The sequence below is a fragment of the Equus caballus genome, chromosome 9 (genome assembly GCF_041296265.1).
Source record: "Equus caballus isolate H_3958 breed thoroughbred chromosome 9, TB-T2T, whole genome shotgun sequence".
Lineage (NCBI taxonomy): Eukaryota > Metazoa > Chordata > Mammalia > Perissodactyla > Equidae > Equus > Equus caballus.
In genome coordinates this window covers 6,085,456-6,214,970 of record NC_091692.1, presented here as the reverse complement: position 1 = coordinate 6,214,970, position 129,515 = coordinate 6,085,456, and the positions used below count along the sequence as shown (strand labels likewise).

The following is a 129,515-nucleotide window of genomic DNA, read 5'->3' as shown; positions in this document are numbered from 1 at the left end:
TTTTTTTTCCTGCTTTTTCTCCCCAAAGCCCCCCAGTACATAGCTGTATATTTTTAGTGGTGGGTCCTTCTAGTTGTGGCATGTGGGACGCCGCCTGAGCCTGGTCTCATGAGTGGTGCCATGTCCGCGCCCAGGATCCGAACTGGCCAAACCCTGGGGGCAACGCAAACAACTGGGCGGGTCCTGTATTGTTTTTTCTTAAATGGCAGTAGAAAAAAAGTCTCCACCTCTTGAAACTGGGTCCCGGGTGTATTTTTCTCTTAGGTGACAGACCTGAGGAAAGCGTGTAGGGTCCCCGGGAGGTGGGGGGCCACGTGCTGGGGGCGGGAGGAAGCCTGCGGGGGTCCCGGGGCGGTGGGGGGTCCGTGTGCGGCGGCGGGTGAGAGGGGGAAAAAGCCTGAGGGGTCCCCGGGCAGTCGGGGGGGGGTGGGGTCGGAGCCTGCTGGGTGCCTGGGCTGTGGCGGGGGTCCGCGTGCGGGGGGCGTCCCCCGGGTGCTGAGCACCGAGGGCCTTCCGGGTGGGGACTGATGGAGGCCACGCCGTTGACGCGACACACACGACTCGGTGGGTGGACGACAAATCTGTCCTGGTGACGGGCGGGAAAGCAACGCCTCGTGTCCAACTCTGGGTGCCCGAGTCAGTCTTCATGGCGCAGGGGGGGAGGGTGTCATTCACGCAGGATTGCTCTCCCCCCCACCCCACCAGCGCTCCCTCCGAGACCCCCTGGGGTCCCTGGAGAAACCAGACTTCAGAGCTGGGAGCAACCTGAGACGCCATCCAGCGACCCCAGCTCCTTAGCTTTTTTTTGTTTAAGATGAGGAAATAGGTTCCCAGAAGTTTAATGATTTGCCCAAATAAGTGGAAGAACCAAGACTAAAATCCACGTGTGGACTCCTTCTAGTGTTCTTGAATCTAAGAATCAGTGGCTTGCTGATTGTGTATGTTTATTTTAGCCGATTGGGTCAGGCAAGAGCACGTATTCTAGAATTTTACTCGGTGTTTGTTTTAGGTAGATGGCGGATATATGTTTCATCAGTCCAATCATGGAAATAGTTTCATTTTTTTCAGTTCACTTAGCCTGGGGGTATAGGTCTTAGACATCACAGTTGTCAAAATTGTAGTCACCAGCTCCTCTGTCTCTGTTTAGTCTCCTTTGCTGATTTCTCCTCTAGGTGCCACTTAATTATGCCTGTTTCCCCATAATTTTGTCCTTGGTCCTGACATCCTCGTACAAGTGAAATTCCCATGTTTCCACTGACTCCCGTATTCATCTCAGCCCTGAGAACTATTTCCATCTGTCTTTAGACACATTCACGTGGTGTCATGTGTAAAACTTGAATCCAACATGAAAGGGTTTCTCACCACATCCTCCCTCCCTGGGAAAGGCAGTCGACCGCGTTGGGAACCTCGCATTCCTTCTCCACCTCTCCTTTCCTACGTCTGTCCTGGAAGAAGCTGTCAAATGCTAGCTACTCTGCCTCACAGATGTCTCTCAAACCTGTACTCTTCAGTTTCCCTGATTTGTTCTTCCCAAAAAGCTCACTTCCTTGCCTGTGATCTTGCATTGGTTCTCCATTGTTCACAAGCGTCTTGAGCGTTGTCAGGAAAAGCCTTATGGGTAAAGCTTTCACCATCCCCAGCCTGGACCATAACCACTCCCCCTAGGCCCCTTGCTTTCCAGCCATTTCCTGAATAGGCCTTCTGGCTCTTTCATATGTTCAGAATTTGGCACATGGCTTTCCTTTTCCGTTGAATGGTCTCTGTCCCAGGGTTGCCCAGACTTTCTTGGGAATAAGAATCAGGTGGAGGGCTTGTTAATAGATAGGGCTGCCACTACCCCTCTTTGGGTCTGATTTAGAGGGTCTGGGGTGGGTCCTGGGAAGCGCTATTTTTAACAAGTGCCCTCACATCCATTCCTAGGGTCAGATCAGTTGAGGAAACACGTTTCTCTTACTCCAGCTTCAGAATGCCATTCTGTTACTCTTTCATCTGGGAAGGGCTTCTGAACGCACAGACAAAATTCAGTCCTACGGGACATCAGGTGTCTGCTCTAGTAGCACTTGCCGCATGCTTTTCTTACTAGCACTAACCAGGCAGCATTCTAATCTACCTGACTAAAAAGTCTGCGGTGGCTTCTGTTAGCTACAAGATAAAGTCTGCACTCAAGTCAATTCAACAAGTGTTTTGAGCATCTATTACATGTCAGATACTATTCTAGGTTTAATACAGAATTGAATGAGACGTGGTCCCAGATCTCAAGGAGCTCACATAGTCTGTGGAGGATTGTCTCTGCTTCGCATTTAAAGTCTTTCAAATCTTGGCCCAACTTAGGTTTTTCTCACTCATTATCTCTCAAAGGCCTCTTCGAGCTCACCATAGCCTTAGGCCCTTTCCAGGTGCTGTTCCTTCTACCTAGAATGCTCTTCCCTCACCCATTTGATCTAGTTCGTTTCTGCTTTTCCTTTAGCTGTCACCTCAAGTGTCTCTTCCTTAGGAAACTTTTTTTTGTTCTCACTTACTCGCACGTTCATCATTACATTCACTTTGTATCTCCTTCAAAGCATTTGTCTCAGACTCAGTTTTGTATTTGTATGATTATTTGATTAATGTTTGTCTCCCCCTCTAAGCTGTAAGCTCCATGAGGACAGGGGTGTGGGTTGTGGTTATCTAGATGTTCACTGTAGAACTCTTTGTTAATCTGTCTTTATTCATTTATGCACTTTTCTGTAAATTTGTTATATCTATCTCTGACCATCAGTTTATCTTGCATACCATGTTCTAAGTCAAATCCTGAACATTGTAACAAACTTTAACAATAATATCAGCTAACATTCTTTGATTATTATGTACCAGGCACTTACATGGATCATTTCATTTAAACTTCACAAAATACTTTAAGATAGAGACTTACCTCCATTTCAAAAAATGGCTTACAAAAATGACTCAACTTCTGCTTCCCTGTCCACAGCATCTAAAACCACTCTCCCCTTTCATCACCCCACTGAGCTCTGAATTGACTGTACTTACCAGCTATCCTCCTGCCCAACCTCATTGACTAGTCCCTTAGTCTGGAATACTATCTCCTTTCGCCAGACTCATCTTTCATCTCTCAGAAGAGCCTTCTAGGACCTGCCTCAGATTGGATCAGGTCCTTTGTTATATGTACTGGTTTCCCATTGCTGTAACAGATTACCACAAATTTAGTGGCTTAAAACAACACAAATTTAGTATCTTACAGTACTGGAGGTCAGAAGTCCCAAAACCAATGTGTTTGCATGGCTGTACTGCTTCTGAAGGCTCTATGGGAGAATACAGTTCTTGTCTTTTCCAGCTTCTAAAGGCTGCCTGCATTCCGTGGTTCATGACCTCTTCCTCCATCTTGAAGGCCAGCAAAGCGACATCCTCTAATATCTGTTTTTTCTTGTCCTTCACCTTTCCACCAATCTCCTTCTCTAGCTCTGACCCTTCTGCCTTCCTCTTTTAAGGACCCTTGTGATTACATTGAGCCCACCTGGATATTTCAGGATACTCTCCCCATCTCAAGATCCTTAACTTAATCATACCGGCGAAGTCCCTTTTGCCACGTAAGGTTGCAGAGTCCTACGCTTTGGGGATTAGGATATGGACAATTTGGGGGGGCATTATTTTACCTACCCCGATATACATTCTCATGTTTCCCAGAACTGTTCTTTGTAACATTTATAAAATTTCTAAGTTTATATTTGCATATATTAATTAGTATATGTTTCTTCTTTATCACTCAAGGAAAAAGACTGTATCTTATTCGTTACATCATCAGCTCACTGTTCAGTGCTTGGCACATGGTAAAGCCTCAAAAAATATCTGTCCACTGAATAAATGAACTACTCAACACTGGCATACAGCTGCCCCTACAGCTTTATAATCTTAATCAGCATTAATAAAAATGGAATCTTCAGAGCAAGGAACATGACCATGGTAGCTTCTTTCACCCTGCTTGACTGGTCAAAAACACCTGGAATTATGTGCGTAGTTCCAAGAACTACACTTCAACATGAAGGAGGTAAATTGGGACATATTTAAAGGAATGCAACAGGATGGAGAAGAACAAAAAACAATATTATGAAAACCCAGAGCATTTATAATGTTTAGGGCTTAAATGAGTAGAGTTGAGAAAGGGTGTGAAGCAAAGAAAAACCCATCATCAAGACTACCATCACCACTGTCCTAGCAGCCAGTGTGTGTGTGCACATGCAGGCGCTGCATGTGTGTGTTTTGGGAAGCAGCATCTTTGTTAGCAACCGTTTGCCCCAGAAGGAAAGTTTGTAACATTTTCACAGGTAATTATTCTTTAGAGGTAATGTTTGCTGTCCTGATAAGCATCCACAAAATTATTTTGAAATGATGGCTTAAATTGTTTTGGCACAAATTGGATATTCACATATAATGAACGATAGGGTTTTTTGTGATGGTGCAGTAACAGCTATTAACTTTACTCCTTCAAATTCCCACCAATGAAAAAGAATCAAATATTTAAAAATATGAATTAGTTTCTAGAGAGTATGTTTTTAATTTGAGAAAGTGATTGCCTCCTTCTCAAGTGCTGGGTGCAACATTTGTCCAGAGTTTTTTCCTTTGCCCAAATTAAGATGGCCAGAAATTTTGCGAGAAGCTTTGCATACTGATCTCAGGAATTTACTAGGAAATGTGTTTCCCAGTATTTTCATATTTTATACCATCATTTGAATATTTTATCACTTATGTGTATTTCTTCATTCATTCGTTTATTCAACAAATATCGATAGAGTGCCTATGATGTACCAGGGTCTGTTCTAGGACTTGGGAGTACACTGGTGAACAAAAAATTAAAAATCCCTGCTCTCATGGGGAGCATTCTAGTGGGGAGGGGCATGGAAAATCAACAGTAACAAATCCCAAACAGCATAAGCCAGATGGTGGTAAGTGCTATCCTTTTCCCTCTGGGAAAGGGAACAGGAGTTCTGTTGGGGTGAGGGGATGAGGAGAGAGGGCTGTAATTTTAAATAGGGTGAGAAGGTGATACTTAATAAAGACCTAAGAAGGTGGCGTGAACAAAATGGATGTCTGGGGACAGGTTTATAGACAGAAGAGCAGCCAGGGCAAATGCTGTGCAGCGAGAGTGCCTGGGGCATCCTAGCCAGAGTGGGAAGGCCAGCATAGCAGAGCACACTGGACCAGGGTGGAAGGGGAGGCTATGTGGACAGGGAGGTACTGGTGAAGGGAGGGTCTGGGTCAGTAGCAATTCATGTAGGGCTTGAAGACATTTGTGAAGACCTTGGCTTCTTACTGGAGTGAGGTGGGGAGTCACTGGGGGGGTTAGGGCCCATGAGAGATGAGAGGGCCTTGGAAGAGGGTATTAGCAGTGTTGGTGGTGGTGAGTGTTCAGGTTTTTGTAGTAGTTAGAGCACATGGGGCTTGCTGATGGGTTGGGTGTGGGGTGAGAATGAGAGGTGTTGAGGATGACTCCAACGTTTTCAGCCTGGGCAAAAGGAAGTTTATAATTATCATTAACTGAGAGGGAAGGCGCTGGGTTGGAGACTATAGTGTGTTCCTCCATTAGGTACAACATGTCATGTGATTGTACTCAGCTATAACAAAATTTTGGAGGTAAAGGAAGGTGTAAGAATCAACTCTGGGTAGGTCATGCAGTAAGGGCGATATTGAGGCAGAGGGCTACCTCTCACTCTATATCCAGTAAGTGGCTGGTGTAGAAAACTTTTTACAGCCAAATCTTATAACCCTTAGATTCTTTAACTTCTTTCTGATTAGGAAGGGACAGAGATTTGAGAAAACATGGATAAAGAGCTATGCAGGCCAAACTCTGTCACAGGCACTGTATATCTTCATTATGAATTAGGGCAATAAAACTTTTATTTTTGCAAAATTATTATTTTTCATAATGGCTACTTTCGTGCTCCTTATTGTGATCGAGTGTTATATACAATGAATATTTGGTTCTATGAAAAAAAAAGAACTGCTGATGAAAAGAATGTGTACATGCTTGTTGAGCTGCTTAATAAATAACTATTTGATGATGATTCTGCAGTATGTTTAAAGGGTAATTCTTCTATTGCTTTAGAGAATTCATTTGACATTCTAAAAATGGATGTAACTTCAAGGGGTGGCCAAAATGTATCAATTAGGTTGACGTCTGGGTCTTTTTAACAGATCTATAAATTTCCAATTTCCTTTGCCATCTTAACCATGGTAAATCATCCTGAACAAGATCATTCTTTTGAACAACAGCCTCCTTATTAGCTGAGATCAATTGAGATTAGAAAATGAAAAATACACTAGATGCTGAGAACGCTTTATGAAACCACATTTGTAGGATGAGTATTGAATGAAGATTAATGTGTTATTTTCAGCTTCTACATCATTGATTTAAAAACTTCTTCTGTATATCCCATTGCTGGATGAAATACGAATTTACATTTGGATGGTTTGCTTGCTTGCAAGTGTTATCTTTTCCCTGTTGAAGTTATGAATTAATGGAAGAGAATGACTTTTAATTCAAATGTATCTTATTTTGCATACCACATGTTTCTAAAAGTGCTACACATTAAATTCGGTAAAATTGATTTTTTTCCATTGAATTATAAATTAATGACTAAATCTTTTGTTTTACATTCTGATTGATTTTCCTTTGTTGTTCGGATAAATACAAGATCCGTAGCACGTTGTGTGGACCATGTGTGATCCGGATTCTGCTTGCCTTTAAAGGTAATCTCTCAGCATTCTCCTCTTCTGTCTCCAACCCCAGCCACCCTTGTTTTCTTTCAAACTCTAATACTTCAGACTCAAGAGTTTTGCACACATTGTCTAAAATTTTAACTCTCTAACACTATCTGCTTTATTTTCTCCACATAACACATATAGTACCTTATTTTCTTAATTAATTAATTCTGTCTTCCCCTAACTAGAAAGTAGACTCCAAAAATGCATGGGTTTTAGTCTTCTTTCTTCACTGCTGAATCTCCAGCATCTAGAACCACGTTGGGTATGTAGTTTGTACTCAGAAAACATGATGGATGAATGAATGAATACCAGTTATCTTGGAATACCAATTTCCCTTCTCTAAACCTCGCTAACATCTATTCATCATTCAAATTCCAGCTTACATGTCATTTTCTCAGGTCACCTTTTTTTTTTTTTTTTTTAAAGATTTTATTTTTTCCTTTTTCTCCCCAAAGCCCCCCGGTACATAGTTGTATATTCTTCGTTGTAGGTCCTTCTAGTTGTGGCATGTGGGACGCTGCCTCAGCGTGGTTTGATGAGCAGTGCCATGTCCGCACCCAGGATTCGAACCAAAACACTGGCCCGCCTGCAGCGGAGCGCGCGAACTTAACCACTCAGGCACGGGGCCAGCCCCTCAGGTCACCTTTTTTTGACTCCTAAAATCAGCTTTCTCTATTATTTGTTGTTATCGTTCTCTGTACTTCCAATTTCTCCATAGAACTTATTAGAACTTTAACTTATAAAGTCCATTATTTGTGAGATCATTTACTTAACTCTTCTTCTCTAAACTGTAAAATGTCTCTATCTTGTTCTTAATCATCTCCTCAACATTTCGCATAATGCCTGAAACACAGAGATGATCAAAAATTATCTATTGAATAAAAACATGCATGGCTGAATGGTTAAGTAACTCCTCATTATAACTTTCAGTGCATCTGTTTCACTTGTTCAACGTTCTCCAAACAAAAAATAGTGGTTAGTGAACCACAAATGAATATTTTCCCATATGAAGAAGTTCTTACTTAAATGTACCCCTCCATGAATTCAACAATGCTCGTAGGATCCCTTAAAGTTAATGCCTCATACCAGCCTCTTCATCCCTATGTTATTTAATTAAATACATACTTAATGGATTTTTCCTTTGGACCAAGCCACACAGAGGGAAAGAAGGTCATGTAAATAGTGAAAAGACCATAAGCTTTAAAACAGAAAGAAAGTTTTTAGGGGCTGGCCGGTGACGCAGCGGTTAAGTGCGCACGCCCTACTTTGGCAGCCTGGGTTCACCGGTTCGGATCCCCGGTGCGGACATGGCACTGCTTGGCAAGCCATGCTGTGGTAGGCGTCCCACATATAAAGTAGAGGAAGATGGGCACGGATGTTAGCTCAGGGCCAGTCCGCCTCAGCAAAAAGAAGAGGGTTAACAGCAGATGTTAGCTCAGTGCTAATCTTCCTTAAAAAAAAAAAAAAAGAAACAAAGTTTTTGGAACAAAGCTCTTCCATTTTGCCTGTGTGAGCTTAGCCAAATTACTGGTTGAGCCTTGGGATCTTCATCTGTCGACTAGAAATAGCAATACCTATTTTGCACAGTTTATGTAGGGATTATTAATAATGCATGTAGTGTGCCTGCCATATAGAAGGTGCTCAAAAGATGACAGGTCTTGCTACTACCAGTAGCAGATAAGTTCCTGGAGGGCAGACTATACTTGCATTCCCAATACCTTATGTATACAGTATTCTTAATAAAGGTTGGTTAAACTGAGCAGCAATAGGAACCGTGCAGAATGTGTGCCACTTCTCAACTCTCAAGGGGCTTAAAACCTAAGGTAGAAAATAAGTTCCGAAACAGATGCATGAAATACCTAAACAATAATCAACTACAATCCTTACTATAGTTTATAATATATGCAAGATTAGAGTAAAATATGTGCTACAGACCATTAAGTGCATTGGATAGCCAGGCAGGAAATGATAAGAGGCGGCTGGCAGTAATTATTGGGAAATGATAGATAAGTCCACATGTTTGTGTGTGTAAGATATATACCAGTAAGTCTCCTATGAAAATGTTCAATTTCTTTGTCAAAATTTGATGCCGACTATACCAATGTTGGATAAAATGGATCAAGCTGCTGCTTCTGTGTTGGTACAACAGCAGACAAATTTGGGTTATTGATCTTGGGTATCAAGGTTTATTTGTCATAGTAATGGTGTTTTTTTCCCCTTTAACAATCAGTGGTTAGCTAATGATCACAAATAGGTTCTGATGATGTTGGGTAATGTTGCTCAAATAGGGCTGTACTACGTGGGGTACATACTGGCCCTTGAAAACTGGAACATAAACTCAGTTCCACATTCTACTTCTTTGTAGTGTGCTCAGCACAGGTTTTCAGTTGTATTGTGTCATCCGTAATCATTATGTATTGCTGTCCTTTCACCTTACCAAACTTTTTGCTTGGGGCTTTAAAAGATGGGGCTGAGATAGGTAACATGAACAAAAGAATGTTTCTTTTCTCTAGGACATTCTCTTCTTTCCGTTACCTGGATGTCTTTGTAAAGGCATTAGACATAGATCTAAACACAACGGCACCCCATAAAAAGTTTTTGCTACACTAGCAATGACACTGACTGCTTCAGATTCCTACTTAGAGAATTGAATGCAACAACCAAACACACTCAGAAATCCTGGCATTAGGAAAAGGGATGACCACCATCTTTTACCCACTTAAAGCCGTGTAAGGAGGATCTAGAATCGACCCATGCCAGCTGGCAGCCAGGCACTCATCAGCCTGCCCAGACTCTACCTCTGCAGAGACAAGCCGGGTCAGACCAGCTGCTCCTAGAGTAAGCCACTTGCCCACGTACCTGCATCGTATGGAGACAAACGTCCTGGAAGCCGGCGCCTCCACACGCTCATACCCACACGACCTACACCTAGACGAGCGCATCTGAATATGCTTATTCACCCGGACACAGGAACACTGTGCTCACTCGCTCTCACAAACAAAAGCACACGTGGAATAAGGCATTTTGTTTGAAAGCGCACTTGTTATCCACACGCTTCCAGGCCCCGCAGAGCCCCCTGGAACCCTGGTTTCCCTTCCTCCGAGCCACTCACAGGCCAGTCCCTCATCGCTGGTGCGGCCCCAGCGCGGGCAGAGCAGCCACTTTGCAGCTGTCTTGCCGGTCCTGTCAACTCTGTCCCCTGCGCATCAACTCCCGGAGGCCGGGTGGCGCCGGGCGGCCGACTCCAGGGTCCTCCCCGCCCAGGCCGCGCCGAGGGGCGGGGCCGCCGCCAGGAAATGCCCAGGAGTGTGTGTCACCTGCCCCGACGACGCGCTGCCTCCCAGGAGCGCCGCCTTAGGGGGACCCCCGAGAGCCGCGGCCGCTGCCGGGACCCCGCTCCGCAGCCATGAGCAAGCTGGGCAAGTTCTTCAAGGGGGCGGGCTCGTCCAAGAGCCGGGCGGCTCCCAGCCCCCAGGAGGCCCTGGCCCGCCTGCGGGAGACCGAGGAGATGCTGGGCAAGAAGCAAGAGTACCTGGAAAGCCGAATCCAGAGGGAGCTCAGCCTGGCCAGGAAGCATGGCACGCAGAACAAGCGAGGTAGGCTGGGGCTGCGCCGGGCGCCAGCCCTCCGCTCCGACCTCCAGCCCTTTGCTGGGCAGCCGGCCAGTGCGGCCAGCACCTGTCCCCCGGCCCCCAGGGGTGTTCCCATACCTTTCTGGGAACTGGCACTGACCCCCAGGGCCGGGCCTGCAGCGAGCTGAGCAAAGCGTGCTCCTGGGTGGCAGAGAGTCGGGGGGCGCCCAGAATCTCGGTAATCAAGATGAGCAGTATTTCATGCACTGTTTAAAAAACTCAAAGTTAATGCAAAAAACCCATGACGAACGAAAGATCACAATTTTAAATAAAGACAGGATCGGTGTTATTCTTTTTTCTTTTGCCTCTGGCTCTTGTGTGTTCTGCATGGCATTTCTTTATCTAAAATTCTTTTTTTAAATGTAATGTTTTGTTCATCATGGATTTTTCTTACATTAAGTTTGAGTCTTTAAAATATTAATTAAAATATTATTTAGCTCGATTACTGAGTTTTTTGGCTCCCCCTTAAATGTCACTCCTGGCAGGCCTCACCCCAGTCCAGCATGCTGACCCAACGCTAAATACCAAGTTTTCTGCTGTGTGTTTGTGAATTGAATCACACATCTGAACTCGCACGCAGATCTCCAGTAAAGTATATTCTAGTATGTTCTGGTTTACCTCGTGCCTCAGCTTTTGAAGATTTTTATTGGCTGTTGTACAGTTGAGGTATTATATCAAAAAAAAGTCAGCAAATTAAATATTAAATTTCCTATCACTGGCTTTTGCCGCACACAAGGGACTTTGAGTCAGTAATGATTCTTGGTGCTCCTGTCGCACTTTGAACCCTGTATTATTCTTAGCCCGAGTTAATTGCTTTCTTCGGTGTACGCCTCTCCCTATCAAGTAGATCCACGCAGCACCGTGGCACATAGAAAACCCAGCGAGGAGTCGCAATGATTTGCTCTTGTAACATGAGGTCTGTGGCAGAGCGAGCCGTAGAAGTACGGGACTCTGCTCACCACCAAACCCTGAACTTGCCTCCCTAAGTCCCACTTCTTTGGTCCTAAGAAGCCTGGGGGACTCAGCTGGCCCTAAATGATGCTGCCATGTTTACCGCAGCAAAGGGATAATGTCTCCCGAAGGTCAAGTTTCATTTTTCTCTGCTACTGCATATAACTTCTGTCCACATGATAGCCTGTTTTAGAGTTAAGTGCTGCTTTCTATTTTTACTTTATGTCTGAAATTGTTTTGGGAAGTTATTAAAAGGCAATTTCTAAAGAGAGACTGTGTCATTATGGCTTGCTAAAAAGCCCCTAGTCCTTCGGCTCCTCGGCCCTTCTTCTCCAGCCTCACATGGACTCTGATCTTCCCTTAGTGTCTGTCAAGGGCTTTTTTTTCTTTTTTGTTTTGTCATCCACTTGAATCTGTGTATGGCTTTATCTACAGTGTTTCATCAGTAAATGTTAGTTTAAAAAATCTGAAAAATTGAACATCTGCTTCTTAGAAGTGGTAAAAATATAGATTTTCTATCAGAAGGCAAAAATGTAAAATAATATAGAAATGTTCTCCAACTGGCAATGCACTAAAGTGTATACAAGCAGACTTTACAGAAACACCAAAAATAATGAAAGACAACACTAATTAAGAACATCAATCTAACTTGCTTAAATCAGAGAAGTTACAGATGCAAGTATCGAGTGCAAATAATAAATTGGTGTCAAAAAAGCCATGTATTCTTTGTCATTTGTCCTTGGGAACTTCATTGGTTCTCCAGAGGCCCTGGGAGTAGGAAGAGGCTGCTTGGTATGAGGTCATCTGTAATCTAAACTATGGAAAGAATCCAATCACTGACTGTGTTTTGGAAACGCTGTCAATATCAGCATCTTCCAAATAAGCCAGGTAACTTCATATACAGGGAGCTACTGTTTTCCATGAGCCACCCAGAAATATTTTCACACATATAAGGCCCAATATTCTTAGTACTAAATGGCCTTGTGCTCCGCGATGTCTGTGCTAGAATGGCTGTAATTTACATGATAATCAAAGTGACGTAATATACGTGCAGTTCAAATTTCACTCCTAGGAGTGGGTGGTCAGCTCATATACTGTCAAGAATACTAGTTGAGTGGCCAGCTAGTATTATATCAGAAAGGGCCGTTCTCCTGGCCAGTACATATTCTTCAGATATATTTCTCTACAAGAGAAGTTTTGACAGCATTCTGAATGTCAAAAATGGGTTTTATTGGTAAAATGGGTAACTCTAAATTAGCATAATATGTGTTAGAAATGGAATGTCAGTGAAAGTGTGGGTATTCTAAACATATCGATTGGCTAAAACTGTTTAGAGACACTTTCTGGCTCCCCATGTAAGAACAGGTGATGCGAGCGTACTAGGTGTATGAGTAACTTAACATTCGGGTGGCACCTGAGGCTGGACATCAGGTCAGAGCAGTGTCCGGTCCTCGGTTCAGGTGGATTCCTGGCTGCGGCCCCTCCTTCACGGCCTGGCATCCTGCCAGGGAATGTCGCTGTCTGCCCCCAGTGAGCCTTTCATACAAGGTGTAGGGGACCTAAAAGGACACAGAGTTGGGACTTCACTGAGCTCTTGGAACAGGTTGACAAACTGTTTTTTGCCTGCTTGACTAATGTATGTTTATTTGATAAGTGTAGATGCAGAACTTAGTCTGAAACTTGCTTTCTTTGTAACTCATAGCAAGGTTGTGCAGTGGGAGCTGGTTCTTCTCACTTCAAACTTCTTTGGCAGTTACCGTAACCTACCAAAAAGAACCTGAGCGTGCACCACCAAACTGGTTTTTCAACAGCTGTGACATTCAAAGCCCTGTTGATCTGAAAAAGTAACAGTTGGAACAAGATTTATAATTTGCTTAAAGTCTTGGGGAGGTCAGTTTATTCAGATTACTGTGATAGAACTCTGCTTTATAGCCAGTAATCTGCTTTGCAGAAAAGCAAACTTTTTATACGTCACTTAATTTTTTTCTGCTTCTGGTGAACACTGCCATCTAGAGCAGTTTTCAATCCTGGGTGTCTATTAAAGTCACCTCGACTTTAACATGGGATGGGGGTCCCATCCCCCCGCCCCCATAGAGTCTGATATAATGGGCTGGGGTGGGGCTTGGGCATCAGTATTTTTCAAAAGCGCCCCCAGGTGATTCTGCCCTGTGGCCAGCGTTAAGGATTAGGAGCCTAAATCCATAGTGACGTTAATGAGTAGAAGTACAAGTCCTCTTGGCCTTGCAGGCTTCCTAACCTTTTTCGTATGCGGCCCCCATGGGCACTGATAATATTTGTGTGCTTCAGTGGGATAACCAGAGACCAGCAGCCTGGGAACTCTTGATGCCCGAGGCTGGTGGCCTCAGGAGTGAAGATAGCGGTATCTTAGCACGCTGCAAACCCCTCCTGCCACACTGGTTTAGGGGAGCTGTTCTAACCTCCCTTATGAGGTCTTTTTTTCCTCATAATATCGCTAAGAGTTGCTCAGAGACATTTTGCTTAAATATATCTCGATCCAATTTTTACACGTTTGATAGAAAGTGACTTAGTGTTGTAGTGAAGAGCCTGGGCTTGGAAGCGGACAGCCCCGGTGTGACCCCCAGCCCTGCCCTGCCGTTTAGAAACTGACTTTAGACCGTTTCCTGGCCTCTCTAGTTCTCACTTTCCTCCTCTGCATGATGTGATGATAAGGTTGATTCTGAGCTGGGAGGATTGTTGACATTGTTGTGTGAAGGCCTGACTGCAGTGCTCAGGAAATACCAGCCAACGTTAGAGCAGTAGCATGTTGTTTTAAAGCTAAAATTGGCTTCATGGTAAGTTCCACTTACTGGCCCAAATTTTGTCTTCTGGAATAACATGGAACAAATCTACTCCATCTGTCGCATGAAGACTTTTCACCTATTTGGGGACACAGTCAATTCTCTGGGTCTCCGGTTCCGAAAGCCCACCTTTGTCATTTCCTCAGCCCCCCTTTCCTGTGCTGAAGTTTGGGGTGAGGCGAGTGAGACGCCCACGTCACTCGTGGGACCCTGAGAGTGAGTGCCCCCTTAAATTCGCACCCAGGTGCCGCTGTCTCCCCTCTCCCTAGTCCTGGACCTGTTGCTTACCTCGTCCCAGGCTGAGCAGGAACTCCAAATGTGTAATTATGTGAAAAGGGGTGGATCCAGTTGGGTTATCTGTAGGCCTCAGGCTGTTGGGTGATAGAGATGAATGGTTGAGACAGAGAGCACTCCAATTTGGCCCCAAACCCCTACTCAGGATCACCACACAGGATTCCAGTGAAAACCTGTGCTGAGGCCGTTCTACCTCTTCGTCGGTGTCTGTCTGGTGAGTGAGACCCCAAGACGTACAGACTTCCATTTGAATAAGCCGCTCACTTTGGAGCCTGGGCTGCTTTCGGCCAGGGTGAGTTTGCTTCAGAGTGGCCATGCAGACTCCGTCTTCCTAGGAGTCGGGCTGTGTGCACAGTCCCACTGGGTTAGCTCCGTGTTGGAACCTCCCAGGGCTCTTGAGTTTGTTTTTTATTCTAGTCGACTTAGAGCTGAATTCTGCAATCCCAGACAGTGAGGACCAGGATTTCTGTGTAAAGAGAACCCTGTCCGTGTCAGCTAGTTGAGTGCCGAAGTAGTGAGGGCAGAACAGGGTCAGGTAATCCGAGACAGCAGGACCCCGAGGGATGGAGGTTCCCCTGGGAGCTATCACATACCTGATGACCTCCTTTCTTGAGAGAGTTTCTCAGAACGTGGTCCTCAGATCGCCTGCATTAGAATTCCTTGAGGATGTTTGTGAAAATGTACACTCGGGAGTACTCTCCAAAAAATTCTAATTTAGAAGGTTGAGTGTAGGGTCCAGAAATCTGAACCTTGAACAAAGAACTCAGTGGTTCTGATGCCCACTGCAGTGTGAGACCCTATGATGCATTATTCAGTGAGCTGTTAAACTGGGCGCCACTACTCATACTGTTTTCTTCCCGCACCCGTTCCTATTGTTCCCCCCCTCCCCCAGCATCACTCAGATCCCTGGATGAGAAACATCCACCCACCTTCCTCTCTGTTTACTGAGGAAGAAGCTTCCCGGGCTTCCGACAGGTCCTCGTTGGCCACCTGAGTTCATTTTCTTTAGGGAAATTCATATGGTCCTGCGACTCCACAGTCCCCAGGAAGGGTCTCAGAGGTCTCTCGTGTTCACATTACAACCAAGCATTGTAATAAAGTGTTTGCTTGCCTCTGATTATCTGATTATTTTCTACCACACTCTGTGTATTCTGGGGCCAGAGAAAAGAAAGTTCTACTTCTGGGGCATTAACAACCGATATCTGGGCCAGGTCTTATTCTCTAGTCGACCGCCCCTCTCTCTCCTGGAAAAGAGAGATCAGTGGAAATGGGAGCCTCTCTCAATTTCCACCCCAATTTTTACTCCCTGACCTCAGGAGCTTCCCCTGGGCTTTCACCCCCTCGTGGGAGAACCCAAAACATCTGAACCAGCCCTGGCAGTCCTGTTCACTTAAGCTGCCGTTTTAAAGCTTCTTGCTTCCCCACCACCTTGCTCTCCCCTCTGAGCCCTGGCAAGGATCCTGCCGAGACTTACACCGCCACTCGCACACTTGGGTGCTGACCAGCACAAAGTGCCCTGGGTTTGTTATCGCTTTTGCTCTGTTAATACAGCTTCCGTTTGCATATGCTTTTCCAGATGCCATATCAGTTGCTTTTCCCCATTGGATTTGGAAAGAGTTAAAAATCCCAGCCAGATTTACCCTCCCCACCTTATTTAAATCAATATGTTAAGCTTGCATTCAGTATTTTACATTTATTCCTATTAAATGTCATCTTATTTTCTGTTAAATCTTAAAATTAAGATTTTTAAAATTCTAATTTAGTTGTCTTATATATGACTACTTTTTTTAGTTGAATCAGTCACAAATTTGATCAGCAGAATGTTTGTTGTCATCAAAGTCTTTGTTAAAATATATTGAATAAGGCAGAAGCAAGGACAGAGCCTCATGACATATGCCACTAGAGACTTCATTCAGGGTAACTTCTGCATGGTAGCAACAGCTAAGATCTGGCTAAGGCGTGATTACGAGTTTGACAGATCAACACTCAATGAGTTCAGTTATTCATCTAGCTATGAATACACCTGACCTACATTTTTAGCCTATAGCATCTTATTTCTCCAACTTTTTTTCTCTTCCCCAAAAATGCCACAATATACTTTATGAATTATGTTGCTAAAAGCAAACTATATTTACATCCCTCTGGTTCACAAGTTCTGGTTTTGTGAACTAACAGTGTGCTGGCCTCATCAGACTCACCTGGAAAGCTTTCCAAAGTGCCACACCAGGAGATTCTGCTTCAGGAGATCTGGATAAGGTTCAGGATGTGACACTCAAGGCTTTCTGGAGGATTTTGATGAGCATAAGTATAGAAGGACAGTGGTGGTCTCTGGTCTTTCCTCGAGTCAACATTCAGTAACCCGAATTAAAGAAGTCTATGAAATTAGTTTGGTATTTTGCATCTTTGTGAACTCATACTGGCTTCTGGTTACCATTGTCTTCTAATTCCTCAGAAACCATAGTGTAGAGTATTTCTATTTTAGAATCATTCTTTCAAGTATCTGTGGCACAGATTTTGACAGTTTGCTGACGTGTTGTAGCTACTTCTAGAAGGGTAATTGGTACTGTTTCTTGTGTTACGTAACATTACATTGTTTGCTTTATTTGCTTCATGAATTTGGAGCAGTATTATAGATTTTGGAACACTGGTTATTATTATTCTTCATTTAAATTCCGCAAGGCTGGATAATAGAGTACAACATTTTGGGAAATACTTACACTAAGCAAAGAATATAATTTTCCTTAATTTATACCACTTTGCAGTTTATTGAATTAGCCACAATAAAGTAGAAAATTTATTACCAACACCGTGATTATGCCAAAGTCATATGACTTGTACAGTTTCAGGACAGTATGTCAGGAAATGACCATGAGCTTGCCCTCAGGTGCACTTAGTATTACTTGTGTGTTTCTCAGTAATTAGGACTACTTACTTCAGAGAAGATTTCATGGTCAAGATAACAGAAAAGAAAAACACAGGATACTCTAACCTGTGAGCTATGAGGCACAGGATCTAATACTGAGGTGCTTTTTTTTCAGAAAGATCAGCCCTGAGCTAACATCTGCTGCCAATCCTCCTCTTTGCTGAGGAAAACTGGCCCTGAGCTAAGACCCATGTCCATCTTCCTCTACTTTATACGTGGGATGGCTGCCACAGCATGGCTTGCCAAGTGGTGCCGTGTCCACACCCGGGATCCGAACTGGCGAACCCTGGGCCCCCGAGAAGCAGAACGTGCGAGCCTAACCACTGCGCCACCAGGCCGGCCCCTAATACTGAATCTTTAAAGTTGATGATGCTTTGCTGTGGGGGTCAGGTTTGGAAAGGGCTTGAATGATCTATTTTGGTATTCATTTTTTGTAAAATGCTTAACTACGTGTGACTCTGTGCTTTTAAGGAACAAAATTATCACTGATATTTATAGATTATACTGAGAATTTATGTTTTAATAGTCTCATGCTCTACTGACTGAGCTAGCTGGGCAAGGATTTATTTTTTTAAAGATTGGCACCTGAGCTAACATCTGTTGCCAATCTTCTTTTTTCTCCTTCTCCCCAAATCCCCCCGGTACACAGTTGTATATTCTAGCTGTGAGTGCCTCTGGTTGTGGCATGTGGGACGCCACCCCAGCATGGCCTGATGAGCGGTGCCATGTCCGTGCCCCAGATCCGAACCGGAGAAACCCTGGAGCTACTGAAGTGGAGTGAGTGAACTTAACCACTTGGCCACGGGCCCGCCTGAGGATTTATTTGTTAAAGTCATGTTCTCAATCTTCTCTCTTGGTGAACTGTAACCAGAACTGTTAGTACATACGGGTAGTTTTAGTTTCTCCTACTTTTTCTGACTGTTGTTTGATGGACGTTCTAGTTGGCTTAAAAGTTTGCAAAAGGAGAAGGAACAAAAAAAAAAGCGAGTCTGGATTGAATATAAAGCATCTACTAAGCCATTTTCTGAAAAACTGTTGTTTGTACAGGAGATTTTGATTCCTTCCCTCAAAGAAATGGTGCTAATAGGGAATTGCCTGCGGGAAAGATTTAGGACGGAGTCCGAGTTTATATGCTCCCCTGTGAAGCAGTCAGGGCTCCTGGACCTGCGCCCGGCCTTTCACCCGGCTCAGCCTGTCCCGGGTGCGTCTAACTTGTGCACCTGTCCAGGGCGAGGATGGGGGCCAGCTCAGAGCCCCCACTGTTGTCAGCTCTGTGCAGCCTCAGTCTACTCTCCTCACTCCAGCAATCCAGAGACTTAAATACCAACGCTGTAATTACAACCCTGGAAACCAAACAAGCCCAGAAAAGCGAGCAAATGAGAATGGTGATTTTAAAATGACGGGAAAGGAAAATTGATTATTCTCTGTTAAAAGTTGGGAATCTTTGCATTAGACGTTAAATTCTTTATTTAAAAATTAAAATTTAATGTCAACCATTTGGCTTAAATGAAATAAAGTTTACACTTTTTATATTTGGCTTCAATATAAATTTAGAGGAATAAAATCCTGCAAACAAATATTTGATAAGCTTTGAACAATTTCTTCTCTCTGTGAACATGAATTTCCAGTGAATCTCTTTGGTTCTTCCACGTGGAGTCCTGTGCCACGCGGTCATCGTGGGTGATCATGGTTGTGTCGTGTTTGCTAGGCAGTGCTCTGCTCCAGCAGGCCTCTCTCAGCGAGCAGTCTATTTACAGTACCAATTCTTGCCGTATATTCAAGACGCGTGAAGTGCAAGTAAACATAACCTGGAGTTTGAACAAAGATATTATCCTAACTCAAAACTTCTCCTGGGTTAACTAGAGCAGGAAAAAACACTTATGATTATGTCAAACCAATTTACATATATTTTCAAGATCACTTATACAAGAGCCTGTCTGATCCCTTTGTGAGGAGTTTGAAACCTTTATTTTTGTAAACCATCTTGTTTTATTGGATACTGTTCTTCCACTTATATTTGAAAAATGAAAGAATAGTATAGTTCGTCACCAATTTCAAGGTGAACTTATTCAGAATTTCAAATAGTAATAGTCACCTTGAGGATAGGAGCTATATGTTTCCTGAGGTTTGTTGATCATAGGATCTCAAACGACTAGTCATAGAATTTTAGATAGTGAGAACCGAAAGGCGCTCTCGGGATGTAGTTTATAGGTTCTCAGGAGCACCTGCAAGCCACGGGCACAGTCACAGGAAATATTGGTGCATCAGATGAGCAAGAAATACTTGTTTACAAGCAGAAAATAGAACCATGTTATACATATCGCACACACACATATATACATATACACACACATACATATACACATACACACATATACACTCACACTTATATATACCTATATACACATGTATACATATGTACGCATGACAATATATACACACACATATATGTACACACTTAGATACATACATGTATACACACAATATAAAGTTACATCCATAAGTACACATGTATACCCTGTAGAATTAAGCATAATCAGCTATTTCTGAGTTATTCTGTTTAATATTTACTGGTTTCATATTCATAGAATTTTTCCTGTATTCTAGGCAATAGCAGGCCCCAAAAGGTTACCAGTTTGTGAGGTTACTAATAATATTAGTAGCAAGTAAAAAACTCATTCATTCAGTTATTTATAAATTCTATCTGGTGTCAAACATTTAATTGGATTTTTACAAAGAGTACCAAGTAGATTTTAATTAATATATTGGTATGTTGTTCCAATAACAGGTTAATTCTCACCTGGCAATTGACCTCGGAAGCAATTACTCTAAGAAATAAGAATTTCAGTGGATGTCTAAAATGTCTTTTATGCAAGCATTTCTTCCTTTTCTGACAACTCCAGGCCACTAGCACTGTTAGGTCATCACCTTCCCCTCTCCGATTTACCTCTCTGTTAATCTCTTGTGCAGCATCCTGGCGGTCAGACCTGCCTCGTCCCCCCAAGGGACCGTGAGCTCTTTAGAATGAGGAGAGGAGCATCATTTCTGGGGGAAAATAACTGTAACTTCCTTTGTCCATTTGCTGTCTTTCTGGAAGTGGGAAAGGGCACTGATGATCTTTTTAATGGTTTACACTTTATATTATTGATCAATCACCATCTCTTTTTTTACACAAAATTCGACCCGGTGTACTGGCTTGCTTTCAGCAATATTCCACTTCCAAATGCCCTTTCCTCAGAATCTCTCTCTCTTACTTTCTCCAATCTCACTCCTTTTTACTGTTTTCTCGGGCATCTGCTTTGCCACTGTATAATCCCCTACATCATTGCTGTGTTCTAGTCTTCTTTTGGCTGCTATTTCCTCTTTATGACGTTGATATTGGTGAGACCTCAGAAAATGTGGAGGTTCCTTAGAAGACCCAGCTAGTGTGGCCAGCTGGTGTGATTTGCTCATTTTGAGGTTTTTAGTTCCCACTTTCTGACATATCTCGGCCAGAAACTCCGCCTTGTTTGGTAGGAGCCTTGCCGTAGGAGAGAGGGTTGGGGCTGGAAGGAACCCTCTGTGTGAGGCCTTTCATCCTCCGTGCCCCTCCCTGAGCAGTGTGTTGGAGCAGATGTGTAGACAGTCACCTCGGCCTACATCACCTCCTCTGTGAAGCCTTCCCTTACCCTCCAGGAGAGCTTGTGCACTCCTCTGTGTCGCCCCTCTGCCTCGTACGTGTCCCTATTCTCCTCTGTTCTCCGCTGCTACTTGAGGTGAAGGACACAACTTAGTGCATGTTAGGATCCCCTCCATGGTGCCTATAACATAGTAGGTGCTTAGTAAATGCTTGTTGAGTGACGAATAAGTGATTGGAGGCCCATTTTGTATTTGCCTCCTCTGAGACTGTAGCCTTCTTTCTTTGTCCCTGCAGTGCTAACACAGTGCCATCTTCAGTATGGACTTGTGGGGTAATGGAAATGAACGGATAAAGAATATTTCTTAAAAGTGAAGAAGGCCGAGGAAATTCATAATGAGGTGACCCTGGCCAAATGAGTGTTAGGATTTTCTAATATTCCCCCAGCTGTTTCCAGCCTAACCTGTGACTTTGAACAGAAAAATTTTGTTTTTATTCTGTCTGTGAAATGCTTGTGATGATGCTTATTCAGATCGTGTGTTTTGAGAACTAAAAGAAGGTGCCATAAATAGAAGGTGCAGTTTAATTAAGGAAGGGATTTGTATGTGAGTAAGAACAGGGCTTAAGTTAAAGTTTCTCAGATTAAACACGATGATGAGACTTCCCAGTTAAGAGCAGACAAGGACATAACCAATTGCGTGGCCGTGTCACCTTGAGCACTCTCTGGGATGACTCTTCCGAGCCTCACCTTTCAGGCCTTCTCTAGAGATCAGCCGTTTCTGGGAGAGAGAAGAGCTGTCATAATGCAGTTTCTTTTTTTTCAGTTATTTTATTGAGGTCATATTGGTTTATAACATTGTGTATATTTCAGCTGTCCGTTGCTGTATTTCCGTTTCTGTATAGACTACATTGTGTCCTCCCTCAATAGTCTAGTTTTTATCCGTCACCATGCATATGTGCCCCTGTACCCCTTTCACCTCCCCCAACTCCCTTCCCCTCTGGTAACCACGAATCTGTTCTCCTTATCCATGTGTTTGTTTATCTTCCGCGTGAGTGAAATCATACGGTATTTGACTTTTTCCATCTGACTTAATTTGCTTAGCATAATACCTCAAGGTCCATCCATGTTGTCGCAAATGGCATGATTTTGTCTTTTTTATGGCTGAGTCGTATTCTGTTGTATACATATACTACATCTTCTTCATCCATTCATCCAGTGATGGGCCAGGCTTCACAAACATTTGTCTGTTGTCACCGGACATGGTGGTTCTTCCTTTTTGCCAACTAATGGATTAACAATGCACACATTTATACACCCCGAGTGAGAGAAGAATAGCAGACTGACTTTTAAAACCAAGATACCCTATATATTATATGATCAATGAAACAGCAACTCTGTTCTGCTATTTTGAGTTATTTTTATGGGGGACTGAAAGCCTTCCTCCGCTGGCAGCTCAGTGGAGTAAAGTTGCACAGGGCTGCTTGCGTGTTGGTTCAGGTGGGTAGTTCTTACGTTTCGGTCCAGTCCTCTGGCTGGAGTAGGGGCTCTCCGTGCTTCCCTGTGCAGCAGCGCCCACGGGGCCGTGTTCTGCAGCTCCGTTGCTGAGGGAACCTAACTCGTAGGTGAAGGGATAGAAGCCCTGGCACTTTCTCCCCCACAGTGGGATACAGTAGATCCCTTTCTGCTAGAAGGATTGTTATCCACATTACACCAGCTACTTCAAAGCTCCTATAGGAGTGTGGGAGATTGAATTGCACCTTCTTCATGGGTTGAATTACATGGCTCTAAAAATGTCCTTTTCTGCCAAATCAGGAGCAATGCTTGATTTGCAGTGTTTGTTGCATGTCTTTGAAAAAATACAGCTGCTTCTTTCCCAAATTGCTTATTAGAAAACGAAGTCAGAGCCTGTCCGCCTCATGGGGGCCCATGGCATCATCGTTTCCTGTGAGAAGCAGCTCACGGGGTGACTGCACATACGCTTCTTGGCTCTTGGGGGCAGAGCCTCTTGTCTTGGTGTTTGGGAGAAGCTTACTGTGCCAGGCTGAAGCCGCAAGAAGTGTTAGGTGTTCCGGGGCCAGATCTAGCTATGCGAAAATGTGAGTGGTTTTGCTCACATCGGGTTTTCAGAAAACTGTAAATCGGCTTTTAAATTTGGGGATTTTGCATGCAAATCCAGATGTTTTGCTACTTTTGAACGTGTGGAAGGCTGGGCCTGCAGTCTGCCTGGCACCTGTGAACTGGAGCCCCGCAGTGTTACTTCCATTGGATCAGGCTTACGCTGTTAGACCCGATTCCCACTTCTTCCTGTTGTTGACTCCCTGATCCTAGGGTCGTGTCCACTGCCATTTATCGTCACTCTTAAACTGTTTTGTATTGTTATAAAAGAGGAACATTCCTGTCTCTCCCTCTCCCTCACAGGTGAGAAAACAGAGTGGGCCTTTCCCCGTAACCTCTCTCTGCTTCACCTTCTTTCATCTCCTGCCTGACTCCCCTGAGTGTAGGACTCTGGCATACGCCAATCTGTAGTTTGTGGTATGGGAATTATAGTGTAAGTTGAGATCTCAACTCTTGGTGAATTTTCAAATTTGTCTCAAATATGTTGAAGGGCAGAAACCATATGTTAACAGAAATTTAAAATTGCATGTAGACCAGAACGTATGATTATTAATAACAAATATCTTCGAGGTTAGGCATTGTACCATGTGGTTCCCATCATGTGGGTCTGACAACCCTGTGAAGGAAATTGTCATGATGATGAAGATCCATAATATTTAGTAATCACTCATGATGTGCCAGGCACTCCACTCAACACTTTACATATGTTATTTCATTTAATCCTCCGCAACTGAATGAGTTATATCCCTGTTTTCCAATAAGCAACATAGGTAAGACCTCATGACTGTGGACAGATGGAGCTCAGATTTGAAAGTACGCAACCTACCTCCAGAGCACAATGTTCCATTGTCGTCTTCTAGGTATTACTGTTCTTGTTGTTAGTATCATTATTCAGGTGAGGAAACATCACTTAAGAAGAGTTAAGGTCACATGCCAAGGTTATTATGCACAGTTATTAATGGGTAGAGGTAGGATTAAAATGTAAGTCTAGTGACTCTAAACCCTCATCCTTTATACCACGTTGCATTTCTTGATTTTCAGAAAGTAGTCTACAATTAATTCTTACTAGGAAAGATGGCATATTTTTTAATGGGGAACTTCAAAAAATTACAAAAGGAGAATGCTTTTGGGTCATAGGTACCAGCTGGGTTTCAAATGAGTGTAGACACTGAACCAGCCTGACAAGACAGGGAGGAGACACACTTGGAACATTCCAGTTCTGGGTGTGTTGAGTGGGGATGCTTATTTGGAGTTTAGCTTCTTAGGATACTCTGCTGAATAGCATGATGTTCCTGCACCTATTGAAGTGTGGAGCTGTTTTGTAATATTATCTTCCTGTTATGAGTTATGGTGAAAAATCGGGTAACTTGCTGCTCAGTCGTCTCAGAAATAAGATATACAATCTCATTAATTAGTGAATGTTATATAAATCACTATTATTAATAATAATATCTAGTTGCTAAGTCCCTACCAAACACAAGGATTGTATAAAGTGTTTTCCATAAATTATCACTAATTCTTACAATTTACCCAGCCTCATGGGGATTATAATCCCCATTTCCAGAACAACAAACTGAAGCTCAAAGCAGGGAAGAGTCTTACTCAAGAATATACATCTATTAAGTCAAGGCAGAAGGATTCACTTTCTGGCCTTGAAGGCCAACTCCTTCTGTTATACCATGTCACGGTGCACAAAATTATCACATTCATCCATTTAATATTCATTCACTTCATCTTCTGTAAAATAGGCCAATGGTAGTACCTACTCTTGGAGTTTTGTCAGAGTTAATGATATGAATGACATAATGCACATAGAGCACTTAGCCCCAGTTTGGCATAGGAAATGCTCGGTAAATATTAGGTCTTGTGATGTATTTTGTTGGTCATGTGCCAGGAACTGGGCCAGGTGCTGGGGAAACATATGAGGAGCAAGCCATGTCTTTCCCTCAAGGGCTTATAATTAGTGTAGTGGAGGTGGGGTGGGTGGAATAGATTTTACAAATAATTGTAATCTAGTGTGATAAATGCAGCAGTAGATATGGATTCACAGGCAGAGTGGGAGCACAGAGGTCAACTAGCTGTTCTCCCTGTGTGGGAGAAAACCCTCAGACAGCTCTGGCCATTAATGTGACGAGCCTGTCTACAGTGTGATATTGTAGAAAGACCTTTGTGCCAGATGACCTTTTTTTAGTTCTTTCCTGCAGGACAGATTAAACAAATAAAAACTGTTCTATAAAGAAAGTGTAAGTGCCATTCAGCAAGGACTTAAGCTGTGGTGTTACACCTGGAGAAGGAAGCAGAGCAGAGGCTGAGATGACCCTCGACCTCCACAGTGGGCAGGGAGGGTGGGGAAGGAAAGTTACAGCTCACGAGGGAAATAGAGGAAAACGATCCACACACAGAATAAAGCTTTTCTTTGGCAACTGTAGGAATCCTCGGCCTGTCTACTTGCTGCCTACCCATGGAAGGTGTGCCGTCGGCGCACCCCACCCACTGCTTCTCCAGAGCCTGGGGCAGCCTTGTCTTTCAGGAGAGAGGCCTCATGGAAAGACACACTTACATCTCAACAAGAGGCACAGCTCCATGCACTAACTATTCTAGTCTTTCGTTTATAAATATGAAGCTGTGATAGAAGATCAGAAGAGTTTTGAGGAAAAGCCATTGTATGAAAGAGAAGGGCCGAGATCAGCAAACAGCTGAACCCAAGAGAAGAGAGAGAAAGTAGGAAATAAAAAAGGTTACAAACAAAACTTGCATTATTATCTTGTACTGGCCATCTTGTAATCATTTCAGACCAAGACATGCAGCTCGACATCCTAGGTTCAGGTTCCAGCTGCCACTCACTGTCTACTTTCAAGCAAGTCACATAACTTTTTCTGGGTCTCAGTTAGCTTGTCTTTGAAATAAGGAGATGGAGCTAGAATAGTCAGTCACTAAGGTCCTTTCTCCTTCTAAAGTTTTGATTTTCTATTGCGGGATTTTCACTCGTATTTTTCATCTGTCCTTTTTATAAAATCTTATGCAGACAGAAACACTTCTTTGGTATGTTTTCTGGAATATGAAAATTGAGTTCTCATTCTCTTACACTTGCCAGATCTTTGGGAGAATAACTAAATGTTTGAGGGAGTGGTGGTTGGTGCAGATGATTGAAAGGACAGATGTTACCCCTAAGTGTCTCAGATTTATTTGGTATCCTCTTTGTCTGTAGGTATCAACAATGCTGAGGCTGTGGTTGGTGCTGAGCAAATGTCTCTTGAGTAAGTGACTTGGGCTCTCTCCTTATAAATGTGGCTTCTCCCTTATTTAGCTGCATTGCAGGCACTAAAGAGAAAGAAGAGGTTTGAGAAGCAGCTTGCACAGATTGATGGCACACTTTCCACCATTGAGTTCCAGAGAGAAGCCCTGGAAAACTCACACACCAACACCGAGGTGTTAAGGAACATGGGCCTTGCGGCAAAAGCGATGAAAGCCGTTCATGAAAACATGTGAGTGACGTTGGTCTCCCTCTGAGTCATAAATTCCTCACTGTTGGGAAGAACCTTGGAACTATATGATGATTTTGGCAGGAATGGGCTTACTCATTTGGAGCTCTTTGACCTGTTTGAATGGAATGCTCCTTCAGAGAAAGATTAGAGGTTATAATGGCAAAAAAAAAAAAAAGACCATGAAAATCTGAAAGACGTTCATTATGTCCTTAATGTTTCCCAACCACCTCACTATTGTCTGACTCCACCTGTGAATGCCTTCAGTCTGTGATTTTAAAAAGGCTTAAATGTCAACATCTGTGACGGTGTTAGAACAATGCAACAGCGGTTGTCAAACTTCACTGGGAATCAAAATAACCACTAAGGAGAGCACAGATGCCCAGGCTCCTTGGAGAAGGGGAGGGCTTGGGCTTTTCTGTTTGTAACCAAGTTCCCCCAGTGATTGTGACACGAACCAGTGTTTGAGAGCCACTGGCATCGAATAAGAATGATAAGCATGGATTCAAGGGTCGGATTTTCTGGATTATACTCCCAGTTCCACTGCCAGCTGTCCTTGAGCAAATTCCTTTGCTTCTCCCTGATTCAGCTTCCCTATTTGTAAATTCGAGATGATAATAGTACTTCCCTCATGTGGTTATTGTGAGATTCAATGAGATACTAGATGTAATGCACTCAGCATAGTACAAAGTAAGCAATCTGCAATCAATATTCATAGTGGTAATGGGACTAGTGACAATTTGGTTTATACTCACCCTGGGAAATCAACACCTGGGGCCTGATCCTTTCCTGAGATTAAATATGATAGTAAGTCTGGCCACAGATGCACAAGAGCAATGGATGCCTGAGGGGTGTAGAGAAGTTTCCATGGATGGGAAATGGTGGGAGAGGGGGAGGCTGGGGTTAGTGAAGACATCTTTGCTAACATTTTCTTGCCCTGATAATTCATTGACAAGCTGCTATCATTTTGATAGCATCAGAAAGGTCATTAGATTGATTATCAGAGTCAAAATCCTGTGTCATTGCTGTAAGCTGGGTGCCAAAATGTGTTAGAGAATCATAGCCTTTCTCCAGGGAGTTTAGCAGCAGCATCCCCTTGTGTTCCTTTTCACCCCCGGGCCCAAACTTTAGCTACGCCTTTCTTTTTATAGATATATTCCTTGTATATTCATTATGAATATAAGAACTGGAAATAAGGTAAAAGTATTCTCTTTGGTTACTCTATGAAGTTATGTCAAAAATACTCACTTGCAAGATTTCTTCTATTGGGAATAAAAATGTCAGTGTTTAGATTATTTAATAAGGAGGAAAATTGCCACTTCTCTGTTATCCAATCAGTGTGGCCTAGTTTTGGGGCTGGAGGAATGATTCAGAGCCGGGATCCTAGAGGAGCAGTCCAGATCCTGGCATTCAGACGCTGACAGTGCAGGCTGGTGGATAGGGGCCAGTGGGGCTCAGGCGTTAGAAACTGTCTTTGAAATAGCTGTCTGTCCTGGGCCTATGGCTATGCGATTCCTTTGCTGAAACTGCTGATTCTTCTGAGGGCTTTGTGGGCCTAATCCTGCTCTCATCAGTAATCTCCCAGGGCTGCAGCAGCTGTGAGAAAGTCCTCAGGCCATCAGGATCTCTGAATTACTAGGCTTCTAGAAAAGAGATCTCTCGTTCCAGAGTTGAGTTTCTACAAAAGGCTGCTGTCGGATAGCAGCTGCTGGGAGCTGCCACAGCTTGTACTAGTCCTGGTGGTCTCTGGCGGTCCATGGCACCATTTCCTGCAGAGTTGATACAGAGCAGCGTATATTTAAATTTTACATATGCCCTACATGTGCCCCATATGTGCATCTACAGGATTATTAATTTTTAAAGATAATGCATATTACCACTAAGAATTTTTGTTATTCTACTGAAATAACTAAGAGTTTATGTTAAATTGACTCGTTTTTTGTATGGGGTTATATCTAAATTCATAACTTTAAAATAAAACTTGAAAATATTTCAACAAAATATTATTTTGCAGGGATCTGAACAAAATAGATGATTTGATGCAGGAGATCACAGAGCAGCAGGACATTGCCCAAGAAATCTCCGAAGCCTTTTCTCAGCGGGTTGGATTTGCCGATGGCTTCGATGAGGTGGGTAACACAATATGAGCAATGGAGGATTGTGGTTGCCAGAAAGGGTAGCTGCCCACCGTATACAGCAGGCAGGTTTCCCTAAATCCTGCCTTAAGTATCATTAAGGAATAAATGATATTTGTTAGACATGTCCTTCACTTAAGAGGGAAACAAAGTGTTGGTAGCTCTGATTTAAAGGAAAGATTAATACAGTTTGGTAAACAGCTCCTAATTAAGTTTTCAGCTATTAAGGAAAAGCAGCATGTGGTTATGTAAAGTTAGTGACTTTTAATGGTTGAAGCCTGAATAGCCCCATTACGAGGAATCGCGTGCTCACGCATCTGGGCAAAACAAAGCAGACTGTGTCAGTCTGTAAGGAACAGACGTGTCATGCTCTGTAGCTGTCAAATTAGAGGTTAGGCTGCCTCTGGTTATTACTCAGGCTATAAAACAAAATAAATGTGGAGTGGCATTATTAACACACACATTCCATTTAGATTAATCAGTCCAATAATACAGACTATAATTATAATGGTGGTGTCTGCACTGTGAATTTCAATTGTTCTACTCAAAGCACACACAAGTAGGACTAGTACATATTTTGAAATGTTTCCAGCTCTCAGATTGGCATGGCAAAGAATCTGACTTCCTACATCTGTGTGGTATTAAAAATGATACATCTCATCAGTAAGATTTAGTTCCACAGAATCCCAGAAAATGAGTAGTAGTGTCAACACTTTTTTAAAATGATTGGGCCTGGCCCAGTGGCGTAGTGGTTAAGTTCATGTACTCTGCTTTGGTGGCCCGGGCTTCATGGGTTCAGATCCCCGGTGTGGACCTATGTACTGCTCATCAAGCCATGCTGTGGCAGTGTCCCACGTTAAAAAAATAGAGGAAGATTGACACAGATGTGGGCTCAGTGACAATCTTCCTCAAGCGAAAAAGAGGAAGATTAACAATAGATGTTAGCTCAGGGTCAGTCTTCCTCACCAAAAAAAAAAAAAAATGTATAGACTAGGCATTGGAAAAATTTGGTTTTCAGGCCAAATCATTCTCATGGCTTTTTATGTATGGCCTGTGAACTAAGGATGGTTTTCACATATTTAAAGGATTGTAGAAGGCAATAACATCAATAACAATAGCAACAAAGAAGACTATACAACAGAGACCATATGTGGCCTGCAAAGCCTTAAATATTGCTATCTTGCCCTTTACAGAAAAAGGTTGCCAGCCCCTGGTTAGACTTGCAAGCATCTAATGAGTGCATTATTTTTTTTTTTTTAAAGATTTTATTTTTTTCCTTTTTCTCCCCAAGGCCCCCGGTACATAGTTGTATATTCTTCATTGTGGGTCCTTCTAGTTGTTAATGAGTGCATTATGATATGGAGAAAAGGGCTCTGGGCTCATGAGGACATCTGGGTTCTACCTGTTAGTACTAAGCTTTGTGTAAGTCCCTTCATTTTTCTGACTTTTAGTTTTCTCATCTATAAATTGAAAATTACTGGATCACTGGATTATCTCTAAAGTTTCTTAAATTCTAAAATTATTTTATCCATGATTGAATAAATGTTTGGTGCCTGAAGGCTGAAAATGATGGAGGAGATAATTATTCTGTCATCATCATATTTACTAAAGAAAATAATGTCTTTTTGGTGATGTTGATAACTGTTAGGCAACATCAGCAGTTCTGGGCACGCATGCAGTGTAGGACAGCGAGTTCTGCCATTCTGGCATTTACGGTGTCTGTTCCTAAGTGTTTTGTGGGCAGAAATAGGACATCAGAGTGTTCATTCTGAAGGCCTGTTATCCATGGAGCCTGTGGAGAACCAGAAGGCACACGGCTACACTGAGTGTACTATTTCACACAGCCTGATACTACCCACTTTCCTGTTTTATTTCCTTTTCATGAGGTAGATTGCACAGAGGTCAGACAGTCATTCAGCTAGCTGCATGTCTGATACCCCCTGGCTGGATCAAATGTTTTGGTTGACATAAGCATCTCTTCTCTTGGCCCATAGTAGTGTCTCCCTCATTTTAATTTAGCACAATTATTTATTTATGTGCCTTTCTCCCACATTGGATCATAAGCTTCTTAAGTGTAGGGACTGTTGATTCAACTTTGCATCCCCAGTATTGAGTTCAACACCTGGCCAGGAGTGAGCTCTCAATAAATTTGTTCAATGATGAATGAATGAATAAAGATCTACTTGGTTGAATGTAAGAGTGTCCTAAGTTATTTCTGATAGTGACAACTTCAGAATTCCAATGATAACAAGTTTAGTTTTGACTCCCAACCTCTCTCCTGGAGGGATGGACTCCACCTGAGGACTCCTGGAGCCAGTTAGGCCTAAACCACCGCGAGTCGTCTCAGATCTGTCGTAAGGTGACTTGTACCCTTAAAGTCTCAAACGGTCTTGCCTCTGTAAGGTTCTTGGGACAGAGAATACTTCGGGATTAAACCAGTCTTTGGGACTGTTGCTAAAAGAAAGAAATACCATGCACCTACCTGGAGTTGAAGCTTTCTGAACCCAAGCACACAGCATGATTTGTATTGGCTTTGGTAGTTTAACAAAGGAACCATGATATCTTTGGTTCTTTTTACTTTCTGTAGTTATGGTTTTGCTATACCTATTGTTTTATTTTCAATAGCATCAGCCCAAATGAAAGTATTTATTTCTCAAATTAAAGTTTCACAGATTCTTAATTTTTAACAGGAGAAAAGAAAAAATACACTGAAAAAATGACAGGCAAGGTGTAAATTTCTTAGAAACTGTTGAGGTTATATGTTAAGCTAGCACAAACTACTTGAATAACTGTTTACTGAAGTATTATAAGATTAACTACAACAAATTTGCACAACCCCAAATATTCATTTTCTAATCATTGCTCAGTGTTGCAAAAAAGATTTAGTCTTAAAATAAATATTCCATTTCACTGGGTTCTCACATATCAATTGGGTAGCAGATGTTCTTGTTATTGTGTTAGAGGAAACCCACTTCTTGAAACATTAACTCCATAATTCTTTCTTTCTCCTTTGTTCAGGATGAGTTGATGGCAGAACTTGAGGAACTGGAGCAGGAGGAATTAAATAAGAAGATGACAAATATCCGACTTCCAAGCGTGCCTTCCTCCTCCCTCCCAGCACAGCCAGAGAGAATGCCAGAGAGAATGCCAAGCAGAATGCCAGGCAGAATGCCAGGAATGTCCTCCACTGCACATCGATCCCGAGCAGGTCTGTCCCCACCTCAGTGACCTGCGACAGTTGCCTAAGTAGTTGCCGGGTCCATCCCTTTTAGCACTTATTTTTTATTTCATAAATGTATACCTTTTCATACATAATTCATACCATACCTGTTTTCTGTGGTGAAAGTGTGAATGTCACTAATTACTCATTTCTTTTTTTCCATTTTATGTTCCAGCATCTTCCAGGAGGGCAGAAGAAGACGATGATGACATCAAAAAATTATCAGCTTGGGCTACTTAAACTGAAATGAAATTTTTTGACACCTGCATTAACAGTTCTACAAAAGACATAAAAAATATTTTTGCCAAGTTCAGACGTTAACAGAGACTCTGTTTTATAATTACACTGGATGAATAATTGTCTTTTAAGCCTCCTAAGTAAAGTGTAAAAAGGAGTGGTGTGCAGACATAGAGTCAGGGATGCAGAGGGGCTTCCTGGCGGTGTCTCGGCAGATCCCTCCGTATTGATGGAGGGGGCATTCCACCATGTTCACTGCCATATTTCCCGTCCTGGCACATAGTTGGTGTTCTATATATATTTGTTGAAAGAAAACGGAGTTCTATGAACACATAAAACATATGACGATTTATAAGCCATTTCAGAGTGATACATTTAGAATGGCTAGGGAAAATCACTTTCCTTTCTATGCAAATGCACGTTTGCTGTGTGCCTCCGTGTTGGAAGAGATGGAGCCCATGGGAAATGTAAATGCACTGTGGAGAGTGTCTCTTTCAGGAGAGACTTCTTGGAGAGACGTCTTGTTTGCTCTGTACATAAATAGTTTCACTTGAGTTTTGCAGTTTAAAATCTTAAAGGAGCTTTAATTGGCATTTATTATGCCAATTAAGCTTGGAATGGGGCAATGGATGCATTTCCCAAAGTGTCTGAAAGCACTAACAGCTTAGACTGCCGAGCCAGAATCTCCTGGGTGTGATTCAGGCATGTGGGGACCCGCATTAGCACTCCCAAGCCGTTATGATGCCGTTATGGCTTCGGCGTGCTAAATGTGTGAATGTGCCTTCTCTTCTGTTTTGTGCTCTCTTGTACATTTATTTACACTTTAAAGCATATTCTTTGTAAATACATAAAAATATAGGCAATTAAAAGTATATCTTGAAGAAAATTTTGGCCATAGTTATTTTTAAATGAAAGCAAATTACAAAATTATATATTGCCCGTAATATGTCATGGGCCATAAAATGACAAATATTGTGTAAAATGTTCTAGGATTCCCTACATTTGCTTAGCAACATATTGGGATAGAAAGAGCACTGGACCTGGAGTTGGAGTCCTGGGTTCTAGTCTCTGTACTGCCTCTAACACAGTATGACTCGACATGTCATAAACTCTGCGTCTTTGTTACTTTATCGGGAAATCTAAGGGTCGGACTCAAGGATCTCTGGTGGTTCCATCTTGCCACAGGCCTTTTGCATATGCTATTCTTCCTAGCAGTCCTCCCACCCTCCACAACACAGATACCAAATCTTACATAGTCCTTAAGTCTTAGTTAAAATGTTCTTTGTTTTGGGCAACTTCTGCTGATTGCACAGGCTAAATCGAGTCTCCCCATTCTGTGCTTTCATAGCACTCTACTTCCTCTCCTGTCACCTATCATGGTCTATGTTGCATATTCACTTGAATGATTGCTCAGTTATTGTTCTTGCCTGCTAGGCTGTGGTAACCCCCAGTGAGGGCACGGACCGTATCTCTTTCCGTTCAATAGTGTATCCCCAGTACTCTGCACAGTTCCTCATACACAGCAGGCATGCAGTAAACATTTACTAAATGAATGACTATTAAGTTTTTACATCTTTTGGGCCACGATAGGATAACAGGAACTGGATTTACCTTTTACCCTCAGACAACTCGAAAACTGGACAGAATATGTGAAACGACAGTTTCCAGATAGTGGACGGCAGGCAGCACTTGACTGTGACTCCTGAGAGAGGGAAACAAATGAAGCGAGTGTTTCCAGTACCCAGCACACTGCCTTCACAGGCAAGAGGAACCCCGCAGAGCCTGGTGCTCTCACTGCATGGAGGAGACCTGTGGGGAGGGTTCTTGGAGAAGAGATTGCTGCACAGAGAGAGCGAGCGAGCGAGAGAGCACTCTGGGGATCTGCAGAGGGGCCCCTGCAAGTCTTTGACTGAGAACGGATCTGCGTACATGTATGAGGAAACCACTGAGGCCAAGAAGAAACACTGGGAAAAAGTAGGCAGCTCAATCCCCAGAGCTCACACAGGGCCAGGAGCAGTTTGTGTTCTCGCTAGTCATAGTGGAAAGACCACCTAATACAGGGAGCATCAGACTGAGTCCTCAGAAGGTTCTTGCCTCAGGAGTGAGGTCAAATTATGCCTAGACTAAAGGTGGCTCTGGACCTACCCTAAAAAGCTTAAAAGCAAGCTTCAAAAGGATGAAATGATTCCAAGCAACTTAACTACATCCCAGAACAAGACTCCAAAATACTTAAAGGAATGTAAAAGCTAACAAGTAACAACAATAAAACAACTAAAATAAAACCCTGGCCCCAATATCGTAAAATTCACAAAGTCTGTCATCTAATCAAAAATTTTCAGGCATGCAAAGATGCAGGATAAACAACCCATGACTAGGGGAGGAATGAAGATTGGGAACAGACTCAGAAATGACATAGATGATAGAATTGTAAGACAAGCGATATTAAAACAACTATTATAAATATTCTCCTTATGTTCATTGAAACTGCTATAATAAATATACTCCATATGTTTGAGAAAGGAGAGGAAAGCATGATCATCAATGAACAGAGAAACAGCAGATATAAAAAAAAGACTCAAAATTCTAGAGATGAAAAATATATTATCTGAAATGAAAAATACAGAATATAGTGGATGAGATTAATATCTGATTAGACATTGCAGAAGAAAAGGTTACTGAACTTGAAGACATAGTAACAGAAATTATTCTAAATAAAATACGAAGAGAAAAAAATAGACCAAGATTAAGCTGTGAGATCATATTAAGCTGCCTGACATCCAGGTAATTGGAGTCTTGGAATGGTGGTGGTGGGCTGGGTGGATGGTTTGTGTGTGGGGGGGGGGGTGTCTCTGGGGGGGGGGATAGGATAGAAAAAATCCTGTGAAGAAATAATGGCTGAAAAATTTCCAAATTTGGTGAAAACTAAAAACTCACAGTTCAATGAAGCTCAACATATCTCAAGAATAAATCTTTATATCTTTCAATAATAAAAGTTATTGTGAAATTTTAAAACACCAAAACCTCATGAATCAGATCTGAGAGATGTTTGAACATCTCTCCCCACCTAGGTCAACACACGTGCCTAGACACTTCTGCTAAACCTGTGAGGTCCAAACAGTATCCTTTAGCCACATGAAATGAGCACCTCAAATGTGGCTAGCGTAGTTGAGAAACTGAATTTTTAATTTCATTTAATTGTAATTAACTTAATTTACAAACTAGTGCTCAATTCGGTTATAAGAAAGCTTTAAGTATGTTTGGAACAACTTGGGTATGTGAATCTACTTTTTCAACTTTAAAATTTATAAAATTTATATACAGACCTAGTATTTCTGATTGAAATTTGCATCTGAATTGAGATGTGCTCTAAGTATAAAATATATATTGGATTTCAAAGACTTAGTATATAAAGAATGTAGAATGTCTCATTAATATTTTTATATTGATTTCATGTTGAAATATTATTTTAGATGTATTTGGTTAAGTAAAATATATTGTTAAAATTTATTTCATCTTCTTTTTGCCTTTTTTGAATGTGGCTACTGAGAAATTTAAAATCACATATGTGTCTCACATTATATTTCTACTGGGCAAGAAGATCAGTTACTCATTATTAATGAGTGTGCAGATAATGTATGATTTGAAGTACTAAAATACTGAAGTGTTAAAAATAAAAGAAATTTTGTGAAAGGCAACATGTTACTCTGAAAAGAAATAAAAATACTTTGAAATAAAATTATAATGCTGCCCCTCTAGTGACCGTAAGGAAGGAGTAAAGAAATGAGAGAAAAGTTGTAAAAGTAAATCATCCTTAGATTGAAGAAGTGTTAAAAAAGAGAATAAAGGTATTAATCAGACATCTAAAGGTATTTCCAGCAAGGCATCCTTAGAGTGGGAAAACTTCGGTTTGGAAGTTGCAAATTCCGGGATGTTTGCTAAAACTTGGTCTCACCACATCACAGTGGCACCTTGGTGATGGACCTCAGTTTGGGTAGTGCTTGATAGCTGGTCTATTATGTGTTGTGTTTTTAAATAAAATGTTTTCCAATATATCAGTTAGGTTATTTTTTCCTTTCTTTTTGGTTGTAAGGAACATACTGAAGATAACTTAAGAGACAAACTTTGAACTTGGATTTATTGGAAGAGATTTGGATGGTTCCCAGAATCAAACAAAATACTTTCAATTAGAGGAAGACCAGAAACCAGGGGGGCTCTGGCATGCACGGTGGCCAGATCCAAGGGAAAAGTGAGCTACTACCATTTTGAGCAAACTGTTATTCTGTTCAAGAGTCCGATTCTAGAGCCAGAATATTTGATTGGCCAAGTTTGGCTCATGTAACTACCTCTGGAGTCAGACAGCTAGACCCTCGTGAACTGGAAAGCAGAAAGGCTGGTTTGCTAAAGCAAGTCAGGTGTTCCTACCTGAAGAAGGGGGATTGGGTGTTGGCCACCTAAAACCTAAAAATACCACCTCAAGCAATAGATGTCCACCCAACAACTGAGAATAATTAAATCTGAGCTGCAGCATTTTCTCATTCTTGGCAAACAGAGAGTCTGAGCACTGATTTATTTAGTAGAAATTAGAGTAGCAAATAGTTCATACACCACAATTATATGTGTCTTCCTGAAACAAACTGGATAATGTGTCAACGTTAGCAATCCAAGCAAGAAGAAAGAAAAAAAAAGGAAAAACCCAGAGAAGCTACGGCTAATAAGAGTGTCTTGGTATCATTACATTACAGTCCTAGGGAACAAATTGATGAAATGCTAGTCAGTTTCTACTTCATCTCTCCATTTCCTTTCCCCTTTCTCCTTGATTTAAGACAAAGACTAGTGTTCCTGCTGAAGAAAGCATTTCTTGAAATAGCTAAAATCCTCCAACTTCAAATTCATGTAGCATCATTTGTTTCTTGGCTTGCCAGAAGTTTTATTGCAATATACACAAGACATTTGAGCTATTTTTCAGAAGAAAAAGACTTGTATACATTAAGGGAGTACAGATAGGGCAAAGCAGGAGAGCCGTTATTTAGAAGAGAGATGTCCAAACACTGAGCAAGGAGGCAATGCCTCTTAATATCCATGATTCTCCTGAACACTTCTAGTATTCACAGGCTAGTGAAGGGTATATATACACTATGATTTAGGATGTCAGGAGAATTAAGTATTCCCGTTCAGCAGTCGGAAAAAACTCCAATTCAGACTTGACTGTGGAGCACTTAAAGGGTGACGTGTGTGGTTGATTATTTTGATTGTATACAGCATAATGTGTGTATGAAGATTCTATATGCTTGTATTATATACACACCATATTAATACAATATGTGTGTGTCCTGTACTCTTTTGAAAATCTCCCAATCCTCGCCCTCCATACCTTCCTGCATTTCCTTTAATCCCAACTCTTGCTTTTCTTTCTCTTTGAATGACTCAGTTCTCTTTCTGCCTCACAAATATTAACCTTTCCCATGTTTTCCATGATTTTGTTATTTGCTCTCTCTTCATTCTGTATTCTCCATAGATCTCATCTTAAATTATAGCTTCACTGTCACTTCTATGGGAATGACTAAGAGTTCATACATAAACTTATTCAGTCAACCAAAATTTACTAAATACCTATTATACTTGAAGCTCTGAATTAGTATGGGGATTAAAATTTAATAAAACATAGTCCCTGTCATCACTTATATTTTCAGCCATGACCTCTACCCCAAGTTCCAGTCAACTAGAAGTTAGAAGTTTCCTCTAGTTTTCCTGCCATCTCTTCACTAGCAACATCTTTGTATTAAAGTCTATTTTATATGGTACTAGTATAGCCATTCCAGCTCTCTTTTGGTTTCAGTTTGTATGGAATATCTTTTTGTATTGTTTTACTCTCAATCTATATCTATGTCTGAATCAATCTATATCTATGTCTGAATCTAAATTGTCTTTTGTAGACAGTACATAATTAGATATTGCTTTTTTATCCATTTGCTAATCTCTGCCTTTTTAATTTGAGAGTTTGTTTACATTTAGTGTAGTTATGGTATCTGCCATGTTGCTGTTTGTTTTTTGTGTCTTATGTCTGTTTTTTCCTCAATTCCTCCATTACTTTCTTCTTTAAGGAAGTTAATAAATAAAAGTTAAATAAATGTGTTTTAGTGTACCATTTTAATTCCCTTGCTGTTTCTTTTACTATGTAATCTGAAGTTATTTTCTTAGTGATTTCCTTGGGGATTACAAATAACAGCTTAATTTATAATAAACTAGTTCAGATTTAGTACAAACAATTTCAATAGTATACAAAAACTTTGCTCCTATATGTCTCCATCTCCCCATTATGCTGTGCAAATTACATCTTTATACATATATGCCCATCAATATGGATTTATAATTATTGCATTATGTACTTGCCTTTTCAGTAAAATTAGAAAAAAAGAGGAGTTATAAACAAAAAATACATTAATGCTGTCTCTTCTATTTACCTGTGTAGTTGCCTTCACTGGTGTTTTTCATTAACTTATGTTGATTCAAACTACCATCTAGTGTGCTTTTATTTCACCTTGAAGTACCCCTTTTAGTGTGTCTTATAGGGCAGGTCTACTAGCAATAAATTCCCTCAGTTTTTGTTAATCTGGGAATGTCTTGATTTTCTCTTCATTTTTTTGAAAAATAGTTTTGCCAGATATATAGTTCTTGGCTGACAGTTTTTCCCCTTCAACACTTTGAATATGTTATTCCACTGCCTTCTGGGCTCCATGGGTTTTGGGGAGCAATCAGCTGTTAATCTTATTGAGGATCCTTTATACGCGATGAATCTCTTCTCTCTTGCTGCTTTCAAGGTTCTTTGTCTTTGTCTTTCGACAGTTTGATTATAATGTGTCTAAGTGTGGATAGCTTTGCGTTCTTCCAAGTTAGGGTGCATTTTGCTTCTTGGATGTGTTGTTTCACATCTTTCATCAAATTTAGGAAGTATTTGGTCATTATTTCTTCAAATATTCTTTCTTCTCCTTTCTCTCCTCTCCCTTTGGGGGTCCCATCACATACACGTTCATATGTTTGATGGTGTCACACAGCTCTTTTAGGTTCTGTTCATTTTTCTTTATGCTCCTTAGACTAGATAATCTTAATTGACCTATCTTCAAGTCCACTGATTCTTTCCCTGCCTGCTCAAGATCACCATTGAATTCCTCCAGTAAATTTTTAATTTCAGTTATTGTATTTTTCAACTTCAGAATTTCTATTTAGGTTCTTTATAGAACTGCTTTTTCTTTATTGACATTTCCTATTTGGTGAGAAATTGTTCTCATGCTTTCCTTTAGTAATTTAGAAACTGTTTGTTTTAGCTCTTCAGACAAATTTAAAATAGCTGATTTAAAGTCTTTGACTAGTAAGTCCAACATCTGGGCTTTTCTAGGAACAGTTTTTATTGATTGCTTTTTTCCTGTGTACACACCATACTTTTTTGTTTCTTTGTGTGTCTCATAATTTTTTGTTGAAAACAGGGCATTTTGAATATTAGGTATTTGAATATTATAACCCGTCCCTTAGAGGTTGTTGTTGTTGCTTCCTGTTTGTTTGGTTACTTTTCTGAACTAATTTTGTGAAGTCTGTAGTCTTTGTTGTCTGTGCCCCTTGAAGTCTCTGTTCCATTAGGGGTTAGCTAAGAATTGGACACAGATTTCCTCAAGTGCCCGGAGCCAAAATATATTGTATAAACTGATATATTCTGCATAAAGTGGTGTGTGATGCTCTCTGCACCTTTTATGAATCTATAATAACAATCCACATGATTTCTTAACATTTCAGTAAGACTCTTTCTTCCTTGAACGTGACATATGCAGAGTTCACACTACATGGGAAATCAGGCTTATATTTAGTTTGTACGTTCCCCAGTTCATCCATTTGTTCATGTGTTCATTCAACAAAGACTGATGATAGATGTTAATTTAAACAAGACACAGATCTTGCTCTTAGGTGGGTCACAGTCTAGCTGTGTGACCTTGGGAAAGTTTCTTAGTCTCTCTGAGGCTGAAATTCTTTAATGATGTAATAGGAATACTATCAATGATCTCCCTGGGTTGTCATGAGAATTAAATGGGAGTATGTAGGTAAAGCTAGTACAGCACCTGGTACAAAGTTAGTGCTTAATAATGCTTTCTTCCTGCTCTTGTCAATGCTCAAAGCCACAGAGGACTGTGAGGAACAATGATCACATCTGTCATATGCTGTCTTTGTGCCAACTGAGTGTGAAGGGTCTTATTCAATGTTTCATTTAGTTGTAAAACATGGCGATGAAGTAGGTATTAATATAGTAGATATTAATTAATATAAGTAGCCATTAATAGTAAAACTGAAGGTGGTGCAAAGAGATTAAGCAACCTCCCGAGCCCACACAATTGCTAAATGAAGATTAAGAATGTGAATTCGGGTCTCCTTTAGTCCGATATCTGTATCCTCAACTTCTTCCCTCTATGTCTGCTGGTACCTGTGCTTCTCTCACTAGATGACACAGGCGTAAAACCCTCAAGGAGATAGTTCTAGGGCAGCAGAACCCAAGAAAGGACCATTCCTTGCTGTTTCTTGGCTCAGAGGGCAGCAGAGAGCCAGGTTGTGACAAGGGTGAGCCCTCCAGAGTGCAAGTCAGACTCGACCTTCTCTGCTGGCATTGCTCCTGGAAGGTTATTTTAATTTGGACAATGCAAAATCATAGGCCTAAAGCTGTGTAATGAGCTCTTGGAAACCAGGCCAGATGGATAGGATTTTAAAATATTTATTTACTTATGTATTTATTTTTCTGACAGTTTTTCTTAAAGAATATTCCTCCTCTTGGCAGAGAAAGAAAGCAAACCTCAGCCAAAAAATATTAAGCCAATAACAGTTCAAAAACTAATAAAGAATGCTCCCCTCAGTTCCTATTTGAAAGGTAGCCCTTCTGTAGCTTCGTTCTTAGTCAAGATCGAAGAGTTCAAGGTCATATTTTAAAACTAAGGTCTAAAGGAATTTGAGCTGTTTTCACTCTGATTTCTTTCCTGAAGATGTCTGTTGTCGGGATCTAGAGCCCTCCGCCACAGGCAAAGGTTCTGATGGCGGCTGCGCTTGAAGTCACGGAGTGCGGATTTTAAAGGGCAGCCAAGGTAAACTCAGGACGCGGACACTTCGCGTGGACTCAGCATCATTATGTGCTTCTGAGCTCCTTCTCCTGTGTTTAAGGAGTAGAAATGTAATTGCTAAAATTTTGAGTTTCTAAAAGTATTGATAAATAAAACAAAGTCTAAAATTAGGGAATGTTTGTCCACTGTTTGAAGTAATTAAATTTAACGTTTATTGACTTGATCCTAAAATCATGAACTTTAGAATACAATTTGCCTGCCCTTCAAGGCAATAGACCAGATTGTGAGGTTCTTGGGGGCAAGAACTGGAAACAATGACCCTAACCAACGAAAGCAAAAAACAGATAAAAAGGTGAATGCACAAATATTTATTGAGTACCTATGCTTAGGACCAGGGATGCAAAGGTAAGTGAGGCTTGTTTATCGCAGGAGGTGGCATAGTCCGGTGGGCCAAGAGCACAGCTGCTGATTCAGACTGTCTGGTTCAAGGGGTGGCTCCATCATCTATTAGCCGTGTGACTGTTACAGGTCGGGTTCCTTGGGAAGCCAATTCTGAGATGGAGAGGAGGGCGCAGGAGGTTTATTAAGAAGTGCTGTGGGCATCAGCATCCAAGAAGAGAAAGGGAAGGAAGAAAGGTTGGATAGAAGGAGTGGAGCTGCAATGCAGTCTCAAAGGAGGCCTTAGCTAACCCTGGGGGATGCTCTGAAGTGAGGTCTGCATGGAGGCAGTCCCCCATGGGGCTCCGTCATTGAATGTGACTGCCCTGAAAAGAGGGCATAGTCTTGGGTGAGGGGTGCCACGACACTTCAGGCAGATGAGGGAGTCAGTCCTTTCTTGAAGGGAGATTTGGAAGGTACATTACAGCTTTCATCACAGTGGCTTTAGATAATTCGACTTTGTAGACCCTCATTTTCTTCATTTGTAAAATGAGTATTTTACAAATATCTTTTTAGGATCAATATGAGGATTAAATATAACAATACACGTAACATCCTTGGAGTGCCTGGCTCATGGTGAGAAGTCACAAAAGTTCTCTGTCATCATCTTCTTGTTCACAACTTCTCCAATAAATATAACAACCACTGCCTAAGGCATGAGGTTTTCGAAACCGCATAACAACAGTTCCTGCGCTCAGGAAGTCTCGCTGGGGGAGGCAGACACATAAAGAGATGTGTGAGGCGATGTGAGAAGTGTTTCCGTGTTGCGCGGATGCCTGGGGCTGGCCTCCTGGACAACCTGCTGCCCGAGTCCAGCACTGGAGAAACCAGCCTGAGGAAGCAGGGGGCAGTAGCTAAGGCAGAGAGGCGTGAAAGGGTACGCTGGGGTCTAGGATGGCTGGAACGGTGGGCGTAAGACAGCCGGACGATGAAGTCTCGGACATCCTGGTGTAGGAGTTTGGATTTATTGAAGGTGTTGGGGAGTCAATGGAGGATTTTTAAGTGGTGATCAATTTGCATTTTACAAAGTTCAATCTATCACAAAAATAGAGAATAGATTGGAGAGGGGCAAGGTGAATACAGGGAACCCACTGAGAGGCGGCGATGGGGTTTGGCGGCGGTGGAGAGAGGCCAAAGGGGTCACAGTCACAGATGCCCCCAATTTCTGGTTTCAGTGGCTCAGCAGATGGTGGTACCATTTTCTCTGAGATGAGAGATATTAGGGGGAGGGGCAGACCTAGGTGAGGGGAGGGGATAAGTTTGGTTTGGGACATCAAAGTTGACATTTTTAGTGCCAGTTGATTATTCCAGGGCTGGAGTGTGGAGGATAATCTGTGGAAGAGACAGAGTTGTGACTGTGGAGAGAAGAGGGTGGGGTGGAGGACGGGCTAGTTAAGGGAAATTGCATCTGAAGACAGAGTTGGCTAAATAGTAGAAAGTCCAGGAGGTTTTCTAGCTTCTGTGATATGTTTTGACACTATGGAAAAATGCCCCATTCCCATCCAGTCAAGCAGCAGCTTTCCGTCTTCTAAATTGTTTGAACAAAGTCACTTCTCTCAGAATATCAACTCCCCCACAAAAGGAAGATGTGGAGTAAAGAGGAAGAGTTTTATTTTTTCAAAATAAGGTGACAAAAAGTTATCAAACATACTACTCTTAGAAAACTAGCTGAAGTGAAAAAAAAACGGAGTAAAGAGTAAGAAAGTTTTTGTAAAGGAATAAAGAGAATGTGGGAAAATGGAAAGGGGAATATAGGAAGTAGTTCTGGGACAGAATTATCAAATACCTTTTAGAAACAGGCACCTTTCAACGTTGTGTAGCTGGCATCCTAGTGAAAAGTAGGCAAAAATAATAGAAATAAAGAAAGTGAAAAGTTTACTAAAATTCAAAAATAGTCGATCATGGCTATTTGCAGTTTAGACATAAAAATGGGTAAGGCAAGGGTCAATTTCATGTTCCTATCTTATGAAGGTAAAGGGAAAAATTCACAAAATATTCTACGGCGCATGAAATACAGCCCTATTTGGGATCGAGGTAGGGCGAATACTGGATTCAGCCCGTACACTTTGTTAGATGAGAGTGTCAGTCGAGACAAATCTCCTTGGGATAGATCTCCTTCAGGTCTGACAAACTCATAAGTCAGTTTGGGATTGTCTTGGGATTTCCGCTTTGTAGCGTCCTGACGTCCCGCCCCGTGGCTGTTCTCTACAGATGTCATCGAGTGCTGCCACTCATCCTTCCCACCAGGAGGCGCGCTCAGCTCGTCGTAAAGGTGAAGACGAAGCACCTGCTGAAATCAGCCCGAGGCAGCTTCGTTTGTGTTCCCACCGACAGCAGTTTGGATTTTATTAATTGGAACTTTAGAATCAAAAGTGGGTCTTTATTATAAACTAGGCGACAAGGCAGGCCAGAGGGTTTAACCAAGCCTGAAAGCAAACAGTCTTTGGAACCCTTGCTTCTGCTTCATCTCACACTGTGGTGCATCTTGCAGACGAGTAAGGCGCTGCTGCCAGTGAGGATGCCAGGGTTGCAGTGACACCTGGGGTGGTCCTCTCTTCCCCGAGTACAGGTGGCCTGCGACTGCGAAAACTGGGAGATGCCTTGGTTTACCGGGAAGCCTACTACTACTTCTCAAGGAATTTAAGGACCCAACAATCTTTCTCAGCCATGCACGCTACAGAGGCAGCTTCTCTAAGGAGCAGCCTCAGAGGGGAAGGGTTTTCACACACACTGGCAGAGAGGAAGCAGGACCGCACGACTGCAGCAGCGACCACGGGGCTCACATTGCAGGTAATGCAGAGAAACAGCTCCCCTGACCTAGGAGGTTCGAGGCGTTGGAGCAGGCAGCGATTCCCGAAACTTCAGGGAGGCGGATGCGATACCTGCAGCCAGGCTTAGGCTGGACGTTGTGGACCCTTGGCTGCTGGTGTCAAAATGTGACTCATGACCCTTCTTCATCAATCTCTTTGTCAACCTAAGCCCAAGAGACAGAACTGGACCCTGGAATCAGGGACAAAATGGAGAACTCTCCCTCCACTGGCTGTGGAAGGGTCTAATTCACAGATGATGGCTAAGACCCACCTTCCGTGAAGTCTTTCTGGATATGACTAGACACAGGAGAGATTGTATGAAATAAAGAAGCACCAGACTCGGAGCCAAAGAGCCTTGTTTCCCATGATGCTCTATCACTGCGTTCATGTCATCTTCTGTCTGTCAGAAGCGGGTTTGGAGCGGAAGACTCGACAGGCTCCTTCAAGCATAAACGTTCTTGGATTCAGATGTAGTAAGGTAGAGTCTGTCTGCAAACTGCCGCCCTACAAGCCCTGCAGGAGAGCTCTCCAGATCGCAGCTGCTTCTGTGGGCGGCAGGTTTGTTCTGAAGGGGCTTTGTGCCCGAGGGTCAGTTTGGATGTGCTACTTTCTAAAGAACTGCTAGTTATAATTGAGCCCCTAGGTCCACATTATTAGCGATAAGTTTAAAAAGTATTGTCTGGGCGTTAAGACTTCCAAATATCCTATTTTTAGATGTTCATTCCAAGATTGGCCACAGTCTGTTCACATGCACCAAGGATCTCTGGCGCTCCTGCCGTGTAGGTGCCGGTGCTGTGCTGTGATGAGCACTCAAGGCTGTTCAGAGTCTAATGTGGTGCATGGACTCAAACATTCCGACCCACAGAGGTCATTGTTCTACCGGGGGAATGGACCAGGGGCTATGGGGCTAACGGCCCAGGCTCCCCAGTGGGAGTATCACAGGTAGAGCTGGGAAATCGCGTGTCTGGAGTTGGGGTTCACGGTGGGGGTGGGAGAAGCAGCAGGGTCACAAAGGGTCTCGTTCGCGGCAGCACGTCAAGCACACAGCCCACCGCGCAGCGGCCAATGCTTGCTGATAAAATGCCTGAACGTACACAGATTACAAAGTGTTGGGTAACTGAGAGCAATACCTAAAATGTTTCTGAGACCTTTCTGGAGACAGAATCCAAGGCCAGCATAGCCTGTTTTTTGTTGTCATCTTCGCAGACCCTCCATGGACATGGACAGGAATCCCAGCATGCACAGGTATGCCGGTGAAAGGAAATTCTTATTTCCCTAACTCAAAATGCAATTTTCTTAAAGTGTGTCCCCTTCCACTTCAGCAAAAGCTTGAGAAAAAGGAGAGGAATAAAGTTACTCAAATACTGTTTATTTTCAAACATTTTTAAGTTTAAAACTCCCTGTGTAATTGAGGGAAGAACCAACCAAGGCACAAGGCACATTGTATGCTTAGTCATGGTGACCATTTTGTACCTTGAAAATAAATTTGGGAAGTGACTTCCATATCAGCTTTTTCTGCCTTGACAGCACACTAAATAAATATTATTCCTCCAACATATTTGAAAGGTGAGGCTGAGATAAAAGAAAAAACCTTTCAAGAATAACTTTAAGGGAATCTGATATCTGACCACGGATAGATCAACTTCCTTAATTTATCTATTGCTTGGTGTCCTTACATAATATGCCTATTTGTTTCAAGTATTTACACTGGAAGTTTCATTTTAACTTTTGGTGTTTATAAAATTTGTAAGCATCACTCATGAAATAAGACTTAGCGGAAAGACTGCAGAAGCAGGAAGTTGAGATTTCCCTAAGTTTTGGCTTTATTCTTCTACTGAAAGAAAATGGAGAGAAAATGTTATGTTTGGGTGTTTTGAGGTGGGGAAGCATTTAGAACATTCAGTGAACTGACAAGGGCATGGCGAGTGCATGAGAAGCGTGATAGATGCGGGTGAAAAGGTGAGGCCAATTTATTGTCAACTTGGGTCATTAACAATACATTTCCACGAAAATATCTATTCAGAGATTCCACTGTGACGGAGTAAGACTACAGACGGTCAGAGTACGGATAGTTCAGTATTGCAGGTAGCTCTCTTCTCAAGTCTGCACACTGTGGCTGAATTGTTCTCTCTTATAACACAGCTTGGAAGGCACTGGGTGAGGCGGAAGGCCTGAGCAGCACACATCTGTGTGTGTGCACAGAAAACTGCATGCTGCCTCACTCAGCACCTGCACAACACCCCTGCCTTCCTGGGGCTACGGTGCTATTTCCAGACTGCGGGAGATGCCAGGCCTGCTGCGGAGCGCTTTCCACATCCTTTCACAGGGATGCCCTTCAGCAAACCGAACTGGTGAACACTATTATTATCTCCACGTTAAGTGAGCACTGAGGCTCAGAGATGCAAAGTGATTTGCCCCACTTGGTAAGAAACAGAGCCAAAACCCAGACTTAGGTCTGTTCAATTTTAAAGTATATCCTTAACTAGAATTGGATTGAGATGCAAGCAGAGTGGGCTTGGAAGGTTCTGGAGCTCCAAAAACTGGAGAAAGTTAGGAAACATTTTGTAGATCTGAAATGCTCAGAAAAGTAAACCCAACAGCTTTTAAAAAATACTTTGAGCAAGGTGTTGTAAATATATATCCATATATATTTCATATATACATATACATCAACACTTAGCGAGTAACCGATATATCGTTTAGCTAAAAAAATGAAAGGTATTTCTAAATGTATCTATGTCCCCAGCACATACAGTAAAGGCCTTATTTTGAACATCAAGTTGCTCCCATATTATAAAACCAATTTCTCCGAGACCCGCTGAATAAGCCATTGACCAAGCATGTGGAGAACAGAGGTCTGCCACGTACCAAAGGATCAGCCTCCCAGACTGAGAGCCCGCCTGCCTCTGTCTGGCCCAGCTTTGTCCACCATATTCCTCTGGTCGTCTTTCTGTCCTTTCGGGCACCTGAGCCCACATGCTGTGGTAACTTTCTCTTCTTTCACCATGCATTCTTTAATTAATTCAACTGTACGCAAACTCTCACTTCTTCCCCTGCCTTCTAATTCGTGCCCAGTCACCACAGGAAAATCTTTATTCCATTTAAGCAAAAATACAGCCCTTATTTTGATTAATAAGGGTGAAGTTAGACTAGTGATGGATAGACTAATGCCAAACAGAAAGAAATCCAGTGCTAGCCATGTTCTCATCAGCCCTTGAGCAGCACGCCCTGACTTGCCCCACTGCGGGCAAGAAGACGCTTAAAATGGAACTGTCAGGTAATTGTGGCCTGGCAAGGAATTCCTTTGTATGGCAGTAGGGAGGCCCTCAGGGCTGATACAGCCCTGCTCCAGCCTAATGGAGGCACAGAAGGCCAGAGGGACCGGGACTCGGGGAGCATCTCCTCGCTCACTTGTGTCCTTGTGGCATAAATCTTTTGCACTGTTTCTTGGCCAATTTAGTGAGAGTCAGAGGCGTCACTTTTTAGCAGACATAACCTGTACCATCTCTTCGTGCTTGGCCTGGCTCGTTTTGCAATCTCCCGTTAGATTCTTTACAAAAAGTCTCCCTTCCCCTTCGGCTCTAGTTAAACTGCTTCTCTCAAGCCCCGTGTGTCCAGATAAATACCTGTTGCTATTTTATTCTTGTTTAATTACCAGTTCAAAACCATTTTGTCCCACTGCAAACAATATACAAATTTCCATTATCTTATAGATTAAAAAGGCATTTTAAGTGTAGTTTGATAAACCACCATTTATCGAACGCATCACTTGGAAATGTGCTTGGGAAAAAACCATTTGTAAGCCAGGCAGAGCTGATGCAAGCCTTCACAATTTAAAATATGGGGTAAATGATGGAATAACATGGTTAGAAAATGAACATGAGTACATCCATCAATGTAAGTTCAATAAGGGATTTCCACCGTATTTTAGGTTTACAGATGGACTCCTGAACAGCCAATGATGATGGTTCCATGCAAGAGGTTGGACGTCAGATTCCATCATTTACGAGTGCCTACTGTGTGATAGACTGGGCTGAGCGTTGTCACACTCCATTAGGCCACAACAGTGCTGTAGTTTGGGTGGCATTACTTTCCTTTTACAGGAGACAGACAGGTTGAGGAACTTGCCCTGAGTAAACAGATAGCAGATGGTGGGGCAATATGCATCTTATTATTAGTTTAAAAATAATTTAAAAAAATTACAAAGTAATAAATGCTTATTATCGAAAAACTGAGAGAATACAGATTCATGAAAAAAAGAAAATAAAATCCCTTCATAATTCCATCAAGCAGATAACCACGGCTATTATTTTACTATATTTATTCTTTCTGTATACAAATGCACACATGTATACCTTTTTTCTTATAAAAGTGAGATCATACTGTTTTGTAATCTGCTTCTTTCAACTAGCAATATGTCATGAATATCTTTAAATATTCTTCTGCAACGTCACTGGGTACAAAATATTTAACAAATCCCCTTAATACTGAAAACTGAAGTATTTGTGACAAATGTCATGCATATCCTTTGACCTAAATCTTTACACACTACATCCATTTCCTTCGTTTAAGCTCCTAGAAGTGCAGTTGCTGAGTTGAAGACCATGAACATTTTTAATGGTTTTGCTCTACGTTGCCAAAACAGGTCTAGAAATACTATTCTTAAAGCAATTCATGCTCCTACCAGCAACGCAGACTTCATTTCTTCATCGTCTTCTTATAGCTGCAATTGTATTACTTTATTAGTGAGATCAAACATTTTCATTTCATTGTCTGCTTGAATTTCTTCTTTTTCTTTAACTTTGCTTTAAATACTAAATATTATTAGGATAAGCAAAACAAAACTTCATGATATTGCGCTATTATCGTATCTCCTGTGAAGGAAGGAAAACATGATCTTCTATGATAACAAATTACTTATAGAATGAAAAACAAATTAACTCAATGAGACACCTGGGCCCAGCAGGAGTACTTCCATGACACTTGTCACCATGGTACACGTGGAGTCACACATTTCTGGTCTTCTTCATTTTAGTACTACTAACATAGTCCCTAATAGGCTATAGACCATGGTACTATGGGCGGGGGCAGGAAGAACAGGAAGGGTAATGCCTCCTAATTAATCTGAGTTCTGTAAGGCAGGCCTCTCCCCGGAATTCTGGATGATCATATCCAATTGCCTGCTGGGGAGCTCCACTTGGATTGCCTACAGTATTTCACATCCAGCATATCCCAAACTCAGTCTACCCTCAGACTCCCTAGATCCTCCTCTGTCAGTCTCTTCCTTAGCAGGGCAACAATCTACCCAGAGTGTGTCAATCACCAAGACTTACATTTTCTTTCTAAACACCTCTATTTTCTCTAATATTTTCCTAATTCAGTCCTTTTTAATCTTAATCATTCAATACATATTTTTGAGGACTTACTATGTGCTCCCAGCTGGGAGGGGGGCAGGGACAAGAGGAAAAGAGAGAAAGCCCTGCCCTTTGGGGGAAGCAGTGGGGAGCTGGGCAGGTGAAACAGACAGTAAGAAAGTAAATAAGAAATTTGAGATGAAGGTGACTGTTTTTGTTTGTTTTTTTTTTTCCTTTTTCTCCCCAAAGCCCCCCGGTACATAGTTGTGTATTCTTCGTTGTGGGTTCCTCTAGTTGTGGCATGTGGGACGCTGCCTCAGCGTGGTCTGACGAGCAGTGCCATGTCCGCGCCCAGGATTCGAACCGACGAAACACTGGGCCGCCTGCAGCGGAGCGCGCGAACTTAACCACTCGGCCACGGGGCCAGCCCCGAAGGTGACTGTTTTGAAGACTATTTTTAGGCTGCTTGAAGAGGTAACATTTAACCTAAGACTTGAGGAGAAGAGCCAGCCTGTTAGGATTCTGGAAATAGCTTTCTGGACACGGGGTATGACAAGGTTAGGAGGCAGAAGACCTTAACAGACTCCAGGAACAGAAAGGTGGCCACGTGGGTTGGTGCTTGGGAGAGCAGTCGGCAAAGAGAAAGGATAGATTGAAGGTATAAGGTAAGCCAGCCCCTTGCTCCCCAACCTCAGAATACACACTTGACTGACTGGCTGAGGTTCTCCATCTTCTCCGTAAGATGTGCTGACACCCTGGATGCTCATGGCGAGCTGGCTCCTTCTTAAGACACCTGCACACGCCTGTTCCCTCCCAGGAGAGCTGTGTGACTACCAGGCATCAATTTTATTTCCAAATTTGTGTACACCAGCTGTACACAAAATTAAACCTCAAGTTTATTAGTAATAGATGAAACAGTGAAACATGAGAACAAATGATCATTTCTAGGGAAAACTAGGTCAGATGATTTGGAAAGAAAGACAGGGTAAAAGTATAGGCAAGATAGCAGTACAGCATTAAAAAAAATAGTAAAAACTGTCACAGATTCCTTCATACGTGTCTCATATCTTCTCTTTACAGAAACGAAAACTAGGAATCAGAAATGCATTAGGGGTACAGCTTAGCAAGAGAGAACCAGGAACTCTCATTTGTGAAACCAGACCAAAGAGGGGCCTGAACCTCTGTTAGAACACTGGCGAATGAATATACTCTTATGTGCATTGAGTTAACATGCAACATTTAAGGTGTCTATCGTGGTTTGTGTGTCCCTTTTTGACCTATCACATGAGGTCAGTGGGCTTCTGCTGCATCGTGGAGCTTGAACTGACGTGAGATGAAGGAATGAGCAGTAGGGACAATCATGGTACTTGTCACTTGCATGGGCTGGAGCTGACTCTTCTGCTAGCTGTGCCCCTCTATTCCACTTTTAAGAAGCAGCTAAAGCACTAGACTTCTACTTCTTGCTAATCTTTGCCCTCCTTTCTGCTCCTCTCGTCCCCATAATTGACAGTGAATACCGCTATTACCCCATTTACCACAATGCCGCACAAAGTACACATCAGCCTACTTGGAAGGCGTATCACTCTGAACTCCTTAAAGGGACCATGTGCTTCTCAGTAATTTTTATAACCCGGAGCCAACACAGTAGATGCTCAATGTTTGTTGAATGACCAAATGAAAGAACAGGCTATCTACTTTAATCTTTTAAACTGAGAAATATCTTTGTAAACATTTAATGTTACTTACATCCATCCTATGCTGTTATGGACTGAATGTGTGTGTCCCCCCAAAATTCATATTTTGAAGCCTTAACTCCCAGTGTGGCTGTATTTAGAAATGGGGCCTCTAAGGAAATCATTAAGGTAAAATGAGGTCATGAAGGATGGGGCTCTGGTCCAGTAGGGAACTAACGCTCCTATGAGACACCAGAGCGCTTGCTTGCGCACACATGCACTGAGGAAAGGCCATGTGAGCGCACTGCAAGAAAGCAGCCGTCTGCAACCCAGACGGCCCACCAGACACCAACTCTGCTGGTACCCTGATCTGGGACTTCCCAGCCTCCAGAACTGAGAGAAAATAAACTTCTGCTGGTTAAGCCACCCAGTCTGTAGTACTTTGTCACAGCAGCCCGAGCTGACGCGAATGTACAATAAGATTGTTTTCTCTTTCATCTTTGGTTTGCCCAAAGGATCCTGGAAAGTAAGTGACCTTTGATATGTCTAATAGATGCTTCTCTCCCCTTTAGCTTTCAAGAAAAAAATTTTTTTCCTTTAATTTTTTCTTTGCTAACAAAATACACAATATCATCACAGGAAGAAAAGCCTCCCCCCTACACTTAAGCTTATAATCTATAATCCAAATTTAAGATAGCTTTTATCTTGGTACAACTAACGGAAACCTACAATTTATAGTGGTTCAACAAGAGGGTAGCGTCTCTGTGGTTCTCGTCCTCTTCCCTCATCTTGTCACGCCTCCTGTTTGCAGCATGGCTCCCCCAGCACCTCTGGACATCTCCTGAGATCAGAACAAAGGGAGGGGAGACACTGTATCAGCAGCATACTTTCCTTCTTACTGGAAAACAAGGTTTCCCGGAAGCTACCAGCAGAATTCCATTTGTCTCACCGGCCACAACTGTGTCACAGGCTCAGACCCAGCTGCAAAGAGAGCTGAGAAAAGTATTCTGTTTCTCCAATTCCTATTTTGGGGTGGCAGAGGAGGAACGCAAATATCTGCTGGGTCAGTCAGTGACTGGCGTTTGCTATCCAGCGAGGCGAAGACTGGACGGGCAGGTGAACTAACTCTAGAGAGAGTCCTCCAGTTCCGGGCCTAATGCCCCCAGGGCGGGCTTGACATCTCACGCTTCAGCCAAGGGCTTCAGCCGCCATCAGACCGACACTGACACCTCTGTGATTACAATTAGCCAGGTGCGAACAGTCCAGTAGGCTATTTAAAGCCTATACCTATTCTCATCTGTCTATTACAATAAAACACTACCTTTCACCGTCTGAGTACACAGCTGTACTGTTTTATATCGATGTTTGCTTTATGTGGAGACAGTGACGCTGCTCTACTTTGCTGCCAATGATGAACATGAAACGACAAGTGGTGTCTGCTCTAACCAGAGGCCATGGTTAAAACATAATCTGAGTTTATCAATACTGTGCTCTGGCCGAGAACCTACCCACAGCTTGGCACTAGCTAGCACTTCTAAGTTTGCCTTCCACATTCACTGATCTTACTTAAAGGCATCTTTTAAAGGGAAGGATGATTTAATTGTGTGATTATTGGCATCATTTAATGGTGCAGAAATTGTTAGTACAGGCTATGAAAAGTTCTTACCTAATGTAGTCTAAGATATCACTCAAATCTGAGACTTTATCAGAAAAAAATACATATGTTCTCATAGAAGAAGTTAAATAGGGAAGAAAATTGGTGTTGAGAAAATAAGATAGAAAAATAAAGTCCTGTTTACTACACAAAAACCTAATTCATGAAGTTCTATATAGTAGCTACAGGTGAACTACAGTTTGGCTTAGAGCTGCCCAAAAAACAAAGCAAGAGAGACAGTAATAGAGTCCTTAAGAAAACAACAAAGCAATTGTTTAGGAGACACACAGGCTCATGGAACCAAGGCCTAAGAGAATTTTCTCCCGTGAGTCCTCACGAAGGGCACCCACCTCATGAGATAGAGCAGTCGTCCGCCTGCAGGACACGTGTACTGAAACACAAGCAAACAAAATCCACTTCAAAACCAGACAAATTATTCTTAGACCCAAGGCCACTGCTCCCTTCTAACATCACCAACAGCTGGAGCCTACGCAGATGACTTACCAGAGGAACGCGGTCTTCTGAAGCAACGTGCCTCAAATGCCGACCTCAGTACAGCAGCCAGACACAACACATTTTAAATAATGTTTTATGGTTGTATTAGCTACACGTGAACTTAAGTTTTAAAAGATTATCCACAAAGTGTTTTCTGTTTCAGTTATGTTCTATTTTTTTATTGATTACATTTGAAGTGCATTGCACCTATTCACAAAGACTTATAATCAGTAACACGAAGTGTAACCTTAAAGAGAAAGTCACAGACTCATTCCACATCTGTGAAATGCAGCAGTTAACTATAATTAACTATAATTAAATTACAACAATCGTAAGGGATAGGGAAACAGAAACTGGAGGGGGAAAAATGGTATTCAACATCTGAACAACACAGCTACTACTGTACTGAAAAAATAATTTATTAAATGAATATAATACTGGGAATAAAATGCATTATAAAAATAAAAAAGTAAATTCTAAATATAAATAATAGTGGTTTATCTAATTAACAAGAGTTTTTCTTCACCATCCAAAGCTTTTAATATAGTCTTCTGAAAGGCCAGGTTTTGCAAGTGTATGGTTCACTTTAAAACGCACATGTAGCACACAGAATATCTGGAGGTTAGGAAAGATCATCTTGTTTAATTAGACTAAAAATGGTACTGATTAATTTAAATGATTGTTCCTTTTGAACCTTTTTTAAGCCTAGGATAATATTCCGAAATGAACAAGTACGCGAATTTATTATATTCTTTCTGTCTCCCAGGATAAACACATTTCTAATACACTTTGGGGAAAAGGTTCTGAGACAGAGCAGACTTGTGCATTCTGATGAAGACTAACATTTTTGGTACTTTGGTAAAAAGCAGTCTCCTTTTTAGATGAAAGGTTAACAACAACTATCGGATCTGTTAATCTACGTCAGTAGAATTTTATACAACCACATATTAATATGTACATCATGAGAACAATGAACTCTGAGATAGGGGAGAAAAAAAGAACTGGAGGCTGTTATTCTATTTCCCCAGTAAGTTTCCCTCAGTTTTTAGAAAGCATACGCAGTTCAAAATGCCAGCAAGATTACAATGCTTATTAACGACAATATGCAAAACAGCAGCAACAAAATTAACGAGTAACTTCACACCATAAAAATGAAACAAGGCACTTTCAACAACTAAATGCAACGAAATAAACAATAAACATTTTTTTTATAAAGCTGACTTACAGACCCTAGGAGACTTTTGTAAAAAGTGAAATAGTAAAGGCACTACGTAATTCTTTACCCTAACTCCACGTGCTAAAGAAATTCACCAATTAAACTTGGCACAATAGTTTAATTATCATAAAGTGCATCACTTGGCTAAATATATATTTAAAAGAAAATCAGCCATAATACATTATAGCAACATATTCAGAAATAAAAATGCAATGCCAGGAGTCAATATAGTTAGGAACTTTGTAGTATATATGGCTTTTTATTTATTTTTATATTTTATATATTTTTTGCATAACTCCCTATTTGCTTAGAATCTATAATATACTTTCGAAACAGTATGCTTTGATTAGCAAAAAGAGGTAGTGTTCTGAAAGAGGCAAACTCACTAATTCTACAGGTAGAGATTTCAGATAAAGGCTGTGTGGAAAATAAGTATAACATATTATAATAAACTGGGACACATCATATTTTGATATTAATGACTTATCTTTCAAAATCAAGGCTATTTTATCACTTTAGCTATGTTATTACAGCTCTTTCAAATAGTCTTCCTTTGGTACTAGAAAGTTATCTTCTTTTAAATAGCAGTAACATTCCAAAAAAAGCAATTTTTATTTAGAGTTGGTAAATACATCAATATTTAAAACTCAATTCATCTTTACCACTGATTTAAACCATGAATGAAAATATATCCTGTCAGAGACACAAAGAAGTACACATCGATCAGGTAGCAACATGCAATTAATTTTCATTTGACTAACATACCTGGTGATTTAAAAATACACACACACACAGACGCATGCACGCACACGTTAGTTTGGAGCAATACATGGGCAGAACACCAGAATAATTTCCGCACAGTATTTAAGAATGTGGCCTTGATAACAGCACTCTACCTAGGCTTCTTGTTTAGTGTATTGAACACAAAGGTTGGATAAAAGACAATTTAAAGCAGCAGTGAATTGATTTCCTATCCCAATAACTTAAAAACAAAACTTTTCTTTCTGTAAACTTTACACATGTGCATTCTTGCTGTTTTCTGTAAAGGCCTCAGTCTTTTTCCTTCTTAAATACGTGCCACTCTGTTCTAAACCTGCTGAAACGTAAGAATGAAGAATTGCTTGTGGTGCTAGCCGTCTTCAGCATCACACGCCACTTCTGCTACTTCTATCTCAGATACGCAATTCTCAGGCTCACCGCAATTTAAGCGTGGCTTATCATCAGCTCTGCAAAAGAAGAAACACTCAGTGAGGAGACTGGATGCCTGCTACTTCACTTCACTACACCTTTAAAACTCTTTGACCTTATGTAAAAAAGGTTCGCATATTCAATTAGAAGTTGAGTACTTTTCAGTTGCTTTTGTCAGATAACCCCTTGGGAGATTATGTTTTAAAGATCGGCACCTGAGTTACAGCTGTTGTCAATCTTTTTTTTTTTTGCTTTTTCTCTCCAATACATAGTTGTACATTCTAGTTGTGGGTCCTTTTAGTTGTGGCACGTGGGACGCCACCTCAGCGTGGCCCACTGAATGGTGGCATGTCAGTGCCCAGGATCTGAACCAGCAAAACCCCGGGGCGCTGAAGGTGAGTGCTCGAACTTAACCACTCGCCCTCGGGGCTGATCCCTGGAGATATATTTTTAATTCAGCTCTCTCAATTAGCAGGCATCAATGAAAATCTAGGCTGTAATCACCTTTACCAACATAAAATTTGTTCTCATGATTCTAGCTTAACTAGTATCACTGAAGTATTAGCAATTACCTTGGATTTATATGTAATAAAAATCCTATGTGCTTTCAAATATACTATTTTTTAATCATTCCTATTAGGTAGGCAAGGTGGTTGCTATTACAATGTCCTACCTTCTAAATGGAAAAAGAGAGACATGGAGGGAGGTTAAAGTAATTTGTCAAGATTTACAAAACTAATGAACTCACAGCCCAGTTACTTCAGACACAGCTTCAAAGCAAGTTCTAAGAAAACTTAGAGCCTGGATGCCAAACGCTTGTTTTTAGGCACAGCCTAGAAGATCTAGTCTTTCTCTGCTCAGCAGATTCATGACACAATAACACTGAGTTCATAAAAAATACTCCACAGAGTAGCATTACGGCAATCTCCCGACGATTATTCAGACGATGAGGCTAATGAACTGAACACTGTGTACCCAGATTCTTCATCCAAGACGTCTCCATCAGCCGTGAGTGCAGGTGACTCCGCCGTCAGGCTAGGTCCACCTTCCAGTCCTGCCCCATGCAGTGATCCTTCAGGTTCTAAAGACAGTGTTCTAAAAGGAAATCACAGCGACAAGTTATTTTCTTGTTCAGTATCTTCTTGAATAAAATAGGCGTACGTTCATTGTTGAGAAGGCACGCAGCCTTAGTAGTCTTCCGCTGGTAAGGCTTAATTAGTCATATGACTAAGGCACTGCTGACTCTGAGTCAACAAAAAAACTAGTTATAATTAATTTAAAATGATTTTAGCATCAATTCAAAAATGCTGATGAGAAGGCAAAGTAGAACTTTCCTATGTGAAAAGCTGGCATGAAGGCCTAGAAACAAAGATATCATTTACGTAGGTTAAAGCGAATATTGCTTAGTTTGTTGAACAGCCAGAAGCTTATTTTCCTGATGTTTCCCCTCCTTCAAATGCTCAGCCTCCTAAACAAATTATCAAAAGACAACTTCCCCAATCTACGAAGAAGCCCTCCGAGAGTCTACGACTTTCGGAATCAGAAATATCCTAAGTCATATGAAAATACAAAGGGCATCCAGCCCAGCCTATTGGGAGCTGAAAACGCAGGCGTCCCAACTCACCGGATTCTGCTCTCCAGAGCGTCTATGCGAAGCTGCTGCTCACTGAGCAGTGTCTTCAGGGACTCCACCTCCTTCTGCTTTTCAAGCAGTTCCTTCTGAAAACGGTAGTTGGTCTCTTCTAAAGTTTCACAGAAAGCCTTAAAAACAAATACACAAACACACATGGAAACAGACTCTAATTACTTCCTTATGCAGCATGTCTCTCAAGAGCATTACTGGGAGTGAAAGAACACGGATAATCAAATCCTTTGTTCGCAGCCCGCACCTGCTGCCCTCCCCTGAGTCTTCTTAGCTCTCCGCTGTCTCAGCTCTCTGTGCCCCATCTACCAGGGGGACTTGGAACTGCAAATCCCTTTTCTAGAGAATTATTATGTAGAAAGTCAGGGGGCCTGAAGCAAATATGTGATATCTCTCCAGTGTGGGAAAAAATGACGAATAGCCACTGTTTCAGTTTCTATTCTCCTTAGTTTATTTTTACCCAGTCCTAGGTAATTACATTTAAAAAGAACTGTGGCTCCTGATTCCGTGTATCAGTCCAGCAGAGACACTGCTGTAGCAACTACTTCCTCGACAGCACCTCGGCATCGCTTTCTCTGTGCTTCTCCTTTCACTGTAATTACTCAAAACCGACATTCTATCCTTTATTTCAGCAGTGTTTGGCATCCTGGTTATAAAGATTAAAACAGAGACACAGACAAAATCATACTACCATGAAGAACGATGCCATGAGAAACTCTGGGTCGCCTCCCGTGACGAGGCTTTCCAGGTTACTGATGGCTTCTTCTCCCTGTTCCTAGTTAGCACTGTCTCCTCTGTGACTGTTTTAAGCCTTTGCCCCGAGCAAATCCCCTACAGTACGTTACCACTGCTGAGCCCCTACAGTACGTCACCACTGCTGAGCCCCTACAGTACGTCACCACTGCTGATCCCCTACAGTACGTCACCACTGCTGAGCCCCTACAGTACGTCACCACTGCTGAGCCCCTACAGTACGTCACCACTGCTGAGCCCCTACAGTACGTCACCACTGCTGATCCCCTACAGTACGTCACCACTGCTGATCCCCTACAGTACGTCACCACTGCTGAGCCCCTACAGTATGTTACCACTGCTGATCCCCTACAGTATGTTACCACTGCTGAGCCCAAGCCTGGAAGATGATCCTGATTCTTACACCAGAAAAAAATCGCTGATCCCCAGAATCCTAACTACACTTGCAGCCTGTTCTTGCCCTCAAGGACACGTGACTCTTCAAGTAAGCCCCGTCTCCTGTGGACGCTTGATTCATCACTTACACGCTCGCTCCAATTTTCAACCTTCTCTCCTCTTTTGGCCCTTAAACCTCGACAGTGTCTCCATACAAAACCAAAATCATCTCTATCACTCTCCTGATCATGAGTCTCTCTAGCTACTAACTCATCTCCTTCCTTTCAAAATGGAAAAGTTTTCCACGAAAAAAGGTCTTTTTTTAAGCCAAATTTAGCTTCCCATTCACTTCTAAAATCTTCAGAGTTCTACTCTTTTTTTCTCTAATTAGGCTCAAGCAAAGGCTAACAATGACCTTCTAATTGTCAAATCCAGAGTATTGTTTTTCACCACTTCACAGTATGTCACAATTGACTTAAAATTTAAAAAAAAAATTTTAATGGAATCCTCTTTCATTGGCCTCTGTAAAACTTCCTGGTTCCCCTCCTAACTTTGACAGTTGCTTCTGAGTCTTTACTTGTTCTTTGCACATGGGCATTCATCAGAGTTTTGTCCTCGGTTATATACTCTCTTGCTCCATACGCCACCCCTGGGCAATCACACTTACTGCTGTCGCTTCAGCTATTATGTATACTATATGCTATCGACTCCTGTTGTTCTGTTGCTGTTGTTGTTGATCTCCAGCCCAGACCTTTCCTGAGAACAGACATCATTCTCATGCCCACTGGTCCTCTTCAACTGGATGTACCAACGGCAAGTCAAAGCGCATTCGCAAAAGAAAACCTGCTCTACTGCCTACTCATCCACGCCACCAGGCAGGCATCTCACGTCCTTCCTCTCCCTGATTTCTACCGCCCAAGGGTAACCCAGTCTTCCCACTCTTCCATTGCCCTCCTCCCCCACTGCCTCATCAACATCTCTTGTGTTTTCTCACTTTATTCTCTATACTCATTTCTCCTGTTTTTGGTTCTTAACAAACTACAACACCAGGAAACTTAACTGGCTTACCTATGTTTACTTTGGCACTCTTCCAATCCAAGCCGGTTTTCTTAAAAATAGATCTGATCATGTTACCTATGATTCAATACCGCCTAAAGGATAAGGCCGAAGATCTTACTTGGCAAATGAGGGATCTTATCATGTGACATATGCCTTTCACCCTAAACTCACAGCTTGCTCTATTTACCCTTCCCCTCCTCTGAGCCTCCACACACCCATGTTCCAACCAAACTGAACTATTTTTCAGTTTCTCAAATATTTATTTTTATATAGATGGGAGTATATAACACCTATCATTCTGTGGCTTGGTTTTTCACCTAACCACATAAGACAAACATTATAAACATTCCCAAATTAAAAAATTTGGGTATATTCACAATATTACGAAAAAATGAAGAGTTTTTAACTATCACACAAATAGAAGCTAAGACCATAGAGAAAAACAAAGTAAATAAACCACAGATCACTTTCATTGATAACAATATGGTTGACTAGATAAACTAAAGCCTCCAGCTACAAAATATCTAGCTAAAAACGAAACTTTTGAATAGCTGTGAGGGGAAGAAACAAAGGCAAATCTCAGGGGGCAAAATGAATGGAAATCAAAACAGGTGCCGTCAGCCTGCACGGACTCGGCAGCATTGGGGAGCTGGAGAGGACGACGAGAGGAGAGGCTGCCGTTTGGTAACGCTGAGCACCAGGATGGGACAAGAGACGAGGAGTCAGGCATATTTTGGGAGCCAGTGACAAGAAATGAGACACTCAGGAATGAAGCAAGGGTCCTAAAGAGCTAAACCGTTAATAAAGTCACTTATCAACACAGGGATACAGCACGAAAGACAGTCTGTCTCACTCTGGCCTTGAGGTGGGAGAGGTGGAGTCTTCCCTGAAGAGCCTACACCCCTGGCCAACACCTCACGTGGATTTAGGCTTTGAATTGATACTATCACAATTAGCCAGAAACACCCAGCTGAGAAACTAGCATAAAAAATGCTTGAGGTATATCTGCAGAAGCAAACACAAACTTCTACGGAAGGACGTACCCTTGCCTCAGCTGTATAGAGTTCCTGCAGACCAAGTTCTAATCAAAGTGAATTTACAATTCAAAATGACAAGGAATTTATTACTAGGAAATTATCCAACACTCAGAGAGTGAATGGAACCAATACACAGAAGGATCAGAATCCCATCAACTTCAGATAACATTACTAGCCAGAGACTGTAAAATATGAACATGTATAAAGACTTGCAAAAATAGTCATTTTTAAAATGCAACTTTTTTAAAAAAACTATTTCTTTAAAAGCAACTATTAAGAAACATTGGGTATACTGAGACAAACCAAACAGAATGTCAACACATGAAAAATAGTCAATAACATTAAAACCTTAAAGGAAGGATCACATAGAATAAGTCTGACTGAAGACAATTTGGTAAATTGGGAGCCAGAACTAAGAAAATTACCCAGAATGAAGCACAAAGAGACGGAGATGGATATCATGAAGGAAAGGTTAAGATAGATGGAAAAGGAAAATAACATGCATATTTATAAACAGAATTCTAAAAGGAGAGAACAGAGACAAGGAGGAGAAGCAATACTCAGTGAGAAAACAGCACAGAATTTTCAGAACTGATTAAATACTAGCGTTTTCAGATTTGGGAAGAATAATGCATCCCAAGGGAGAAAAAATAAATACCACCCAGATATAAGAGAGTGAAACTGCAAATGTCAAAACCAAAGAGACGCTCTCTAAACCACCAGGGAGAAAAAGCAGCTTACTCTACAGGGACAATGGCCAACAGCTCCCAGCAGCAGTCCACGCCCAAGGCAGCGAGAAAAACGACTCCCGAGGTGGAATTCCAGACCCAGTCAAATCACACTTCCAGAATGAGAGCAAGATTAAAAAAATTTCAGACATCAAAGACCCAACATCATCAACACACATTCACTAAAAGATCCATTAAATGAGGCACTCCAGGAAGTGAACTGGAACCCCGTGGAGAGAGTGAGATGAATTCGGCACAGTGAGGAAAGGAAGCGGCGAACACGCACCTAAGTCAGAAGCACTGACTCTGTAAAGCGTGATAACGGCTAACTTTGAGGAGGGCTGGACAACTTGGTGCTAAAACACGTGAGGACAATAAGATACGACGACCAAAAGACAGTGAACACAGAACTTACAAACCAAGAGTGGAGGAAAAAAGAGAAGAAAGAAAACTGCAAATACGTAAAAAGGAGGAAAGGGAAAAACAGCAGGGTAAATAAAAAGGACAAAATAAAATGGCAGAAATAAATACCAATATACTGGCAATTACTATACGCACCAGAATAAACTCACCAGTTCAAAAACATTTTTCCAATTGTATCAAAAAATGAAAATCTACCTCTATGATGCTTACAAGAAACACACTTAAAACATAAAGGTAGAAAAAGACCTATCAGGCAGCAGGCAAATCTGCTCCTTCTCCCACACAAAAGGTGTAGTTTTATTAAAATCAGACTGAATGCACTTCAAAGTGAAAAACACTATTAGGCACAAAAAGAGCCACTATCTAATAATAAAAGTAACAATTCACTAGGAATATTTCAATTACATAATTGCAAGGAGAAATTTAATAAATCCACAACTATAATGAGTACATTCAATATACTACTTTCGGTAATTAACAGATTAAACAGGGAAAGAAAACAGTAAATATTTAAAAAATTTAAATAATACAATTAATAAGCTTGATCTGACAGGTATATATTTAACCCTGAGCATAACAATCAGGAAATATATTCTTTTCAAATACACATGGAAAGTTTAGAACATCTATCACATACCTGCGGACTGCAAAGATTACACAGCACTGTCTCAACAATAACAGTGTCACAGAGAGCACAGTGACGAAAATGCAGACAGATGAAAAAAGTCAATAATGGAAGGAAAAATTTACAGAAGTGTAAAAAATTTAAGAGAATTCAAAAATTTATGGAGCAAAGAAGTATTAAAAAGAACATTACAAAACATGAATGATAATGAAAATACTACTTAAGACTTGTGATATACGGTTAGCATGTAATTCAAAAAGAAATTTATAGTTTAAATGAATGCATCAGAAACAACTGAAAAAGTATCCAACTCAAGAAGTCAAAAAAAGAATAGACTAAACCTAAGCAGAAGGAAGAAATTCACGGAGATTCGAAAAGAATTTAGTCAGTCAACAAAATCAAGAAATCAAGAGATGGTTCTTTGAAAAGACATAAAGTACACCAAATCCAAGGATAAAAGGCTGGTAGAAACAACAGTGAGATTGAAAGTGGATCTATAATTAAAGATATGTTTAACAGATTTTGAAAATCATGACAAAACAGCCTTACATCAATGTATTTTAAAACCTATATAAAATGGTTTTACAGTCGAGTTCTGATGACCACTTAAGGAACAAACATACTCATCTCATTCAAAAGGTTCTGGAGAACAGAAAAAGAGGGATTGTTCCTCAACTTACAAGACTGGTTATAATCCTGACACCAGATCCAATGACAGTAACAGAGAGGAGAATTACAGATGCAAAAATTCTAAATAAAATCATTACAATCCAAATCCAGCAATTAATAAAATGGTGAATTTATGAGTTAATCCCACAAGTAATGTTCTTTCATCTGAGAATTTATGAATGTAATTTACCAGACCAACAGATCAAAGGAAAAACCCCATATGATCATCCTTATAGAAGCAAGCAAAAGCACTAATAACACACACACCACCTCTCAGTGAACCAGGAAGAGAAGAGAACTTCACTAACCAAAAATAAAAACAGCAGAAGCAATGCACAACTACCAAAAGCCTATAGAAAACACCATACCCAATGGGAAATACAGAATCATTTCCTTTAAAGTCAGGAAGAGGAAAAGCGCGCTCACCATAACTGCTTCTGTTTCATTCCAAAGATCCTAGCTGGCACAATCATATAGGAAAATAAAATGAAAGGAACTACGGATTAAAAAGAAAAAGACCTAACTGTCTATATTGCAGAGGTTATGACTACCTACACAGAAAATCCAAAAGGACCTACACATGAATGAGAGATTTCACCAAGGATGTGACACATAAAATAAATACACAAAAAATCAATACTACAACAGTAAAAAATTAGAATATAAGATAAATACCAATTATGATGTAAGAAAACCAGAAGAATAGGGCCAGCTCTGGTGCCTAGTGGTTAAGTTTGGTGCGTTCTGCTTTGGTGGCCCGGGCTCGGTTCCCGGGCGTGGTCCTACACTGCTCTGCTAGCAGCCATGATATGCTGGTGGCCCACATACTAAATAAGAGGGGAAGACTGGCACAAATGTTAGCTCAGGGTGAATCTTCCTCAGCAAAAAAATCCAACTAACCAAGCAGACAAAAAACATACGCATGAACCCTACAGTTTTCCTTAGAAATTTAAGGAAAAAAACGTAAACCTTTACTGAAGGACTTTTAAAAAAGACCTAAGGGCCAGCCCAGTGGCCTAGTGGTTAAGTTCACGTGCTCTGCTTCAGCTGCCCGGGGTTTGTGGGTTTGGATCCTGGGCTCAGACCTACACACCACTCATCAAGCCATGCTGTGGTGGTGTCCCATATAGGAAATAGAGGAAGATTGGCACAGATGTTAGCTCAGGGACAATCTTCCTCACCAAAAAAAATTAAATAAATAAAAAAGACCTAAGTAAGCAAAGATCTATGGATAAGACTCAATACTATAAAGACAAGGCTCTTCAAAATCAATCAATAAATGTACTATAATTCCAGACAAAATGCCAACAGGATTTTTCATGAAACTCACATGCTGATCCTAAAATACACATGGAAGAGCAAATAGCCACTTTTCAAGAAGAACAAGGAAGGCAACTCCTGCCCTACTAGATACAAAGATTATAAAGCCATAGTAACACAGTACAAACTCAACAAATATAGAAACTTAGTAAGAAACAGAATGATTAAAGAAAAAGCAAATAGAAATTCTGGAGTTGAAAAACACAATAACTGAAACGAAAAATTAACAAGGAGCTCAACAGCTGATGTGAGATGACAGAAAAATGAATCAGTGAGCTTGAAGATAAATCAATAGAAATTATCCAATCTGAAAAACAGGAAAAAGTGACCGAAGAAAAATAAACAGCACTTTAGAGACATGAAGTGCAATATGAAGTGCACAAACGTACAGGGCATGGGAGTCCCAGGAGAAGGGCAAGGGAAAAGAATGGGAAAAGTCTTTGAAGAAACAATGGCCAACAAATCACAAGTCTGAGACAGAACATTAATTTGCCAAATCCAAGCAGCTCAGTGATCAAATAACGATAAACACAAAGAGATCCACACCTCAATACATCATAATCAAACTGTCAGAAGTCAAAGAAAACAATCTTGAAAGCAGCAAGGGCGAGATGACTCATCATGTATGTGGGAACAATATAGTGAAAGGCAACTTTAATCAGAAACAACGGAGGCTGGAAGACAGCAGAATGACACAAAGTGCTGAAAGAAAAAACCTGTCCAAGACACTATCCTTCAAAAATGGACACTCCCAGATAAACAGACAGTGAGAATTTGCTGCCAGCAGTCCTGCCTTACAAGGACTACTAAAGGACGGCCTTAGAGCTGGAGGGATGTGATACCAGACGATAACACCATCCTCAGGAAGAAACAGAGGCCTGGAAATAGTGAATATATGGAGAAATAGAAGAGTCTACAAAATGCTTTCTCACTTCTCTTAAGTTCTTTAAAAGATAAAAGAGTGTATAAAAAATAATTATTACGCTATATTGTTGGGTTTATAATACATATACATGTAAACATGTAACAACAGCAACACAAAAGAGGAGGAAGAAAAAGGAAACACACTGGAGCCAAGTTTATAATTCACTGCATTGAATTATAGTATTATTCTGAAGTAGACTGAGTTAAGATGCATACAGTCATACCTAGAGCAACCACTAAAAAATAACTAAGAAAAATGAACATTTCTACAGAGGAAACAAGATAGCACAGTAAAAATATTTATTTCACACAATAATAGGCAGTAAAGAGGAAGAGGACCAAAACAGATGAGACAGATAGAAAACAAACTGCAAAATGGCAGACGTAAAAGGAGAGATGTCAGACCGAATAAAAGAGCAAGACCCAACTACATGCTCTGTACAAGAGACAGACCTTAGATTGACAGACACAAACAGACTGAAAGCAAAAGGATGGAAAAAGATGCATCATGCAAACCTGTAGGAAACGAGACTGTGGTACTGGCAGAAGGGTAGGTAACCAGATCAAGGGAAGAGAATTAAGAGTCCAGAAACAAACCCTTCCTCTCATGTTCATCTGACTTTTGATAAAGGTGACGACACAATTCCATAAAAGGTAGAGAGACAATTAGATACCTATAGAAATTTAAGACACTTAACTCACATCTTATGAAAAAAATTAGGTCAGGGTAGATTTCAGACCTACATGTAAGAGCTAAAACTATGAAACTTCTAGAAAATAATGTAGGAGAAAATCTTTGTGACCCTGTGTAATCAGAGTTCTTGCAATATAACCAAAAGCATAAGCCATAAAAAAGTCACAAAATGAACTTCATCAAAATTAAAAACGTTAGTACTTCAAATGACACCATTAAGAAGATGAAAAGACGCATGCAAATAGGAGAAATTATTTGCAAATCATGTATCTGAAAAAGGACTTGTATCCCAAACAAAGAACTCTTACAACTCAATAAGACAAACAGCCCAAGTAAAAAAATGAACAAGACTTAAATAGACAATTCATCAAAGAAAATATATGAATGACTAAAAAGCACATGAGAAAAAGTGATCAAAATAAAAAATCATGAGAAAATGCAAATTAAAACTGTAATGAAATACTACCACACACCCACAAGAGTGGCTATAATCCACAACAGATAATATCAAATGTTTGTGAGCACAGAGGAACTGGAATACTCATACACTACTGGCAGGAATGTGAAATGGTATAGCCACTTTAGAAAACACTAAGTTCCTTAAAAAAGTTAAACATAATTTGCCATATAACCGAACATTCCACTCTGAGGGATCAACCCAAGAGAAATGAAAACATATTTTCACACGAAGCCTTCTTTGAGATTGTTCATAGCAACATTATTCATAGCAGCACAAAATGGGAACAATCCAAATGCCCCTGCACTGGTGACTGGATAAACAAAGGGTGGGACACGGATACAACGAAAAGCCACTCCACAATAAAAAGGAATGAAACACTGAGAGAGGACCCTCCAAACATTATGCTAAGTGAAAGGAATGAGATGCAAAACTTATACATTTTATATATATATATACACACACAAACACTGTATACTATATGTTAGGCATATTGTATATATAAAAGATTACGTACATTGAATACTGACTTTTATCTATCTATACACACACACATATATATACTATATGATTCTATCCATATGAAATATCAGAAAAGACAAATTTGTCGAGATTGAAAGCAGATCAGCAGCTGTCTGGGGCTGGGAGTGTGGACTGACTGCAAAATGGCTTGTAGAAATATTTGAGGTGATAGAATTTCTAAAACTGGATTATGGTCATGGTGGCACAGCCCTACAAATTTACTAAAAATTATTAAATTGTACATTTACAATGGAATAGCAAATAGCAAATTTTATGGATGAAAATTTTACCTCAGTAAAGCTGTTTTTAAAAAGCTATGGTATTCACTCTAATACAAAGAACTGACTCAGTGTAACTGAAAACATTACAAACCTACCAATTAAATCTGTTCCATTTAAACACCATCAAACATTTGGGAAAAAAACTTGCATAGTATCCTAGCTAATCTATTCTCACCAAATGTTTCGTGAATCTAGTCAATTGCTTCAAGAAATAGGCCACTTTAACATGTCAATTAGCGCAATCTGAGGACCATCACACTTGTGCTGAATTGCTAACAAGACAATGACTTCTACCTCTGAAGACAAGTTTTAAATTTGATCTTAACTCTAGGTTCTTTACTTTGATACTCAGATGGAAGAAAACTCAGTGTACAAATAGTACTTTTAAATCTAGTAATTTTTTTAACAGTAAAAATAAAGAGAACAAAATATAGGATTTAATTTTAGATCTTTACTGACCCTATGACATTAAGGATTTTTTTTTTGTTTTACTGAACCAGGTTCATGTATCTCAATGAAAGAAACCTTTGACTCAAACATTAAAAGCTTTCTGTGCAAAACTACCATGGTCTAAAATGATAATATTTTGCTGTTTTCTGTTCTATTCAAGAAACAATGTAGTTATTGTACTCTATTATTTGTTCCTCTTTTCATGTGATATATGATACAGCACTTACCCTGCTTTCTTCTAGGCTATCAAATGGACCTGGTGGATCATCCAGACAAAGAAATTCTCTTACTGCAAGGCTTTTCAAAGAAAAAAAAAAATTGGGGTGCAAATAAGTTTACATAAGATAGCAAAAAGCAAGTTATTTTGAAGCTATACAGCATTTTAAGCAAGTTGTTTCTGCTGATAAACCAAAATAAGTAAGCTGGTTTATGTGTTTTCATACAAGTAACCAAATACAAACATAAAATCTACAGAAGACACAAAGATTTTTAAGTTATTTTCTAAGATCTTGCGAACATGGAGATTGTGAACTCATGTTACATGCAAATACAGGACATAAAACATAATTCAGAATAATGGTACAGGAGACCCAAATAATTGGTGAACACTTTATCACTTTCAATGAGATATTAGTTTGAACAAGTCTAAAAAAGTGACTATCTTATGAAGAAATACAATTTTAACTTATACTTCGTTTCTTCCTCAGAAGATGCTTCTAAAGTAATTGAAAAGTACTTAGGTTGAAACAAGTTAAAGCTTTTCCTTGCAATCATGTTTATTATATTAGTTTACTTAGATATTTTCCCTAGAGAGTTCAAGAGAAAAAATTCTGACCATCCCGTTTCTGAACTGCCATAAATTTCAAAATAATTAAATAATATGGTATTGTTATATTTATACTTTCCAATTATCAGAAACAGGCTAAGTGGGTAGAAAACCAAACTTCCTTATTAGAAAAATACTCCCTTTTCTAAAAAGCAACTTTAGTAACATTTTTACATTCACAAATTACCCTAATTATAGGAATGCTGCTGCTAGGAAAGAAAAAGTGGGACAGCAATTTCTTTTTATACCTCTGGTTTATAGTATAAATGCAGCCCAAGATCAACAGTGATGTTGAAAATGTACCCAGCTGCAGGCACCTTTTTTTGGAGCGGCTATTCTGATTCATTCTCCTTCCCTGAAAATCTTTATGATCTATGGCTCACTAGAATTCTACTCAAATGAAATTCAATGGATTTCCTAAGTTTTTTTCAATACGGTTCCAAGGTTATACTCCATGCCCTACTCTCTTTACTCTGCAGTATAAGAATGAAATTTAATTTAAAATTGGCTTTACAATGCTGATTTACAAAACACCTTTTCTGTGGTTCACTATGTTTCTTCTGTTTTGACAGGACTCAGTCAGTTGAGGAAGACGCTCAACACTCATGCTTTATTCCCACTCCAGGAGAGGGACACATAAAAGTCTCCAGTAGACAGCGGTGTTCGAGAAGACAATTTCTTTCTCAGAAATTCTGATCTCTTTTCATTTTCCTAGAAAAGGAAGCCCTCACCCCTGCTTAGAATCACTGACTAGAGAACTTTACTTAGATTTGATAAATATTTGACTGCCTATCTGTGCCACAGTTCTGCTCAGTGATGTTCTATATATATTATCCATGTATGATTCATAAATGAATCAAGTGAATTCAAATAAAACACAAATACCAGTCTGTATTATTGAATGGTTTATGGAATAAATTTAAGTCAAATTTTTTTTCTTTAAGATTGGCACCGGAGCCAACAACTGTTGCCAAATCTTTTTTTTTTTTTTGCTTTTTCTCCCCAAACCTCTCCAGTACATAGTTGTACATTCTAGCTGTGGGCCCTCCTAGTTGTGGCATGTGCCGCCTCAGCCTGGCTTGATGAGCAGTGCCATGTCTGTGCCCAGGATCCAAACGGGTGAAACCCTGGGCAAAACCCTGGGCTGCCGAAGCAGAGCAAGAGAACTTAACTACTTGGCCTCGGGGCTGGCCCCGAGTCCATTTTTAAAATAAAGTGTTACTTTTTTTCTTCCTTACTTGTTTACTGATAGGTTTAACACAGTCCCCTTAACTGTCTTCTGTAGTCAATCTTTAATACCTTTGCTTCCATTTCATCACGATAATGACTAGGCAAGAAAAACATCAGGATAGGAGAGAAACCTCTCTGACTAAGAGAAGATCCAACAGTTTAGAGTAAAAAGGTCAGGAAGACTGTATCTTTCTATTCCTTTCATTAACTAGAGTACCTTGTCAGTGTGTTTGGGGAAACTCCGTTTTAAAATTGGGATCAGTTGCTGACTTAACTTGCCTGAAGACGAGCAGACCACAGATGGTATCCTTCAGCATCGTTTTTATTATCAAAGCAAGTGTGCCCTATAACTTAAACTCTTCCTTTGATTCTCTTCAAAGTTTTCTTTAAAAAGGTTTTACTGTATTTCAAACTTCTTAAAAGATTTCATCCAGTGAACTTTCACCATCTATTTACTATTTTGCTCCTTTCTTTCTTTCACAGGTATGTATCTGTTTACATTTCATAATTTTTTAAAAGACCAGGAATTAAATAGGTAAGTGTATACTTTATCTCAAAACTTATATTTTAAATGGGAAAAAAACTCCTAAAACTAAGTAAAAAATGCACTAAAAATCCTAGATATCACTTCTGTCAAAATGAAATTACGCACAAAAAGTCACTGCATGAAACTATTACCGAGGGATTTAGATAGAAATGTTACATCAGTTAATATTTCTCTTCAGAATTCTCCCCAGTTAAAACAACAAAGATTAACAGTGAATACAAGCCTGGGGAGAAGGGCAGAGGCAGGCATGACAGCTGAGGCCACGGGCAGGAGGGACGGGTGGGGCAGCAGGCGGCGAGGCCCGGCCGTGGGGCCCGGGTTAGACCGTCGGCACCTCTCCCCCGTTACTCTTAGCACACTGTGTCTCCACCTTCAGTCTGATTCCTTCTAATCCAGAACACTTCAAAAAACATGTTTTATGTCAAATCCAGTTTAAAACCCATCTATGCCTCCTCTCGCAAGGGGGAACAAAGCCCAGATCTTGGTGTTGGCATAAAGCACCTGCCCACATCAAGTTTTAACTGCCTCTCTTATCCGAAATTCAGAAACGGTCATCCTCATTTCTCTCCTGCTGCTCCAGGCTTCCAGGCCTCTCCTCACACTGGCTGCTGTTATCCTGGCCCATCCCTGCCACCTTTACCTGGCATTCTCAACCTTAGTCCTCACGACTCAGCTCATCCATTACCTCCTCAGGGAGTCTTCTCTGACTAGATCCCGTCCCCATCCTCTCCTAGTTCAGTATTCTCAGTGTGTCACCACAGCACCTGGAAAAGATCCCTCTCACAGGGTTTATTAGCCTGTATTATTAGTACTGTCTGTTTATGAAGCAGTCTGCTTCACCGGCAGTAGAGGACAGGTTCCGGGACTGTGCAGACTGTGTCGGAAGCAATTAGCACAGCAGAGAATAAGCATTCAACAAATAATGAATTTACTTGTAAGAGCGAAGCAATTAGAAAAAATTAATAAAACTATTAAGGCCATCAGAACAAACTTCTCTCCACTGTTGTAGATAAATACTACAGTACAATTCTCAAATTTGAGGTGGATTTTAGTTTTTAATAGATACTCCAGCTTTCAAAAGAAAGTAAGCCTAGGACAGCAAGAACTAAGACCAAAAGTCTGAAGAGTTAAAAGAAAGTTAGAACCTGGCTCTTTCTGATGGTACAACTTCAAGATTCATAAAGAAGCACAACAAAAACAATAAGATATGAAAAATTCAGAGCTGAAAGGGAATTTTCAGAGAACATTTACCCCATTACCTAATTTTCCAATCGAAGACTGGTCAAACTCAGTTAAGCTTATTTCACTACGAAGCCCAGAAAACTGAATTTTGTAAAAGGTCTCCAAAACCCAATTTAATTAAGTAAGGGTTTACATGTATCTGAATACAAAATGTTTGGCTTTATTGCCTTTTTAAAAACTGTCCATAACTGAATTTCTACCAAACTAACATTTTGTGGTAAAAATCATCCAACCAACCTTAGCAATAACGTGTTGATTCTCATGAGGTACTATTACACTAGTGCAAGTATAACTGAATTCTTGTCTCATTTTATAAAAATACTAAGACTAACCCAACTTCTCTTGATAGTATCTTTACACAGAAAAACAACTTAACTATATTAACAACAAAATTTCCTGTGAGAAGACAGTTCAGGTTGCAAATGTCTAAAAAATAGTTTAAGTATTCTGTTCAAGAATTATAGAATTACTGAACTTTACAACTAAGAGAGACCCAAGAAGTCACCTGCCCCACCACAGCCCATTTAGTAACTCCCTCTTTGATGCCACTGAGAGTCATCCAGCCTTTTCAAACACTGAAGGTAAAGAGGAACTCCCTTTCTCAAAAGGCAGAACACTTTCATGCTACATCTCGTTTGATTAATCCTTCTCCCCATCACAATCTTTAAAGTATGTGAAGATGTCTATCATATTCCCCAAGGACTTTTTCCTTTTAAAGGGTAAATATTCTGATTTCTTTCAGTTGTTCCCTCGTGTAAATGCTTGGATACTATTTTTTTTTTTTTTAACTATGAACTGCTGCTAATCTAGATCCATTCTAAACTTTTTTTTCCCACAGATGTAGAATTTCAAACACTGAATTTTGGCACTGAAGCCCTTATAGATGAACGGCACTATGATGAAAAAATATATAATTTTAACCCGTGTATCTTACGAGAATTAAAACGGAGGAAAAATTTGGTAAATCAGGACAGAAGACCAGTACTTCTGAAAATAGAGAAGAGGAAAATATCTGCGGTGCTGATCAAATGATGTAACAATTTCCAAGTGGCTCAAGACAGCATAAAACAATAAACAGCCTTGTTTTACCTATAACAGATTGTGCAACCTGAGACTCTCCCCCTTCATCCATCTTCACACACCCTTCACCTTGACAAACTGAGTTACACACTGTGCCTGGTCTGAGAGCCGGGCCTTCCTGCTTCTGCATTTTGATAAAATATTCCCTCTCATCTGGAAAGCTCCTCTTCACCTTCTCTTTATCAGTCTAAATATCATTGATTCTTTAAAATCCAGCTCCAATGTCACCCTGTAGGAGGCCCCGTCTAACTCTCCCTTCCTCCTCTGAAAGAGGTCTAACTCTACCCATTGCAGTTTTCTCGGGTGCTTCTTTCTCCTATTCAGTTGTCTTGAATAAAACATTAGCATCTACCACACCCTTGTGTGGCTGCAATACCTTATGTATAGTAAGACCTAAATAAATACTTATGGAACAAAAATCAATAACTCCTTTTATCATGAAAATATTAATGTTTTTATGTTTTCTTACTTTGTATTTTCTAAATGCACCTGAAAATAATATTGTGTTAAAACATTCAAACCAACAATCCTAATACCCTTTCAGTTGTCCTCTTCCACTCGTGCTTTGTTAGTTAGAGAAGTTACAATATTAAGAGCTGCCAGTTGTGCAACGGCAAGCTCCTAGACAACATGAGGGGTAAGAAATAACTGTGCTGTGAGATACTAAGAATATCAAAAAGGAAATGAAAGATGATATTGAAAAGGAAAATGAAAGAACTGTATGAAGAACTAACAGCAAATTCTTATTTGGCTGTACAAAGATAGTAATTTTTCTATGCTGCCATTCCAACTGTAAGAGGATGCTAAGAGGTGTACCAACAGGTACTGTACAACTAACTGATGTTTTAAGTAGTGGTTCTTCAATGTAGTTTTATGTTTTATAAAGAAGTATTGGGATTCTGTTTTTTCTCCTTTTCTCTCTTAGGAGAAATTCATAAACAGCTGTTTGGCAACCTCAGACTTCCTAGATATCTCCTAATTATTTGTTTCTGACTCATATTCATCTTCCTCCCCATAATCTTAATCTGGCCTTCAAGGCTCTCAAATCCTACTTCCTGCTTCCAGAATTGCTCGATAACTGCAAAAAGGACTGACGGTTCCTTTTCTGTGTTCCTGCTACTTTTATAATCAGAATCATACCAAGAAGCATTTCATAAACTCTTACTTGGTTTAAACAGAATACTGATAGAATACTAATTTTCTTCAAATGAATTTTAAGACCAATGAGTATATCTTCTTCTTTCATACCTTTCTGAGCATGGCACAGGGCAAACACTTAAGGTAAAGATTAATAACTCTTCTCCCCACCGCCCCTACACCGTGCTTTAAATAATAATTAAGAAACTTCTTAAATTGTGAAATAACCATGAATGCTGCAGCAATGCCAAAGGAACCCTTCCCCGCCCTCTCCGGCCAAGAAATCTCTCTCTCCCTGAAACATCTATTTATGAACTGAGCAAGACGACTGCCTCTGTCCCTAAGTATGCAGTTTTAGACATAACAAGATCTTGAATGTCCCCAGTAATGCCCACCTTAGAGATGGAGATCTATTATCAGGAATTTAAAAAAAAAAGAAAGATGCATCTCAACTAAGATAAACTTTCACTATTTAAAAAAATCAAGAAATCGGGGCTGGCCCCGTGGCCGAGTGGTTAAGTTCGCGCACTCCGCTGCAGGCGGCCCAGTGTTTCGTTGGTTCGAATCCTGGGCGCGGACACGGCACTGCTCATCAGACCACACTGAGGCAGCGTCCCACATGCCACAACTAGAAGGACCCACAACGAAGAATACACAACTATGTACCGGGGGCCTTTGGGGAGAAAAAGGAAAAAATAAAATCTTAAAAAAAAAAAAAAAAATCAAGAAATCATAGAAAGAGTTTATTAATATGGTTCACATTAATATTTCATTTGGTAAAAACAGAGTATAGTCATTTATAGAATAAATCTGATTGTAAGTGACTAGAATATTTTCAATACAGAGACATAAAGGTTTTTGAATAAGGGACAAGAGAAAGGGGACAGGATGTAAAAGTCCTCTTTTATGGTATGGTATACAATATATTTTCTTCAAAGGCTTTCCCTATGATTTTAAGATTTGTTGGTTTTTATTCCTGCTTGCTGTATCTGAATTAACACTAACCTCTTTTTTGGGGGGGATGTAAAAAACACATGAAAAAGTAGGGAGCACCCACACTTCCACCACCTAGAAAACAGCTGCTAAGTTTTGTCATGTTTGCTTCAATTGCTTTTTCTTATCACTAATACAACAGGAAACACCAACAGTTCTGCCATTCACTCAACAAGCACTTACTGAGCACGGCCTCCATGTTGGCACTGTGCTAAGCGCTGCACGCTGACTGGGGAGTCAGACAGCTACAGGACCTACTACTATGTAAGCACCTTACAACCTAGTGGGAGAAACGCAACCAAACCATCACAGAAATAGTTACAAACTGAAATGCTAGAAATTAAAGTACCAACTAGCTATTCTTAGCTGGGATTCTGAGAGAATCAGACCCTAGTGACGAGGATTTCAGTGACCATTTTCTCAGTTCTCTTAAGATTGGTCTGTAGCTAGTATCACCCTAGAAGAACAGAAGATAATTCACACATAGAATGGGTGTCATAGGCCTTAGGAGTTGACTCTCAGGACCAGCTGAGAAGGGCTGGTACTGCTACTGTGAGAAAGAGCTGAATTTCACTACTTTTTGGCGATGGTAGTGGTGGGTGAGGGGGTGGTCAGGAAAGCCAGTCACCTAAGGAAGTGAAGTTTTTATTGCAATCTGAAGGATACACAGGCATTATCTAGGCCAGGGCTGAGTGAGGTAGCATGAAACACTGCTTTTCCAGGGAACAGCATATCTGAAGGCGCGAAGGGACAAAGGAGTGAGGTGATTTGGGAAAACTAAAAGACCAAAACAGCCGACATACTGAGAATGGGGGTGGGGAGGAATAATGAAACACGAAGCTGGAAAGACAGGCAGGTAGGCAGAGACCAGGAGGAACAACAAACTGTTACAAAAGGTGACTATGGCTCCACAGGCTACAGAAACAAGAGCAGACAAGAAGGGTCAGTGGGAAAGCTTCTGAGGTAATTAAGGCAAGAAAATTGCTTAGACTAGAGGGGTGATGGCAGGAACGGAAAAAAGCAGAGTTGAGTGGAATTTGAAACATACAGGAGGGATAAGGGTAGTGAAGGAGGTGTCAAGGACGACTCCCAGGTTTGGGGAGATGATACTGTTGAATACTGTGGAAAAGGTGTAGAAAGCAAGCTTCCCAGTCTGTTTTAGGTTTGAGGTCACTTTGAGATACCCGAAGGAGCTGTCAAGGACGCAAGTGCATACGTGAATGTAGAGTTGAGAGAAGGGTCTGGCCTGCAGCTCCTTTCGTAGCGGACAATGAGTGGGGATGGGCGGAGACCTCGAGCAGCCGTCAGGCTTAGGCAGCACACGGTCAGAAGCAAGACGTCTATGCACAGCGCGTGTGTGTTATGTATAACCTAAGGTGATATACACTAAAAAAGGCTGAGAAAAGAGGCTGAAGAAGTGAGATCGGACGGTTTTCTTAATTGCTTTCCATCCTTATGTGAAAAACTACTAAAGATAGTTACAGACATAGGTATCTCTACAATACACTATTGCTGCCTTGTAAATGCTCTCTTTTCTCAAAATACTTCCAATTTACTTGATGATCTAAGTTCCAAAATTAGATACCCAGCTGACATCAAATCATAAAGCAATTTTCTGTAAATATATTCAGAAGCCAAAAAACCCATACAGATCCCTTCTCTCCCTGTTCAGTGGTTTTGGTACTTTTCACTTTATCCTCTAAGTAAATTAACTCAACTTTACAGTTTTCCTATTTTTGCATTACTTTGGAGAAATATAAAGAATACTACCCTTAAAATCACATAGTGTCATATTGACCGTATTGATGTGGGCCGCTTTGTTTAAATGACTGCTAAAACACTAAATATTAAAATCAACTTCACACTTGGGTGGTTTAGTATATGGTACACTGAATTTTTACCTTTGCTAACTTTTCAAAATTGTTAATACAAATCAAACACCAAATAAATTCCTGACTGGAAAAAAGCAAGAAAATTCCATGGAGTGCTTTATTAGAGAGGACAAGTAATTATAATCCTACCCTATATTTCTGTGCTTGAATAACTAGGGTCCTAGATTTATTTATTTTTTCTCCCCCCTACTTTATGTCCCCAAGTCCCCATGGTACATAGTTGTATATCTTAGTTGCAGGTCCTACTAGTTGTGTCATTAGATTTATTCTTCAGTTTAAACTAGTTGTTAGAATGCACTGATAACCTCTTACTTCAATTTGTTACATACCAGTTGGCAATGTCCTTGTGAGCTACTAAATTTTGAAGAAATGCTTGTAATCCTAATTGTCTATCTTCTAAAAAGTCGGCATTGTAATTATCTTTGAACCAGCGTTTTGGTGGAAGTGCTAGTCGAAAGCCTGGAAACATCTCTTTTAACTGAAAAAGAAGAAAAAAGAAAACACAGTGTTCAACTTAATTATATCACCTCTACAAAATCTATCCTGTTGACTAGGTAAAACTATTCATGAAATATGTTAAAATAAAAGAATTAAATTTAGCTAAGCTTTTTATGCCTTGATTCTTGATTTCTAGCAGTTGTATATACATAGAAGTCACAGTTGCTCCACATCTTTGCCAACACTCAGCATTGTCTGTCTGTTTAACCTTAGCCATTCCAGTAGATGCATGGTATATTTCATCGTGGCTTTAATTTGCATTTCTCTGTTGACAAATGATGTTAAATATCTTATATGCTTATTTGAATCTGCATACCTTCTTTGGTGAATTATCTATTCAAATCTTCTGACCTCTCCACTTTTTAAGGAAAAAACTGGGTTGTCTTTTTATTATTATTTTGCAAGAATTCTTTACATATTCCAGACACAAGTCCTTTGTCAGGTATATGTATGACAAATATTTTCTCCTAGGCTGTCACCTGACTTCATTTTAAGTCTTAATAGAGCATAAGTTTTTAATTATAATGTTATCTAGTTCATCCATTTTTATCTTTTATGGTTTACCCTTTTTTTTAGATCCTAAGAAATCTGTGCTCACTCCAAGGTTACAAAGATATTCTTCCACGTTTTTTCCTGGACATTTATAGCTTTAGCTTATACATTTTAGTTTATGATCCATTTGGCATATCTGGCTTAAATTCTGCTTTCTTGGGCAAGACTTTTCCAATCTTCTAAGCTATATTAGATTTCCCTTTATATACTGTGTTCAAATGACTATACCGGTGTAACACGTTACCTCAAAACCTAGTGGTATAAAAACGACCATTTATTAGGTCATGGACTGTGGGCTATCAACTCACACAGGGCACAGTGAGAATGGCTTATCTCTGTTCCACACTGGACTGGGACCTCAGCTGGAAGACCTGAAGGTGGGAGCCGGAATCATCTGAAGGTCAGTCCTGCATATGTATAGTAGATGATGCTGGCTGCTAGCTGAGACTTTAGCTGGGGATGTCAGCCACAAGCCTAACATGGCCTCTTCACGTGTCTTGGACTTTCTCTCAGTAAACAGGGTGGATTTCAAAGGAGAGCATCCCAAGAAAGCGAGGATGAAGCTGTCTACTTCTTATGATCCAGCCTGGTCACACAGCTTCATTTCCATTGTCCTCTATTGGGTGGAGAAGTCACAAGCCCACCCAGGTTCAAGGGGGAAGGGAAACAGACTCTACCTCTTGACGGTCAGTGGCAAGATTCTGGAAGAGCAGAGGGGATTGGAAAAATTGCTGTGCACACTTTTAGAAAAGACAGCCTGCCACAGAGTCTCAAATCAATTTACTTTTCAAATGTCATTTATCACAATGTACATAACATTTATTTAATTTTGGACTTTCCTACTAGACCTGCGATTCTAAACCTTGGCTGCACACTGGAATCACCTAGGAACTTGAAAAGATATTAATTACTGTGTTCTGCCTCTGACAGATCTGGGTTTAATTAGTTGGGATATGGCCTGGGCATTGTAGTTTAAAAAAGGTTTCCAGGCAAGTCCAAAGTACAGCTAAGATTGAGAACTATTTTAGCGCACTGCAACGATCATGCCTTATTCATAGGAGCATCCTCAATGTCCAGCACAGTGTCTGCTCCATCACAAGCAGTCAACAATCTCTGTTCAATAAATGGATGAGCGAAACGAAATCATGTACACTCACATTTCTACACTTAAATACAAAACTAAATATCACAAGGTAAAAAAAAGGCTAGCAAAAGGGAAAAGTTCACAGGGTAAAATGCTAAGTAAAAATATAAAATATAACATTCTGTCTGTATTTCTATAAATATGTAAAGATAAAATAGACAAAAACTAGAGAGTAACTTGGACCACTGAAAACACTGATTTGATTTCAAGATGTAACTAGATACTTTTGGCCTTGGAGTTTTGTTATTTAATGTGTTTGCAATGAAAATAATAAAAGCCATGAGGAGGAAAAAATAGTCTTTTATTAATTTTAAGCTTTAAATTTAAATAAAACATATGTCCAGATACATGGTTATTTTTTTCCTTTAAAAAATTATCCTCAGAAGAGGGGAGTGTCCCACAAATGAGTCCTCACAAAGTCTTCATTTTATGGGTACTTAGTCAATAACTTTATTTTGAACAAAGTACAATTTGGGGACTATCCATTAGCTTGCAATAACTTTTGTAAATGCTAATGTTCATATTTCATTAAATTAAAACATTAATACATTTCTTGGAAAAATGATCTCATAATAGGCATTTGATGTTTCTATAAATAAGCTTTCAAAAAGGAATGCACATGTTTTTCGGATTAAGATGGAGAATTGAGCACACTCATCTAATTCCGTCTTTCTGCAGCCCCACAAAAACTATAATGAAGAGAAAAATACATAAAACAATACATGAGAAGCTAAAATGCAGAGAGAAGAGTGGTAATTGACTCAGTAGAGGCAAGAAAACCCTAGGTGTAGGAAAATCTCCACCAAACGGACACTACAGAAACCATTTCAAACTTTTGCTCAGGAACTGGCAGCGAAAGGCAGGAGATTGGAAAACACTTCTCTGGACAGTTTGATCAAGCCAAGAAGAAGGACCTAAGATCCTGACGTCAGAAGTTCTCCAAGAGTGGTCCACCTTCATCACCCTACAGCAAAGCTTAAGGTCAACGGAGGCCTCATCCACGGAGTAAGAGACTCCAATGAGCTTTTAGCACCCACCTTCCAACTATGACCAGACAACCAAGAACTACTTAGTTACTCTTTAACATGGAAGACAAACAGAAAAAGCAACTCAGAGAAAAAGATAACACAAGAAGAACACATGAAAGAATAAATATACAGATGAAAACTTATCACTAATACACTCAATGGATTAAGAGCAGATATCACATCCAGGAAATACTAAGATGACAAAAAAGGGACACACTTACAGAATAAAAACATGCTTTTAGAAAGAAAGAAATAAGGAAATCTCCTCCAAAATAGCAAAAAAGAAAAAGAGAATTAAAAAGGGGAGGCAAAGATAAGGAACCAGCTCGAAAGGTGTATTTTACAAAAGCAGTTACAGAAACAGAGAACTGAGAACACAGAAGGGAGGAATTCATTAATAAAGCAATTCAGACACATTTGTCTGAAGGACATGAGTTACCATATTAAACAAGACCACTGAGTGTCCAAGAGAAGAAACAAAACCTACAAAAAACACTGTGAAATTTTGATTAATTACACAGAAAAGGTTCAACAGACTTCTAAAGAAGAAAAAAACAGGTGTCCTACAAATGATCAGGAGGAAGAATGGCTTTGGGCTTCTCAACAGCAACACTCAACACTAAAAGCAAGATGACAATAGCTTAATGTCTTCAAAATTCTGAAAAAAATCCCAAAGACTCCAACCTAGAATTCTATACCTAGCCCAAATTTGAATCAAGTATGAGGACAGAAAAAGAGTATTTTTAGACACGCATGGATCTAAAAAATATCACCTATGTGATTTTCCTTAAGAAGCTACTGGGGAATTAGTTCCTCTAAAAGCAAAGAGTAATTCAAGAAAGAGGAAGATATGGGATAGAGGAAACATGACCCAACAAAGGAGAAAATAGACAAAATCTCCTGAAAGACAATCTTAGGACGATACTTTGGAACTACATGATGAGATCAATCAGTGTAGGACAGCTCGGGACACTGTGGCCCAAGAGACAGGCAGGCTGAGGACGGCCATGAATTTCTCTTTAACGGAGGGGCTGAGCCCTATGCCCTGCTGCCTGGAACTGAGAACAATTGCTCCACCTCACAGAAATGTTCAGTTTTAACCTACTTCTGCAACCTGGAAGTAGAAAATAGTGAGCTTTTAAGTAGAACACAGAGAAAAATCCACTTCTTGTGGCCATATTTCTGCAAACTATTCATCACTCAGCCTGCTCTATAACCCTGCCAGACACCTCAACTCTGATCAGCCCCATGTGTTCCAGAACTTGCTCATGACTTTGCGCTCTGACTTCCTCAGAAGAGGCTCTTATAAGCTGAAGCCAGATTATAACCCAGGAGACTAAAAAAAAAAGAGGAAGAAAAAAAAATCAGTGTTCTATAGAAAATTTTCTCTTTATAGCCAGTTTATTTCAATTATGTTCAATAATTCTCATGTTGTCACTTGACTATTTTTTTCCCCACTACTATAGATAAGTGGGGAATATAAATTCCTTAAATTTAGGACGCATCCATGTAGTTTCTATGTAATCCCAAATTCCTAGAACAATGCTGAACTCAAACTACTCACTTCATAAACTCTTCATTATTGGTTTTATAAAATTAAAGATTCTAAGATTTTAACTTCATTTTTAACAATTATAAAAATAACTGCAATTTAACCTGTGTGCCCGCTGGTGTTTCACACATTTTGATTCTTGCCAGTAAAAGCAGGTAATGGGTGGAGCGCCTTCTGGTACCTAGAAAACTGATATAGACACTTAATAATTTTAAGTGCCCAACTTGGAGTACCATGGAGATAGTTACTAGATTTAAATTTAACTCCTACTATCATTTTTCTTCAAAAGCTTCAGCGTTCTCTAAATCTCAACTTGCCTAAGACAAGAAATATTTTAGCAATAAAGATAAATCTAGAGAGATAAAGGAAAGTAAACACTAAAAACAGTTGAGCCCTGAAAAGAAAAATAATAAATAACAGATTAAACAGCACTAAATTGAAACCTAGAAATTAGTCTGCAGGAACAAAGATTATAATAATTTCATAAGAAAGCTAAGAAATCCACTTAAGTATCTAGTAACTTCATGAATTACTTTGATTCTTCTTGTTTGTTTAATCATTAAAAAAACTCAACAGAAGTACAGAATTATAGGTTTTTAATTCATCAGTGTAACATAAAAACTCAGGAACAGTAAATGAAGTTCATATATAATGGCAGAAACACACTAGAAATAATACTTTAAGTATTCTGGCATACTACAAAAAGGCATCTTAATATCACCTTAATAAAGGATAAAATAGTTTGCCATTCTATATTTTACCTTTTCATTCAAACTGAGGTTTTCAGAATGCCAGAAACTTTTTGGCAGCCAGGCAGCTGCAAAGCCACATAAACAGGGTTTCCCACCAGCGAACATTGTTAAGAACATCCTGACTTTAGAAGTTCTGAGGAGTCCAGGAAGCAGGGGGGAGGGTGGCAGGCGGGAGAGGACAGGACCAGTGAAGTTTCCTCTACTGAACACCCGTCAAAATGAGGGAGTAATTTCCGGTCCAAGGTCATCTTACTTGGCGTCTCAGAAGCACATAAACCACTTGCTGCTTCTGGAAAAATGCTCTTTCCCTTGGGGTCTAAAATACCAACTCCCCCGACCTGCCTCATCTGATTTCCCTCTAGCTCTGGGCAGCTCAGCTCCTTTCTCTATTACATTCTCACTGCAATTTACTCAATTTCCTTATTGTTGGAAATGTAGGTTGATTCTAACTTTTAACTATGAAAAACAAATTAAAACACAAAGAAAACAACAATAAATAAAACACTCTGATAAACATCCTTAGAGCTGAATCTTGACCATATCCCTGATTTCTTATATAGGATAAATCCCAGAAATGTGATTACTGTCTCAAAATTACGCACAACCGTAGGGTGTCCTCTAGGAAGATTCCTATTTCCAACAATGAATAACGCCATTTAAATGTCTGTCAACTTGACAGGTGAAAAATAGTTTCTTAATTTTCTTTTCTTGGAGTTCCTGTGATAGTAAATGTTTTCCAAATTTACTGGTCATTTATATTTCTTCTGTGGATTTCCTTGTTCATATCATTTGCTGCATTTTATACTTTTGGGTTTACCTTTTTTGCTATTTATTTTTAAGGGTTCTTAATATACTGGCATTTATTATCATCTTCTGTTTCACATGTGCAGTATGCAGAATTCTAGATGGGCCCATGATCTTTGCCCCTGGGGTTGCTGCTATCATTTTACGTTACACAGAAAAGGAATCTTGCAGGTATAATTAGGGTGACTATTCAATTGACCTTAAGATGGGGAGATTTTCTGGGTGAGCCTAATCTTATCACATGAGCCCTTTAAAAGTAGAGGTTTCTTCCTGGCTGGTGGCAGAAGAGAAAGTCAGAGAAATTCAAAGCATAGAAGGGTCTGACCCACTGTTGCTGGATCTGAAGATGGAGGGGCCACGTGCAAGGACTGGGGAGCAGCCTCTACGAGCTAAGAACAACCTCTGGCTGACAACCAGCAAGGAGACAGGGGCCTTCATCTCACAACCACAAGAACCGGAGCTCTGCCAACCACCTGAATGAGCCTGCAGTTAACAGCCCAGTCAGCTAACAGCTTGATTTTGACTTCGTTTGGTGCTAAGCAGCAAACCCAGCCGAGCTCACCCAAACCACTAGGTAATGAACAGGTGCGTTTTAAGCCGCAAAGTTTGTGGTAATTTGTTATACAGCAACAGAAAACTAATACAATATGTTAAAAAACCTTTTTTTGTTCATTATTTTATAGTCATACATCTTTGTCAAACTCACAAGGTTATATTAATAATTACTTAGATTTCTGTTAGGGATTTTAAGGTTTTCTCATTTTGACAGTAAAAATAATTTTTTATTTCCAAAAAAGAAATTTATTTGTAGAGATGGGACTTTAGGCTATTAAAGTGAGATGAAATGGTTAATTTTCTTAGGAACTAGCAAAGATTTAACTTCACTCAATTAACAAGGAAGAAACAACACAAATAGAACAGAAGCATCAGGAACAAAAAATAATTCAAATTTGGAAAGTCAGTTTGAGATCTATTAGAGCACTTACTTTATCATTAAGCCTGGAGAAGTCAGTGTATCTCCTGAAAACGACCCAGCTCTCCTCCGGGGCTTTCTTTACTAGTATTTTATAGACCTATGCAGAGAGGAAGAAAGAATCAATAGGTATATGTGTGAAGATATTTAAAAATTCAAACCAAATATTTTTAAACCTTTTACTTGACAACCCAGATCATAATGATTAGGTAAAAAGAATCAGAAATTATCTAGACCATCAAATGTACAAAATAATCAATGTAGGCTCCAAAGGCAAGATTTTTTCTTAAGAAAGATGACTATGACAAATGTAAGACAAAACATTTTTCTGTTGAACACTAATAACAAATAAACTCATCAGCTTCCAAGATATATTTTATGCCAACAGATTACAAAATTGATAAAATAATCAATCATGATTGAAAAAGCTAGGAAAAACAGCCACTCTTGTCCCATACTATCAATTTAACTTCCAAACTCAACAACTCTGAAGCAAAGTTTTCAAATAAATTTGATGTTATTTTAATCTTCAAGGCTGAAATACAAGCTAAAAAACAGCCATATTAGATAAAAGTTTACATTTCTATAGTTATGCACAATTATCTAGGCTATTGAATAGAAAAACTTGGTTGAAGCCAGTCAATATTTCAAAAAGCACATAAGAAAAAACTAGATTCTATTTTTCGTAAGTATAATATTAGAATTTACTATGAGGAAGTACTACTTATAAGAGAATCTCAGAAACTCTGTTAAACGCCTCCTGGTAGCTCTTGGTGCAGTTTTGGGCTAAGCTAAATACACGGCACATATGAAGTACTCAGTAACCGTGCGATGCCTGAAGCTTTCTTAAAAAGAGCGACTTTTTCCTTGAAGTCTGCTGAGCTGTAATTTTCATCTGTAGCTCCGGAGCTGCACCTGGGCCACAGGCGGCTGCTGAACACTTGAAACGTGACTAGTCCAAACTGACGAGATGTGAGTGTGAAAAACACACGAGGTTTCAAAGACTTAGAAAGAAAATGAGGTAAAAATACTTCATTAAAATGGTTTTATAGTGATTACATGTTAAAATGATCATATTTTGGGTATACTAGGTTAAATATATTATTAAATACAATTTCATCTGTTTCTTTTTACTTTAACATGACTACTAGACAACTTTAAATTACAAATATGACTCACATTCACGGCTCACATTATGGTCCTACTGGATGCTCCAGAGACAACTCATTATTTAGGGGCTGTAGATCATCCCACCATTCGACTTTTCTCCCTTACAAACTTCTCTTTCAGCTTTTAAGGGGAAGAATCAGAAGGGTCAAGGATGCATCCCTTAGCTTTGAAGTAAGATAGAAGTAATTTATCTTTGCAGCATATAAAGGTGAGGAAGATTACTTGGACACCCTTTCAAGTCTCCACAAAGTCCTGATAGCAAAGAGGATACAAAGGAAACATTCTTTGTAGGAGTTACTAATTCCAGCTGAAGGGATAAATGGGCCTCAGAACTCTTGAGTATGAATGAATGATGCATGATAAAAGTCAACTTCACATGATAATTAGGTTATCTTCACATAATCCATATTGACTTTATTTTCCTATTTTAAAAAATGAGCCCTCCCTTCTCACTGAGCTACTCTCCACAGTGGCCTCTGAACACTCCTGTTTCTCTAGGGCAGACAGTAGGGACTTTTGCGTTTTCTCTCTTCTAGAAGGCTCTACCTACCACGTTTACCTAGTGCTTTCAACAAGAACTTAGTGCTAATTACTTCCTCCTCTCTAACAGCAGTTACTGTTTCTACTCTTCATTGGAAAATCAGTATACACTACAGTGGACTGTCTATCTTTCTATGTAGTTCTTGTTTTAGGATTTTTAAGTAGACTATAATATACACAGAAGCATACACTGAATTATAAAATACATATAGAAAAGTGCAAAAATCGTAAGTATACAGCTTAATGAATTTTCACAACAGAGACACATCTAGTAACTAGTCCCGAGACCAAGAAACAAAACGTCACCAATTGAAGATGCCCACCTCACGCCTCCTTCTCAATTCTGCTCACCACCCCTCTAGTCAGTTTCCATTTTTACACACTTTTCAAAGACTTGCCATTCTCTATATTATAAGATCTCGCCAGTCAGTACTAACACTTTCTTCAGTTAAGAGAGCAATTCAAAGGAATAAGCTATTTTATAAACCTAAGACTCCCAAGCTTGTATCTCCAGCTCAGACCTCTGCTAAACTTATATATGTACACACATAATACATGTGTACACACTCACATGCACATACACACAAACACACCTGACATCTCCAGTCTGATGTCTAATGGACATCTCAAACATGGCACGTCCAAAAACACATCCTGATCTTCCCCTCAAAATCTGTCATCTAATTAAATGGCAACCCTATTCTTCTCATTGTTTAGGCCAAAAACTTTGGGATCATCTTTGATTTCTTTTTCTCCAACATCCAAGGCTCTACCTTTAAAATATATCCAGAATCTGATCACTTTTTAGGCTCTTTCCAACCACCCTAGCCCATGCCACCATCCCGTCCCCCATGGATTACTGCAGGAACGTAACTGCCTCCTGCTTCTGTTCTTCCCCACAAAACCAAGTCTCAATGCAGTAGCCAGAAAGAGCGTTTAAGAAAATTAAGTCAGATTATGGGACTCTCCCTTTTAAAACATTTTCAAAGATTCCCACCTCGTGCAGAGTGAACCCTAAAGGCCTTACACTGGTCTACATGCTCTACTTGATCTGGGGTCACATCCCTCGCCTTTACCTGTCATCTCAGTTCCGACATCTCTTCCCACTGCTTCTCCTGCTGTCAGCCACACGGGTTTTTGCAGTTGTCCCACCTGTCTGGAAAGCTCTGTCCCCAGATATTGTCACAGCTCTCTCCCTCTCAGCGTTAACATCTTTTCTGTGGGGCCATGACTGACAATGCTATTTTAATTGCAATTCCAGTTTCAGGGAAACTCTCTCTCTTCTCTCTCGCATTTCTCTCTATAGCACTTATCACCATGTGACATATCAGCACTTTAAAAAATTTACTCATGAATCATTCATTCAAGTTGCTGTACCATTATTACCTGGAAGAGTGCCTGGTACATAACAAGCACTCAAAAATATTAAGTTAATGAATAAATGAGTATGACTAACTTCATATCTGTCATTTGCTTCTTTCCTCTTGAAAGACTTTACATGTATAACCCACTGCCTTACATTTCCCTACGAACTTGCATTTTCACACACATCACCTCAATGAACGCTCATTCCTTCCTAAGGAAGGTAGGTCACCGTAAGGAAATGAACCAGCAGTTTATTATAATTTCCGAAATCACTCTCAACAAAGTCAGGTCCGTGCAGATCTCCCATCACATCATCAGTCTTACGACAATTTAACTCTAAGGACTGTTTCTTCATAAATTACCTCAACAATTTTTTCTTGGAGGGCCTTCCGTACTGTAGCAAATTTACAACATGAAATGCTGAAGTAAAATAAAAACTTTACTTCAAGAAAATCCAAGAGAAAGAACAAACTATTTCAACTTATAAGTGAATTTAGTAAGGCTGCTGGATATATAAACATACATTCACATACAAGACCAAAATAAATAAACTAACAATGAACAAATAAAAGACAGAAAAAGAGATAGAGAACATCAAACAAGATCCACACCTAGAAATAGATCTAACCAAAAGATGTACGACCTCTGCCCTGAAAACCACAAAATATGATTAAAAGAAGTTAAGGACTTAAGTAAATGGATTAGGTTCATAGATTCAAAGATTGAACATTGTAAAGATGTCAGTTTGCCTTCGATTAGTCTATAGATTCAATACGTTCCTGATACAAAGGGCCAAGAACAGCCGGATGATCCTGAAAAAGAACAAAGGTAGAGTACTCAAGCTACCAGACGCCAAGACCTATCACAAAGCTTCATTCATTAAGACAGTGTGGAATTGATAAAGCAGGGAAAAAGGAACACAGAAACAGATCCAGACATTTATGTTCGCCTGACGTATGACATAGGCAATAGTGCAAATGCAGAAAATAAGTGGTCTTTTCAATAAAAACCTGATTACTTGATCCCATATGGAGGGAAAAAAAAATGTCTTGACCTTTACCTCACGCCATGGACAAAAATCAATTCCAGATGATTTACAGATTTAAATGCGAAAGGTTCAACAATAAAGTTTTTAGAAGAAAAGATAGGACAACATCTTTGTAAACAGAGAGTAGGTAGATTTTAAAAACTGCTAAACATAAAAAAATTAGTAAATTGGACTATATTAAGAACTTGTTTATCAAATGCATCATTAAGGGTAGTGAAAAGGCAAACCACAGAGAGATGATAGTCACAGTACACACTCTGAAAAAAGGACTTATGTCCAGAATGCATAGAAAACTATAAACCAAAGTGGAAAAGACTTCTCCAAAGGAAAATGAACAAAGGTCTTGAACAGACACTTCACAAAAGAGATTATCCAAATGGCCAAAAAGAGTCTTCAATCTAATTAGTCACTAAGAAAATGCAAATTAAAACCACAAAAGAGTGATATCACTCTACCAACCAGAATAGCTAAATTGAGAAATGGAAAAATACCACGTGAGGAAGGTGTGGAGTAACAGTAACTCTCATATGCTGCTTAGAGGAGTATGAATTAGAACAACCACTCTGGTATGCTGTTGATCGGTGTCCTCTAAAGCTGGGCACACGATGCGGCAATTTTTTTTTCCTGCTTTTTCCCCCCAAATCCCCCCAGTACAAAGTTGTATATTCTAGTTATGGGTCCTTCTAGTTGTGGCATGTGGGATGCTGCCTCAGCGTGGCCTGATGAGCCGTGTCATGTCAGTGCCCAGGATGTGAACCAGTGAAACCCTGGGCTGACAAAGCGAAGCGCGAGAACTTAACCACTGGGCCACAGGGCCAGCCCCCTGATGCGGCAACTTTACTCCTAGGCAGAACTCAAACAGAAATGCATACTTTTGTTTACTGAGTGACAAGTACAAAAAGCTTCTTAGCAGTAGCATTTCTAAGAGCCCCAAACTGGAAATTACCCAAATGCTCAACAGAATAAATTGTAGTATATTCACATAAAGGAATCCTATCAGTAATAACGAGCTGCCTACAATTACACACAAGACCAAGGATGAATCTTACAAACAATGCTAAAGAAAAGAGATCACGCCCCAAAGAGTACCTACTCCATAATGCCATTTATGGAAAGTACAGAAATGGGCAAAATTAATCTAAACTATCAGGAGAGTGGGAAGTGACTGACAGAGGGCACGGGGGGGGGGGGGGGGGCTGGCTTTTAGCACGCTAGTAATGCTCTGTTACTTAAATAATCTGTGTGCTACTTTCAGAGGTGTGTCTGCTTTGTGAAAATTCATTCAAGTAAAACAAAGCATGACAAAATTTAGAGGTAAAAACCATTTGAGTTTTATGTTCAAGAAATTACATGTAGTGGCTAACATTAATCAATTGAACACAGGTTTAGAACACAGGTTAGTCATTCTTTCACGTTCCACTGGTATCCAGAAGTCAACACTCACCGTAAATTTAGCTCTTTCTTCCATCACTTCATAACCAAGTATGGTAGGCGTAGAAGGTCTATCTTCCAAACTCACTGTCTCAGGATTCTGTTCTTCACTTTCTCTTGGTCTGGTAGTATACTCAATGGAAGAATCTGCACCTGTAAATTTAGTCCTAATGAGGGGACTGCTACACACAGATGAAGTACTATCCGTTTGATCAGGTACACTTGTCTGTTTACAATTACCCATGTTTGAGTCTTCTAAATGGCCTTTGGAAGAGTTTGAGCTTGTTGAGATACTCCCAAAAGAAGAAGTTCTTTGGTTTCTGTTGGTTGTAAAACTGGAAGCAGAGTTCCCTATGGGCATAGGAACTGGGACATAAGGAGTTGCCATCTTCTTTCGGCCTTTGCAACACACCTGTGCACTGCTGAGTCCAAACCCTTAGAGAATAATGAATATGCAATCCATTATTTTCTTCTTAGGAATTCACTAAAAATGAGAAGAACATATGGAAAGATTAGTCTGTAATCTGGAGCATTATCCAAAAGAAAGCAAAACGTTCATATCCGTTTCTTTTAATTTTATAACACGCTATTATTTCATTTGGAAAGAAAACACACCCCAAAGTTCGTCCTTTAATCCCAAAATATCTTTGCTAAGGACTCCTATTTGCAAGGTATAGAGAACAGAACTATCCCACACCCTTTTTCTTGACCCTCATATTACATGTTATCCCTTTTTTCCCCCTTTATTTTCTTGTGATAGATTTCTGCAACGTTCATTTTAACCTGATCTCATCTATATAAGAGGTGGAAAGAGAAGAGTGGTCAAGACGTTCCTCTGCTTATGGTCCTGACAGTACTACACAGAGTATGGGGAGGGAAGGGGAGAAAGTAAGGGAAGAACGGGAGGAAAATTATTCACACACCACTTGATTTGATTACTGAAATGCTAAACAATTACTCAGAGTAATAACAGTGAACCAGCAGCTTAGAAACTACAAGGTAAATACCAACTGTTCTTAAAGTAACAGTTTATTAAACCCGGGATGACACGTATTTGGAAAAAAACGATCAAATTAATCAAACAAAAACCCAATGAACAATAAACTTACACCCAACAAGATTAAATGACTCGAAGTTTGAACGTTCTTCTAGTTTTCCAGATCATCACTTATTCTGCTCTGCCACAAACTGGGGGCACGTAACAAACCTTCGTAACTCTTAATCTCTGTTGTCTACAGGACAAGTTCACCCAGCCTCAGAATAATTTCATAATAAAGAAGAAAAGGACCTAAGTTGCTAAATAATAAACTAAGAAACTGTAATAACCACAGTCCAGTGACAGGACACACAACGGCTCTGCCTAGCCAACCACATCTACACGTCGCTACTCACTGACGGGGAAGGGAGGAAACGAAGCGCTCGGACTTGCAAAGATGCTGAACCAAGACTTTTAACCCAGCACGTGGCCCTGGGTACCCTTCCCCATCACCAAGGATTCGGGGACCTCGGGCTGCTGACTCGCCGCTCCCCCGGCCCGCCCGATGGCCCCCCGCAGAGGGGTAAGGAGAAGCCCGCCACCTCGACCTTCCCGGGCCCGCGCGAGCGCCCGGCCGCCCTCGTCCCGCGGGCCCGGCGGGGAGGTCGGCACGCACGGGCCCCGCGCGCACAGCGCCGCGCCGACGTCGGGGACGCGCGGGCTCGGGGGACGCACGTCGGTCCCGCTCCGGGGCAGTGCGTGCAGGTGCGGCGGCGGCGGCCGGAGGACCCGGCCCGAGTCCGAGCACGCGGGCTCCGGCGCCCCGGACGCGCGGCGGCTCGGCTTTGGAGGAGCGCCTGGCGCCCCCGCCCTCCCCGCCCGTGGAGCCCGCCGCCACTGCCGGCCCGGGGCAGGTGTCACCGCACGAGCGCCCGGGACCGCGCCCGCCGCCCCGTCCCTACCTCAGCCCGCTCCGCGGCCGGCACAGGGCGCGTCCCCGTGACGCTAACTCCGACCTCCAGAGCCACAGCACTTCATGCCCCCGCGGCCCCGACAGGCCTCCCGTGACCCGCCGCCCGCAAGCAGCCGCGCTCCGGCTCAGCCCGGCTCTGCCCGGGCAGCCGGGCCCAGCGTCCCGCGAGGCGGAGGGCGGGGCGGCCGACCGCCTCGCCCGGAAGCTACGTCACGCCGAGGGCGCCCGCCCCCGCAGGCGCAGACTGGACTAGCAGGGCCTGGGCTCTTTGGCAGGTGGGTTGAATCCAGTTTTGTGGTAAGAATTCTACCTTCTGTGCCATAGCATTATTTTTATACGTTAACTTTTGAGAAATGGTGGCTAAAATACCTAGTATCCCAGACAGGTAATCAGAAGACTACAATTCCCAGGAGGAACTGCGGCCCATATTAGTCCGGGCTCCTGCTTTGCATCATGGGACTTGTAGTTATTATCGGCTTGGGCCGGTTCTAATAGGTTGTAGATTGTTTTCCATAATTAGCAGCACTTTAATGGATGACAATCGATTTTAACAGTGGGAAGATAGAACACTGCGCTAAAGCCTTTTCGTCCTACATAATTCAGAAGTCCTTATTGGCAGAGAACTCCTGAAATTCTTTAGTGTTTTTTTCCTCTTTTTTTTTTTATGATCTAGGGAGAAATTTTATCCTAAATAATACAGTATTAGGCTTGTTAGACTTGCGCATCTGAAGACCTATGAGGTTTTCTGGAAAGTCGTTCTTTGATAGTCAAATACCAAAATTCAGACCAATCTGCAGGCCTGTTTATCATTAGAATTGTGCAATTTGGTTTAAGGATCGTTCCATGATTTTAAGGCTTTGGAATGTTCCCAAGACTGGGAAAACTGACAGTTGTAATTTCAAAATGAACATAGAAAGAGAATCTGGCTTATAGCATAATAATGGTCTGGGGTTGATAATATTGCCCTTCCACTGTGAATGAGACATAAAAAGCAAATTCCATAGAAATAGTGGACTAAAACATGCCGTAGTTTTCAGGATACACTTGGCAGTCTTGGCCCTGAGGTGGCGTTATATCCATGAGTTCTGTGAGAGAATCCGGGCACAGAGAGAAAAGAAAAGAAAAAAATGAGCCTTGGAATCTTTCCCTCGCTTGTGGACAGTGTTGCTGGTGGTAGCGACATATGCCTGTGATGGGGAAAGCCTGATAGCCCGATATCAAGGAAGCCAAGGAAAATTCAGCTTTCAGGAAGTTAGGGTGTACAGATGCCACAGTCAGAAGGAGTATAAAGATCTAGAAGAGGTCATTTCAATTGTCCAAGGAGGACTTCCTTCAAAGATTATTGAAAGGAGCATATAGGATATCTATACTCCAGCGGCCCTTTATCTTGCAGACTGTCTGGTGTTGATTAACGTCTATATATTAGTTTCAGATGTACAACATAATGATTCACTGTTTGTGCATATCATGAAATGATCACCACAGTAAGTCGAGTTAACATCCATCACCATACATAGTAACAAAAAAAATACTCTTCATATGCTGACGACTTTTACGTTTTACTCAGCAACTTTCGAATATGCAATACAGTATTATTAACTATAGTCACCATGCTGTACGTTACGTCCCCGTGACTTATTTCGTGGCTGGAAGTACCTTTTGACCCCTTTACTCATTTTGCCCACCCCCTAGCCCTGTCTCTGGCAACCACCAATCTGTTCTCTGAATCTGTGAGCTTGTTGCTTTGTTCTGTTTTTTAAATTCAACATACAAGTGAAATCATACAGTATTTGTCTTTCTCTGGCTGACTTCTTTCACTTAGCATAACGCTCTCAAGGTCCATCCATATTGTTGCAAATGGCAAAATTTCATTATTTTATATCTGCATAGTATTTCTCTCCCACCCTCCCTCCCCTTCTCTCTCTCTTTCTCTGTGTGTCTACACCACACCTTCTTTGTCCATTCATCCAACAATGGACACTTAGGTAGTTTCCATAACTTGGTTATTGTAAATAATGGAGCGATGAAGATGGGGGTACATATGTTTTTTTAATTAGTGTTTTTGTTTTCTTTGAATAAATATGCAGAAGTGGAATAGCTGGGTCGTGTGGTAGTTCTATTTTTAATTTTTTGAGGAAGCTCCATATTGTTTTCAATAATGGCTCCACCAGTTTACATTCCAACCAACAGTGTAGAAGGGTTCGCTCTTCTCCACATGCTTGTCAACACTTATTTCTTATCTTTTTAATAGTAACCATTTTAACAGGTGTGAGGTGATATCTCATTGTGGTTTTGATTTGCATTTCCTTGATGATTAGTGATGTTGAGCATCTTTTCATGTACCTGTTGGCCATCTGTATATATCTTCTTTGGAAAAATGTCTGTTCATATCATCTTCCCATTTCTTAATTGGATGGTTTGGCTTCTTTGCTATTGAGTTGTATGAGTTTTTAATATATTTTGGATATTAACCCTTTATCAGCTATATGATTTGCAAATATTTTCTCTCATTCAGTAGGTTGTCTTTTCATTTTGTTGATGATTTCTTTTGCTGTGCAGAAGCTTTTTAGCTTGATATAGTTCCATTTGGTTATTTTTGCATTTGTTGCCTTTGCTTTTGGTGTCAGATCCAAAAAATCATTGTCAACACTGATGACAGGGAGCTTACCACCTGTGTTTTCTTCTAGGAGTTTTATGGTTTCGGGTCTTATGTTCAAGTCTTTAATCCATTTTGAGTTAATTTTTGTGTATGGTGTAAGATAGTATTCTAGCTTCATTCTTTTGCCTGTGGCTGTCCAGTTTTCCCAACACCATTTATTGAAGAGACTGTCCTTTCCTCATTGTATATTCTGGCCCATTTGTTGAAAATTAATTGACTGTATATGTGTGTGTTTATTTCTGGGCTCCTGAGCGTCTTTAATAATCAAGAAAGAACATCCTATGGTTGTCAGAGTAAAAGTTGTATTATCACAGACCATATCTGATGGCTAGTCTCTATGTATGGAGTATTTTAGGTAAGCTTGGATGCCTCTGCACAGTGTACACAATCAAACTGAATTGTCTACATTTTAATTTGTAGAGTAACAGAAGACCATTTTTATGCCCTTTCATTCTTTTAATTTTGTATAAAATATATACACCTAGGAGGACATTTTGAGCCCACTCAAAGTACGATTTTATGCAATGATACATGGGTGTTGGTAACTTGAGGAGAGGGCTTTAGGGGAAGAGAGAGGAAGAGTAAATAAATCCAGCAGGAAAAAAGTATGTGCAACTGGCAGACGTCTCTTAAGGTTGCTTCCTCAATCCCAGCATTTTCCCTTCCCTGGAGCTCGTCCCTCTTCTACGAGGCTGGGCACCTGGTGGCGTGTTTGTAATGTGTTACTCTTGTAACAAAAACAAATGTTTTTTGTCATAGTTGATTGTGCCTGAGGAGGACATTTGACCCAAGTTATGTCCAAAGGATGCCTTCTCTGAGGAATTAAAATGGGCTGGGGGCGATATGGCTGGAAGTTACAGGCCCTAAAGTCAGACTGAAGGAAATTCTGTGGTGAGAAGATCCATGAAGTCCCACTGCTGAGGTCCCTGGAGTTGATCTGGTCCTTCCTAGTTCTCTACTTTTCCTTGTGGTTCATGCGATACCCTAGTGTTCTTTCAATAGACTTGCCGTTTTCTTAAATCTGGCCAGAGTTGGTTCTTTTGCTTATAACCAAAAGTACAACTAATACAGCGAGTTGGCATGAGGCAGACTGAATTTGTATAATAAAAGCTGATAAAATGCAAATGATTTTTCTCAATAATTTATAATAACTAAGATAAAATAAAAAACAACTCATTCTAATTATTATTTTGGTATAGTTTCATAGATTCCTTAACTCATGTATCTTGTTTTCCATAGGTAGTTTTTCTGTAATCTTGATATTCCAGGATTTGTATTCCACCTGTGCTCTATTTTCTCACCGCCGTGAAATTGTAAGAGTCCAAAGAAAGAACCATAAGTGATCTATTCTTAGGATAACAGGAGGTGACCAAAGTAGTAACAGGGCAACAGGACAGCCAACTTTATTTCAGTGAACGTGTGACTATGCAATTCCTAAATCCAGGGAGGAAGTAGATGGCATTTGGAACGGCACAGAGAAGACTCTCTTCAATACTGCTGCCACTGATTAGTGGTTTTCCACTCGTCATGTTACATAAGGACAATTTTGAAAGTGTGTGTGGAAATCCTACTGGAAGTATAACAATGAGAACAAATTCCTTCACAAAATCACAGTTATAATCTTAGAACTGAAGGGGACCAAAATGATCATGAGGATCAGCCTCCACTTTAGAGTTAAGACACTGAGGAAAACAGAGGCTAAAACATCTGCCTGTAATCAGAGAGCCAGTGAGTCCTTGACTCCCAAACTAGTAAGCTTCTCACCACACACAATGAGACACCCTTCTCTGAGCGCCTCTGCACTCTGTTGTGTCCTAAAGGTCTTCCAGCCTCCCAATAGCGTCTTGCCTCTTAGACCAATGAAGATTTGATACCTGGGAAGTCTTCATGGATTTTGTGCATGAGGAAGGCCTGCATTGTGCCTTTAAGAGTTAGTAGGAATTGCATAATTAAGGGAGAGCGGCAGGGCACACTAGGCAAAGTCAAAGACTTGAGAGGACATAGCCGAGAGTGGGGTGTTGTGGGACAGTGGGGAAACCAACCTGATTGGATTGAAGGAAGTTCAGGGGTAGCTGGAAAAGAGAGATGAGCTCCTTCTCATCCCTCAAGTCCATCTCAAATATAATTTCATCAGTAACACCTTCCTGATTTCCTGAGATTGAATTAAGTAAGGCCCTCCTCTATGGTCCCACTGTATTTGGTACATGAATGGGGGCAATCATCACGTTATATTGTGAGTACTTACTTATGTGTGCAGTCTAAGGGCCAGGATCATATATTAGACATCTATGTGTTGACAGTACCATACATGGTACCTGGAGGAGGTACTTCGTGTATAACCCTCATAATTACTATTTCTTTTACACCTGGCCCACCTTACTTATTCACATTTCTTATAAGATCCCTATAGATATTTGCATTTTCAACTCCTAGTTTAGAGAATAAAATCTAAATTCTTTGAGTAGGCCTATGAACCCCTTCGTGAACTGACTTTTGTCTGTTTTTATAGCCTGTTTCCTCCAGATTGATTAGCTAGGTAATCAATTAACCAGCAGTTTATTGAGTAGCCATCACATGGAATGAATCGCAAAGTCTAGCCATGTCAATTATTTTCCATACTGAGCTGTTTTTTCCTGTTGCTAGTATTGGTTGTTGCTTTTGCCTGGAATCTGCTGCTTCTCTCATCCCCCTTCCAAGGCTCAGCTCTAGGTGACCGCCTCTCCAAAAGCTTGTCTGCATCCCCCTCCAGCTCGTCCTCACAGTCCGCTCTGCAGGCTTCTGCTTTGGCCTTGCTCCCACTGGATGTGGTTATTCCTGTACGTCTGCTGTAAGGCAGAGACGACGTCTTTTCTTCCTCTCCACTGACTGGCACAGCCTCTGGCAGATGCTGGGGTTAAACTGAATGAATAAAAGGATGAAAATGAGTGATTAAAGTTTTCTTATTGGATTAGCTTGGTGGTTTAATATAAACACACACACATTCTCAGTGGAATTTGGTTTCCACTTCCTTCCACTGAAGGAAGATTAAATGGGAGCTCACTTTATGAAACAAAGTGAAGCAGCTCTGGTTAAAGAGAAAAGATTCCTTCATCTGCTCAGAATAATTTGTAAACCCCTGAACTAGATAGATGAGTTCTAAGGCCCCTTCAGATCTAAAGTTTTATGAGTGTGTGTGTATAATTTGAAACCTGCAGTAGATAACAGGGCAATGCTAAGATCTGTAAAGGACATTAGGTAGAGCAAAAATAAAATGAAAACAAAAAAAAGCTAAAGTCCTGAAATTAAACAGACCAACGAATCAGGTATTGTTGTACATTTAAGTCTTTGTATTAATTAAGTTTGAGATATGCTCCAACTCCTGGTATAAACATGAAGAAGGAATTCTGTTTTCTGAGGTCTCAGTGCCAGGTTTCAACATCTCAGTGTATATGAGAGCCTTCCAAAAAAGAAAAAAAAACGTTTTCAGGGGAAAACTATAGCCTTGGAAGAGGAGGCTAGTGTCCATTCCATCAAGCCCAGGATTCCTGCTCATCTGCTAGGTGAGCTTGATACCTCTTCAGGGAGGGCTTACATCACCTGGTTACCTCTGGTCTTCTGTTTGGATTATTCCCCACTTTTCTTCATCTGTAATATGTGACAATAACAGTCTTTCCTCATAGGAAATGATCATGCTTGTTAAGTACTTGGGACAGTGCCTCCGAAAATGAACAATAGCTATTATTATTATCTTGAGTCAACAAGGTAGCTCAACTACTTTAAAAAGATAGGCGGTGTTAATAATAATGTAGACAGATATTTGTTGGATGAATAAATAGTAGTTAACTGTGAGCAGAGAACTGTGCTATTGATTTTATGTGCATTAATTTATTTAATCCTCATGATAATCCCATGAGACAGGTACTATTATTATTATTGATACTTTACAGATTAAGTCTCTGAGAGGCTGGTTAGCTTGTCCTTTTTATATGGAAAGTTATTCTCTGAGAGGTTATCTTGGTCAGCAAGATTGGGGCCCAAGCCCTGTTCTGTCTGTCTCTGAAGCTCATGCTCAGACTTCTACTCCGCTGTAAATTCTCCGTCATTACAGGGGGTAGAGCTTAGGCCCTCAAAGAGCCATATTTGGCAGGACTTGGGTTGAAATCAAAGTCTTTGGACTTAGTTCCAGGAACTCCTGCCTTCCTCGCCCAACTTGACACCATGGTAGCTAGCCCAAATGATTTCATTTCTTTTTTCTTTCTCTTTGACCATTACCTAGCTCCAGTATAATTTACACATCCTAGGTTTGGCTCCTAAAATAATTTGTCTTGATAAAATGGGGTTATCCTGTGCCTTTTCTGTCCTCAACTGCTTTATTGTTATTCTGGTTTGCTCTCTGGTATTGCCTCTGATGTCTTCACTTCTTTCATCTTTCTTGTTGAAAGACTGGATTAACCGGAAAGATTGGGAAGGAGTTAGCCAGGTGACGTATGTGTCTGGAGGGGAAGCGAGGAGAAGAGCAGTATCTGAGGCAGAAAAGGTGTGGAGGATTTTTTTTAGAGACTGCTTCATAATGAGAGACAGAGTTGTCTGAATTAAAGAATAACAGACATGAAGTTTTCATTTTTATGTGGTATCAAATAGCCTCAACTCTGTGAGGAGCCAGATCTTCAGACTCATTCAACAAATATTTGTTGAGTGCCTACCATATGTGTCAGTTGTTATCCTAAGCCTACAGGAATTTATCAGCAACAGCATATGCAAAGGCTCTCCTCTCATGGAGTTCACATTCTGGGGAATGTTTATGCAGAGACAGGCAATAAGCATAACAAGAAAGTTTTAAGGATTTATCTAGATTTATCTTCTTTGAAGACAATAAAGTGGAGTAATATGATCAGAGTGGCTGGGGCAGCATTTATACATTGGGGCATCAAATCAGACCTCTCTGAGAATATATGTTGATTGCTGAGATTTGAATGTCTAGAAGAAAACTACTTTGCAAAAATCTGGTGGCAGAGTATTCCAGGAAAGCTGCCTCCCGTGTGCTGTAGGAGGAAGAAGGAAGCTAGTTGGCACAAGTGCTCCCTTTTCCTTCTCCTGAGAGCTCCACTTCTAGGAAAAAAGATGCCAGATGTTTCTCCAATCAAATGTGTGGTCCATATGTCTCTGAGACGTTGGATTTTAACGTTAATACCCAAATCTTGCTAGTTTCAAGCCCCTACTTCATTTTAAGGAATTCTTGGCTCTTGTAAATTTTCCCTTTCCTACGTATTTCTACAGTCCTCCAGGGCTATCTCCTATGCTCCAGGGAATCTATTTTGGTTATTGCTCCCGTCACTGCTTTGCTGCGGGCTGAGTCACACTTGCCTTGACAGCTCCACACCACCCTTTCCACTAACAGAGATTTAGACGTTCAGTGTCTCTTGAGTCAAACTCCCACACCAGGGATGTAAGCTGGAGATCTTCCAGTAATGCTCCCTGCCTCTGCTGAACTGGAGACCCACAGTGTAGCAGTCTGCTGCCAATTGAATGGGGAATTTTCTTTCGCTTTTGCTTGTATGCTGAAGTGTCACAGAGTTTGGTGAGCAAGCCCTTTCAGCTTTGGTCACCCAGTCGTCTTTTCCCCAGGGAGCACCATACCATGTGGGTAGGTGAGTTGGCAGAAGCTCCTGTGACAGTTCCACAGTGGACCTTATTGGTTGCCAACTATCCGAATCATAGGGAATTCCTGCCCTATGCATCTTGGTGAGAGGTCAGAGCCCACTTTCTACTATAAAATTCTAAATTGCCATATATTTGCTTTCTCATCCTCTCTTAGAGCTAGGGTATAGATACATGCTCTGGGCATTGCTAATCATATGAGCCCTTTCCCATGCCTGCCGTGTTGGTGGGCCGAGGTACGAGGTCTAAGGCTCAGTGGTGGCAGCACCCTCACAAGACTGGTTTTATGGTTTGATTTTAGGCTTTGTCCTGGGAGCATTGTCCTCAAGCTTCCCAGAGGTTCTGTGAGCTAGTCAATATCTTTTTAAGATTTCTTTATTCTTGAGCCAGCCCTGATGGCCTAATGGTTAAAGTTTGGTGCTCTCACCACTTTGGCGGCCCGGGTTTGTTTCCTGCTTGCAGAATCACACTACTTGTCTGTCAGTAGCCATGCTGTGGTGGTGGCTCACACAGAAGACCTAGAAGCACTTACAATTAGGATATGCAACCATGCCCTGGGCTTTGGGGAGGGAAAAAAAAAATCTTTATTCTTAAATTGGAGAGGCCACTTTTGGCTGCATGCCATATTGGCAAGAGAAGAGAAGGGCCAAGAGAAAGGCCAAGAAAAGGGAAGGACTTAACTCCTGTGCTTGGGGGGAAATATTCTCTTCTCTTCAATTGGATATGACAAAGGAAGCACAGAGTCCTGGTTGCCATTGGCATTCACCTTGCAGCTGCAAGGGAATCACTTTGGATGAAGCCAGTGTGAGGATGGCAGAGTGAAGAGGGTAAAGCATCTTGATGATATCATTGAGCCTTTGATTTTACTGTGCACAGAGTCTGCTCTGCTTCTGGATTTGAAATTATCTGAGATAATAAATTTCCTTATTGATAAGCAAGCTTAAGTTGGGATTTTCTGTTGTCACTACTTTTACTGTAATAAATACGAACAATAATGCCTCGCCGTTATTGAGAACTTAAAATGTTACAGTCACTTTTCATGCATTCAACAAATATTGATTGAGCATGTCTATATATTAACTCATTTAAATGCTATGACAACCCTAATGTTACAACATAGTGTTATGTATGCACCTGGAGGTAGAGACTTATACAGAGAAAAGACATATGCATAGATATAGATACGTGTATATATGTATATAGATATAGGTGTAAGCATGTATATGGATACAGATACAGGTATAGCTATGGTTATGCCCATGGGTATAGATATAGATATACATAGAGATAAAGATATACAACTAGATGATAAATGAGATTTATCATCTATGGCAGCTAAGTCCCAAAGCTGAAGGTACAAGTTCCAAGTTCTGTGTTCTAAGAGTACAGTGCACAAGTAGTTGGAGCCAGCAATCTTCTCCAAAATTCTTCTTTGGGGTGCAAGCTCAGAGACCTGGCCCGATCACCAACGTCAGCCTGGTGATCTTGAGGAGGCTTGAAGAGAGAGGGCGGTGTGCCCTTTTGGGGAAGGAAGTGTTTGTGAAGACAGGCTGTTTCTTTTCCATCACAACAGCTAACAGTTTAACCAACAATTTCAGCCTTATTTCAGGATGACCAGCTGCTCAGCCTGGGATATGCCCTGCACCATGCTTCTCTTGTTCAACTCATTTCACATTTTAATACCAGGTTCTGAATTAGTTAGTATGACTTGGGGGTAGAAGTAATAGAAAATATGGCTCACACTTGCTGAAACGTTAATAAGAAAATATTTTGGCGCAATTGCCTTAAAATCTAGAAGTAGGATGGATTTTAGGTTTGGGTGAGCTGATGACTTAATGGTTCTGTTCTGTTTTCTGTGGTGACAGGCTAATTAGCTCCATGATGTAGGAAGGCTGCCAGTAGTAATCAAGTATACATATTTCCTTGGTTATTTTTATGGGAAAAAGAACTTCCATCTGAATATCCAAGCGAGAGTCCTGAGATTCATCCTGACTGGGCCGTTTAAGTCACATGCCCAACAAGACGCCAGTGACTGTGTCCAGGGGAACAGAACATGTTTTCTGACTTAAGTCAACCAAAGTCCACCCCAGAGGTAGGAGACTGAATCAGTTTTACCCAAAATACATGGGTTACATGGGGGAAGGGGTTTATATCTGAATAAAAATCTAGAGGCTCTTAGGAAGAATGGAACATGGATGCTGAAAAACAATGGATAATGTTCTGTACAAGGAGTTAGTGACATAATGACAGGTGATCAATGACAGGGAATATATGCAAATCCTAGACAAGGGGCAGAAGAACTTGGATGTTGTCCTAATTATGGGCAAAGATGTGCAGCTTTTAGAGAAAGGCTGGGGTGGTTTTGAAGAATTCTTTCTCAGTGAAGATCTGTGTATGCTTCCACCGGGATCTGTATTCATTTGCGGGAAGTCAGGTTTGGTGGTGTCTCGTACAGACTGAGGAAATGCATCTCCTCCTCTGGCGATCCACAGGGAGAAACACCGGCTTCGCGAGGGCTTTTGAGTGGTGAGTAGTGTCTGCCTGTTGACAGCAGTGCAGCTGGAGAGGTGGTGAAGTTGACCCCCACTGCCAGTTTTCCCTTCCCTGGAGGTGAAGATACACTGTAGGACAGAAAGAAAGGAGCGCACCACTTGGGCTTATTTCCAAAAGCTGGTGAATATTTCTACTCACATGTCCCCTCAGCACTTTAAAGTCGCCATTTCTTCAGTGTCTCTGTCCTCTCCACCTTCACGTTCCTTCCCCTCTCTACTTTGCTTGGTGATGATATTCCTACCTACCAGATCCCCTAGAGCAGAAAACTTGAGAATTGTCCCAGATTTCCACTTCTTTATTCCTTTCACCCTGTCAGAAGCAATCTCTGTCAATTGTTTTCTAAATATCTTTCAAAACTGTCATCACTACAAATACCTTCCTGCAGGCATCCACATATATTGCCTTGGATCAATACAGTTAGCCCCAGATCAGTGTCCTTGACACTGGACGTTTATTCTCCACTTTTGCTACTGGAGAGAACATTCTGGAACACAAATCTCCATGCATTATAACTCACCTGCTCAATGTCCTTTATTATTGCTCAGTCACTTATGAGATAAAATGCAAAAGTCTAGCCTGGCAGCCTGCACCCAAGGACTATTATGATCTAGCTCCTGCCTACTAATGTAGCCTCATCGTTCCTAAGTTCCTTTTTTCTCTCTCTTTAGTCCATATATCGGATGAATCACTTGTCATAAATGTGAAATGCCTCCTTTCCTTTGTCCATGGTGTTTCCTCTCTCTTCTGTGAAAGATTCCATTCATAAAGCTCACATTTGAAGTCCTTCATATGGTTTTTCAAAACTTTCCCAAGCTTAGTTGGCATTTCTTCCTCTATGCGCCTGTTTGTTCTTTGTGTAGATTTTGGCCTTTACCACACTGCATTGAAATTGTTTCTATATTTGTCTCCCCACTCATTCAGTGAGTCCACATTTCTTGATTACCTTATATATGTAAAGCATAATCTAAGTGCTGGGGCACTTAAAAATAAATACTTTATACTTACTGACTTCAGTCTACGGTTAAGTAGAGATAGGCATTTAAATCAATAATACAAAAGTGTTCCAGTTTCTCTGATGGTTCTCCCAGCAGGGAATCTGGTCAGTATAAAGAAGAGAGAGGCAATTTTACTTGGAGTTGGGGATTAAGTGTCAGGTTTTTTGCTAGTCACTTTACATATGTTATCTCTTTTATTCTTTTCACCAACAACAGATATTTATTGAGCATTTATGATTGCTGCACTTTGAACCAAGAGATACAGTGGTAATCAAAGCAGAATTAATTATTCCCCTTGTGGCGTTTACAGTATAGTTGGATGGGTACAGACCAAATAAGCAATTACAATATGGTGCAGTAAGTACCATAATTGGGTAGAGAGTGTTCACACAAAGGAGGTGTGCCAACCCAAGATACGGGGTGGGTAGTCAGTGATGACTTCCTGGAGGAAATAACATCTAAGTTCAGACCTGAAGGATGGTTAAAAGTCAGGCAGGGGAAGGGAATGGGGATTGGAAATGGGAAGGGTGTCCCAGGCAGGACAATATTTCCCAAGGTCTGGAGGTGAAAAACAGCATGGCAGAGTCAAGTGCATTAGGGGTAAAACATTATGAATGTGTGAATATGTACAGTTTTTCATACGTCCTTGACTTAAGGTGGAGGGGTCAATCTTGCTTATTAGGTTTTTTTGCAAATCTAGTAATGGGCGTTTTTTTTTTTTTTTTTTTTTTTTGAAAGAGGGAAAGCAATGGAGTGGGTGTTGAGATGACCTTTCCCAGGAAGTTCCATGTATGTTTCCCTTCTGAGGAAATGAAGGAAGTCTAGGAGCCTGAACCTGCTGGGTTCTCTGGCTGTCCCAGACCATTCTAGAATGGATTACTTTTGCTATTGGGCTTGAGTGGAAGACTGGGGACCAGAGGTAGTCCATGATGGGAATGGGGCAGAGTGAAGGGAGGAGCTCCTGACTGTAAGAGAACCTTATTGAGAGAGAGAAAAAGAGTTTTGCTAGCTTCCCAGAATGAAAAACCTTCAGAGGAAGGAGAGCAGCATTAAGGGAGTGCTTAGTAGCTTTCTGTGAAATTCTATATAAAACTCCTATGCCAAATTATGTATAAAACTCCTTTGAGCACCTCATAGCTAAGATGACCCTATCCTTCAAGCTTTCAGACACAGGCTCATGTTTCTGTGGCTGGTATACCACGTGGAGACTGGACTCTATGGCTTCTCTGGATATCAGAAGGAAATGTAAGAAGAGAAAAAGAAGTTGTTCACAGAACCCATACCACCAAGTGTAGAGTGGGGCAGGCTCAGGAGCAGGGGAGGTGAAGGAAGACCAGCTCACTGAGGGCTTTGAAAGCAAGGTTGAGGTGCTTAAAAATGAACTCTTGGCAATGGACAGTGGGAAGACAGAGAAAGGAACCCGGGACCAGATTTGCATTTCAGGCAGATTACTCTGTCTCTGGTGTCCAGAATAAACAGGAGGGAGGCAAGACTCAAGGCAGGGAGATGATTTCTAGGCTATGTAGCGATCCTTGGAGGGAGAGTAGTATTACCTTGATTTTCCAGATGCAGAAGAAGAGCTCAGAGAGGTCTCTGGCGGTAAACAGAGAGAATTAGGACTCTGGACTGTTGGGCTCTAAACTCCATGATTTTTCCTAGTTGACCATACTGTCTCTGTCTAATGAAGTGGAAGGAAGAAACTGGGTCTTATTTATGGTTACAGTGCCTGTTCTGGTTATCTGTTGGTGACTGAATGACCATGATGAAACTTAGTGGCTTGAACAATAAGATTTATTTTGCTCATGTATTTGCTGTGTGAACAGGGCTTAGGAGAGATCACTCAGCTCTGCTCTACACAGTGACACCTGGGGCGGTTTGACGGCTAGGGACTGGCATCACTTGGAATCATTCACACACTTGTCTGCCACTTGATGCTCACTGTTGCCTGGAACCTTAGCTGGGGCCATTGGCCAGAACACATCCACATGGCCTTTCCTTGTGTCCTGTTCCTTGTTTCCTCACAACATGCTAATTGGGTTCCAAAGGTGAGCATCCTACGAGAGGATCATGATGAAATTGTATCGCTTTTTCTAACTAGCCTTGGAAGTCGTTGCCTTCTATTCGTTAGGAATGCCTCACTAAGGCCAGCTCATACTTGAAGAGAGTTAGACTCCACCTTTTGATGGAATTTGAAGAGTGTCAAGGAATTTGCTGATATGATCTAACTCTACTACAGTGCCTAATATTAATAGTTAACACATGTCAAGCACTCAAATATGGTGAGAACTCTTCTATAACTTTTACTTATATTTAGTTATTTGATCCTCATGACAACCTTGTATTATTGTACCATTTCATGAATGAGGAAATCTAGGCACAATGAATATTTTACCCAAATGACACAGACAGTAAGGGAAGTGGAACCACCATTGGGACCTAGACAGTCTGTCTCCAAGGTCTATGTGCTTAACCACTGTGCTATGTTGTCCATTGCAGTGTCTGGAATATAGTCTGGACCAATATACATTTGTTGAATGAATGAATATTTTGTGTCTTGGTCTTCCCTCAAATGCTAGTAAAGACATTCCTTAAGTTAATGGTTTCATATGCCACCCTGCATTGGACATTGAGTGGAAAATATCCTCTCCTGTGCAAGTGAAAAAGGAGCAGTTCATGAATTTCCAAGTGAGTGATGAAAGCCCCTATTCAGGATGCCTTCCTTTTAGGAGGTGCCATAGATACCACATTCTACTAGTTACTCAGGAGCCTGAGTATCTTCTAAATAGATATGTTATGGTAACAGTCTCTCTCTCTCTCTCTCAGACACACACACACACACACACACACACACACACACACACTCTCACTCATACATATCTTTGAAAGAGCAGTCAGTTGTATATATTACATTTTGCTTAGATTTTTTTCTCCTTTTCTCAAACTGGCTTTATCTTAATAGTATTCACTTTAAAAGAACGTGTAAGAGATAGTATATTCTCTATGGAAATTGTGTTTTCAGTGCTGCTTACATAATACAGTTAATTTAAAATCTAGGAGGAGCCACCTTGTGGCAAAATTTAGCATTTCACAGTTATATATTTTAAGAAAAAATTATAAGCAGCTCTAAAAGAAATCCGTTGTGTAGCAAAATAAATTGATATTATATACAAGTCACATAATATGGCTTCTGAGATATATAGTTTGATTTTAATATTAGCAAATATTATCCAAAGGTATTTATTGAGAATTCAAAAAGCCTAGAGTAAAGCATGCAAATGATATTACATGCACTAATGAATTTATATTTAAAGTGCTCATTTCAAGGTTCTGGTCATCTCCTGGTACACTCAGTTTCAGCATTAATTTGGACCTTAAAAATGAAATCTTAAAAAGTATATTCAATGGGCCAGCCCTGTGGTGTAGTGGTTAAGTTTGGCGCACTCCGCTTCGGCATCTCGGGTTCTCAGGTTTGGATCCCAGGCATAGACCTACACCACTTGTCAGCCATGCTGTGGAGGTGACCCACATACAACATAGAGGAAGATTGGCACAGATGTTAGCTCAGGGGGAATCTTCCTCAAGCAAAAAGAGGAAGATTGGCAATAGATGTTAGCTCAGGGCCAATCTTTCTCAACAACAACAAAAGTATATTCAATTAGATTTTTTTCTTGATATTTAATTATAATACAACTTGAATTTTATTATATATTTCTACATATTTACATAACATTCGTTGCAATGATTTATCAACAATCAAGAATACTAAATTGCCTTTTTGGTTAAATTGTTACATTGACTTCTTTGTAATTTTTCCTAAATTTCTTTCTTATACTTCGGCAATTCTCTGAATTCTCCATCTTTCAATTAATTCCCACATTTTCATGTCTTTCACAGAACCTTCCCCATTTAATTGAATATGGCAGTAAATTTCCACCTCTTAATGAGTACTCATAGTGTGTGCTCAGGTATGGGTGGCCACACCATTGTAGAGCTCCCTCTCTTCCTTTCTCCACTGGCACTTTGAAAACTTTCTGGAAGCAAAGAGGTTAATTCGGCATCTTACTCCCTTCCATTCTCCTGCCAGTTCTCACTTCATTCCTTACCTCCAGATTTCTTCTGACGTCAGTGCCTGTCTGATGGTGGTGGAGTTGGGACAGGTGGTGATGCTGTCAGAATTGGCATGGAGTGTAGACTACTAAAGCTCGTAGTCCGGAGGAAGAGGAGCAGGTGAGTTGGACTGTAAAGGAGAGAAAGGGAAAATGCAGGGCATGCTGTTCCTCCTCACTAACAAACTCTCCCTCTCTGGCTCCTCCTTCCTTTCTGATTTCCAACTGTACTTCTCCCTCTCAAACCCCCAAGGCTATATGGGTTTAGTTTGGGCTCTTTTTGCTTCTGTCAGTTGGCGTTTCTGGGTTGCCAGCTTCTTCAACTCCAAATCTGGGATATATGAGGCAAAAAGAAACCCAGGAACCTTACCACCCTGTCATTCCTTGGGTCTCCACGTCCCTGGCTTGTTTTGCCTTCTCTCCACTTTTCAGTCTTCCTATGTTTGTTTATGCATAGTGTCCAGGGTTTTTGGTTGTACTTAAAGCAGATCTACTTTTTCTTTCTTGGAAGCAGACGTCTCAAATTACGTATTTTTTTTCAAATTTACTTTTTATAAATCAGTTTTGTTACTACGTGGAGAGCAGATTCAGAGGGGAAGGAAGTGGTGAAGCAGGAGAAGCTGGGCAACCAGTTAAAAGTTGTTTCAACCAATCAATTAAGAGATGGTGTTCACCTGCTTGAAGGTGGCAGCATGGAAATGGAACAAAGTCCATGTTTCTGCTTACATAAATTTTTGGTTAGCTATTTATTTCTTTAGTAGGTTTTCTTCATCTAACATAGATTAACTGAGCACATGCCCATGCTAGAGCCTGACTTGGGCATTGGGTAAGAGTGGTAAGCAACGTGAATATTATGGCTGACTTTATGGACCTTATTGTCTAATTTGGAAAGATAGATAATAAACAAGTAAACAAAGAGTACTACACAAGTAAACCAAAAACTGAATTATAGTTACAACTTGTGACAGTGGTGTGAATGAAGTAACTAGTGCTATACTAGAGCGTAACATAAAACCTACTTAGATGGCAGAGTGAGCACAGGCCTTTGAGAAGATGCTATTTGATGTGAGACCTGAACAATGAGAGGGAAGCAGCCATGTGAAAATCTGGGTTTAGGTGGAAGGAGAAGGGAGAGGAACTGGATCAGATTAGAGGATGTACAAAGCACTTGGGTTATGAGATAAAGGATGAGGCTTGGGCTTTTGGTGAAGACCTAAGTAGGAATACATGACGAAATGGGTTAGTCCTGACAGGCCCTAGTTAAGGATGTGCGCTTAGCTCTTGGGCTGTGGATGCTGAATACTTTACCAGGCAGTATGGGCTTTTCAGTGCAGCTGCTTTCTCAGCAGCATGGACTGTGGTCGGTGATGGGGTGCTGCTCATTGAAGGCCACTCAGGGGTATTTGGTCCTGAAGAGCAACACAGCTCCCTCAGGCAGTGGTGGTGAAACTTATGAAAAGCATTCCTGATTCCTTTTATTTCCACTAAATATATTTTTAACCGAATCACACTTTAATTGCCTTGTTTAGCAAATGTTTATTAAGTTTGTGTGCAGAGCAGTCTGTGCACTGTAATATCCATGCCCATGTGGCAATACCATGATTATTTCACTTTGTTCATTGACTTAGGATAAGGCAAAACAGACATACTTGAAATATGGTGTTGGTTGCTGTGTGTGCCAGTGATGAAGATGATGGTGGGACAAGAGAATGTAAATAACCAGAGAAGAATGCCGAGATGAATTGAAGATGCATTAATATGCAGCGTATTTGTTTTCAATTTTAACTACTTTAAAACGCATTTTTATGTAACCAAAATACAAAGGATCTTTTGGAAGAAGAATGAACTACTCAGAAAAGAAAAAAGACTGTCATGTGTTCCTCTGCCTTTAGACTGCAGATGTGCAAGGGTAGAGACCAGGCAGAATGTATTCTTGAACGACTAGTGCCTGCGCAGGACGTGGCACATCCAAATAAAGGTCTGTCCAGTGAATGAATGAGTGAATGAATAGATGATGGACAGAAAAGTGAAACGTTTAAGCTGATGCTCCACATGCCAACCAGGATGAATTCTGATCACAGAAGTGCTGATTTCAAATGGTGAATTTGTGTGTGTGTGTGATATTCCATAAGTACTCACTTCCCTAAGTGGCAACAGAAGAAACTTAGAGAGCAGGTTCATCGCAAAGGAGTTTTTGTCTACTTTGTCCACTCTTGACTGTTCCCTCCACTCCCTTCATCTCTGTTAATTCCTACCTTCAGAGTTCAAGTTTACTGGAAGGGATTAGGGATATAGACTGCTAGCTAGTCTAGCTCCACATAAATGAGAGGCTGCTTTAGTTCTGGAATATTTCTAGGGGTGCAGCTTCAGAATGGGGCTTGACTTTTCTACCAGGGAGTTGGAAAGAGGAGGCAAACTGATGTTGGGCTGTAGCAGAGACGACAGTCTGTTAACATGGTCGTAGTAATTTCCATTTATTTGTTATCTGCAGTGTGCCTGCCACTATACCAAATGCTTTACATGCCTCATTTAATCCTCAAAACAACCCTCCAAATACTGTTCTTATTCTATTTTTCCAGATGAGGAAATTGAGTGTTCCAGTTACTATATCTTTGTTACAAATTATATCAAAACAACCATTTATTCTGCTCATGGATTTGTGGGTCAGGCATTCAGATGTGGATGGCTTGTCTCTCCTCCATGATGTCTGAGGCCTCAGCTGGAAGACTTGAAGGCTGGGTCTGTGCTCATCTGAAGGCTCATCCACTCACAAGTCTAGTGGTTGCTGCTGATGGATGCTCAGGACCTCTATGTGATATTTTCGCATGGCTGGTTTGCACTTCCTAAGAGAATGGTGGATAGATTTCAGAGGTGACTGTTGAGAGTCGGGGGAGAAAGAGAGAGAAATCACTGTTATGACTAGCGTTGGAAGTCATGGCAGCATTAACTTATGCCACATTCTAGTCACTGAGTGACGATGTGACTGAGGAATGCCCAGTTTTAAGAGGAGGAGAACTGACTTCTCCTCTTGATGGGGGAGTGGCAAGGTTCTGAAGAGAAATGTTGACGTGGCCACTTCTAGAAAATACACTTTACCACCTGAGGCTCACAGAGTTTAGATAACTCTCCCAGCCAAACGGCCCGTAAGTGGAGCAGCCCCAACAGGAGATCACAGTTACTTGTCTCTAATTTTGTGTGCTTGCCACTTGTTCACATTGCGCAGTAGAGTGTGTGGGATCAATAAGATCTTAAAAGAACTGTTGTGAATAAATAAGCAAAGAAAGTTACACGAACAACTTAAATTCAGAGTTTAGAATCTTAAGACGCCCAGGCTTCAAGATTTGCAAGTCACTGAGACAATAGTTTGTACCTTTTTCTGTACCTTTCTAATGTCACCTATTCACTTTTTGCCTTAAATTATGTTATTTGTGCACATGTCTGATAACTGACCACCTCTCCCAACACATGTACTCCAGTGGCTTATTTTATGCAGTGTGGGATCTTTGTCTAATTTGGTTCATCTCTCTACCCTGACAACACCCTTTATGAGAAGCTGGCTCGTAGTAGATCCTCAATAAATGCTTGTCAAATGAATAAATGGGAGTTCACACTAGCAGAAAATAGCAGACTGGTATCACTTTGCTGTTGTTGAGCTGCTCTGGGTAACTCCAATTGTGGGTATTGTGAGGACCAGATTAGGTAATTTGAGTGAAAGTGCTTTAAAATGGTAAATGTCAGATGTGCTTTGTGATTAATATGATAGCTGGGGATCAATCCTGGAGCTCTGATAGACCTGCAGGCAAGACATGGAGACGTTTCATTCTTGGTCTTTGACCAGTGGCAGCGGCTGCTTTTTGAGGAATGAAGATAACTCCTGGGCACAAGATCAAAATAAATACAGCACTGGATGGTAGGCAGGTCTCCTTCTCAATCAGTCGGTCTGTTTCTATCTATCATCTCTCTCTCTTTCTCTCTCTATCTACTATCTGTTTGTAATTTTAACACAACTCATGAATGAGGTCATATTATTTGTAATGTTCTATTTTTCTTTTGCTCTTAAAAATATATCTTAGAGGTCTTTCCATGTAAGTACATATAGATTTACCACAGTCTTAAATATTTCTATATACAGTCATGTAGTGTGGGCACACTGTATTACATTGAAATAATTCCCTATTCATAGACATTGGTTGATCCTTTTTTTTGTTTTTTGAGGAAGATTAGTCCTGAGCTAACATCAGCCACCAATCCTCCTCTTTTTGCTGAGGAAGACTGGCCCTGAGCTAACATCCATGCCCATCTTCCTCTACTTTATGTGTGGGACGCCTGTCACAGCATGGCTGTGTAGGTCCCACCTGGGATCTGAACTGTCGAATCCCGGGTCGCCAAAGCGGAATGTGCGAACTTAATCTCTGTGCTACCAGGCCAGCCCCTTGATCCTATTTTTTCTTTTTTGTTGTTGAAATTATAGATAATGTTGCAATGACATACTTGTGCATAGTAAGAATTTCTATAGGATGGATTCTTGAAAGTGAATTACTGGGTAAAAGGATATGCTTTTTTGTGTTTAAAATTTTGATAGATACTGGCAAGTTAATTTCTAGAATGGCTGTGTGGATATGCTCCTACCAATGTTTCCCCACATCTTTTCAGTGCTGACTTCAGTGCTAGTGGTTGATCCAGAGAATTTGTAGCATAGTAGCTTAAAGGATCCTTGTGTCAATAAAGGAAAGATTTTGAGTGGACATCTGGTTTGAAATTCTTACTCTGCCACTAACTATTTGTGTGATCTTGGGTAAATTACTTGTTCTTTTTCAGCCTCAGTTTCTTCATCCATAAAATATAGGCAAGGATAGCAACCTTCCTGGATTGTTGAAAAGAGTAAATGAGACAACTACATATGTAAAGTGCTTTGTGAAATTCTTAGAGCTAAGAATTATAGTTAAATTATTTTTCCTTTCTTTCATCAAATTTTTATTTAAATATGTTGGCTCAAAATATAAGCCCTATTTTGGCTTTTACACATCTTATTACAAGGTCCAGCTTGATGACTAACTTTTCAGAATAGCATTTCTTCTGAAATTATAGCTTAAATTTGAACATATATCTATTTGGAAGAATGCATTTTGATTTTGCTGACTTTAAAAATCCACACACCTGGCATTGTAGTTTTTAAAAACTTCCTTTTAATTGCTCTCTTTGATCATATAATAACAATCATTGTTTCTTGATACATTTATGTCTTACAAAATGTATGTTAACAGTGTATCATACAAATCCTGGAGAAAAGCTATAGTTTTCCTCTCCTTTATTTTCATAACAGATGTACTACCTTAAGGAAATATTTTTTAAAAGCTGGAGTTTCTACCTGTTAATGCAAAATGTTCCTGAGAAAAAGATGAAGGACAGCATTAAAACTTCACGATTATACTGTAACCCTTGATTGTGTTTCCAGAAGTTGCTTGGGCTGAATCAAATTATTTGGTTTGTAATGAGTTTTAGAGAAATGAAGAGAATGGAGGTATTGGAAAATGAAGTATGTCTCAATTGAAAAGAGACTATGATTGTTTCTTTCCAATTTAAATCAAATTATTGTGACAGTGGTTTCAAGCAATTTAAAAGTGGAATTATTCTCTGGAAATAATGACTTCATTATATAATCTAAAAAATATAAGTAAAAAAGCTCCTTTGGTTGTCTTTCTGCTGGAATAAATGATTTAAAAGTGAAAATGTTTTTATTGTTCATCTGCAGAATTAATTTTTTCTCACAATAATATATAAGCATTAGAAGACAAGTGTCTGGTTCTTTACTGGAATTTTCATTTGGGCTACCATGAGACATAAACTAGGCAAAGGAAGTGAAACTATACATATGCTATATATATATATTTTTAGGGTACATAAAATGTTTATGGTTTTGATTTTCATAGACGTTTCAAGAAATTACTTTTTAAAGTTACTATTTGAGGTGAATATAATTTAAATTTTCAGGAATATGATTTGCATTTTTTATTATACACACAAACACATGCACAATCACAGTACGTGAAAAGACTCTGCATTGGACATAGGATGCCCCAAATGTTGACACTTCTAAAGGAAGGACAATGAATTCATCTTCCTCACATGCTGAGAGAAGGAATACTTTCAAGTATTTATTTTTCACCTTTAGGGAAAATGATCTCCCCAAACTCCAGTACTCACTAGATTTTTAATAATGTGAAATACTACCCAATTTAGCCTCAAGAACAAATACTAATCGTCCAAATCCAGGTGTTAGAAATAATTACTACAGCCTGCAGTCATTTTCCCTTTCCCATTTACCGGTACCTGGACCATGCGAATTGTTATTCAGGCAGAGCCCTTAGACTCTTGGAGTCTGGTCTTGATTGCATTTCCACATTTTGAAAACTGGGAAATGTGGTAAAACACTGTCATAATACTTATCTGTCTGTCTGCATATCTATCCATTTATTTAGTTGATATCTACTTATGCATTTTACCCATGTATCCATCTCTCACCAGCTTATTTACAGCATATATGCTGTGTGCATCACTCCTCCTTCTAAATTTGTAACTGTCTTCTTCTGTATATATACTGTGTCACTTCCACTCCTTTCTTTCCCTTTTTTGTATAACATTGTTCCTACTTTCTTTTTCTGTATTCTGATTGTTAATCTTATTCTCCACAAATCTTGGTTGCAAACAATTCTTAAATGTGTCAGCGATGTTCATACCTATGTGCAGAGTAGGGTAACAAATAAAATAAACTTGAGATTACAAACCAGTGTGATTAAAACATCGCCATAAGTCTAATTCTGATTCCTTCCATATGCTATTCTCGAAGATAAATCTTCTGAAAATAAGCCTTGCTCAAATCAATATCTTGAAACCCTTCCCTAACTCTGTACTGCTTAAAGAATAAAGTACAAAAGTGCTCTCGAGGCTCTGCGGACTGCTTAATCCATCTTGCCAACTTTATCTACAACTATTCTCTCATCAAAAACTTGAGCAAATACATCTGCTCATGATTCTCTGAGAGGCAGTGTATTGTAGAGAGGCCGGGCTGTCTGTGTGCAGTTCTTGCTCTGCGGCCTCCTCACTGTGTAACTCGGGTAAATTAGTTAAGCGCTCTGTGCCTCACTAAAAAAGAATTAGTAATAGTGTCTACGTCATAGGGTTATATAAGGAGTAAAAGTGTTCATGTTTATAAAATCACAGAAAATTGTGCGTGACACATGGAAAGGATTAAATATATATCAGCACAAAATGAAATGCTTTGTTGAGTGAGTTTTCACATAGCATCCTTTCGTCCTATAAGGTCATTTGTTTTCTTTCTCTTTAAGCTCTCCCCTCCTTCGAGACGCATTTCAGACCTAATATCCTTCATCCTTCAGTCTCCCTCTCTGAAGTTGTGTGTTTTCTGTGTCATCGATGCAGTGCTTAGTTAGGTTGACCACATTATTTATTATTCAAGCTACCGTGAGTATTATCGATAATTGCACTGGGACAACTGGCATAAATTGGGATTGACCTGGGCAAAGGGACAGATGGTTACCCTATGAATAGTTGAGCCTTAAATTATCAAATCTGTTATTATCAAATCAAAGCAAACTTTATATGCAAATTGTTATGGCAAATCTCCCATCAACTTAATTGTCAGGAAATGAGGTTCATCAAAATGAACCTCAGCTGTTTCTAGCTGTCTCCGTAGTCCTGCTTCTCACCTGTTCAGGCACAGACTCCTCAGTTTCTTCTGCTCAGTCTCTTCGTTTGATCCTCAGGCTGCTTCTGCCTTCCTGACAAGACAGCTTCTCCGCCTGGTGCTCCTGCATTGCCCACCTCTGTGGCTCCCCACCTGCCCCCTCCTTACCGCACGCTCACTCTCTTCTCCAGGCTCCGGGGAGGAGGAACTCCTCTCACTTGTATCATTCCTTCCTAAAATGCATGCACCAGGCCTTCCTTAGTGATCCACAACACCCCTGAGCCCATAATAATTCTTGCTTAGGCTTTACGGATGCATCATGGATAAAAGAAGAGGGCTTTCAGTCGGAGAATTCCTAACACCCACTGTCCGACTTATGCTCACACCTGTGCACTTAAAGGCGCATTCTTTGCCTTACTTTCAGCTGGTCTCCTCTGGCCAGGAGCAGCTCACACCCCACCATTTGAACCACTCTAGGATTCTCAGTCCTCTTCACGCAGCAAATGCCTCTTCCCAGAAGGAGACGTTTCCCCTCTACCCAACTTTCACACCAGCCACCCTCCTCACACCGTCTCTCTGCTTTAACCTCTTTTAGGATGATTGATGGTAGGAAAACTCCTCCTGACTGGGGGAAAATACACCCCAGTCCTCAAGGATGTGGTCTGGTTCTGTGCTCTTGTTAAGGTAATCAGAAAAGCCTGACGTTGGTATATTTCCCTAAAATTGGGATATTTAGCTTTATTCATCACCTGTTACATAGTATCTGCTACTTTGTCATTTGTGTTTTCATAAATATGTTCTATATCTTTAAATCCTGTGTTCCTTGGGAGCAGGTATTTCCTTTGCCAGCGAAGTTCCTGACACAGAGGTGGTGCTCAATGAAAGTCTGTAGTTGATGAGTGGGAGGTGATAAGGTGATTGAAAACACTCCAAATTTGTGAAATACGCATTCCTTCCTCAAGTATTATTCCCTCCTTTTGGACAGCAGTTCATGTGTAGAGCAACTTTCCTGAGTCTCTGGGTTCTCTCAGCAGAGCCCTGTTGGCTACTGGTCGACTGAACACGTTCTCCTTCCGGCCCGTGCTGCGAGCACTGTAATGCGGCTTCCCTCCTGGGACAAGATAGTCTTCTGTTCTTGGCGTCAAGCACGGGCCAGCTCAAAGCTTGGTGAAAGGAGGGTTTGTCTGGGAAGCGAAGTCCATAAGGTATGTGACATGTCACCGTATCACTGATACAGATGCTGGCTCATGGTGATTTGTGTTAGGAGGTTTCCCCTCCAGCATGATTTTTTTCTGAACAGATCAGTCGGTAGAACCTCAGTGGCCCGCTCTGCCAACTGCTCAATTGTTTAATACAGAAATATTTCTCTCAAGTATAAATTCTCCTCTTTTCAACTCTGATAGTTTTCACGTAATAATATATCTTTGTCAACCAACACTTTCTGTGCTTGCTCCGTTGGATGTCAAACATGACACAAAACAAGGAAGGTCTCACTCTTTTATCAGTGCGATGTTTCCTTCTATCATTCACGCTGACCTGGTGTCAGCAGCTATTTCACCAGACACCGTCATCAGTACTTACAGTTAACCACAGAGACGGATGCTCAGATTTTGACCTTTGTTCTACACACTGAGGACGAAGAAGAAGGAAAAAACCCTGATACTTTATCTGAACGGAAAATGACGGAAGAGTCAGGAAAAGTAACGCTAAATGAAAAATTCTAGTTTAGTTTTAAGAAATGACATATTCATTTTAGCTAAATATATTGAAATCTTCCAAACAATGGCAGGTCTGTTATTTTTATTATTTCATTTACTGCTATGAATAGTTTTAATGCTTTGCATTTTTGCTGGGCATTATAGTTTCTACCTGGTTTGTGAAATGAGTAATGAAATCTCAACCTAGTGTTTGGTAGTAAGTTAATGATATCAATTATCTTGTACTTTATGCAGTGTGCAGTAAACTCAAGGAAATTATACTGGCAAAATATGGAATTTGGTCTGAGAAACTTTTCTTTTTGGTGAAGAAGATTTGCCCCGAGCTAACATCCATTACCAATCTTCTTCTTTTTTTTTTTTTTCTGAGGAGGATTAGCCCTGAGCTAACATCTGTGCCAGTCTTCCTTCACTTTGTATGCAGGATGCCTCCACAGCATGGCTGATGAGTGGAGTAGGTCTGTGCCCGGGATCCAAACCTGCAAACCCAGGCTGCTGAAGTGGAGCACACAGAACTTTAACCACTCGGCCGTGGCGCTGGCCCCCTGAGGAACTTTTAAGTTACTATTTGTTGGGGATCATTGAGGGGCAAATAAATACTACCTTTCTTCCCCAAGAAGCAAGGCAGATGAAAGTCCCAACATTATCTTTTTTCCACATAAAGCTAATATTTCAGAATGTGGCCTGTATTTACATACGCATATTGCAAATTCTGGAGTTAGGCCAATTTTCTCACCAAGTTGTAACTGTCTGGATTAAGATGGCCCCCCAAACACACACCACCAACCAAAGGGCAGGAATCCATGGCTGGAGCTGAGCCGACTGCCCTCTCACTGCAGGCAGGGCTTTCCTAGGACACTGGGAAGTGTGGGAAAGGGCTTTCATACCCAGTTTCTCCTTCCAGACTCACCAGTCGCCTGAGCCATTTAGGGGATCGTGAATGAGGGAGTGGAGAGAGGCCAGGAGTGTTTTACTAATGAGGTTCCCTCTGCATCAAAGGAAACATCAGGAGTGGGGAACAAGCTTCTGTTAGCACTAAAATTTCCTAGGTTTTTGCACTCTCAATCCGTTGGGTTTAACTCTGAAGTTTAACCCATAAACTGTAAATGTAAAGTTACAGCTGTGCCACCGACAAAGGGGAGCAGCATCTCAGGATGACCACCCACTTCTTTGAGGCTTCTCTGCAAGTACTAGTCACTGCTCCACTGAGTACCTCCTGTGACCTCTGGCAGGCAGTGTAGATTCTACCCAAAAGGCTCTACAATAGATCATAACAATAACCAGTCAAATTAACTCCTCCGAGGCCACTCTGTACTCAAGGCTGAAGTTCACTTGTGTGTTACTTCACATCAAATGTATCCAACTGCGTATCCAACTTCATATCCAAAAGGGCCTGTCCCAGGTTCTTCAAAGAGAGCAGGTGACAAGTCATAAAATACAATCCCCTTCTTATTACCAAATCCCCAGGGAGAAATTAAAGTTGTTAACTTAATTCCCCTTTCAAGTTGTATCCATCAGGGTCTAGCAGGAAACAGATGGCACACTCAAACTAGCACAAAGAAGCATTTAATGAAGGGACAGCTTATACCAGCGCAGATAGGGCATAGGGAAACCAACAAAGATGGACAGTATTCTGGGGTTATCAAGAGGGAATACTTGTCACCACTCTAGGCCTGAAGAGGCACAAGGAGGGACAGATCCGCAGAATCTGGAGAAAGAGCTGTATGGAGAGGGCTACCTTAAACAGAGGGACTCAGCTAACTCGTGGTGACCAGGGAGGGAAGGAACCAAAGGAATAAACACCCTGACCTAATTTTCCTCCTCTCCTATTGGTGCTTTCCAGTGGTTGAATCCAGTGGGGAGTGAGCGCGTGACAAGCCTGTGTGGCTTCTGGGGCACAAGGCTCAGAGAGTGATCTGGGGGAGTCAGAAGAAAATAACCAGCTCCTAAATTAGAACTTAAGAAAACTTGAAGGAAATAAAGTGAAGGAGATAAAGTCCAAAATAAAATTCTGTTACCTTCATGTTGTAAAATGCCAAAGAAATTTAAGTCCAAAATTTGTTCTTTTTAACTTAATGTTCTACTTAGTCTCAGCTAGAGCAATTTGTCAGTGCTTGGTAGAGGTGGGTTTCTTTTAAAAGCTGTAGGCTGGGCTCTCTCCTCCTGGAAAGGGTGTAGATCCTTCAGGGCCTCAGAAGTTGTTCTAGCTTAATGCCAAATGTTTTGTGAGCTACACTTTTAAAGAGACCAAATGATAAACAGGCCACATTAGACTGCACACGCAGCAAATTTTGAAATGAGCCAATCCCCAGTTTCTAGAACAGTTATACAAGGCAAAATAATGTTCCCAGAATCCAGAGCCCGGGATCTAGTCTAACCAAATATTGTTTGTCAAAGACCACAGTATAGACTCAATGGTATTGGAGTGAAGGAGCACAGACAGAGAAAATATTCTCGATTGACTTTGCTGTCATTCTAGTCTGTCCATGCCAGTTGGTTCAGAAGTCATAAATTCAAATGGGAGAAGTCAGCAAGAGGTTAGTTTTTCCGTTATGCACATATGGGGGAAAATCCACCTCTGTGTGCCATCTCCTCCTCCAGGTAGTGCCATTTGAGACACCACTGCTGTTTTTCAAAGTGTGTACATTTCTAATGTGGAGACTCCAGACAGAAATCTTGTTCGAGGAGACCTTCTTTCTCATCCTGTATTCAAAGTCTCTTATTTGTGCATTTCTTCCTGGTACTGTTTATCTGTGCCCGACATTGATAGTCTAAACCTCGAACCTCTACCTGTGGAGCACAGGTGGAACTCGGGTGTAGTGTGTGCTAAAGTCCTTTCAGCATAATCGAAGCACATGTTGTTCTGTCTCCTGTCTGTAGGCCTATGCATAAAAAGACTGCTTCCTGTAGTTGAATTTTGCCTCAGCCACACCTGCTTAGGAAGTTGCACCTGTGTGGTTCAAGGTCAAGCAGCAGTATCCCACATCCTGAGCCTGCCCGAGTCAGCTCTAGTTCAGTCCTTTGATGAAGTCTGCAGCCCCACCTCCCTTACAGCTGTCATCTGCCTAGGCCGCTGTATGCACTGCCCCAAAGAAAGAGCCTCCGTAAGCTGTGGTCACCACCAAGTGGAAAATACCATGGGGTTTAAGGCTTAAAGTCTTTCAAGCCAGGGCAGAAAAAAACCCAATTGTATAATTGTAAACTTCAAGATAGCCTGATATGACTTTCTACACATGGTCAAAGTAAAAAAAACTGAAGCTGAGTATCACAGCTACCCCAGAAGCCTCAGTTACTCCCAGTGTATGTCAGTCCTCAAATTTTAGTTCTCCTTTCTCTTACAAAGACCCTGGCCCGATATACCAGATATTTCCTCCCTCAAAAGTAAGTGCAGCCCTCCTTACCCACCATAGGGTAAATCTTATGTGCTGACCTGGAGCAGTAAAGAATATCATCTTTTGAGGGGAATTTGGCTCCTAAGAGAAAGGAGAGAGGAAGGAGCCAGGTACCGCGTGCTCAGTTTATCTTTCTGGGGCGACCATGAAGGTGCACTGCTTACATCTTATGCAGCGGGGAACATAATTGCCTTACTGCCCCAATTTCTCCCCCTCTGGAGCCAACTCTGCAATTGCTTTGAGGCCACCTGCTGCTCTCAGTTAGTGACTGAACACGGTTTGGGGACTGGTGCCAGCCCATTCCTGAAGACTCCTCTAATGGGCAGCCTTAGCTTGAGGTCCTTGCCAAACCTCTCTTCAAATGGCACTGCGCTCTGATACTCTTAGCAGTTCTCCTTAGCAGGTGTCAGGCCTGCATCACATTATGAAGACTCTCTTCCTTGTTCCCTGGCTCCCTTCTCCTCCATCACCCGCATTTCTCCCAGTAAACTGCGTGTGTGATCCCATCTTGCATCTGCTTCTCAGAGGACTTGAACTAACAGACATTCCAGATTCATTCAACTGTTAGGTGATTCTGCCCATCTCCTCTAGGACTGAGTGAGGGGAAGGAGAGAGACAAGAGTGTGGAGCTAATAAATATCCCTCCATGTGGAATATGACATCAGGATTGGGAAATAAGCTGCAATCCCTGTGGTTTCATTATGAGAAGTTAGGGAAGTTAGAGTATATCCAGTCTTTCGCCTGCTTCAAATATGTCTACATCAAAATATGTCTTCATGGAGTTACCAGGAGCAGAATTTTGAACAGACCCTTGATATGGCCTCATATAGCTTTTCCTTGTGATGAGAAAATATAGCTGATTGATTAACCAGTTGAATAAAAGTGTCAGTCGTTGACTTTTTAATTTCAAATTCCAAGTAATTGCTATTGCATCTTACAAATGCTATGACCTCCTGATTCTTTTTTTTTAGTGTATTCCTATCTATTTGGCTAAAATTGTCAGCATCCATTCAGTTGCCCAGCCTAGAAATTTTGATTCATCTCTTTCCTTTATGGTCCGTAGTTAATCAATCATCAGGTGCTTTAGAATGTACCATTCAAAGATATCCAGAATCTATACCCTCCTTTCCATTCTTTCTGATACTCTTCTTGTCATTAAACTTGGCCTTTTAAATAGCCTTGTTACAGTCTTCTGTCTTTAGCCTCTTCATTATTCCAATTGATTCTTTTTCTAATCTATAAGCCAAATTATATTACTCTCTTGCTTAGAAATTACTTTCCATTACCTGTAAGATGAAGTTAAGACTCCTTATCCCGATGCAAAAAGTCCTGAACGTTCTGACCTCAACCTCTCTTTAGAGAATCACGCCAGTAAGACTCCCCTTCTTTGCCTGCCCCGTTCTAGTCACTCTCAATCATTGGCTGTCCCTTATGCCTGCTGGTTGTTTCACTGCTCCGTGTAATCGTGAATCTTTTTCTTTAGGCTTTGTGTTTTATTTTATCTTTCCACTTTCCTTCATCTAATAGCTTCCTCCATATTCTTTAAAGCCTGGCTCATAATCATATCCTCTAAAAGGGCTTCCAAGGTTTCCCAGGCAGCACGAATCGTATCTAATCTTTGCTCTTAAAACATTATGTATATATATGTAGATCTACCATGGCACTTTTCGGTTATAATTTAATTTTTTCCTCATGTGTCTTTGTTCCTTTTGATTGTAAACTCCAATGAGGCTAGGCAGTTCTGGTTGGCACATAATGAATATTATTGAATTTAAGTGAAAATTTCAAAATATAGAAAAGGGGTCTAGGAATCGTCAACATTAAAATGTATTTCTCCCTTAACATACATAATTCTTTTTAATAAGTAGTAAACAAATTCTAAATAATATATAACAAATTATACAAATTAAAGCAAGAGAGCCTTGCTACAGCCTAATTTTCAATATCATGAATTTTTTAAGATTTTGGTCTTCATCAAAAGGACTGTAATATGTGGAATTACTTAAATTGTTTTATTGCACCCAGAGGTCTCATATCATTAGCTCCAAAGAAAAGTTTTAGCTTAGGGTATAGTGAAATCATAAGTCCAAAACTGATTGAATATTTTATATGCATTATTTCTTCCTGTTCTCTCTTTTTTGTTTTATTGTCAATTCTTTTAATCAGAAGCAAAAATAACCAATACAAGCAAAAAGAAGCTAAATGTAGTTGTGTGTACTTGTCGGTTTTGAACTAAATTAGTAAAACAAATACTAAAAAATGTCTATGTAGCTGATAAACTATACACATATATAAGCAACATTAATGAAACATTCATACTGAGTACAGATTCATTTTGGCAAACTCTTAGTTATTCTTTCTGAAAGAGAGGAGAAGATGTATAACCTCTCTGGGTCTCAGTTTCCTCAGTTGTAAAATAAAAAGGTTGGACTAGGCTCATTCGTTTATTCAGAATGCTGGTGTGCCAGCTGCTAGTGCTGGAAATACAAAGATGAGCAAGATAGACAGAACCTCTGTCTTCTAGCGACTTAAAGGATGTAGGTGAATTTAAAATTCTTTCCCTCTAGGGTCTCATCAACATAACATGGTATAAATTAAATGAGATGGGTAATGAAATGTTATTCCATATTTGCTTTTTTATTCAGAAGCATATTTTACTTACGTTTATATGACTAAAATTTCTTGTTGGAAGACAAGTTTTAATGGTTGAATTGGGATAAACATTTTGTCACTCTTTTGTGTAGTATCTGGCTCTTAACTTTAAACAACAGAAAATTGGTCAGTGTAGTGACCACACGTAGACTAGGGTTTAGTCAGACACATGCACTTTAATTACCAAACAGAGTCTTTTTATAGAGATTTCACTGCACACCTACTCTTACTCAATTCTAGATTGGCATTATTGTCAGTGGTCTTGTATATGACTTGGTAATGGGAATAGGGAATTTTTCTATTGCTTTAAATGTTGTGCAGAGGGGAGATGGATTCAAAAATATAAATTATTTAGCCCACTTTTAAAATGGATAATGGATGATAAATAAGGAGGACAAACAAGTAAGAAAACATTCACTGTCTTAGTAAATTCTGCCCCATGGAGGTTTTGGAGATCAATCCCAGAATGATATAAAGACACTCAGAGGAAGATAATGACTTCAAATCCATATTATAAATGATTTTCATTTTCAATTGCTAAGTATGTATTTGTTAATACCATGTGAGATATGTTCACTATCAAAATCTGATCAAATGCTAAGAAGTAGTCTTTAGAAAGAACCTCTTTAGAATCAGAAAACCTGCCACTGTACTTTTAAAAATATGATCCCAATACACTGCAGCCATATTATATTACTACTAAGTGAAGGAATGTGTGATAAACAAGTCAGTGGTAAAGCAGGTACATTTCAGCTCACTTTTCCACTTACAGATTGGAAAACTGTAATATTCCTTAGTGTAACAAGAATATTTTCATGGTATTAAACCAATGTGGACTTTTTTCCCCAGTAATTTTATGTCTTTCATATGAAGAGCCACGCCTTGTAACTCAGATTATACTATTTATTCTTTAATGTATAGAAGATACCTCTTCTATTATCGAGGCTGGGAACTGAGGGTTAATGTGTCCTGGGGAGGAGGAAGATATAATGGAGGAGAAGTCTTTGCTAAAGAGAATGCAGAAGTAGGATAACCTCCTTTTCTGAACGTGTGAGTTTGGGAAGGGAGGAGAGATGAAGAGATGTGGCAAAGAGGTCAGATTTCCATGCCCTCATTTTCCTTTCTTGGGAATAGAACCCAGTATATATAGTGGAAGCATTCACACATGTGTGGAAGAATCTGACCACATCGTGGGGTCCAGTGGAAGCAAGCTGAGGGGAGACTGCAGAACTCACAGAGAATCTCATATTTGGCCCTATGCAATATGATAAGAGTGAAAACACAAGTATGGTGAAGGGAGTTGGCTAGTAGATGACGTGAGGCAGCATTCATGGCTCCACAGGTGTGCACAGAGTATGAAGGGATTAAGAAATTTCCTTATCCTCTGGTGAGAGGATGTGGAGGGGATGATAGTGTCGGTGGACTATCAGAGGCCCAAAAGTGAGACAAAGAGATCTCTTTGTGCGGGACCTCATGACCAGAGTCACAGATCTAAGACCACAAACTCTCATGGTAGATGTAATCGTGATGCTTCAGTAGACTCATCACACAGTGGCAGGCCCCAGTTCAGGAATTAGATCAGACCAGTCACATCACAACGGAAACTAGAGAGGATCTAAAGGACGCTGCAGAGATGCAGGATCACCTCTGCTGTAACACCATGAGGCCCTCATCTTCCCAGACACCGTATAGGGGTGGATCCAGGAGAGAGGGAATATTCCAGTTACTACTACTATGCGATAAACCACTCACTCACTGGTGTAAAACAACCGTTTTATTATGCTCTTGGATTTTGTAATCAGAAATTTGGACAAGGCATAGTGAGAATGATTTTTCTTTACCACATGGTTGTGAAGCCTTATCTAGGAACACTCACTGGCCGAGAATGACTTGATTACTGGAGCTGGAATCATTGAGAGGTGTCTTCACCCACATGCCTAGTGGCTGACGTTGGCTGTTGGTTAAGACCTCAGCTGGGGCTGCCAACCAGAGCTCCTCTAAAGCTCTCCATTTGGCCCGGTTTTCAAAACGTAGAAGCCTCAGAGGAGCTGGACTCCTTATATGGTGGCTCAGGGTTCTGAAAGGAAGTGTCCCAGTGGACAGGATGGATATTACATCACTTTTTATCACCCAGCTTTGGAAGTCACATAAGCATCACTTTTGTCGTACTCTATTGTTTGGAGCAATCCAATTATGAAATAATTATTTAATAGTTATATATTAATTACATAATAATTATGAAATATTTGAATTATAGAAAATACTATATTATATATAATGCAAATTACATATATGTCACTTAGATATGTAAAGGAACTTAAATATATAGATATAAGTTACACATAATTGGTATGTGTAGTAATAACATAAACACTTGTGAGTGCACTAACTTGAAGGTTTTTTATGAGGTTTACCTTGTTTTGTCATTTAGGACATACTCCTTTGTTTCTTCATTTTGCCTGACTCTCTGTGTTGCTTTCTATGCATCACACAAAACAGCCACCTCTCGCAGTCTTGAAGGAGTGACCTCGTGTAGGAGATGAGCCTCATCTTTCAACTGTGCCCTTGCTCTTGGTTGTCTCTTACATCTTTGTGATTGTCCAAACGGCCTATTTATTTTTAACAGCTCCCAGTAGTTGAGGGTGCGCGAAGACCTGTCAGTGTCCCAAAGGGGAGGATCTCAGTCAGCACCTAGGTTCAGGCTGGTTGGAAGCCAGATCCTCAGGCAGCAGCTTTTACAGTATGTAAATATATGCAGTCCTAGGGACCACAAGCGTAAGTCCCGCTGGCCACCAGTGCCAGGCAATATAGAGGTGTCCCCTGGTGCCAGCTGCAAAGACCTGGGCACTAGACACGTGTGAAAGCTCCCCTGGGGGAGATACTGATACCCTGGACCACAGCAGACGGAGAGAGAGTGCAAAGATGCTACCTACCAGTCTCCATCCCTGGAGAGCCCCTCAGTGTGTGTCAGATCAGATGCCTGCCCCTCAGGCCACGCTCCAAGACAAGTAAATGAGCCTCTCCTAGACTAAGTCTTGGATGGCACACCTTGATCAGTGCTTCCTTGCTGGGCCCTGCGCCCGGTGAATCCAAGTGCCCAGCCCTAAAAGAGCTGTTTCTCAGATCACTATAGTCTTGTGGGTCTTCTGGATAGGAGCCCCGGTGGTTTTCAAAGCTAGATGTTTTGGAGGCTTGTTTCTCAGGTGCAGATCTTGAAAGTTGGGATTGTCCCATATGGGGTTCAAACCCTTTGCTCCTCAGGGAGAAACTCCACGTTTTGAGTTCCCTCCCGACTGTGGGACTGTGAGCCAGCTGCTGCACTGGGCGTGGGGTTTGTGGCCCCATGTGTCCCAGCCTCTTCTACCTCCTTTGGTGTGTGCCTTCTCTCCTTCACTCAAAGTGTTGGAGTTGCTCAGCCAGTTTTTAGTTTTTTTCCAGGGAAGTTCTTCCGTAAGTACCTGTAGATTTCGCATGTTCGTGGGAAGTGGTAAATTCAGGATCCCCTTATGTCTCCATCTTGACTAGAACTTTAGACCCCATTTCTTGATGAGGGGTGAAAGAGCATATTGTAGAAGAGCAAGTGGGACGGGAGACATTATTCTGGCAATCTTTGGAAAGTACAGGGAAAATCCATGGGACACATTTATTTGAAAGGGAGTGTTGCACACTAAAAGAAGATGAGTTAAACCCTAAGTGACTGAGACAGTATTAATTGGAGAGTTTCAATTTCCCTGTTAGTCAGTGGAGTGTGGTTCATGGAAAAGATTAGAATTGTTTTCTTTTTCACATATTGTAGTAGTAGACAGTTATTTTGTAATCTCATTCTGTTATCCTAATTGATTTGGGTTTAATTTTGAAACCACTATATTCTCAGTCAGTGACGTTTTAATAGCTAGCCTGTATCTCCAGTGCCTAATCTAAGGTTCAACTGTCCAGGAACAAACATTTCTCCCTTGCTCTGTAGTCAAACAGTCTTTTGAATACCTCCAGATGATGATTGCCTATTTCTTGGGGTGCTCAAAAGTTCTTCACCTTAAATACCAGTCTCTGATGTCTTTGAGAATACCTGTGTCTTCCAGTTGTTAACAAATTCTTCAGATTGAACAGCAGTTCTAAAATTGCCTTTAAAAATGATATCTTTCTTTATTAGTCCTCAAGTGATTATCCCTCATGTCCCCTTGCCGCCAGTCCCAGGTGAATTTTGTATATGCCATGTAGTCTATTTACTAAATTGAAATTTCTAATTATCCCCCAATTAGTTGAAAAAAATCTCTCTAGTCTCATCGGAAACACACAGAAACATCAACATATTTATTAAGATTGGGAAATTATGGCTATTACACCGTGACCAAAATGGGGCATAAAGCAGAGAAATTTTCCCTTGTAAGGTTTTGGGATGGAGTGGGGAATTGAGTATTCAAATGGGAATGCACCCATGCTGCAGAGAGATGAAATTCCCTGCAAGTTAGAGATGATTCCTGCAACTGAACCCCAGGAAAGGTGAGGGAGCCAGGAGTGCCCCAGGAAGAGCTCGTGCCGCCTCAGGCCAGTGTGCAAAGGAAGCCAAGAAGCTGTCTGCCCTCCTGGTCATTTTGCGTGAGCTGACAGGCATTCCAAAGATGGGGAATTTTAGATGGCGTAAGCAACCTTAGTATCTGTCATTTACTGACTTAATGCTTGCTTTTCTTTTTTCCCCTGCTTCTTCTCCCCAAAGCCCCCCCACCCAGTACATAGTTGTATATTCTAGTTGTAGGTCCTTCTGGTTGTGCTATTTTTAATTTTAGTGTTAAAGAATGTGTATTCCTATAATCTTGTAGTAAATACATTTAAATAGAGTGTGTCCTGTGTGTTTTAGCTATTTTTACACTTTCTAGGGGAAGACAGGAATTCATAGAAGGCCGGCTTGACACACAGCTACAGTTCCTTGTTATATCTAGTATTTGTATGCTATCATATGTAATATTCTGTTTCATGATGATGTAGTTGAAAAGGTTTTAGACTCAAGACTGTATTTTGGTCACAATTTTGCTATTAAATAAGAAATTATTTCTCTTTTCTGGGCCTTTAGTTTCCTTATGTTAAATAATAAAAAGATGTTGTAGGGGCCGGCCCCGTGGCCGAGTGGTTAAATTCGCGTGCTCTGCTTCAGTGGCCCAGGGTTTCGCAGGTTCAGATCCTGTGCGCGGGCATGGCACCATTCATTAGGCCACACTGAAGTGGGATCCCACCTGCCACAACTAGAAGGGCCCACTACTAAAATATACACCTCTGTACTGGGGGGATTTGGGGAGAAAAAGCAGGAAAAAAAAATAAGATGGCAATGGTTGTTAGCTCAGGTGCCAATCTTTAAAAAAAAAAAAGGAAAAAGATGTTTTAGATAAAATAATTTGAAAGTTTCCACCCAGCATTATGAGTCTGTTAGTTTCTTTTATTTTAAGGAGATGATGAATAATAATAAAGAATCTGTAGTTTGTGCACAAAATGGTTGTCATGTATATCTACTTAGTTACACACTGACATTTATGAAGAAAATGTATGAGGTGGTTTTGACTATTTTCTTGTCTATATAACTTTACATAGATTTTGAAGAATCCTGATGAAACAACTGAAGTATTCTTTATTATGAAGGTGGAAAAAATTTTCTGGACATTAGCACAGCACTTTAAATAAATTTAGAAATACCACAAATTAATAAATGTGAAATTAAATTATCCTTGAACTTTGGGCATATGAACTAAATTTAATTTTGTTGTATGATACAAATGCTTCATTTCTGATCATGTGGAATAATAGAAAAATAAACTAGTGGAGATAGTAGAATACTTGGGTGAGAAAACAGTCAATTTAAGTGCAAATAACTAAGAAAGATTACTGATAGGTGTGAAAAAGAAAAGAAAAAACTTACCTCATTTTGAAAATTATTGTGAAAGATAATATACTTGTTTTAGAAAAAGGCGTCTAAATATTTAAACTTTTTTTAGATTGAGAGTGTATTATCTTAAATTGTGACTTATATATATATGTTTTTAAAGATTGGCAGTTGAGCTAATATCTGTTGCCAATCTTCTTTTTTTTTCCTCTTCTTCTTCTCCCCAAAGCCCTCCAGTACATAGTTGTATGTTCTAGTTGTGAGTGCCTCTGGTTGTGCTCTGTGGGACGCCGCCTCAGCATGGCCTGACGAGCGGTGCCATGTCTGCACCCAGGATCTGAACCCGCGAAACCCTGGGCCACCAAAGTGGAGCGGGTGCACTTAACCACTTGGGCACGGGGCTGGCCCCTAAATATTTTCGA

The 129,515-nt window shown here is 40.6% G+C and overlaps 2 protein-coding genes across 8 annotated transcripts; one reads left to right on the top strand and one right to left on the bottom strand.

The window, feature by feature from the left end:
- The first annotated feature begins 9,889 nt into the window (after window positions 1-9,889).
- On the top strand, window positions 9,890-33,167 carry CHMP4C (charged multivesicular body protein 4C). 2 transcript variants are annotated; one of them, XM_001489106.5, is made up of 5 exons: window positions 9,890-10,352; window positions 26,415-26,592; window positions 28,604-28,718; window positions 31,743-31,932; window positions 32,120-33,067. In XM_001489106.5, the coding sequence occupies exons 1-5, from the start codon at window positions 10,163-10,165 to the stop codon at window positions 32,182-32,184; spliced, it is 738 nt and encodes a 245-aa protein (XP_001489156.1). In that variant the 5' UTR covers window positions 9,890-10,162; the 3' UTR covers window positions 32,185-33,067. The 2 variants fall into 2 exon arrangements, with proteins under 2 accessions (XP_001489156.1, XP_014583454.1); XM_014727968.3 differs by lacking the exon at window positions 26,415-26,592 and adding an exon at window positions 26,316-26,364 and having other exon boundaries at window positions 10,031-10,352; window positions 32,120-33,167.
- A 17,549-nt stretch (window positions 33,168-50,716) lies between these two features.
- SNX16 (sorting nexin 16) lies at window positions 50,717-92,019 on the bottom strand. 6 transcript variants are annotated; one of them, XM_023648380.2, is made up of 11 exons: window positions 91,800-91,940; window positions 90,102-90,345; window positions 89,875-90,014; window positions 84,321-84,407; window positions 77,334-77,482; window positions 68,285-68,354; window positions 57,723-57,859; window positions 57,074-57,193; window positions 56,108-56,136; window positions 53,550-53,590; window positions 50,717-52,386 (listed from the first exon to the last, which is right to left on the bottom strand). In XM_023648380.2, the coding sequence occupies exons 2-11, from the start codon at window positions 90,247-90,249 to the stop codon at window positions 52,330-52,332; spliced, it is 978 nt and encodes a 325-aa protein (XP_023504148.1). In that variant the 5' UTR covers window positions 90,250-90,345; window positions 91,800-91,940; the 3' UTR covers window positions 50,717-52,329. The 6 variants fall into 6 exon arrangements, with proteins under 6 accessions (XP_023504148.1, XP_070077484.1, XP_023504146.1 ...); XM_070221383.1 differs by lacking the exon at window positions 91,800-91,940 and adding an exon at window positions 91,254-91,486; XM_023648378.2 differs by having other exon boundaries at window positions 89,875-90,345.
- Between the last annotated feature and the right edge of the window lie 37,496 nt (window positions 92,020-129,515).

Bases quoted from the DNA above. Each gene is read 5' to 3' on its own strand.
- CHMP4C (XM_001489106.5), top strand. From the start codon at position 10,163: ATGAGCAAGCTGGGCAAGTTCTTCAAGGGGGCGGGCTCGTCCAAGAGC. The intron at 26,593-28,603 runs GTGAGTGACGTT...ATTATTTTGCAG, and splicing joins AAAGCCGTTCATGAAAACAT to GGATCTGAACAAAATAGATG. The intron at 31,933-32,119 runs GTCTGTCCCCAC...TTTATGTTCCAG, and splicing joins TGCACATCGATCCCGAGCAG to CATCTTCCAGGAGGGCAGAA.
- SNX16 (XM_023648378.2), bottom strand. From the start codon at position 90,249: ATGGCAACTCCTTATGTCCCAGTTCCTATGCCCATAGGGAACTCTGCT. The intron at 77,483-84,320 runs GTAAGTGCTCTA...CTTCTTTTTCAG, and splicing joins TCTCCAGGCTTAATGATAAA to TTAAAAGAGATGTTTCCAGG. The intron at 68,355-77,333 runs GTATGTAACAAA...TTCTTTGAAAAG, and splicing joins CACAAGGACATTGCCAACTG to CCTTGCAGTAAGAGAATTTC.